This window comes from Moschus berezovskii, chromosome X (assembly GCF_049115385.1).
Source record: "Moschus berezovskii isolate FMDL1 chromosome X, NW_MosBer_1.0, whole genome shotgun sequence".
Taxonomy (NCBI): Eukaryota; Metazoa; Chordata; class Mammalia; order Artiodactyla; family Moschidae; genus Moschus; species Moschus berezovskii.
This window is the reverse complement of record NC_142488.1, coordinates 49,181,204-49,325,382: the sequence shown is the minus strand read 5'-3', so window position 1 is coordinate 49,325,382 and position 144,179 is coordinate 49,181,204. Positions and strand designations below refer to the sequence as shown.

At 42.5% G+C, this 144,179-nt stretch overlaps 2 protein-coding genes and 2 non-coding genes across 8 annotated transcripts; 2 read left to right on the top strand and 2 right to left on the bottom strand.

The window, feature by feature from the left end:
- Positions 1-74,306: 74,306 nt before the first annotated feature.
- ITIH6 (inter-alpha-trypsin inhibitor heavy chain family member 6) lies at positions 74,307-119,983 on the bottom strand. The gene is given in 18 exon segments (XM_088834270.1): positions 74,307-74,518; positions 75,618-75,777; positions 75,779-75,906; positions 75,945-76,025; positions 77,211-77,330; positions 77,515-77,547; positions 78,401-78,493; positions 82,252-82,587; positions 82,590-82,901; positions 82,904-83,117; positions 83,120-83,338; positions 83,340-83,422; positions 84,132-84,303; positions 90,154-90,270; positions 96,799-96,995; positions 99,118-99,221; positions 118,623-118,745; positions 119,820-119,983. Coding segments are annotated over 18 exon segments (2,868 nt in total).
- Positions 101,133-101,204, bottom strand: TRNAC-ACA (transfer RNA cysteine (anticodon ACA)). The gene has a single exon. It is a non-coding gene; the product is annotated as a tRNA-Cys (tRNA).
- Positions 116,257-126,811, top strand: MAGED2 (MAGE family member D2). Of its 5 annotated transcripts, none has more exons than XM_088833580.1 (13): positions 116,257-116,681; positions 120,254-120,327; positions 120,693-121,166; positions 121,766-122,074; positions 122,178-122,241; positions 122,502-122,581; positions 123,107-123,201; positions 123,897-123,976; positions 124,070-124,112; positions 124,448-124,510; positions 125,604-125,718; positions 126,086-126,492; positions 126,677-126,811. In XM_088833580.1, the coding sequence occupies exons 2-12, from the start codon at positions 120,283-120,285 to the stop codon at positions 126,482-126,484; spliced, it is 1,767 nt and encodes a 588-aa protein (XP_088689706.1). In that variant the 5' UTR covers positions 116,257-116,681; positions 120,254-120,282; the 3' UTR covers positions 126,485-126,492; positions 126,677-126,811. The 5 variants fall into 5 exon arrangements, with proteins under 5 accessions (XP_088689706.1, XP_055249575.1, XP_055249576.1 ...); XM_055393600.1 differs by lacking the exon at positions 116,257-116,681 and adding an exon at positions 118,646-118,757; XM_055393601.2 differs by lacking the exon at positions 116,257-116,681 and adding an exon at positions 118,706-118,824.
- LOC129535347 (small nucleolar RNA SNORA11) lies at positions 125,324-125,451 on the top strand. Its single transcript, XR_008681622.2, has one exon. It is a non-coding gene; the product is annotated as a small nucleolar RNA SNORA11 (small nucleolar RNA).
- Positions 126,812-144,179: the final 17,368 nt, after the last annotated feature.

The window sequence follows — 144,179 nt, the reverse complement described above, 5'->3', positions numbered from 1 at the left end:
TTTGCGACCCCGTGGACTGTAGCCTACCAGACTTCTCCGTCCATGGGGTTCTCCAGGCAAGAATACTGGAGTGGGTTACCATTTCCTTCTCCAGGGGATCTTCCCGACCCAGGGAACGAACCTGGGTCTCCCGCATTGGAGGCAGACGCTTTAACCTCTGAGCCACCAGGGAAGCTGGAGTGGGTAGCCTTTCCCTTCTCCAGGGGATCTTCCCTACCCAGGGATCGAACCCAGGTCTCCCACATTGCAGGCAGATTCTTTACCAGCTGAGCCACAAGGGAAGCCCTCCTTTGGAATGGACTGGTTGGATCTCCTTACAGTCCAAGGGACTCTCAAGAGTCTTCTCCAACACCACGGTTCAAAAGCATCAATTCTTCGGCAATCAGCTTTCTTCAGTCGAACTCTCACATCCATACATGACCACTGGAAAAACCGTAACCTTGACTAGACAGACCTTTGTTGGCAAAGTAATGTCTCTGCTTTTTAATATGCTGTCTAGGTTGGTCATAACTTTCCTTCCAAGGAGTAAGAGTCTTTTAATTTCCTGGCTGCAATCATCGTCTGCAGTGATTTTGGAGCCCAGAAAATAGGGATACATAAATCTTTTCAAACTACTCTTTTTGTTTTCTTGGGATAAATCTTTAAGAGTGGGATTGCTGGATCATATGGTAGTTCTGTTTTTAATTTTTTGAAGAATCTCCTTACTGCTTTTCATAGTGGCCACACCAATTTGCATACCCAAGCAAACAGCACATGAAGATTCCCTTTTCTCCACGTTCTCATCAACACTTGTTTCTTGTTGTATTTTTAGTAATAGCCATTTGGAGAAGTTTAAGGTGACAACTTACTTTGGTTTTGATTTGCATTTCCATGATGATTAATGATATTGAGTATCTTCTCACGTGTCTTTTGGTTGTCTGTGTGTCTTTGGGAAAATATGAATTCAAGAGCTTTGCCTATTTTAAATCATTTTTTAAATTTTGGATGAATTCTTTGTATATTTTGGGTATTAACCCTTTATCAGATATATTAACCATTAAGCATGTGGCTTTTTATGTTTTTGTTGACAGTTTTCTTCACTGTGAAAAAGCTTTTTAGTTTGCTATAGTTCAATTTGCTTATGTTTACTTTTGTTTTCTTTGTCTGAAGAGACATTTCCAAAATATTTTGCTAAGGCTAATGTTGATGAGCTCACTGCCTATGTTTTCTTATAGAATTTTATGGTTACAGGTGTTACATTTGTCTTTAATGCATTTGGAATTTATTTTTGTACATAGTGTGAGAGAGTAGTTCATTTTGATTCTTTTCCATATAGTTGTCCATTTTCCCCAACACCTTTTATTGAAGATGCTGTCTTTTTCCTCTTGTATATTCTTGCCCCCTTTGTCATAGTTTTTTGACCATATAAGCATGGGTTAATTTCTGGGTTCTCTATTCTATTTTATTCATCTATGAGGCTGTTTTGGTGCCAGTACCATACTGTTTTGATTACTATAGCTTTATAGTATAATTTGAAATCAGGTCTCATGATACCTCCAGCTTCATTCTTCTTTCTCAAGATTGTTTGTTATATTCTGGGTCTTTTGTGTTTCCATAAACATTTTAGATTTATTTGTTCTAGTTCTGTGAAAAATGTCTCTGGTATTTTGATAGGCACTGCATTGAACTTTTAGATTGCCTTGGGTAGTATAGTGACTATAACAATATTAATTACTCTAATCCATTAACATGGTATAGCTTTCCATCTGCTTGTGTCATCTTCAATTTCTTGGTGTCTTATAGTTTTCCTAGTACAGGTCTTTCACATCCTTAGTTATTTTATTTCTAGGTATTTCATTATTTTTGATGCAATTGTAATGGAATTATTTTCTTAATTCTTTCTTTTTTGTTAATGTATAAAAACTAAATAGATTTCTGTAATTATTTTGTATTCAACAACTTTACTGGATACAAAATTCATTGATTAATTATAGTAGTTTTTTTGTGGCTTCTTTAGGATTTTCTCTGTATGATGTCAAGTCAGTTTAATCAGTTCGGTCACTCAGTCATATCTGACTCTTTGTGACCCCATGGACTGCAGAACGCCAGGCTTCCCTGTCAATCACCAACTCCCAGAGCTTGCTCAAATTCATGTCCATCAAGTCAGTGATGCTATCCAACCATCTCATCCTCTGTCGTCCCCTTCTCCTGCCTTCAATCTCTCCCAACATCAGGGTGTTTTCCAAAGAGTCAGTTCTTCACATCAGGTGGCCAAAGTATTGGAGCTTCAGCTTCAGAATCAGATGGCCTTCCAATGAATATTCAGGACTGATTCCTTTAGGATTGACTGGTTGGATCTCCTTGCTGTGCAAGGGACTCTCAAGGATCTTCTTCAACACCACAGTTCAAAAGCATCAATTCTTCAGCGCTCAGCTTTCTTTATAGTTCAACTCTCACATCCACGCATGACTGCTGGAAAAACTAGCTTTGACTAGATGGACCTTTGTTGGCAAAGTAATGTCTCTGCTTTTTAATATGTTATCTATGTTGGTCATAGCTTTTCTTCTAAAGAGCAAGCGTCTTTTAATTTCATGACTGCCATCATCATCTGCAGTGATTTTGGAGGCCAAGGAAATAAAGTCTGTCAGTGTTTCCATTGCTTCCCCATCTATTTGCCGTGACGTGCTGGGGTCGGATACCATGATCTTTGTTTTTTGAATGTTGAGTTTTAAGCCAACTTTTTATTTCTCCTCTTTCACTTTCATCAAGGGGCTCTTTAGTTCCTCTTTGCTTTCTGCCATAAGGGTGGTGTCATCTGCATATCTCAAGTTATCGATATTTCTCCTGGCACGTGCTAACAAATGACAGTTTTATTTCTTCCTTTCCAATTTAGATACTTTCTTTTTATTTATTTTAGTCTGATTCTGGACTATTTTGGGGGAGTTGTTTTATTACTGATTCAATTCCATTACTAGTATTGGATCTGTTCATATTTTTCATTGCTTCCTAGTTCAGTCTTGGTACATTATGCATTTTTAGGAATTTGTTAATTTATTCTAGGTTCTCCATCTTATTGTTGTGTGATTTTTCATAGTGATCTCTTATGATTCTTTGTATTTATGTGAGATCCGTTTTACCTTGTCCTTTTTTATTTCTGATTTTATTGATTTTGTTTCTCTTTTTTTTGATGTGTCTGTGTAGAGGTTTTTTAATTTTGTTTATAAGTTCAAGGCATCAGCTCTTAGTTTCATTGATCTTTTCTATTTTTATTCTCTCTGTCAATTGTTTCTGCTCTAATCTTTATGATTTCTTTCCTTCTACTAATTTGAGTTTTGTTTGTCCTTTCCCTAGTTACTTTAGATTTAATATTGGGGTTTTTTATATTTATTTCTTTATTTCAATTGGAAGGTAATTACTTTACATTATTGTATTGGTTTTGCCATACATTGACATGAATCTGCCCCGGATGTACATGTGTTCCCCATCTTGAACCCCTCTCCCACTTCCCTCCCCATCCCATCCCTCTGGTTCATCCTAGCACACCAGCCCCAAGCATCCTGTATCATGCATCGAACCTGGACTGGCAATTCATTTCACATATGATAATATACATGTTTCAATGCCATTCTCCCAAATCATCCCACCCTCACCCTCTCCCACAGAGTCCAAAAGAGTGTTCTATACATCTGTGTCTCTTTTGCTGTCTCGTATACATTGAGATTTATTTTTGCTTGTTTCCTGAAGGTAAGACTGTATCTCTATAAACTTCTCTTTTAGAATTGTTTGTTCTGCATCCCATAGATTTTGGATAATTGTATTTTCATTTTCTATTGTCTCCAGATTTTTTTTTCTATTTCAGTAAGTGTCTTTTTTTTTTTTTTGGTTGGAGATATTCAATAAAGTAGAAAGTAGAAAAGCAAACACTTAAAATTTGGACTAATTACTTGAACAACTAAGGATGACAGAGATGGCTCTGGGTTTCTATCTTTTTTTCTTTCTTTCCTTCGTTTTCAAGGTCCCCAATTCCATAGACTCAGCAGTGGCCACAGGACTGGAAAAGGTCAGTCTTCATTCCAATCCCAAAGAAAGGGAATGCCAAAGAATGCTCAAACTACCGCACGATTGCATTCATCTCACATGCTAGTAAAGTCATGCTCAAAATTCTCCAAGCCAGGCTTCAGCAATATGTGAATCGTGAACTCCCAGATGTTCAAGCAGGTTTTAGAAAAGGCAGAGGCACCAGAGATCAAATTGCCAACATCTGCTGGATCATGGAGAAAGTAAGAGAATTCCAGAAAAACATCTATTTCTGCTTCATCGACTATGCCAAAGCCTTTGACTGTGTGGATCACAATAAACTGTGGAACATTCTGAAAGAGATGGGAATACCAGACCACCTGACCTGCCTCTTGAGAAACCTGTATGCAGGTCAGGAAGCAACAGTCAGAACTGGACATGGAACAACAGACTGGTTCCAAATAGGAAAAGGAGTGTGTCAAGGCTGTATATTGTCACTGTGCTTATTTAACTTATATGTAGAGTACATCATGAGGAACGCTGGGCTGGAAGAAGCACAAGCTGGAATCAAGATTGCTGGGAGAAATATCAATAACCTCAGATATGCAGATGACACTACCCTTATGACAGAAAGTGAAGAGGAACTCAAAAGCCTCTTGATGAAAGTGAAAGAGGAGAGTGAAAAGGTTGGCTTGAAGCTCAACATTCAGAAAACGAAGATCATGGCATCTGGTCCCATCACTTCATGGGCAATAGATGGAAAAACAGTGGAAACAGTGTCAGACTTTATTTTTTGGGGCTCCAAAATCACTGCAGATGCTGATTGCAGCCATGAAATTAAAAGACGCTTACTCCTTGGAAGGAAAGTTATGACCAACCTAGATAGCATATTAAAAAGCAGAGACATTACTTTGCCAACCAAGGTCCGTCTAGTCAAGGCTATGGTTTTTCCTGTGGTCATCTATGGATGTGAGAGTTGGACTGTGAAGAAAGCTGATCGCTGAAGAATTGATGCTTTTGAACTGTGATGTTGGAGAAGACTCTTGAGAGTCCCTTGGACTGCAAGGAGATCCAACCAGTCCATTCTAAAGTTGATCAATCCTGGGTGTTCATTGGAAGGACTGATGCTAAAGCTGAAACTGCAATACTTTGGCCACCTCATGCGATGAGTTGACTCACTGGAAAAGACTCTGATGCTGAGAAAGGTTGGGGGCGGGAGAAGGGGACGACCGAGAATGAGATGGCTGGATGGCATCACCGACTCTGTGGACATGAGTTTGAGTGAACTCCCGGAGTTGGTGATGGACAGGGAGGCCTGGCGTGCTGTGATTCATGGGGTCGCGGAGAATCGGACACGACTGAGCGACTGAACTGAACTGAATTCCATAAAGTGTCTTTCCAAGTAAACATGCTGTAATCTTTCACAGATAATCTAGAATGAAAAGATGTTTGAAGCGGACCTGATATTATGGGTCATGAAATAAATCCCCTCCTCACTCCTTTCACATCCCAAGTAAAACAGAAACTCAATTGCATTACTTAAATTTAAACAGCTGTGTAGTTAAAAGCCAAATATTTTGACTGAGTAGCTTTTGAGTTTTATTTTTGGTCTTCTGTTTTGCTTTGTTTTTATGATTTATAGCTTAATTTTAATTGATCTATACAAATCAGATGCATTTAAAAAAATCATTATGGAAATGTTTCCTGAGCGCCCTATTTTTAAAAACTATTTCTTATTAAAGTATATCCAATTAACAATGTTGTGATAGTTTCAGATGGACAGCAAAGGGACTCAGCCATACATATATATGTCTCCATTCTCCCCTAAACTCCTCTCCCATCCAGGTTGCCACATTGCTTTGAGCAGAGTTCCCTGTGTTATACAGTAGGCCTTTGTTGTTTATCCACTTTAAATATAGCAGAGTGTAAATGTAAGATGGTAACGATGACCCTATATGTGAGAGAGCAAAAGAGACACAGATGTGTGGAACAGTCTTTTGGACTCTGGGAGAAGGCGAGAGTGGGATGATTTGAGATAATAGCATTGAAACGTGTATATTATCATATGTGAAACAGATCGCCAGTCCAGGTTCAATGCATGAGACAGGGTGCTCAGGGCTGGTACACTGGGATGACCCTGAGGGATGGGATGGGGAGGGAGGTGGGAGGGGGTTTCAGGATGGGGAACACATATACACCCATGGCTGATTCATGTAAATGTATGGAAACAACCACTACAATATTATAAAGTAATTAGCCTCCAATTAAAATAAATAAATGAATTAACCCCCCCCCCCCAAATTCCTATCTCTTTCCCCCATTCTCCTACCTGCAAACATAAGTAAACATAAGTTCATCCTCTGTGAGTCTGTTTCATAAATTAGTTAATTTGTATATTTTCTTTTTAGATTCTGCATATAAGTGATATCGTACTGTATTTCTCCTTCTCTGTCTGACTTATTTCACTCAGCATGTCAATCTCTAGGTCCATCCATGTTGCTGCAAATGGCATTCATTCTTTTACTCTCTAAGTAATATTCAATTATAGATATGTACCACATCTTATTTATCCATTCCTCTGTAGATGGAAATTTAGGTTGCTTCCATGTCTTGGGTATTGTTGTCTCTAGATATTTTTAAAATTCCTCTTTCATTTTTCAATGTTCTATTGGTTGCTTAGTAGCATATTGGTTTGCTTCATATTTTTTTTCTTGTAATTGATTCCTGGTCTCATACCAGAATAGTTGGAAAAGATGCTTGATATGATATCAATTTTCCTTAATTTACCAAGACTTATTTTGTGACCTAGCATGTGATCTATCCTGGAGAATGTCCCGTGAGCATTTGAAAAGAACATGTATTCTTCTTTTGGATACAATGTCCCATGCTGCTGCTGCTGCTAAGTCACTTCAGTCGTGTCCGACTCTGTGTGACCCCATAGACGGAAGCCCACCAGGCTCCCAGGTTCCTGGGATTCTCCAGGCAAGAACACTGGAGTGGGTTGCCATTTCCTTCTCCAATGTGTGAAAGTGGAGTCTCTCAGTCGTGTCCGACCCTTAGTGACCCCACAGACTGCAGCCTACCAGGCTCCTCCATCCATGGGATTTTCTAGGCAATAGTACTGGAGTGGCTTGCCATTGCCTTCTCTGACAATGTCCTATATATGCCTATTAAAATCATTTGGTTTAATGTAATTTTTAAGGCCAGTGTTTCTTTATTGATCTTCTGACTGGTTGATCTGTCCATTGAGGTAATTTGGGAGTTAAGTTATCCTACTATTATTGTGCTGATGTAAATTTCTCCCCTTTATGTCTTTTATTTTTTTAATTAATTAGTGTATTTTAATTGGAGGCTAATTGCTTTACTATATTGTGGTGGTTTTTGCCATACATAGACATGAATCAGCCATGGGTGTACCTGTATCCCACCATCCTGAACCCCCCCCCACTTCCCTCCCCACCCCATACCTCTGGGTTTTCCCAGAGCACCATCTTTGAGTGCCCTGCTTCATGTATCGAATTTGCACTGGTCATCTATTTTACATATGGTAATATACATGTTGCAATGCTATTCTCTCATATCACTCCACCCTTGCCTTCCCCCTCATAGTCCAAAAGTCTATTATTTACATCTGGGTCTCTTTTTCTGTCTTGCATATAGGGTCGTCATTTCTGTCTTTCTAAATCCCATATGTATGTGTTAATATACTGTATTGGTGTTTCTCTTTTTGGCTTACTTCACTCTGTGTAATAGGCTCCAGTTTCATCCACCTCATTAAAACTGACTCAAATGTGTGTTTTTTTAATAGCTGAGTAATATTCCATTGTGTATATGTACCACAACTTCCTTTCCATTCATCTGCCGATGGACATCTAGTTTGCTTCCATGTCCTAGCTATTGTGAACAGTGTGGCAATGAACATTGGGGTACATGTATCTCTTTCAATTCTGGTTTCCTCAGTGTGTATGCCCAGTAGTGGGATTGCTGGGTAATATGGAAGTTCTATTTCCAGTTTTTTACCCTTTGTATTTTTTAATATGTGCTTTTTGTGTTCAGGTGCAGATATGTTGGATGCACTATATTCATAATTGTTATATCTTCTTGGATTGATACTTTATTATATAATATTCTTCTCTGTCTCTTGTTAAAGTCTTTGTTTTAAAGTTTATTTTGTCTGATATAAGTATTGCTGCCTCTACTTTCTTTTCATGTTTTTTTTCCCAATGGAATATATTTTTCCATTTACATTTAAAGTAATTGTTTATCAGTATGTACTTATTGCAATTTTATTAGCTGAAGGTATCAATTATGTCCATCTGATCTACTGTGTCATTTAAGACTTGTGTTTCCTTATCAATTTTCTCTTTTGATGATCTGTCCATTCATGTAAATGGGGTGTTAAAGTTTCCTACTATTATTGTGTTACTGTCAATTTGTTGTGAAGCTGGTTTGGTGGTGCAAAATTCTCTTAACTTTTGCTTTTCTGTAAGGTTTTTGATTTGTTCATCAATTTTGAATGAGATCCTTTCCAGGTAGAGTAATCTTGGTTGTAGATTTTTTCCCTTTCAGTACTTTAAATATATCCTACTATTCCCTTCTGGTCTGAAGAGTTTATGCTGTAAGGTCAACTGTTAAGCTTATGAGGATTCCCTTGTATGTTATTTGTTTCTTTTCTCTTGCTGCTTTTAATATTCTTTCATTGTGTTTGATATTTGTTTGTTTGATTAGCATGTGTCTCAGCACGTTTCTCCTTGGGTTGATCCTGTATGGGACTCTCTGTGCTTCTTGGACTTGACTATTTTCTTTACAATGTTAGGGAAGTTTTAGACTAGAGTCTCTTTAAAGATTTTATCAGACCTTTTCTTTTTCTCTTCTTCTTCTGTAACCTCTATAGTTCGAATGTTGGTGCATTTAATATTGTCCCAGAGGTCTCTGATATTATTCTCAATTCTTTTTTCCTTTATTGTACTCTTCATCAGTTATTTTCACCATTGTATCTTCCAGCTCACTTATCCATTCTTCTGCCTCAGTTATCCTGCTATTGATTCCCTCTAAAGTATTTTTAATTTTAGTAATTGTGTTGCTCAACTCTGCTTATTTATTCTTTATTTCTTTTAGGTCCTTATTAACTGTGTTAATTGATTCTTGCATTTTCTTCATTCTATTTTCAAGATGTTGGATCATCTTTACTATCAGATTACTCTGAATTCTTTTTCAGGTAGTTTGCCTATTTCCTCTTCGTTTATTTGGTCTTACGAGTTTCTACTTTATTCCTTCGTTTACACAATATTTCTGTCTTTCATTTTTTCTGACTAATTGTGTTTGAAGTCTCCTTTACCCAGTCTTTATGGTAGCATTCCTTCTTCATTTTTATTTCTGTCCTCAGTGGGTAAGGTTGGCCCAGTGGTTTGTGTAGGCTTCATGTTGGGAGGAACTTGTACCTGCGTTCTGGTGGGAGGAGTTGAGTTTTTTCCCCTTTTGATGTGTAGGTCTGTGTGAGTTGGTATGTTTTTTGGTATCTGTGGAAAGCCTGTCTGCTGATGATTAGGTTTGGGTTTTTGTCTTGCTTGTCATTTGGGTGATCCATCTTACGCTGGGTGCTGCCAGCATTTTGATGATGCTAGGTCTTTTTTTTTTTTTTTGATGCCAGGCCTTGTATGCAGTTAGAGGCCTTCCTGGGAGTTCTTACTAACTAATACTCCCTGGGCTTAGGTTGGCAGTCTTGGGTCCTGGATTCAGCTCCCATTCTGAAGGCTCAGGCCCCATCTCTGGCTGAGGAACTGAGATTTTACAATCTGTTTGTTATGGCATTTGTTAGGTGATTGAAAAAAAAACACCCCCAAACAAAAAAGAAAACAAAACAAGAAACAAAAGACCACCCCTGACAAATGGTAAATACAAAATCAGACAAATAAGAAAAACAAAGGAACACACACACACACACTTTCACACACTCAGACAAAACCAAAACAGTCCAAGGAAAGAAAGTACAAGACAGTTACCTGGTGAGCAAAGGAAACCACAAATGTTACTGACCAATTAAAAACAAGATAACTAAAACACAAATTGGAAAACAAAACCAAAGCAGAGTGCTGACTGAAGAATACAGTGAAGAAAATAAAACAAAATAACAAATATGGTGAAACAAAGAAAGAAAAGGAAGAAAAGAAAAAATGGAAAAGCAAAGTTAAATAGAAATATGTAAAAGAGATAGATATTTATTAACGAATAACTAAAGCAAGAAAAGAACAATAAGAAATACAAACAAAATACAAAAACTAAACAAAATTTAAAAAAAAGAAAAAAAAAACCCCACAGAACCACAAAAACCCAACAGAGAGGTAGAGTGTATAAAGGAAATAGTGTGATTAAAAACAGTTATCAAAAGCTTAGAGCTAACAGTAATAATAACATCAACAACTACAGCGAGAGAGAAAAAAATAAGAAAAAAAATATCCAGAACCAACTACAGAACAAATCAAAATATAGTAATAATGATAAATATTTTTCTTAAATCTCAGGTGTCAACGTCCTTTCCTTTGCTGTGAGTCACAGTCCACTTCCACCTCCCTAGGATGCCCTCCAACACTGGACTGGTCTCTGGACCTGTTGGGGTCGCTCAGACTCTAATCTGGCCTTATTCCTGCATGTTCTTGCGTCCAGTGTCCATAACTGCCAGAGCTAGTGCATTTTCTTCTGTGGGAACTCTCATTGTCCTTTTATGAATTCCATAGACCCACAGTCTGCCTAGTTAATTGTGTGGATTTGATCTACAGCTTGTACAGCTGGTGGGAAGGTTTTTTATCTTCTTCCTTAGCCAAACTGCCCCTGGGGTTCAATTATGATTTTATCCCCACATCTGCATGCTGTCATCCTGAATCCTGCATGCTGCATAAGTTTGCTCCCGAGGCTGGCCTGGAGGACTTGGGTCTGCCCCAGTGAGGAACTGGTGTGGAGGTGGCACAGCTGCTTGGATCACAGGGACCCTGGCAGAGCCAGATATGTAGGGGAGTTGACAGCCATTAGCACAGGACATATGGTGCTATTAGGGTTTTTTCTAGCCTCTGGCATTTCTGTCCCAGTGAGGATTGAGTGTGGAGGTGGAAAAACTGCTTAGATACTGGGGACCCTGGTGGCACCAAAAGTGCAGGGACACAGATGGCCCTATTAGAGCTATGGCTCTATTAAAGTTTTTTCTAGCCTCTAGCATCTGGCATTCAAAAGACCTCCCTAACTGGTCCTTCTCTGTGACTTGGCACAGCAGGTGCTCAAAGGCCTCCTGGTTGGGGTTCTTCTCTATTTCTCAGTGCATCCGGCACTTAAAGGACCCCCTGGCTGAGGTCCTTCTCTATTGGTCAGGTGCTGGTCCTGGAGTATGGGGAGAAAGAGGGTACAGTGATGGCTCCACCCCTTTGCACATGACTCAGCAGTATTATCTTGCCTCCATGGCTTCCTAGTTTTCTTCCATAGGCATTTTCTACCATGCTCTCCTCCCTCACATCTCCTTAGGCTATTTCCCTGCAGTCAAAAACAGACCTCACCCTGGGATTGCTCTCTAGTCTCTATAATTCAGCTCCTAGCCGCTGTGCATTCCAAGGGACATGTAACCCTGCCCAGGATACAGTAGGGCTGTGGCAAGAATTGTCTGTGTGGTTCTCACTCCATTCAAACTGTCACAGGTCAGCTGCTGCACTTTCTAACAGCCTCAAATGCTTCTCCTCTGTCCCAGACAATTGCCGCTATCTGACCCCAGCTTTAGTTTCCCCACCCCTGGGTGCAAGTCCAGTCCTGGGCACTCTCCTCTTTTTCCCTTCCTTCCTTTGTCCTACTGAGTTTTGTGTGGATCTATATATTCCTTTCCAGTGGTCAGGGACTCCTGCCCACACTCAGCTCGTGTCCTATGAGATCTTCTGCATCTGAAGGTGTATTTCTGATGCATCCATAGAAAGAGATATTTTCCACATCCAACTATTCCTTCACCGTTTTGTCTCTTCTTAATGTTTAGTTTTTTTTTAATTAATTAATTTTACTTTACAATATTGTATTGGTATTGCCATACATTGACCTGAATCTGCCATGAGTGTACATGTGTTCCCCATCCTGAACCCCCCTCCCACCTCTCTCCCCATCCCATCCTTCTGGGTCATCCCAGTGCACCACCTCCAAGCACCCTGTATCGTGCATTGAACCTGGACTGGCGATTCGTTTCACATATGATATTTTACATGTTTCAATGTCAATTTCCCATATCATCCCACCCTCCCCCTCTACCACAGAGTCCAAAGGACTGTCCAATACATCTGTGTCTCTTTTGCTGTCTCACATACAGGGTTATTGTTACCTTCTTTCTAAATTCCATATATGTGCATTAGTATACTGTATTGGTGTTTTTCTTTCTGGCTTACTTCATTCTGTATAATAGGCTCCAGTTTCATCCACCTCATTAGAACTGATTCAAGTGTATTTTTTTTAATGGTTGAGAAACCCAAATAAGACAGTAGGTATTGCGAGGGGCATCAGAGGGCAGACACACTGAAATCATAATCACAGGAAACCAGTTGATCTGATCACATGGCCCACAGCCGAATGTGGTCCACTGGAGAAGGGAATGGCAGACCACTTCAGTATACTTGCCTTGAGAACCCCATGAACAGTATCAAAGGGCAAAATGATAGGATACTGAATGAGGAATTCCCCAGGTCGGTAGGTGCCCAGTATGCTACTGGAGATCAGTGGAGAAGTAACTCTAGAAGGAATAAAGGGATGGAGCAAAAGCAAAACCAATACCCAGTTGTGGATGTGACCAATGATAGAAGCAAGGTCTGGTGCTGTAAAGACCAATATTGCATAGGAACCTGGAATGTTAGGTCCACGAATCAAGGCAAATTGGAAGTGGTCAAACAGGAGATGACAAGAGTGAACATAGACATTCTAGGAATCAGTGAATTAAAATGGACTGGAATGGGTGAGTTTAACTCAGATGACCATTATATCTACTACTGTGGGGAGGAATCCCTTAGAAGAAATGGAGTAGCCATCATAGTCAACAAAAGAGTCCGAAATGTAGTACTTGGATGCAATCTTAAAAACGACAGAATGATTTCTGTTCGTTTCCAAGGCAAACCGTTCAATATTACAGTAATCCAGGCCTATGCCCCAACCAGTAATGCTGAAGAAGCTGAAGTTGAACGGTTCTATGAAGACCTACAAGACCTTTTAGAACTAACACCCAAAAAAGATGTCCTTTTCATGAAAGGGGACTGGAATGCAAAAGTAGGAAGTCAAGAAACACCTGGAGTAACAGGCAAATTTGGCCTTGGACCACGGAATGAAGCAGGGCAAAGCCTAATAGAGTTTTGTCAAGAGAACACACTGGTCATAGCAAACACCCTCTTCCAACAACACAAGAGAAGACTCTACACATGGACATCACCAGATGGTCAACACCGAAATCAGATTGATTATATTCTTTGCAGCCAAAGATGGAGAAGCTGTATACAGTTAGCAAAAACAAGACCAGGAGCTGACTGTGGCTCAGATCATGAACTCCTTATTGCCAAATTCAGACTTAAATTAAAGAAAGTAGGGAAAACCACTAGACCATTCAGATATGACCTAAATCTAATCCCTTATGATTATACAGTGGAAGTGAGGAATAGATTTAAGGGACTAGATCTGATAGAGTGTCTGATGAACTCTGGACAGAGGTTCGTGACATTGTAAAGGGGACAGGGACCAAGACCATCCCCATGGAAAAGAAATGCAAAAAAGCAAAATGGCTGTCTGAGGAGGCCTTACAGATAGCTGTGAAAAGAAGAGAAGCGAAAAGCAAAGGAGAAAAGGAAAGATATAAGCATCTGAATGCAGAGTTCCAAAGAATAGCAAGGAGAGATAAGAAAGCCTTCCTCAGTGATCAATGCAGAGAAATAGAGGAAAACAACAGAAAAGGAAAAGCAAGAGATCTCTTCAAGAAAATTAGAGATTCCAAGGGAACATTTCATGCAAAGATGGGCTCGATAAAGCACAGAAATGGTATGGACCTAACAGAAGCAGAAGATATTAAGAAGAGGTGGTAGAATACACAGAAGAACTGTACAAAAAAGAGCTTCACGACCAAGATAGTCACGATAACGTGATCACTGACCTAGAGCCAGACATCTTGGAATGTGAAGTCAAGTGGGCCTTAGAAAGCATCACTATGAACAAAGCTAGTGGTGGTGATGGAATTCCAGTTGAGCTAATTCAAATCCTGAAAGATGATGCTGTGAAAGTGCTGCACTCAATATGCCAGCATATTTGGAAAACTCAGCATTGGCCACAGGACTGGAAAAGGTCAGTCTTCATTCCAATCCCAAAGAAAGGCAATGCCAAAGAATGCTCAAACTACCGCACAATTGCACTCATCTCACACGCTAGTAAAGTCATGCTCAAAATTCTTCAAGCCAGGCTTCAGCAATATGTGAATCGTGAACTCCCAGATGTTCAAGCAGGTTTTAGAAAAGGCAGAGGCACCAGAGATCAAATTGCCAACATCCGCTGGATCATGGAGAAAGCAAGAGAGTTCCAGAAAAACATCTATTTCTGCTTCATTGACTATGTCAAAGCCTTTGACTGTGTGGAGCACAACAAACTGTGGAACATTCTGAAAGAGATGGGAATACCAGACCACCTGACCTGCCTCTTGAGAAACCTGTATGCAGGTCAGGAAGCAACAGTCAGAACTGGACATGGAACAACAGACTGGTTCCAAATAGGAAAAGGAGTGTGTCAAGGTTGTATATTGTCACCTTGCTTATTTAACTTATATGCAGAGTACATCATGAGGAACGCTGGGCTGGAAGAAGCACAAGCTGGAATCAAGATTGCTGGGAGAAATATCAATAATCTCAGATATGCAGATGACACTACCCTTATGGCAGAAAGTGAAGAGGAACTCAAAAGCCTCTTGATGAAAGTGAAAGAGGAGAGTGAAAAAGTTTGCTTGAAGCTCAACATTCAGAAAACAAAGATCATGGCATCTGGTCCCATCACTTCATGGCAAATAGATGGAAAAACAGTGGAAACAGTGTCAGACTTTATTTTGGGGGGCTCCAAAATCACTGCAGATGCTGATTGCAGCCATGAAATTAAAAGACGCTTACTCCTTGGAAGGAAAGTTATGACAACCTAGATAGCATATTAAAAAGCAGAGACATTACTTTGCCAACAAAGGTCCGTCTAGTCAAGGCTATGGTTTTTCCCGTGGTCATGTACGGATGTGAGAGTTGGACTGTGAAGAAAGCTGATCACTGAAGAATTGATGCTTTTGAACTGTGGTGTTGGAGAAGACTCTTGAGAGTCCCTTGTACCACAAGGAGATCCAACCAGTCCATTCTAAGGGAGATCGATCCTGGGTGTTCATTGGAAGGACTGATGCTAAAGTTGAAACTGCAATACTTTGGCCACCTCATGCGACGAGTTGACTCACTGGAAAAGACTCTGATGCTGGGAAAGGTTGAGGGCGGGTGGAAAGGGGGATGACCAAGAATGAGATGGCTGGATGGCATCACCGACTCTGTGGACATGAGTTTGAGTGAACTCCGGGAGTTGGTGATGGACAGGGAGGCCTGGCGTGCTGTGATTCATGGGGTCGTGGAGAGTCGGACATGACTGAGCGACTGAACTGAACTCACTGAATAGTCCATTGAACTCCCTGAGCATTTTATCGAGTATATTGTTGATCTCAATTTCACTTAGGTCTTTTTCTGGGATTTTATCTTATTTCATCAGTTGGAGCATATTCCTCTGTTGCCTAATTTTGCCAAATTTGTTCTTTTTATTTTTTATCTATAGATTTATAATTCCTGATCTTGGAAAAGTGGCATTATTTTATTTTTATTGGAGGCTAATTATTTTACAATATTATATTAATTGGTTTTGCCATACATTGACATGAACCCACCCCGGGTATACATGAATTCCCACTCCCGAACCCCCCTCCCACCTCCCTCGTCCCCTTATCCTCCCTCTGTGTCATCCCCGCATACCAGCCCCGAGCATCCTGTAACATGCATCGACCCTGAACTGGCGATTCATTTCACATATGATAATATACATGTTTCAATGCCATTCTCCCAAACCATCCCACCCTCACCCTCTCCCACAGAGTCCCAAAGACTGTTTTATACATCTGTGTCTCTTTTGCTGTCTCGTATACAGGGTTATCATTTGCATCTTTCTAAATTCCATATATATGAGTTAGTATATTTTATTGGTGTTTTTCTTCCTGGCTTACTTCACTCTGTATAATAGGCTCTAGTTTCATCCACCTCATTAGAACTGGTTCAAATGCATTCTTTTTAATTGCTGAGTAATACTCCATTGTGTATATGTACCAAAGCTTTCTTATCCATTCGTTTGCAGATGGACATCAAGGTTGCTTCCATGTCCTCGCTATTATAAACAGTGCTGCAATGAACATTGGAGTACATGTGTCTCTTTCAATTCTGGTTTCCTCGGTGAATATGCCCAGGAGTGCGATTGCTGGATCATATGGCAGTTCTATTTCCAGTTTTTCGAGGAATCTCCACAACTGTTCTCCATAGTGGCTGTACTAGCTTGCATTCCCACCAACAGTGTAAGAGGGTTCCCTTCTCTCCACACCCTCTCCATCATTTATTGCATGTAGACTTTTGGATAGCAGCTATTCTGACTGGTGTGAAATGGTATCTCATTGTGGTTTTGATTTGCATTTCTCGGATTATGAGGGATGTTGAGCATTTTTTCATGTGTTTGTTAGCCATCTTTATGTCTTCTTTGGAGAAATGTCTGTTTAGTTCTTTGGCCTATTTTTTGATTGGGTCATTTATTTTTCTGGAATTGAGCTGCAGGAGCTGCTTGTATATTTTGGAGATTAATTCTTTGTCAGTTGTTTCATTTGCTATTATTTTCTCCCATTCTGAAGGCTGTGTTTTCACCTTGCTTAGAGTTTCCTTTGCTGTGCAGAAGCTTTTGATTTTAATTGGGTCCCATTTGTTTATTTTTGCTTTTATTTCCAATATTCTGGGAGGTGGGTCATGGAGGATCCTGGTGTGAGTTATGTCGGAGAGTGTTTTGCCTACGTTCTCCTCTAGGAGTTTTATAGTTTCTGGTCTTACATTTAGATCTTTAATCCATTTTGAGTTTATTTTTTTGTATGCTGTTTGGAAATGTTCTAGTTTCATCTTTAACAAGTGGCTGACCAGTTTTCCCAGCACCACTTGTTAAAGAGACTGTCTTTTCTCCATTTTATATTCTTGCCTCCTTTGTCAAAGATCAGTCAGTTCAGTTCAGTCGCTCAGTCGTGTCCGACTCTCCGCGACCCCATGAATCACAGCACGCCAGGCCTCCCTGTCCATCACCAACTCCCGGAGTACACTCAAACTCATGTCCACAGAGTCAGTGATGCCATCCAGCCATCTCATTCTCCATCGTCCCCTTCTCCTCCCGCCCCCAACCTTTCCCAGCATCAGAGTCTTTTCCAGTGAGTCAACTCGTCGCATGAGGTGGCCAAAGTATTGCAGTTTCAGCTTTAGCATCAGTCCCTCCAATGAACATCTAGGATTGATCTCCTTTAGAATGGACTGGTTGGATCTCCTTGCAGTATAAGGGACTCTCAAGAGTCTTCTCCAACACCACAGTTCAAAAGCATCGATTCTTTGGCGATCAGCCTTCTTCACAGTCCAACTCTCACATCCATATATGACCACGGGAAAAACCATTGCCTTGACTAGACGGACCTTGGTTGGCAAAGTAATGTCTCTGCTTTTTAAAGATAAGGTGTCCAAAAGTGCTTGGATTTATCTCTGGGCTTTCTATTTTGTTCCATTGATCTATATTTCTGTCTTTATGCCAGTACCATACTGTCTTGATGATTGTGGCTTTGTAGTAGAGCCTGAAGTATGGCAGGTTGATTCCCCCAGTTCCATTCTTCTTCCTCAAGATTGCTTTGGCTATTCGAGGTTTTTTTGTATTTCCATACAAATTGTGAGATTATTTTTTCTAGCTCTGTGAAAAATATCGTTGGTAGCTTGATAGGCATTGCATTGAATGTATAAATTACTTTGGGTAGTATACTCATTTTCACAATATTTATTCTTCCAATCCATGAACATGGTATATTTCTCCATCTATTATTGTCCTCTTTGATTACTTTCACCAGTGTTTTATAGTTCTCTTTTTACAGATCTTTAGTTTCCTTAGGTAGATATATTCCTAAGAATTTTATTCTTTTCGTTGCAACAGTGAATGGAATAGTTTCCTTAATTTCTCTTTCTATTTTCTCATTATTAGTGTATAGGAATGAAAGGGATTTCTGTGTGTTGATTTTATATCCTCCAAATTTACTGTATTCATTGATTAGCTCTAGTAGTTTTCTGGTAGAGTCTTTAGGGTTTTCTGTGTAGAGGATCATGTCATCAGCGAACAGTGAAAGTTTTACTTCTTCTTTTCCCATTTGTATTCTTTTTATGTCTTTTTCTGCTCTGAGTGCTGTGGCCAAAACTTCCAGAACTATGTTGAATAGTAGTGGTTAGAGTGGGCACCCTTGTCTTGTTCCTGACTTTAGGGGAAATGCTTTCAGTTTTTCACCATTGAGGATAATGTTTGCTGTGGGTTTGTCATATATAGCTTTTATTATTTTGAGGTATGTTCCTTCTATTCCCACCTTCTGGAAGGTTTTTATCGTAAATGGATGTTGCATTTTGTCGAAGGCTTTCTCTGCATCTATTGAGATAATCATATGATTTTTATTTTTTAGTTTGTTAATGTGGTGTATTACATTTATTGATTTGAGGATATTGAAGAATCCTTGCATTCCTGGAATAAAGCCCACTTGGTCATGATGTATGATCTTAATGTGTTGTTGGATTCTGATTGATAGAATTTTGTTAATGATTTTTGCATCTATGTTCATCAGTGAAATTGGCCTGTAGTTTTCTTTTTTTGTAGGATCTTTACCAGATTTTGGGATTAGGGTGATGGTGGCCTCATAGAATGAGTTTGGAAGTTTCCCTTCCTCAGCAATTTTATGGAAGAGTTTGAGTAGAATAGGTGTTAACTCTTCTCTAAATTTTTGGTAGAATTCAGCTGTGAAGCCGTCTGGACCTGGGCTTTTGTTTGCTGGAAGATTTCTGATTATAGCTTCTATTTCCGTGCTTGTGATGGGTCTGTCCAGATTTTCTATTTCTTCCTGGTTCAGTTTTGGAAAGTGGTACTTTTCTAATAATTTGTCCATTTCTTCCAAGTTGTCCATTTTATTGCCATATAATTGCTGATAGTATTCTCTAATGATCCTTTGTATTTCTGTGTTGTCAGTTGTGATCTCTCCATTTTCATTTCTAATTTTATTGATTTGGTTCTTCTCCCTTTGTTTCTTGATGAGTCTGGCTAGTGGTTTGTCAATTTTATTTACCCTCTCAAAGAACCAGCTTTTGGCTTTGTTGATTTTTGCTATGGCCTCTTTTGTGTCTTTTGCATTTATTTAAGCCCTTGTTTTTAAGATTTCTTTCCTTCTCCTAACCCTGGGGTTCTTCATTTCTTCCTTTTCTAGTTTCTTTAGGTGTAGAGTTAGGTTATTTAGTTGACTTTTTTCTTGTTTCTTGAGGTGTGCCTGTATTGCTATTACCCTTCCTCTTATCACTGCTTTTACAGTGTCCCAGAGGTTTTGGGTTGTCGTGTTTTCATTTTCATTCATTTCTATGAATATTTTGATTTCTCTTTTGATTACTTCTATGATTTGTTGGTTATTCATCAGCGTGTTGTTCAGCCTCCATATGTTGGCATTTTTAATAGCTTTTCTCCTGTAATTGAGATCTAATCTTACTTCATTGTCGTCAGAAAAGATGCTTGGAATGATTTCAATTTTTTAAAATTTACCAAGGCTAGGTTTATGGCCCAGGATGTGATCTATCCTGGAAAAGGTTCTATGTGCATTTGAGAAAAAATTGAAATTCATTGTTTTGGGGTAAAATGTCCTATGGAGATCTATTAGGTCTAACTGTTCTATTGTATCATTTAAAGTTTGTGTTTCCTTGTTACTTTTCTGTTTAGTTGATCTATCCATAGGTGTGAGTGGGGTGTTAAAGTCACCCACTATTATTGTGTTGTTAATTTCCCCTTTCATACTTGTGAGTAATTGTCTTACATATTGCGGTGCTCCTATGTTGGGTGCATAAATATTTATAATTGTTATATCTTCTTCTTGGGTTGATCTTTTGATCATTATGTAGTTTCCTACTTTGTCTCTTTTCACAGCCTTTGTTTTAAAGTATATTTTATCTGATATGAGTATTGCTACTCCTGTTTTCTTTTGGTCTCTATTTGTGTGGAATATCTTTTTCCAGCCCTTCACTTTCAGTCTATATGTGTCTCTCGTTTTGAGGTAGGTCCCTTGTAGACAACATATATGGAGGTCTTCTTTTTTTATCCATTCAGCCAGCCTTTGTCTTTTGGTTGAGCCATTCAACCCATTTACGTTTAAGGTGATTATTGATAAGTATGATCCCGTAGCCATTTTCTTTACTGTTTTGGGTTTGAGTTTTTACACCCTGTCTGTGTTTCCTGTTTAGAGAAGATCCTTTAGCATTTCTTGGAGAGCTGGTTTGGCGATGCTGAATTCTCTCAGCTTTTGCTTGTCTGTAAAGCTTTTGATTTCTCTTACATATTTGAATGAGATCCTTGTTGGGTACAGTAATCTGGGCTGTAGGTTATTTTCTTTCATCACTTTAAGTATGTCTTGTCATTCCCTCCTGGCCTGAAGAGTTTCTGTTGAAAGATCAGCTGTTATCCTTATGGGAATCCTCTTGTGTGTTATTTGTTGCTTTTCCCTTGCTGCTTTTAATATTTGTTCTTTGTATTTGATCTTTGTTAATTTGATTAATATGTGTCTTGGAGTATTTCATCTTGGATTTATCCTGTTAGGGACTCTCTGGGTTTCTTGAACTTGGGTGATTATTTCCTTCCCCATTTTAGGGAAGTTTTCAACTATTATCTCCTCAAGTATTCTCTCACGGTCTTTATTTTTGTCTTCTTCTTCAGGGACTCCTATTATTCGAATGTTGGGGCGTTTAACATTGTCCCAGAGGTTTCTAATATTGTCCTCATTTCTTTTAATTCGTTTTTCTTTTTTCCTCTTTGTTTCATGTATTTCTACAATTCTGTCTTCTAGCTCACTTATCCTGTCTTCTGCCTCCGTTATTCTACTGTTTGTTCCCTCCAGAATGTTTCTGATCTCATCTATTGCATTATTCATTGTATATTGACTCTTTTTTATTTACTCTAAGTCCTTATTAAACCTTTCTTCCATCTTCTCAATCCTTGTCTCCAGGTTATTTATCTGTGACTCCATTTTTCTTTCAAGATTTTGAATCATTTTCACCATCAAAATTCGAAATTCTTTATCGGGTAGATTCCCCATGTCTTCCTCTTTTCTTTGTGTTGGTGGTCATTTATCCTGTTCCTTTACTTGCTGGGCATTTATCTGCCTCTTCATCTTGCTTATATTGCTTTGCTTGGGGGTGGCCTTTCCATCTTCTGGCAGTTTGTGGACAAATATCTCTCTTTATTATGTAGTTTCCTCACTGTGTGTGGGGTTGGATGGGTAACTTGTCAAGGTTCCCAGGTTAGGGAAGCTTGTGTCGGTGTTCTGGTGGGTGGAGCTGGATTTCTTCTCTCTGGAGTGCAATGAAGTGTCCAGTAATGAGTTATGAGATGACAGTGGGTTTGGAGTGACTTTGCGCAGCCTGTATATTGAAGTTCAGGGCTATTTTCCTGTGTTGCTGGAGAATTTTTGTGGTATGTCTTGCTCTGGAACTTGTTGACCCTTGGGTGGTGCTTGGTTTTAGTGTAGGTATGGAGGTGTTTGATGAGCTCCTATTGATTAATGTTCCCTGGAGTCAGGAGTTCTCTGGTGTTCTCAGGATTTGGGCTTAAGCCTCTTGCCTCTGGTTTTCAGTCTTATTCTTGGAGTAGCCTCTAGACTTCTCTATCTGTCATTTCCAAGGTGGTTCCCTCTGTTTTAGCTTCTGCTTGTTGGTCTCTTCAGTGTCTAATTTCTGCCCTGACACTAGGGGGCGGTGATGGACACTTTTTAAGGCTCACTTGTTCAGTCCTCAGATATGCAGATGACACTACCCTTATGGCAGAAAGTGAAGAGGAACTCAAAAGCCTCTTGATGAAAGTGAAAGAGGAGAGTGAAAAGGTTGGCTTGAAGCTCAACATTCAGAAAACAAAGATCATGGCATCTGGTCCCATCACTTCATGGGAAATAGATGGAAAAACAGTGGAAACAGTGTCAGACTTTGTTTTTTTGGGCTCCAAAATCACTGCAGATGCTGATTGCAGCCATGAAATTAAAAGACGCTTGCTCCTTGGAAGGAAAGTTATGACCAACCTTGATAGTATATTAAAAAGCAGAGACATTACTTTGCCGACCAAGGTCCGTCTAGTCAAGGCAATGGTTTTTCCCGTGGTCATGTATGGATGTGAGAGTTGGACTGTGAAGAAAGCTGATCGCCGAAGAATCGATGCTTTTGAACTGTGGTGTTGGAGAAGACTCTTGAGAGTCCCTTATACTGCAAGGAGATCCAACCAGTCCATTCTAAAGGAGATCAATCCTGGATGTTCATTGGAGGGACTGATGCTAAAGCTGAAACTCCAATACTTTGGCCACCTCATGAGACGAGTTGACTCACTGGAAAAGACTCTGATGCTGGGAAAGGTTGGGGGCGGGAGGAGAAGGGGACGACGGAGAATGAGATGGCTGGATGGCATCACCGACTCTGTGGACATGAGTTTGAGTGAACTCCGGGAGTTGGTGATGGACAGGGAGGCCTGGCGTGCTGTGATTCATGGGGTCGCGGAGAGTCGGACACGACTGAGCGACTGAACTGAACTGTTCAGTCCTATTCTGGGAAGCGAGGAACACTGGAGACAAATATCTCTGGCATCTGTGGGGAGTCCTCGGAGTGTCTCGGCCACACTGGGTTTGCCCCCACTCACAACACATAAGCTGTCCCAGTCTACAATGCACAGGCTCTAGGTTGCTCTACCAGGAACTCTCTGAGGCCAGCTCTGGGTTGTATGCACTTCCCAGGTCTGAGGGGCTCAAGTTCAGGTTCTCGGGTACTCCACAAAGGCACAGACTTGGTTGGGCCTGTGTTTTGTGTCTTCCCCGTCCCAAGCAGCTCAGGTGACCAGGTGTTTGGCGAGCGTGGTTGCTGTGACTTATCGCCTCCCTGGTCCCTACTACTCGGTTTTCTGGGTGTACAACCGGCTCACCTTCTCAGGTGGATATCGACTGGCTCGAACTCAAGAAGTCTTGATTAACAACGAAGCCTGCCTGCAGCTTGGTATGGGAAGATTCTCTGGGGCCTCGGTTGCCCCCTTTCAGCTCTGGCTGCCCTCCCCTGCCTGTCTCGGGGAGGGGGGAATGGGCCAACCGCAGCCAGCTAGCTCTGCTCAGTCCTTTGTTCTGTGAGTGGGGCTGGTGGAGTCTTAGGTTAGGGCTGTCCGCCTTTTCACAGGGAAGCTGTCCCACAGTCTGCTTTGCTATCCCCAGTTAGTTCTCTCAGATTGTTCTTGCTGCATTCAGGCCGGGTCCTTTCTCTAAGCAGTTCAGCTGGCTCCTCCCTCTCAGCCCCTGCTTGCTAATGGAGGATGCAGGCGTCTGCACTGCTTCTCCACTAGGAGTTACCGTTTGGCACGTAATCTGTGTGTTTTAATTATTTCTTTCTTTTTCCTCCAGGTTATGTGGCCCTCTGAGGTTCCAAGGCTCGCCACAGACTCGCCAGTGAGAGTGTTTCCTAGTGTTTGGAAACTTCTCTCTTTTTAAAGCCTCCCTTCCCGGGACGGAGCTCTGTCCCTACTTCTTTTGTCTCTCTTTTTATCTTTTATGTTTTTTCCTTCCTCATTTCGAAGACAATGGGCTGCTTTTCTGGGTTCCTGATGTCCTCTGCCAGCATTCAGAAGTTGTTTTGTGGACTTTACTCCACATTCAAATGTTCTTTTGATGAATTTGTGGGGGAGAGAGTGGTCTCACCATCCTACTCCTCCGCCATCTTGTTCCCTCCACTGAGAAATAGATTTAAAGTGAATAGATCTCATAGACAGAGTGCCTGATGAACTATGGATGGAGGTTTGTAACATTATACAGGAGACAGGAATCAAGAACATCACCAAGAAAAAGAAATACAAGAAAGCAAAATGGCTGTCTGAGGAGGCCTTACAAATAGCTGAGAAAAGAAGAGATGTGAAAAGCAAAGGGGAAAAGGAAAGATATACCCATTTGAATGCAGAGTTCCAAAGAATAGCAAGGAGAAATAAGAAAGCCTTCCTCAGTGATCAATGAAAAGAAATAGAGGAAAGCAATAGAATGGGAAAGAGTAGAGATCTCTTCAAGAAAATTAGAGATACCAAGGGAACATTTCATGCAAATATGGGCTCAATAAAGGACAGAAATGGTAGGGACCTAATAGAAGCAGAAAATATTAAGAAGAATACACAGAAGAACTGTACAAAAACGATCTTCATTACCCAGATAATCATGATGGTGTGATCACTCACCTAGAGCCATGAATCCTGGAATGTGAAGTCAAGTGGGCCATACGAAGTATCACTACGAACAAAGCTAGTGGAGGTGATGGAATTCCAGTTGAGCTACTTCAAATCCTAGAAGACAGTGCTGTGAAAGTGCTGCACTCAATATGCCAGCGAATATGGAAAACTCAGAAATGGCCACAGGACTGGAAAAGGTCAGTTTTCATTTCAATCGCAAAGAAAGACAATGCCAAACAATGTTCAGACTACCTCACAATTGCACTCATCTCACACGCTAGTAAAGTAATGCTTAAAATTCTCCAAGCCAGGCTTCAACAATACGTGAACCGTGAACTTCCAGATGTTCACGCTGGTTTTAGAAAAGGCAGAGGAACCAGAGATCAAATTGCCAACATCTGCTGGATCATGGAGAAAGCAAGAGAGTTCCAGAAAAGCATCTATTTCTGCTTTATTGACTATGCCAAAGCCTTTGACTGTGTGAATCAAAATGAACTGTGGAAAATTCTGAAAGAGATGGGAATACCAGACCACCTGACCTGCCTCTTGAGAAAACTATATGCAGGTCAGGAAGCAACAGTTAGAAATGGACATGGAACAACAGACTGGTTTCAAATAGGAAAAGGAGTACGTCAAGGTTGTATATTGTTACCCTGCTTATTTAACTTATATGTAGAGTACATCATGAGGGACGCTGGGCTGGAAGAAGCACAAGCTGGAATCAAGATTGCCGGGAGAAATATCAACAACCTCAGATATGCAGATTACACCACATTTATGGGAGAAAGTGAAGAAGAACTGAAGAGCCTCTTGATGAAAATGAAGGAGGAGAATGAAAATGTTGGCTTAAAGTTCAACATTCTGAAAACTAAGATCATGGCATCTGGTCCCATCACTTCATGGCAAATAGATGGGGAAACAGTGGAAACAGTGGCTGACTTTATTTTTCTGGGCTCCAAAATCACTGCAGATGCTGACTGCAGCCAGGAAATTAAAAGACACTTACTCCTTGGAAGAAAAGTTATGACCAACCTAGACAGCATATTAAAAAGCAGAGACATTACTTTGCCAACAAAGGTCTGTCTAGTCAAGGCTATGGTTTTTCCAGTGGTCATGTATGGATGTGAGAGGTGGAGTATAAAGAAAGCTGATTGCCGAAGAATTGATGCTTTTGAACTGTGCTGTTTGAGAAGACTCTTGAGAGTCCCTTGGACTGCAAGGAGATCCAACCAGTACATCCTGAAGGAGATCAGTCCTGGGCGTTCATTGGAAGGATTGATGTTGAAGCTGAAACTCCAATACTTTGGCCCCCTGATGTGAAGAGCTGACTCATTTGAAAAGACCCTGTTGCTGTGAAAGGTAGAGGGCAGGAAGAGAAGGGCACAACAGAGCACGAGATGGTTGAATAGCATCACCGACCTGATGGACATGGATTTGGGTGGACTCTGGGAATTGGTGATGGACAGGGAGGCCTGGCATGTTTCGGTTCATGGGGTCGCAAACAGTCGGACATGACTGAGCAACTGAACTTGGACTGAATGTCTATGTACCCGGGATCGATGTCCACTTGTCAACTGCTTCTTTGAGAGATTCCCCAAGATCAACAAGTGGGTCTGATACAGGTTCCCTTCAAATTGTCGCTTCTACCTTTGGTCCTGGAGCATGTGAGACTTCGTGTGTGCCCTTTAATAGTGGAGTCTATTTCACACAGCTCTCTGACTCTCCTGAAAGTAAGCCCCACTGGCCTTCAAAGCCAAACATTCTGGGGGTTTGTCTTCCTGGTGCAAAATTTTGAGACTGGGGATCCCACTGGGCTTCTCAATTGTAATCGTCTTCCCACTTGTGAGTCACCCATACCAAGTTATGGGTTTTGATAGTACTCCATCTCCTCCCCTCCTAGTGTCTTATCATGGTTCCTTCTTTATATCTTTAGTTGTCAGTCCAGCTCAGTTGCTCTGTTGTGTCCAACTTTTTGAGACCCCATGGACTGCAGCACGCCAGGCTTCCCTGTCCATCACCAACTCCTGGAGCTTGCTCAAACTCATGTCCCTTGAGTCGATGATGTCATCCAACCATCTCATCCTCTGTTGTCCCCTTCTCCTCCTGCCTTCAGTCTTTCCCAGCATCAGGGTGTTTTCCAATGAGTCAAGTTCTTCGCATCAGGTGACCAAAGTTTTGGAGCTTCAGCTTCAACATCTGTCCTTCCAATGAATATTCAAGACTGATTTCCCTTAGGATTGGCTGGTTTGATCTCCTTGCGACCCAAGGGACTTTCCAGAGTCTTCTCCAACACCATAGTTCAAAAGCATACATTCTTTGGTTTCTGTATAGTCCAACTATAGCTTTCTTTATAGTCCAACTCTCACATCCAGACATGACTACTGGAAAAACCATAGCTTTGACTAGATAGAACTTTGCTTGCAAAATAATGTCAGCTTTTTAATATGCTGTCTAGGTTGGTCATAGCTTTTATTCCAAGGAGCAAGTGTCTCTTAATTTCATGGTTGCAGTTACCATCTTCAGTGATTTTGAAGCCCAAGAAAATAGTCTGTCCCTGTTTCCACTGTTTCCCCATCTATTTGCCATGAAGTGACAGGACCGGATTCCATGATCTTAGTTTTTTGAATGTTAAGTTTTAAACCAGCTTTTTCACTCTCCTCTTTCATTTTCATCAAGAGGCTCTTTAATTCCTCTTCAGTTTCTTCCATAAGGGCGGTGTCATCTGCGTAACTGGGGTTACGGATATTTCTCCTGCTCATCCTGATTCCAGCTTGCACTTCATTCAGCCTCGCATTTTGCATGATGTACATCCCCATGGAAAAGAAATGCAAAAGAACGAAATGGCTGTCTGAGGAGGCCTTACAAATAGCTGTGAAAAGAAGAGAGGCGAAAAGCAAAGGAGAAAAGGAAAGATATAAGCATCTGAATGCAGATTTCCAAAGAATAGCAAGGAGAGATAAGAAAGCCTTCCTCAGCGATCAATGCAAAGAAATAGAGGAAAACAACAGAATAGGAAAAACAAGAGAGCTCTTCAAGAAAATTAGAGATTCCAAGGGAACATTTCATGCAAAGATGGGCTCGATAAAGCACAGAAATGGTATGGACCTAACAGAATCAGAAGATATTAAGAAGAGGTGGCAGGAATACACAGAAGAACTGTACAAAAAAGATCTTCACGACCAAGATAGTCACGATAATGTGATCACTGACCTTGAGCCAGACATCTTGGAATGTGAAGTCAAGTGGGCCTTAGAAAGCATCACTACGAACAAAGCTAGTGGAGGTGATGGAATTCCAGTTGAGCTATTTCAAGTCTTGAAAGATGATGCTGTGAAAGTGCTGCACTCAATATGCCAGCCAATTTGGAAAACTCAGCAGTGGCCACAGGACTGGAAGAGGTCAGTCTTCATTCCAATCCCAAAGAAAGGAAATGCCATAGAATGCTCAAACTACCGGACAATTGCACTCATCTCACACGCTAGTAAAGTCATGCTCAAAATTCTCCAAGCCAGACTTCAGCAGTATGTAAACCGTGAACTCCCAGATGTTCAAGCAGGTTTTAGAAAAGGCAGAGGCACCAGAGATCAAATTGCCAACATCCGCTGGATCATGGAGAAAGCAAGAGAGTTCCAGAAAAACATCTATTTCTGCTTCATTGACTATGCCAAAGCCTTTGACTGTGTCGATCACAATAAACTGTGGAACATTCTGAAAGAGATGGGAATCCCAGACCACCTGACCTGCCTCTTGAGAAACCTGTATGCAGGTCAGGAAGCAACTGTTAGAACTGGACATGGAACAACAGACTGGTTCCAAATAAGAAAAGGTGTACGTCAAGGTTGTATATTGTCACCTTGCTTATTTAACTTATATGCAGAGTACATCATGAGGAACGCTGGGCTGGAAGAAGCACAAGCTGGAATCAAGATTGCTGGGAGAAATATCAATAACCTTAGATATGCAGATGACACTACCCTTATGGCAGAAAGTGAAGAGGAACTCAAAAGCCTCTTGATGAAAGTGAAAAAGGAGAGTGAAAAGGTTGGCTTGAAGCTCAACATTCAGAAAACGAAGATCATGGCATCTGGTCCCATCACTTCATGGGAAATAGATGGAAAAACTGTGGAAACAGTGTCAGACTTTGTTTTTTTGGGCTCCAAAATCACTGCAGATGCTGATTGCAGCCATGAAATTAAAAGACGCTTGCTCCTTGGAAGGAAAGTTATGACCAACCTTGATAGTATATTAAAAAGCAGAGACATTACTTTGCCAACCAAGGTCCGTCTAGTCAAGGCAATGGTTTTTCCTGTGGTCATGTATGGATGTGAGAGTTGGACTGTGAAGAAGTCTGATCGCCAAAGAATCGATGCTTTTGAACTGTGGTGTTGGAGAAGACTCTTGAGAGTCCCTTGGACTGCAAGGAGATCCAACCAGTCCATTCTAAAGGAGATCAATCCTGGATGTTCATTGGAGGGACTGATGCTAAAGCTGAAACTGCAATACTTTGGCCACCTCATGCGACGAGTTGACTCACTGGAAAAGACTCTGATGCTGGGAAAGATTGGGGGCGGGAGGAGAAGGGAACGATGGAGAATGAGATGGCTGGATGGCATCACCGACTCTGTGGACATGAGTTTGAGTGTACTCCGGGAGTTGGTGATGGACAGGGAGGCCTGGCGTGCTGTGATTCTTGGGGTCGCGGAGAGTCGGACACGACTGAGCGACTGAACTAAACTGAACTCTGTATATAAGTTAAATAAGCAGGGTGGCAATATACAGCCTTGATGTACTCCTCTCCCAATTTTGAGCCAGTCGGTTTTTCCATGTCCAGTTCTAACTGTTGCTTCTTGACCTGAGTACAGATTTTCAGGAGGCAGATAATGTGGTCTGGTATGCCCATCTCTTTCAGAATTTTCCACAGTTCATTGTGATCCACACAGTCAAAGGCTTTGGCATAATCTATGAAACAGAAATAGATATTTTTCTCGAACTCTCTAGCTTTTTCCATGATGCAGCAGATGTTGGCAATTTGATATCTGGTTCCTCTGCCTTTTCTAAATCCAGCATGAACATCTGGAAGTTCATGGTTTACGTACTGTTGAAGCCTGGCTTGGAGAATTTTGAGCAATACTTTGCTAGCATGTGAGATGTTTGCAATTGTGTAGTAGTTTGAACATTGTTTGGCATTGCCTTCTTTGGGATTGGAATGAAGACTGATCTTTTCCAGGCCTGTGGCCATGGTTGAGTTTTCCAAATTTGCTGGCATATTGAGTGCAACACTTTAACAGCATCATCTTTTAGGATTTTAGTTTTCTGCTAGTGTTCCAGTTTTCTTATCATTAGTTGGTCTGTATATTTTTATCATTTTGATGTGACTGTAGGAGGAGGTTAGCTCTGGGTCTTCCTACTCTTCCATCTTAACCACATATCCCCAGATAATCTTTAGAATTAATCTGTCAACATCCACAAAATAACTTGCTGAAATTTTGATTGAGACTGTATTAACTTTCACTTCAGTTCAGTCGCTCAGTCGTGACTGACTCTTTGCCACCCCATGAATCACAGCACGCCAGGCCTCCCTGTCCATCACCAACTCCCGGAGTTCACTCAAACTCATGTCCATCGAGTTGGTGATGCCATCCAGCCATCTCATTCTGTGTCGTCCCCTTCTCCTCCCGCCCCCAATCCTTCCCAGCATCAGAGTCTTTTCCAGTGAGTCAACACTTCCCATGAGGTGGCCAAAGTATTGGAGTTTCAGCTTCAGCATCAGTCCTTCCAATGAACACCCAGGATCTATCTCCTTCAGAATGGACTGGTTGGATCTCCTTGCCATCCAAGGGACTCTCAAGGGTCTTCTCGAGCACCACAGTTCTAAGGCATCAATTCTTCGGCTTCTATCACTGGTCACATCCAGAACTGGGTATTGGTTTTGCTTTGGATCCATCCCTTCATTCTTTCTGGAGTTATTTCTCCACTGATCTCCAGTAGCATACTGGCACCTATCGACCTGGGGAGTTCCTCATCCAGTATCCTATCATTTTGCCTTTTGATACTGCTTATGGGGTCCTCAAGGCAAGTATACTGAAGTGGTTTGCCATTCCCTTCTCCAGTGGACCACATTCTGTCAGACTTCCCCACCATGACCCGCCCGTCCTGGGTGGCCCCACACGGCATGGCTTAGTTTCATTGAGTTAGACAGGGCTGTGGTCCGTGTGATCAGATCAACTAGTTTTCTGTGATTATGATTTCAGTGTGTCTGCCCTCTGATGCCCCCTCGCAATACCTACTGTCTTATTTGGGTTTCTCTTACCTTGGTCGTGGGATATCTCTTCACGGCTGCTCCAGCAGCATGCAGCCGCTACACCTTACCTTGGACGAGGGGTATCTCAAGGCCGCCCTTCCTGACCTTGAACGTGGAGTAACTCCTCTCGGCCCTTCTGCCCCCGTGCAGCCACTGCCTCTTGGACGTGGGGCAGTTCCTCTCGGCTGCTACCCCTGACCTCGGGCATGGGGTAGCTCCTCTCGGCCACGCTTCTGCACGTGGTTGGTGCTGCCGGAGCCGGCGTCTCTCGCGATCTAGAAAAACAATATTGATGTTTTCCTATACATAATAACTTTTTCCCAATTATTTAGTTCTTTGTTTTCTTTCAGCATCATTTTATAGTTTTCCTAGTATAGATCTTGTATATGTCTTTTGCTCGATTGCTATGTCGGGTTATTTCATTCTTTTGGGTGTTAATATAAATGGTATTGTGTTTTTAATTTAAAATTCCACTTGATCATTGCTGATATGTAGGAAAGCTGTTGACTTTTATGTATTGCTCTTGTTCTACAGATGGAATTGTGTCCCCTATCCCAAATTCATGTTGAGACCCTAAACCCCCATATGACTACACTGGAGGGGCCTTTAAAAAGTGATTAAGGTTAAATGAGATCCTGACAGTACAACCGTAACCTGATAAAACTGATGCCCATATACAAAGACGAAGAGACACTAGAGTTCTCTCTCTACCATACGAGCAAACAGCCAGGAAAAAAATTTATGTCAAAGAGTGTTCTGTATATGTTTTCCCCTAAGAGTTTTATAGTATTTCACCTTACATTTACGTGTTTAATCCATTTCGACTTTATTTTATTTCAATGAGTATTCTTTTTGCACTATTTTACATGTAGCTGTCCCAGGACCATTTATTGTCTTTTCTCTATTTGTCATAGATTAGGTGACCATATAGAGAAGGCAATGGCAACCCCCTCCAGTACTCTTGCCTGGAAAATCCTATGGGCGGAGGAGCCTGGTAGGCTGCGGTCCATGTGGTCGCGAAGAGTCGGACACGACTGAGCGACTTCACTTCACTTTTCCCTTTCATGCATTGGAGAAGGAAATGGCAACCCATTCCAGTGTTCTTGCCTGGAGAATCCAAGGGACGGTGGAGCCTGGTGGGCTGCCATCTATGGGGTGGCACAGAATTGGACATGACTGAAGTGACTTAACAGCAGCAGCAGGTGACCATAGGTCTATATTTCTGTTTTTGTGCCAGTATCATACTGCCTTAGTTACTGTAGCTCTGTAGTATAGTCCAAATTCAGTGAGCCTGATTACTCCAGCTCCATTTTTCTTTCTCAGGATTGCTTTGACTATTCATGCCCTTGTATTCTTACAATTTGTGAAATACAGACTGTAAAATAGACCAGAAGACAACTTCTAAGGAAAGATTACGAGAAGTCTTTTAGCATTTTCATCCTCACAGGCAAATGCTATGGTGAAACTGCCCAGCTGAGAGAGGTATAATGCCCCGAGTCAGGCCTTTCACTTCCTCTTTACCAGGTAATAGCAGTTTCTGGGACGCTTCACTCTTTTGGGAAGTGATAGATGGTAAGGTTAACTTTGAATGCTTTAAAAAATACCACCTTCCCTGAATCTATAACTTTTCAAACTGCCTGTACATACAGATTCATCAACAGTCAGAAAGCAGGACCCCAGTCACATTGCAGTACAGATTTTATGAGATTTGACCCAGAGCTCTGACCGAGCTCTTCACAGGAATAATTGGCCATGCTAGGTGCATGAATTGCCTTGCTCTTAAACATGTTGGGAGAGGGTGGCTGTATCATCAGGAATGACATCTACAGCTCAGCATCTCTAAAGCAAGTAAAGTGTTGCCATGTTTAGTGGGAGGAGGACTGCTTTGGAGTGAGACAGACCTGTATATGTATTCAAAGTTCTACCACTTCAGTTCAGTTCAGTCGCTCAGTTGTGTCTGACTCTCCACGACCCCATGAATCACAGCACGCCAGGCCTCCCTGTCCATTACCAACTCCCAGAGTTCACTCAAACTCATGTCCATCGAGTTGGTGATGCCATCCAGCCATCTCATTCTCGGTCGTCCCCTTTTCCTCCCGCCCCCAACCTTTCCCAGCATCAGAGATTTTTCCAGTGAGTCAACTCGTTGCATGAGGTGGCCAAAGTATTGGAGCTTCAGCTTTAGCATCAGTCCTTCCAATGAACACCCAGGATCGATCTCCTTTAGAATGGACTGGTTGGATCTCCTTGCAGTCCAAGGGACTCTCAAGAGTCTTCTCCAGCACCACAGTTCAAAAGCATCAATTCTTCGGCGCTCAGCTTTCTTCACAGTCCAACTCTCACATCCATACATGACCACAGGAAAAACCATAGCCTTGACTAGACGGACCTTGGTTGGCAAAGCAATGTCTCTGCTTTTTAATATACTATCTAGGTTGGTCATAACTTTCCTTCCAAGGAGTAAGCGTCTTTTAATTTCATGGCTGCAATCAGCATCTGCAGTGATTTTGGAGCCCCCCAAATAAAGTCTGACACTGTTTTCACTGTTTTTCCCATCTATTTCCCATGAAGTGATGGGACCAGATGCCATGATCTTTGTTTTCTGAATGTTCAGCTTCAAGCCAACCTTTTCACTCTCCTCTTTCACTTTCATCAAGAGGCTTTTGAGTTCTTCTTCACTTTCTGCCATAAGGGTGGTGTCATCTGCATATCTGAGGTTATTGATATTTCTCCCAGCAATCTTGATTCCAGCTTGTGCTTCTTCCAGCCCAGCGTTCCTCATGATGTACTCTGCATATAAGTTAAATAAGCAAGGTGACAATATACAGCCTTGATATATTCCTTTTCCTATTTGGAACCAGTCTGTTGTTCCATGTCCAGTTCTGACTGCTGCTTCCTGACCTGCATACAGGTTTCTCAAGAGGCAGGTCAGGTGGTCTGGTATTCCCATCTCTTTCAGCAAACTACTTCAGTATACTTGCCTTGAGAACCGCATAAGTGGTATCAAGGGGCAAAATGATAGGATACTGTATGAGGAATTCCCCAGGTTGGTAGATGCCCAGTATGCTACTGGAGATCAGTGGAGAAATAACTCTAGAAGGAATGAAGGGATGGAGCAAAAGCAAAACCAATACCCAGTTGTGGATGTGACTGGTGATAGTAAATCTGAACCAGGTGTGTAACTTCATCTGAAAACTAAGGGAATTTAGTTCAATTAGATTCTTTGCAACTGTGACTTCTTGTATTTGTATGGAAACTGATCATGTGTATTGTGATCATTGTCATGATGCTTTAAATATATGTCTTTAAGAAGCATGTGACTATAGCTGTTACAGATATGGTTCTTCACTCTCCACCAGTTTGGATGAGGCACACACCAAATTGTTTTACACAAAAGAAATTTAGTTTCATAGTAATATGACTGTTCATGATAAAGAAGATTCAATCATTTATAGAAACATACCTTGCATTAAAAATGCCTATATTCCTGGCAAAATATGCAATGTTTGCTAAATCCTATCACAAAGAGTGCTTTACCTCAGAGAGTTTGAGAAGTGTTGGCTAACAAGGGTTCAGCCCTTTAGGTAGTAAGAAAAGTCTCTATCAGGTCTGGAATTTAGTAGAGTAGGGGACTCTGTGGAGAGAGAAATTCACATGCTTAGCAGACGTGGGAGACGCCGGCTCTTTCGCAACCAACCACGTGCAGAAGCATGGCCGAGAGGAGCTACCCCCGGCCCGAGGTCAGGGGCAGTGGTCGAGAGGAGCTACCCCACATCCAAGAGGCAGTGGCTGCGCGGGCACAGGAGGGCAGGGAGGAGTTACTCCATGTTCAAGGTCAGGAAGGGCAACCTTGAGATACCCCTCGTCCAAGGTAAGGTGTAGCGGCTGCGTGCTGCTGGAGCAGCCATGAAGAGATATCCCACAACCAAGGTAAGAGAAACCCAAATAAGATGGTAGGTATTGCAAGGGGGCATCAGAGGGCAGAAACACTGAAATCATAATCACAGAAAACTAGTTGATCTGATCACACGGACCACAGCCCTTTCTAACTCAATGAAACTAAGCCATGCCGTGTGGGGCCACCCAGGATGGGTGGGTCATGGTGGAGAGGTCTGACAGAATGTGGTCCACTGAAGAAGGGAATGGCAAACCACTTCAGTATACTTGCCTTGAGAACCCCATGAACAGTATCAAAAGGCAAAATGATAGGATAGCGAATGAGGGATTCCCCAGGTTGATAGGTGCCCAATGTGCTACTGGAGATCAGTGGAGAAATAACTCCAGAAAGAATGAAGGGATGGATCCAAAGCAAAACCAACACCCAGTTGTGGATGTGACTGGTGATTGAAGCAAGGTCCGATGCTGTAAAGAGCAATATTGCATAGGAACCTGGAATGTTAGGTCCATGAATCAAGGCAAATTGGAAGTGATCAAACAGGAGATGGCAAGAGTGAACATAGACATTCTAGGAATCAGTGAACTAAAATGGACTGGAATGGGTGAATTTAACTCAGATGACCATTATATTTACTACTGTGGGCAGGAATCCCTTAGAAGAAATGGAGTAGCCATCATGGGCAACAAAAGAGTCCGAAATGCAGTACTTGGATGCAATCTTAAAAATGACAGAATGATTTCTGTTCATTTCCAAGGCAAACCATTCAATATTACAGTAATCCAAGCCTATGCCCCAACCAGTAATGCTGAAGAAGCCGAAGATGAACAGTTCTATGAAGACGTGCAAGACATCTTAGAACTAAAACCCAAAAAAAGATGTCCTTTTCATTATAGGGGACTGGAATGCAAAAGTAGGAAGTCAAGAAACACCTGGAGTAACAGGCAAATTTGGCCTTGGAGCACAGAATGAAGCAGGGCAAAGGCTAATAGAGTTTTGCCAAGAGAACGCACTGGACATAGCAAACACCCTCTTCCAACAACACAAGAGAAGACTCTACACATGAGCATCACCAGATGGTCAACACCGAAATCAGATTGATTATATTCTTTGCAGCCAAAGATGGAGAAGCTTTATACAGATAGCAAAAACAAGGCCAGGAGCTGACTGTGGCTCAGATCATGAACTCCTTATTGCCAAATTCAGACTTAAATTGAAGAAAGTAGGGAAAACCAATAAACCATTCAGATATGACCTAAATCAAATCCCTTATGATTATACAGTGGAAGTGAGTAAAAGATTTATGGGACTAGATCTGATAGAGAGCATGCCTGGTGAATTCTGGACGGAGGTTGGTGACATTGTACAGGAGACAGGGACCAAGACCACCCCCATGGAAAAGAAATGCAAAAAAGCAAAATGGCTGTCTGAGGAGGCTTTACAAATAGCTGTGAAAAGAAGAGAAGTGAAAAGCAAAGGAGAAAAGGAAAGATATAAGCATCTGAATGCAGAATTCCAATGAAAAACAAGGAGAGATAAGAAAGCCTTTCTCAGCGATCAATGCAAAGAAATGGAGGAAAACAACAGAATAGGAAAAACAAGAGATCTCTTCAAGAAAATTAGAGATTCCAAGGGAACATTTCATGCAAAGATGGGCTCGATAAAGGACAGAAATGGTATGGACCTAACAGAAGCAGAAGATATTAAGAAGAGGTGGTAAGAATACACAGAAGAACTGTACAAAAAAGAGCTTCACGACCAAGATAATCACGATGGCATGATCACTCACCTGGAACCAGACAACTTGGAATGTGAAGTCAAGTGGGCCTTAGAAAGCATCACTACGAACAAAGCTAGTGGAGGTGATGGAATTCCTGTTGAGCTCTTTCAAATCCTGAAAGATGATGCTGTGAAAGTGCTGCACTCAATATGCCAGCAAATGTGGAAAACTCAGCAGTGGCCACAGGACTGGAAGAGGTCAGTCTTCATTCCAATCCCAAAGAAAGGCAATTCCAAAGAATGCTCAAACTACCGCACAATTGCACTCATCTCACACGTTAGTAAAGTCATGCTCAAAATTCTCCAAGCCAGGCTTCAGCAATATGTAAACCGTGAACTTCCAGATGTTCAAGCAGGTTTTAGGAAAGGCATAGGCACCAGAGATCAAATTGCCAACATCTGCTGGATCATGGAGAAAGCAAGAGAGTTCCAGAAGAGCATCTATTTCTGCTTCATTGACTATGCCAAAGCCTTTGACTGTGTGGAGCACAACAAACTGTGGAACATTCTGAAAGAGATAGGAATCCCAGACCACCTGACCTGCCTCTTGAGAAACCTGTATGCAGGTCAGGAAGCAACAGTCAGAACTGGACATGGAACAACAGACTGGTTCCAAATAGGAAAAGGAGTATGTCAAAGTTGTATGTTGTCACCCTGCTTATTTAACTTATATGCAGAGTACATCATGAGTAACACTGGGCTGGAAGAAGCACAAGCTGGAATCAAGATTGCTGGGAGAAATATCAATAACCTTAAATATGCAGATGACACCACCCTTATGGCAGAAAGTGAAGAGGAACTCAAAAGCCTCTTGATGAAAGTGAAAGAGGAGAGTGAAAAAGTTGGCTTGAAGCTCAGCATTTAGAAAACAAAGATCATGGCAACTGGTCCCATCACTTCATGGGAAATAGATGGGGAAACAGTGGAAACCGTGTCAGACTTTATTTGGGGGGCTCCAAAATCACTGTGGATGCTGACTGCAGCCATGAAATTAAAAGACGCTCAGTCCTTGGAAGAAAAATTATGACCAACTTAGATAGTGTATTAAAAAGCAAAGACATTACTTTGTCAACAAAGGTCCATCTAGTCAAGGCTATGGCTTTTCCCGTGATCATGTATGGGTGTGATAGTTGGACTGTGAAGAAAACTGAGCTCCGAAGAATTGATGCTTTTGAACTGTGGTGTTGGAGAAGACTCTTGAGAGTCCCCTGGACTGCAAGGAGGTCCAACCAGTCCATTCTGAAGGAGATCAATCCTGGGTGTTCATTGGAAGGACTGATGCTAAAGCTGAAGCTCCAATACTTTGGCCATCTCATGCAACAAGTTGACTCACTGGAAAAGACTCTGATGCTGGGAGGGATTGGGGGCGGGAGGAGACGTGGACGACAGAGAATGAGATGGCTGGATGGAATCACCGACTCGATGGACATGAGTTCGAATGAACTCCGGGAGTTGGTGATGGACAGGGAGGCCTGGCATGCTGTGATTCATGGGGTCGCAAAGAGTCGGACACGACTGAGTGACTGAACTGAACTGAACTGAATAGGTTGCACAGATGAAATCTGGTAGGGGTTAATTTCTTGGCTTTACTGCTGGGGTTCACATCATATAATTAATCCATAGAGATTAAAAAAAAAATTTCCACTCCAGAGAGGATAAGTTGTAATAGCAGCCAGCCCAGGAAAGGACCCTCTTCTACCCTTCAAATTCCTGAAATTCTCACCACTACAAACCTGGCCCTTTCTCTACACACATGCTTCAGGACAACCTTTTCTCAGTATCAAGAGCTCCTTGTTTTTGCTCTGCTCATTTCTATGCCTATCCTAGTTATATCCAGAGATGCTCACTCCTTGTTAAGACCTATCAGACACCAAGATCCTTACTCTACCTGGGATATGTGAATAGAACCCATAGCCTGACCCTGCTTGGTACACCCACCCCAGGCCACACAGGCACACCTGCCACTCTCAACTTATTAAACCAGAAACTCCCACCATGCACCCAGTTCTTTCTCATTACTTTCAAGATTCTGTTCAGGTATGCTCTGACCCAGATCCTTTTCTCCCCCATAGGTAGAATAAACAAAAATCTAGTTACCTTGACCCACACCAGAGTTTTTTCCATTTTTAGAAGCCAGACAAGAATCCACTGTGTCCAGGTCATGGTCCTTCCCAACATATGTGCAGTTATGTAGTAAGACTTGGAACACCATAAATGGGAGTCTTTTTAATCTATACAGATAGTTTTATGTTCAGCATTAACTTTATCAGTGATCTCCTCTATGATAACTTCTCTCCCTAGTTCTTCTTAATACTGGGTCCTTCTTTTCTCTGTAAGCAAGCCTCAGGTCAGACAGAGGGGTCCCTTACTTTGATGTCCTCAGGCCTATAATCAATTCCATTTTTGTTAGACACCTTCTTTTCTGTAGGCCTGTACCCCACTGAGTCCCACCCACATCAGGGACCTTCTCCTAGTAGGCTGATATAAGAGGTCCTACCTACACCTGAGTCTCTCTATTTCACTTACTCTATTAGTATTCTCTGTAGGTTGCCCTCTTCTCAGCCCCTTTCTCAGCTGTAATCTTCTCTTTTCTATATGTTCCACCCAGTTTAGTTCTTTCTCATTACTCTGTCATCAGCTTCACTCAGTAATAGACTTGAGTATTAATCTTGTCAGTATGTGAAGATCTATCTGTCTCATTCTGTTTTCCTCTTCATAGTACAGGAGCCAAGGTAGGGAAACTTTTCCCTATTCTTGGTATCCACTCTTGTGCTCAACAAATAAATACTGAGCACTCTATGTGTCATGCACTCTTCTGGGTATTAGGGAATTAGCAATAAAAAAAATCCCTTCTTTTGAAGTCTATCCATGTTGAAAATGGAAAGCTTTCATTCTATTTTTATGGCTGAATAATAGAGCTTATATTTCAGTGCAATTATCTCCTCTTGCATTCCTCCTGCCAGGTAGCTGCCATTTTGTTCTCTTCATCATAGCTTACCTTGAGAGAACATATTTGCTTCCATGTGGGCTTTCTACCAATCATTCCTTATTCCACTCAAGGGTCTGATCAAACTGTCCCACTGAAACAACTCTGGGCACCATCAGTGAGTGATCTACTTCATGTAAATCGCTAAGGATATTTGGCATTCCTCATTTTACTTGAACTTTTTGCAGTCTCTTGAACTTTATTAAATTCTCTGCACCCTAACTTTTCTATTCCTCCTCTGTATTTCTATTCTACTGCTCTTCAGTTCAGTTCAGTTCAGTCGCTCAGTCGTGTCCGACTCTCCACGACCCCATGAATCACAGCACGCCAGGCCTCCCTGTCCATCACCAACTCCCGGAGTTCACTCAAATTCATGTCCGCAGAGTCGGTGATGCCATCCAGCCATCTCATTCTCGGTCATCCCCTTCTCCTCCCGCCCCCAACATTTCCCAGCATCAGAGTCTTTTCCAGTGAGTCAACTCATTGCATGAGGTGGCCAAAGTATTGGAGTTTCAGCTTCAGCATCAGTCCCTCCAATGAACACCCAGGATCGATCTCCCTTAGAATGGACTGGTTGGATCTCCTTGCAGTCCAAGGGACTCTCAAGAGTCTTCTCCAACACCACAGTTCAAAAGCATCAATACTTCAGCGATCAGCTTTCTTCACAGTCCAACTCTCACATCCATACATGACCACGGGAAAAAACCATAGCCTTGACTAGACGGACCTTGGTTGGCAAAGTAATGTCTCTGCTTTTTAATATATTATCAAGGTTGGTCATAACTTTCCTTCCAAGGAGTAAACGTCTTTTAATTTTCATGACTGCAATCTGCATCTGCAGTGATTTTGGAGCCCCCCAAAATAAAGTCTGACACTGTTTCCACTGTTTTTCCATCTATTTCTTATGAAGTGATGGGACCAGATGCCATGATCTTCGTTTTCTGAATGTTGAGCTTCAAGCAAACCTTTCCACTCTCCTCTTTCACTTTCATCAAGAGGCTTTTGAGTTCCTCTTCACTTTCTGCCATAAGGGTAGTGTCATCTACATATCTGAGATTATTGATATTTCTCCCAGCAATCTTGATTCAAGCTTGTGCTTCTTCCAGCCCAGCGTTCCTCATGATGTACTCTGCATATAAGTTAAATAAGCAAGGTGACAATATACAGCCTTGACACACTCCTTTTCCTATTTGGAACCAGTCTGTTGTTCCATGTCCAGTTCTGACTGTTGCTTCCTGACCTGCATACAGGTTTCTCAAGAGGCAGGTCAGGTGGTCTGTTATTCCCATCTCTTTCAGAATTTTCCACAGTTTGTTGTGCTCCACACAGTCAAAGGCTTTGGCATAGTCAATGAAGCAGAAATAGATGCTCTTCTGGAACTCTCTTGCTTTCTCCATGATCCAGCAGATGTTGGCAATTTGATCTCTGGTGCCTCTGCCTTTTCTAAAACCTGCTTGAACATCTGGAAATTCACGGTTCACATATTGCTGAAACCTGGCTTGGAGAATTTTGAGCATGACTTTACTAGCGTGTGAAATGAGTGCAATTGTATGGTAGTTTGAGCATTCTTTGGCATTCCCTTTCTTTGGGACTGGAACGAAGACTGACCTTTTCCAGTCCTGTGGCCACTGCTGAGTTTTCCACATTTGCTGGCATATTGAGTACAGCACTTTCACAGCATCATCTTTCAAGATTTGAAATAGCTCAACTGGAATTCCATCACCTCCACTAGCTTTGTTCGTAGTGATGCTTTCTAAGGCCCAATTGACTTCACATTCCAAGATGTCTGGCTCTAGGTCAGTGATCACGTTATCGTGACTATCTTGGTCGTAAAGATCTTTTTTGTACAGTTCTTCTGTGTATTCTTGCCACCTCTTCTTAATATCTTCTGCTTCTGTTAGGTCCATACCATCTCTGTGCTTTATCGAGCCCATCTTTGCATGAAATGTTCCCTTGGAATCTCTAATTTTCTTGAAGAGATCTCTTGTTTTTCCTATTCTGTTGTTTTCCTCTTTTTCTTTGCATTGATCACTGAGAAAGGCTTTCTTATCTCTCCTTGCTATTCTTTGGAACTCTGCATTCAGATGCTTATATCTTTCCTTTTCTCCTTTGCTTTTCGCCTCTCTTCTTTTCACAGCTATTTGTAAGGCCTCCTCAGACAGCCATTTTGCTTTTCTGCATTTCTTTTCCATGGGGATGGTCTTGGTCCCTGTCTCCTGTACAATGTCACCAACCTCCGTCCAGAGTTCATCAGGCACTCTATCTATCAGATCTAGTCCCTTAAATCTATTCCTCACTTCCACTGTATAATCATAAGGGATTTGATTTAGGTCATATCTGAATGGTCTAGTGGTTTTCCCTACTTTCTTCAATTTAAGTCTGAAGACTCGAGAGACGCCGGCCCCGGCAGCGCAGACGCGAGAGACTGCTCTTCAGTTCCCCCAAATTATCATATATACACTAAGAATGATACTATGTATACTCAGGCCAAATCTTTTTTTTCCCCAGCTCTAAATGAACATATTTGACTGCCTGCTACATATCTCTGCCTGAATGTCCCCCAGACATCTTTAATTCAGTAGTAGTAAAACAACTTGTCATCAGACCCTCCCTTCTCTTCACCTCTGTTCCTCATACCCCCTTGTCCAAGCATAAAGCCAATGTCTTCAGCCACCCCACATTAGGGTTTCTCCTTAGCCTTGGCCGCACTAGAGTTTTCTCATCACTTAATTAGGCTACTCTGCATATCTCTGCTTTAACCAGGATGATTCTTTCTGATTCAAGTAGGCTCCTCACTGCCCTAAAGTTAAGACTTCTACATTAGTTCAGTGTGCCCATTTTGACCGTAATTCACTTTCATATTTCTAAGATAGTCATTGAAAGGTACTCTTAGAGATAAAAATTATACCAAATTTTTCCAAATATGTGTGTGTTCTAGAGTTTCAGTTGCTGTATCTGGGACATATTCTCCTTATGACTAGGGTTTCCATATTTAGATTCATGTTGAGGTTTGACAGAAAACAGCAAAATTCTGTAAAGAAATTATCTTTCTCAACAGCAAAAAAAATAAAAGAAAACAGAGGACAATGCATTAAATTTGATTTCTAATCAGCTATGAATATCTACATGAAAAAAAGAAAAATATTGTGTGGGACATATTATACTACAATTATTTATTGTTTACCTGAAATAAATGATAAGTGTTTAAACTACTTTCCCTTTCATTTCTATGATGATTTGGCTCTTTTAACATTTCCTAGTTTTAAAGAATTTGCTTATAAAATTCCTTGAAGTTACAGTCTATGTTCTATTTACATAGTAACATAGTTTCCACACTGATCATGTCTAATTTATTTTGTTCTTTTGTTCACTGAACATTGTTTAATGGGAAAACAGGTTAAGCATTAACATTAAGAGCCAGTATAATTGAACATGTACTGATATAACAACTTGGAGAATTGCTCTTCAGTTTCATTTGTCAAAGCACATGTCTTCTTGAGTTAAAAGTCTAGTTCAATCATGTTTGTTGCATCACCTGTTATCAATACCTCAACTCCATCTACATAGATTGACGATATTCATTTTTTTCTTCTACCTCCTAACTTCTGACAGTCATTCTTTTACATTTTCAACATCTATAACATTTCTATTCTGTTCCATAAGCATAACTAAGTCTACCAGACTTTGTAGATATAGGTTGATTCTAAAACTAAAAATCAGTATTCATTATTTACATTGCTGTGAACAAGTGAATCAACAGAGAACATTCCCAAGACATCTGCAGCTTATAGGATGCCCTGATATGAGGTCATGTATACACATGAGAGAAAGGTGATACATTCAGGCAGATGAATAAGGAAAGGGCTTCCTTTCTGGTGGCTGCAGCCCTGAATGGATGAGACTTGACAAGTGGAGTATGTCCTAGATTTCAGTTCCCATTTGCCCTCTTACTTGACAACTTTGTGCTGTGTAAAAAATTCACAACCTTATGTGAATGTGACCCTCTTGGGTTAGCTGGGGCCCAGACACATGTTGAATATGAAACTGCTCTTTGTCCCCATGACAAAATGATCTATGTAACCAGATCTGGAGCCTGTGGTTGAGTATCTCAAGGTAAAGGGCTTGAATATGGGTAATACCTGGAATTGCCAAAATTAAAGAACAAACAATGAAATCCAGTATTCCTCCTTAGTCTCTCTGTATCTTGTAATTTATATTTCACTGTGGTAAAAAAAGAAAAATATTATTTTACCTAGGTTGGATATGCAGATAGAGATAACATTATTCAAACTTGTCCTTGATAGGATACACTTTGTTCTTCAAAGAACACAACTAATCTATGACAGTCATTCCTAAAAACATAAACCTTATGAAGCAATCTAAAATTTGCTTTCTGTGATTATGTTGATGTGCTTTATGTGGAAAATGATCATCTAATCTAAATGTTTCTGTCGTCAAGTCAGTGGAGTGCTGCTTTATGAGCTATTGGGTCAAAGTATAATCCTATCATATTGAAGAGAAAGACACTGGGTGGAAATTGCACAGGTTCTATTACTCTAAATATATGTGATACCAAATAGTTGAATAAAATAGAGAAGTTAAATTTGAGAGCTATGAAAATGTATAACACTAGCTCAAAGATATATCGATAACCAGGAGAATTTGCTACTAGGAGATTTGGTATGCATTAATTAGAATTGCTGGAAACCAGCAACCATAAATTAGCATTTAAATGCACATGTTTCTCAAGCTTTATGTTGTGCTACAATTCACCATGGGCCTGTATTGATAACATAAGCTGATATTGAGCATTATAGCTAAGATTTTCAGGACTCAGGTGAATAGAATCAGAAAAGTCTGATGAAACCCCTGTAACACACCAGTCTTTCTTAGCTTTGCATTGAGGTCTTTTCCTTTTCTCTTCTGAGTTATGTATTAGGGAACATTTTAAGACCATTGTGGTACAGGTCAATTTGAGTGATGGCATCATGTGATATAAGTCTGACCTCATTAGAGGACTTATGTTGGAAGGGCAGAGGAATACCAGAGAATGGCATCAAAGGAAATAATCCATAGACTGACCCTTTACCTCTGAGGAATATTTTGAGCTTTGTCACTGTGAAAAGAAAAATGTATTCCACTCCAATGTGAGTCTGTTTGCATTGACAGTTTTTAAGGACAAATTTGAGGTGCCTGTTCACTGAAAGGTAAGTGGATGTAATGCTATTGAGCATGTGAGATGCCACAAAGGAAGGAACATAACATTTCCAATATTCAGCTTTGTGATAGCTGAAAGGCAAGAAGTAGGGTTAAATAGACCTCTGAGTTAGACAAATGTAAGATAGAGAAGAAATCAATCTAAAGTTTTGTGCATAACCATCTGTGTGAGTATGTGAGAGCAGTGCAAATATAAATTATTAGTGATGAAATAGTGACTTGAAAAGCAGCGTCTTCTGGGACCTGTTTTTATTTAGCCATTACCTGACAGTGAGGGCTGGTAAGAAACAAAGGGCTCACTTCTGCCCTCACTAGGGGTTAAGCTCAAAGCCAGAAGGGTCAAGTAATTGTGGGAGTCTGTGCTGATTTCATAAAAAAAAAAAAAAAAGAAAAGAAAAAACTCGAGAAGATGAAAATTTCCTGGGAAAGACAGAGGAAGAAATGCTGACTTTTTTTATTGCAAAATAATTAGCCTCCAATTAAAATAAATAAATTTTAAAAAGTGGAATTTCTTCTTTTATCTCCTTGTTTGTATTTATGTTGTTTGCAAGGAAATATTTCAAACATACAAAATAAGCATAGAGAATAATAATACACTCCCACTCCAATTTGTCAAATCTTAACATTTGCCTAATTTGTTTCTTTATAAGAAACAAAATATTACATAAAACCCCTGTGTACCTCTCCCAATCTGTTTACTCTTTGCCTTTCCTCTCTCTCTAAAGGTCACTATTCTAAGCTTGATGTTTATTATTTTCTTGTAAGATTTTATGCTTTTGCTACACATTAGTTCAGTTCAGTCCCTCAGTCGTGTCTAACTCTTAGCAACCCCATGGACTGCAGCACGCCAGGCTTCCCTGTCCATCATCAACACACGGAGCTTACGCAAACTCACGTCCATTGAGTCAGTGATGCCATCCAACCATCTCATCCTCTGTTATCCCTTTCTCCTCCTGCCTTTAATCATTCCCAGCATCAGGGTCTTTTCAAATGAGTCAGTTTTTCACATAAGGTGGCCAAAGTACTGGAGTTTCAGCTTCAGCATCAGTCCTTCCAATGAATAGTCAGGGCTGATTTCCTTTAGGATGGACTGGTTGCATCTCCTTGCAGTCCAAGGGACTCTCAAGAGTCTTCTCCAACACCGCAGTTCAAAAGCATCAGTTCTTCAGCACTCAGCTTTCTTTATAGTCCAACTCTCACATCCATACATGACTACTGGAAAAACCATCGCTTTGACTAGATGGGCCTTTGTTGGCAAAGTAATGTCTCTGCTTTTTAATATGCCCTCTAGGGTGGTCCTAAGATGGTGGAGGAATAGGATGGGGAGACCACTTTCTCCCCATAAATTAATCAAAAGAACATTTGAACACTGAGTAAATTCCACAAAACAACTTCTGAATGCTGGCAGAGGACATCAGGCACCCAGAAAAGCAGCCCATTGTCTTCGAAAGGAGGTAGGAAAAATATAAAAGATAAAAAGAGAGACAAAAGAGGTAGGGACGGAGATCCGTCCCGGGAAGGGAGTCTTAAAAAAGAAGTTTCCAAACACCAGGAAACACTCTCACTGACGAGTGTGTGGTGAGCCTTGGAACCTCAGAGGGCAACATGACTGGGAGGAAAAATAAATAAAATAATTAAAACCCACAGATTACGCACCCAACGGTAACTCCCAGCAGAGAAGCAATGCAGACGCCCACATTGGTCACTAGCAAGCGGGGGCTTTGCAGGGAGGCATGGGCTGCGTTGCTTAGAGTAAGGACCAGGCTGGAATGCCCCTAGGGCAATCTGAGGGAGCTAACTTGAGATAGCAAAGCAGATTGTGGGATAGCTACCCCACGAAAAGGTGAAAAGCACTAACCTAAGACACCGCCAGACCCCCTCACAGCACAAAGGACTAACTAGAGCTAGCTGGCTCCAGATGGCCCATCCCCCGCCGAGACAGTCAGGGGAGGACTGCCAGAGCCGGAAGGGGGCAATCGCAGCCCCAGAGAGGCATCATCTACCAAACCGCAAGCAGGCTTCATTGCTAACCAGGACTTCTTGGGATTCTGGACTGTTGACATCTCCCTGAGAAGGTGAGCCAGTCGTACACCCAGAAAACCGAGCAGCAGGGACTGGGGAGGCGATAATTCACAGCGACCATGTTCGCCAAACACCTGATCACCTGAGCTGCTCAGAAGAGGAAAGGGCACAAAACGCAGGCCCAACCAAGTCTGCACCTTTGTGGAGTACCCGACTACCTGAACCTGAGTGGCTTTGACGTGGGAAGTGCATGCAACCCAGGGCCTGCCTCAGACAGTGCCCAGCAGACCAACCTAGAGCCTGAACAGTATAGACAGGGAAAGCACACACACCGTGAGTGGGGGCAAACCCAGTGTGGCCGAGACATTGCGAGCACTCCCCACAGACACCAATGATAATTGTTTGCAGCATTCCTCCCTCCCCACAGCACAACTGAACAAGTGAGCCTTAAAAAAGTGACCATCACAGCCCCCTTGTGTCAGGGTGGAAATTAGATACTGAAGAGACCAACAAACAGAAGAAGCTAAAATAGAGGGAATCGCCTTGGAAGTGACAGATGGAGAAGTCTTGAGGCTACTGCAAGAATAAGACTGAAACCAGAGGCAAGAGGCTTAAGTCCAAATTCTTAGAACACCAGAGAATTCCTGACTCAAGGGAACATTAATCGATAGGAGCTCATCAAATGCCTCCATACCTACACTGAAACCAAGCACCACCCAAGGGTCAACAAGTTCCAGAACAAGACATACAACGCAAATTCTCCAGCAACACAGGAACATAGCCCTGAGCTTCAATATATAGGCTGCCCAAAGTCACTCAAAACCCACTGACATCTCCTATCTCATTATTAGACATGTCATTGCACTCCAGAGAGAAGAAATCCAGGTCCACCCACCAGAACACCGACACAAGCTTCCCTAACCAGGGAACCTTGACAAGCCACCCGTCCAACCCCATCAACAGTGTGGAAACTCCACAATAAAGAGAACTCCAGAAACTGCCAGAAGACGGAAAGGCCACCCCAAACAAAGCAATATAAGCAAGATGAAGAAGCAGAGAAATACCCAGCAGGTAAAGGAACAGGATAAATGCCCACCAACCCAAACAAAAGAGGAAGAGATAGGGAATCTACCTGATAAAGAATTCTGAATAATGACAGTGAAAATAATCCAAAATCCTGAAAACAAAATGGAGTTACAGATAAATAGCCTGGAAACAAGGATTGAGAAGACGCAAGAAAGGTTCAACAAGGACCTAGAAGAAAAAAAAAGAGTCAATATATAATGAATAATGCAATAGATGAGACCAAAAACACTCCGGAGGGAAACAAAAGTAGAATAACGGAGGCAGAAGATAGGATAAGTGAGTTAGAAGATAGAATGGTAAAAATAAATGAAACAGAGAAGAAAAAAGAAAAACGAATTAAAAGAAATGAGGACAATCTCAGAGATCTCTGGGAAAATGTTAAACGCCCCAACATTCGAATCATAGGAGTCCCAAAAGAAGACAAAAAGAAAGACCATGAGAAAATACTTGAGGAGATAATAGTTGAAAACTTCCCTAAAATGGGGAAGGAAATAATCACCCAAGTCCAAGAACCCCAGAGAGTCCCTAACAGGATAAACACAAGGTGAAATACTCCAAGACACATATTAATCAATTTAACAAAGATCAAACACAAAGAACAAATATTAAAAGCAGAGAGGGGAAAACAACACATCACACACAAGGGGATTCCCATAAGAATAACAGCTGATCTTTCAATAGAAACTCTTCAGGCCAGGAGGGAATGGCAGGACATACTGAAAGTGATGAAAGAAAGTAACCTACAGCCCAGATTACTGTACCCAGCAAGGATCTCATTTAAATATGAAGGAGAAACAAAAGCTTTACAGACAAGCAAAAACTGAGAGAATTCAGCATCACCAAACCAACTCTCCAACAAATGCTAAAAGACCTTCTCTAGACAGAAAACACAGAAAGGGTGTATAAACTCGAACCCAAAACAATAAAGTAAATGGCAACAGGATCATGCTTATCAATAATTACCTTCAATGTAAATGGGCTGAATGCCCCAACCAAAAGACAAAGACTGAATGGATACAGAAACAAGACCCCTATATATGTTGTCTACAAGAAACCCACCTCGAAACGAGGGACACATACAGATTGAAAGTGAAGGGTTGGAAAAGATATTCCACAAAAATAGAGACCAAAAGAAAGCAGGAGTAGCAATACTCAGATCAGATAAGATAGACTTTAAGCAAAGGCTGTGAAAAGAGACAAAGAAGGACACTACATAATGATCAAAGGATCAATCCAAGAAGAAGATATAACAATTATAAATATATATGCATCCAACATAGGAGCACCACAATATACAAGACAATTGTTAACAAGTATGAAAGGGGAAATTAACAAAAACACAATAATAGTGGGAGACTTTAATACCTGACTCACACCTATGGATAGATCAACTAAACAGAAAATTAATAAGGAAACACAAATGTTAAATGATACAATAGACCAGTTAAACCTAATAGATCTCAATAGGACATTTCACCCCAAAACAATGAATTTCACCTTTTTCTCAAGTGCACACGGAACCTTCTCAAGGATAGGTCACATCCTGGGCCACAAATCTAGCCTTGGTAAATTCAAAAAATTGAAATCATTCCAAGCATCTTTTTTGACCACAATGCAGTAAGATTAGACTTCAGTTACAGGAGAAAAACTATTAAAAATTCTAATATATGGGGGCTGAACAACACGCTGGTGAATCCAACAAATCACAAAAGAAAAAAAGTAATCAAAATATGCTTAGAAACGAATGAAAATGAAAACACAACAACTAAAACCTTGGGACACTGTAAAAGCAGTGCTAAGGGGAAGGTTCATAGCAATACAGGCACACCTCAAGAAACAAGAAAAAAGTAAACTAAATAACCTAACTCTACATCTAAAGAAACTAGAAAATGAAGAAAGGAAGAACCCCAGGGTTAGTAGAAGGAAAGAAATCTTAAAAATTAGGGCAGAAATTAATGCAAAAGAAACAAAAGAGGCCACAGAAAAAAATCAACAAAGCTAAAAGCTTGCTCTGTGGAAGAAAAGCTATTACAAACCAAGGGAAAGTGAAAGTTGCTCAGTCGTGTCCAACCCTTTGTGACCCCATGGACTAAAGACTCCATGGAATTCTCCAGGCCAGAATACTGGAGTGGGTAGCCTTTCCCTTCTTCAGAGGATCTTCCCAACCCATGGATCAAACCCAGGTATCCTGTGTTGCAGGCAGATTCATTACTAGCTGAGCCACAAGGGAAGCCCAAGAATACTGGAGTGGGTAGCCTATCCCTTCTCCAGTGGATCTTCCCAGCTCAGGAATTGAACCAGTGTTTCCTGCATTGCAGGCAGATTCTTTATCAACTGAGCTATGAGGGAAGCCCTCACAAACCTAGACAGCGTATTAAAAAGCAGAGATGTTGCTTTGCCCACAAAGGTCTGTATAATAAAAGCTATTGTTTTTCCAGTAATCATGTACAGATGTGAGATTTGGACGATAAAGAAGACTGAGCACCAAAGAATTGATGTCTCCGAACTGTGGTACTGGAGAAGACTCTTGACAATCCCTTGGACAGCAAGGAGATCAAACCAGTCAATCCTAAAGGAAATCAACCCTGAATATTCATCAGAATGACTGATGCTGAAGTTAAAGCTCCAAAACTTTGGCCACCTGATGTGAAGAGTGGACTCATTGGAAAAGACCCTGATGCTGGGAAAGATTGAAGGCAGGAGGAGAAGGGGGTGACAGAGGATGAGTGGTTGGATGGCATTATTGACACAGTGGACATGAGATTGAGCAAACTCCAGGACATAGTGAAGGACAGGCAGGCCTGGTGTGCTGCAGTCCATGGGGATGCAAAGATTTGGACATGACTGAGTGACTGAATAGCAGTAATGACAAGAATTGATGTAATTAAATAAGGTAGGGTTTAAATAATGCAATTAAATAAGGTAAATTAGGTAGGACTGACAACTGGCATTGTGGTTTGGATTTGTATTTCCCTAATAATTAGTTGTGTTGAGCATCTTTTCATGTGATTATTGTTTATTTGTATAGCTAATCAAGTCTTTGCCCATTTTAAAATTGGGCTGATTGTTTTGAAATGTGTTTTTATAAACTTTCCAAATATTTTGGCAATTTTTTGTATTTCTTGCTATTATTTATGTATAAATTTATGTATAAATTATGTATAAATTGCTATTATTATTATATGTATAAATTTAGTTGTGGTCAGAGTGCATATCCTTTTAAATTTACGAAGACTTGTTTTATGGCCTAGAACATGTTCTGTCTTGAAGAATATTCACATATACTTGAAAAGAATGTGCATTTTTAGATGTTTTGTATAGATGGATAGATAGGTATCTAGATATCAATAGATAAAAATAAGTAGATATATATCTAGACATCTATTTACACCAAACACATATATGTATATACCTTCTCCTTTCTGCTATTTTCCATATCTACCACATTTACATAAATTATAAACCCAATAATACAGTGTCATAGTTATTACTTAAGTCCATCTTAAACTTTTTAAAAGAAGTTAATAGAAGAAATGACCAAAAACAATATTACAGAGTTTTATGTATTTACCTATGTATTCATGCATTCTTATAGATTTATCATGTGGTGTCATTCCTTTCACCTTGAAGTACTTCCTTTAATATTTCTGGCAAAGCTCACTAGATATTTACAAATTTTCTCAATCTTTATCTGGGAGTGTTTTTATCTTGCCTTTACTTTTTGAAGTTGAAAGAACAATGTAATGAATACCTCTGTAGCTTTCAATCTAGACTTATCAACTGTAAGCATTTTGTTTTTAATATTTATTTTATTTGACTGGGTCAGGTCTTAGTTGTGGGACACACAATTGTTGTGTCATGCAGGATCTTTCACTGAGGCACACAGACTCTCTAGTTGTGGCACATGGGTTCTGGACCATGTGGGCTCAGTAGTTGTGGCCTGCAGGTTTCATTGCTCTGCAGCATGTAGCATCTTAATTCCCTGACCAGGGATCAAACCTGTGTCCCCTACATTCCAGGGAGGATTCTTAACCACTGGACCACCAGGGAAGTTCCTTTGCCATCATTTTTAATAATTCTAGTTTTTATTCCAGCACTTTGAGTTGTATCATTCTACTACATTCTGGCCTCCATTCTTTCTAATGAGAAGTCAGTCATTAATATTGAGTCATTCCTGTACATAATGATTTTGTTGTTGTTGTTGTTGACAGCACCGTGTGGCTTGCAGGATCTCAGTTCCCTGACCAGGTATTGAACCCAGGTCATGGTAGTGAAAGCCTGGAATCCTAACCACTAGGCCACCAGGGAACTCCCTACATGATGTTTCTTTCTTTTTTAAATTGCTGCTTTCTTGATTTTCTCTGTCTTTAGCCTTCAAAAATTTGACTAAGACCTCTTTGCTTTTATCCTACTTAGAGTTTTTTGTGCTTCTTAGATCTATAGATTGATGACGTTCATTGAATTTGGGAAATTTTGATTATATCTTCAAGTATTTTTTTCTGCCACTGTCTTTCTCTCCTCTTCTTCTGGGGCTCCTATTATATACATCTTAGAATGCTTGTTGTTGGCCCATGGGTTTCTGAGAGTATATTCATTTTTCTTCAATATATTTTTCTCCCTATTCTTCAAATTGTGTATCTATTGGTCTATCTTCAGGTTCACAGATTCTTTATTTCAGTTTGACCTTACTTTTAAATTTCTCCAGTGAATTCTTCATAACTATTATTATGCTCTTTCATGACAGTTTCCATATTATTCTTTAAAAAAATTTGCTAGCAGTTCTAGTTCATGAAGTTTTCTTCCTGAGGATTATTTATTGTTGCAGTTTTTTAAAAAAATGTTTCTTTGTTTGAATCAGTTTTAATGAGGTGGATGAAATTGGAGCGAATTATACAGAGTGAAGTAAGCCAGAAAGAAAAACATCAATACAGTATACTAATGCATATATATGGAATTTAGAAAGATGGTAACCTGAACCCTGTATACGAGACTGCAAAAGAGACATAGGCATATAGAACAGTCTTTGGGACTCTGGGAGAGGGTGAAGGTGGGATGATTGGGGAGAACGGCATTGTAGCATGTATATTATCATAAGTGACCAGTCCAGGTTTGACGCATGATACAGGATGCTTGGGGCTGGTGCACGGGGATGACATGGAGGGAGGATATGGGGAAGAGGGAGGTGGGAGGGGGGTTCAAGAAAGGGAACACATGTACACCCGGGGCGGATTCATGTCAATGTATGGCAAAACCAACCAATATATTAAAAAAAAAAAAAGAATTTTTTCTACCCTGTGGTATGTGTTCAGTGATGTATCTGTTTTCTTTTTAAAATATATCTGTAAGCCTGTCTTCTTAGTGGTTTCTTCTGTTTCTGCATAGTTTATTGACCAGTCAGTAATTTCACCAAGGTTGGGCTCAATTACCTTGAGCCAGTAAGGCTTCCATTCTTTGCCAATGGATCTGTGTGTGGGTAAGGGTGTGAATTCAAAATTCAGGCTGTTTCCAAATCTGCTCTAGATTTTACTTTCTCTTTTGAGTCGCCTATGTGTATATACACACTTCAGAGTTGGGCAAGAAATTTGTGGCCAGTATAGCTCTGCCCAGGAATATGCTTGTCCCAACCATGACTACAACCTCAAGATCAAGCCTGAGCTGGGAGGTTCTCACCCACTTTCCCACTGTTGAGCAGTGACTTCCACCGACAGTGCTGCTGGCCATCTGCATTAATCACTGCTCCAAATTGAATGAGTCCCCTTTACAGTGGTAGAGAAAGTTCTGGTTCTCATGGCCTGCACCACCCTGGCAGAGCTTCCTCACTCCTCTAGCTGAGAGATGAGGATGGGGGCAGTCCCAGGCAAGAATGCCGTAGATTCCTCCTGTTGTTATTCCAAGTTCAGCAGTTCTAAATTATGAACTCATCTTAGATTGTTGTATGCCTTTAGGCTCTGATATAATTATTTTTTAATTAAATTTGTCTGCTTTATGGTTACTTTTTGAAGGGATGATTTGCTGATCTCCTCACTCAGCCATGCCTAGAAGTCTCTCAAGATTATTTTCATCACACTTTATATAAGTTTGAGAAACTACAGTTATCCATGTCAAAGAACATTATTTTCATTCAGTTGATGAAGGGTTAATGTAGTTTATAGGAGGAAAGGCTAATATCCACCGAAGTCACCTATTTGTCCCTCAACAACCTGGCACAAACACACATCTTTATTTTCTGTTTGTTTGCAATTGTTTGTATTTATAACCACTTTCTTTTTTTTTTAAAGCCCTGGAATATCTCAAGAGTAGGGACCAGATCTGAGTGCTCTCTAGTCCTTAAGCTTATCCAGCAATAACTTGGCTTAGATAAGTTTTGTGCAAATCTTAGATAAATGCATCTTCCAATTGGGGAAGAAAGGCCAACACCCACTGGAGCAGTAACTTTACCCCCACAGTGGATTGTTACCAACATGACTCAGCTAGACAAGGTGAAGAACAGCCTTGGAAGAATTGGGAAGAACAGATTCTGCCAGTAACTTGCTGTGTAATCTCAAAAATTTTTCCCTTTCTTGGAAACTACTCCAACTGAGAAATGAGTGCTGGAGTGGATAATTTTAAAAATTCCTTCTACCTTTGACTTTCTGTGAGGAAAAATTATATCAAATACCATTTATGTCAGGCCTTGTGTATAGGTACATGTTAACACATACACACATATCCTTTTATTTTAACCTCATAGCCCTGGAAAGCAGGATTGATTCTCTTCATTTTACAGAACAGAGACTGAAACTTAGGGGGAAGAGCCAACCAACTTAATGTCACATAGCAGGAGATAAAGAAATGGTGTATGTGATTACCTATCTGAGTAGGTGACAGTGGAGGAGACCATTGCTGAATCTCTTGGTCTGCACCATCTAACCATTGATAACATGCATCTTTGCTACTGGACCCAGAGCAGTCCTTGAGCTCCAGTCCTGGACTTGAGAGACACTAATAATAGTCAACCATCCTCTAGGCATCCTAAAGGTTTTCTGGTTCCAATATAAACAGGTATTCAGATAGCCAGTGACCACATGGGGACCAGATAAGGGGATTAAGGAAGGAGACTTGATACAGTGCTCTTTTCCTCTTCTTGTCCTCTCTGAAGTCCACCCATCTTTGAAGGTCCAGGTCAAGTCTCACTTCCTCTGAAAACCCTCCCAGTCTTAAATATTGTTTCAAAGTATTGCCAAAGGGCTCCTATGTGGATGAAGCACTTCAATAAGCCTGGGAGAACAGAGAGGCTATCTCTCTCCACACCCCTATATTTTCCTCTTAGTATTGCTAGCTTGTGTGTGAGTGTGTGTTAGTTGCTCAGTCATGTCTGACTCTTTGCAACTCCATGGCCTGCAGACCTCAGACTTCTCTGTCCATGGAAGTGCTTATTGAGTAACTGGCCACAGAATGTGTGGCTCCATTGTAGAAGCCCTAATAAGGGTGCAAGTAAGCCTGATATAGTGGCTATTTACCGCTATTTTCAGTTACCAATTCCTCTCCTGTGCTCTTGGTAATCCCCTAATTATGAGCCCACCTGCCATCATAGAAACTGTAAAGGCCACCTACTCGCTTGATCAGTCTCTTGCTTGGGCACATCACTAGACTCCACCAATAAGATTAACTTGTCCTAGACTTGTAATCAGAGGTTAAGGTATCAGGAACTGCATGGAATCCAATCTGATGATTGGTGAATGCAGCTGAAGCAGCTACATCTTACTGACAGAGGCAGTGGAAGGGATTGTAGGGCAGGAACGGCAAATGGTGGCATCTAATTTCCAGTGGTGTCATGAACAGTGTCTCCTGTGAAAAAATTCTGAGATGGTGGGATTCTGGACATCATTCTTGGCTATATTATCTGTCTCTGGTTTTCCAGCTCTTCCCAGACCCTGTGAGCTACTGTTGCTGATCAGTTGTGTCTGACTCCGACCCCATAGACTAGCATGCCAGCCTTCCCTGTCTTTCACTATGTCCCAGAGCTTGCTCAAACTTATGTCCATTGAATCTGTGATGCCATACAACCATCTCATCTTGTGTCATCCCCTTCTCCTCCTGCCTTCAATCTTTCCTAGTATCAGGGTCTTATCCAAAGATTTGGCTCTTTTTATCAGGTGGCCAAAGTATCAGAGCTTCAGCTTCAATGTCAGTTCTTCTAATGAATATTCAGGGTTAATTTCCTTTAGGATTGACTGGTTTGACCTCCTTGCTGTCCAAGGGACTGTCAAAATTCTTCTCCAGCACCACAGTTTGAAAGCATCAATTCTTCGGCTCTCAGCCTTCTTTATGGTCCAACTCTCACATCCGTACATGACTACTGGAAAAATCATAGCTTTGACTACACAGACCTTTGTCAGCAAAGTAATGCCTCTGCTTTATGACATGCTGTCTAGGTTTGTCATAGCTTTTCTTCCAAGGAAAAAGAGTCTTTTAATTTCATATAAAGTCTGTCACTGCTTCCATTTTTCCCCCCATCTATTTGCCATGAAGTGATGGGACCAGATGACATGATCTTTGCTTTTTAATGTTGAGTTCAAAGCCAGCTTTTTCACTGTCCTTTTTCACCTTCATCAAGAGTCTCTTTAGTCCTCTTTGCTTTCTGCTGTTAGGGTGGTGTTACCTGCATATCTGAGGTTATTGATATTCTCCCAGCAGTCTTGATTCTAGCTTGAGCTTCTTCCAGCCTGGCATTTCTCATAATGTACTCTGCATATAAGTTAAATAAGCAGGATGACAATTATACAACCTTGACGTACTCCTTTCCCAATTGTGAACCAGTCCATTGTTCCATGTCTTGTTCTAACTGTTGCTTCTTGACCTGCATACAGGTTTCTCAGGAGGCAGGTAAGGTGGTCTGATATTCCCATCTCTTGAAGAATTTTCCAGTTTGTTGTGATCCGTACAGTCAAAGGCTTTAGCATAGTCAATGAAGCAGAAGTAGATGTTTTTCTGGAATTTGCTTGCTTTTTCAATGATCCAATAGATGTTGGTAATTTGATCTCTGGTTCCTCTTCATTTTCGAAATTCAGCTTGTAAGTCTGAAAGTTCTTGGTTCACGTACTTTTGGAGACTAGCTTGAAAGATTTTGAGTTTTACCTTCCCAGAATGTGAAATGAGTGCAACTGTGCAGTTGTCTGAACATTCTTTCACATTGCCCTTCTTTAGAATTGGAATGAAATCTGACCTTTTCCAGTCCTGTGACCACTGTTGAGTTTTCCAAATTTGCTGGCATACTGAGTGCAGCACTTTAATATCATCATCTTTTAGTATTTGACATAGCTCAGCTGGAATTTCTTCACCTCTACTAGCTTTGTTCATAGAAATGATTCCTAAGGCTCACTTCACTTCAAACTCCAGGATGTCTGGCTCTAGGTGAGTGGTCCCACCATCATGGTTATCCAGGTCATTAAGACCTTTGTTGTATAGTTCTTCTGTGTATTCTTGCCACCTCTTCTTAATAGCTTCTGCTCTGTTAGGTCCATAGCATTTGTGTTCTTTATTGTGCCTATCTTTGCATGAAATATTCCCTTGGTATCTCTAATTTTCTTGAAAAGATCTCTAGTCTCTCCCATTCTATTGTTTTCCTCTGTCTCTGCATTGTTCACTTATCTAGTATCTGTTTAACAAAATTCTTTCTTCTTAAATCAGCCAGAATATCTCTATTGTTTACAGCTAAGACAAACTGAGAACTCTAGTCCTGGATCTACCATAGACTTGATTTGTCCCCCAAAGTAAGTCATGTGCACTCTCTTGACCTCACTTTTATTTTCTCTTAATAGTGTCATTGTCAAATTGTAGATTTTTCCCTGCTTGGGACTGTGACTGTTATGACAGTTTCCATTTGCTACTATGAAGAAACAGCTACATGAAGATCAGAGGTCATTACTGTGTTGTTATTTTGTGCCAGTTAGCACAGCATTATATCCCAGGAAATAATGATTGTTTCTAAAGTCGACATGTACCCAAATTAGAGTGAAGCCTGGGAATTTTGTTCAGTGGTTGTTGCTGCTGGTGGTCACTGGTTGATTATGTGAGTCAAGTTTAGAATAGATTCACTCTGTGGAAGGCAAAGTGTAGAGATAGAAAGAAGCTGTACACCTCGGTGACATCACTGAGCAGCTACACTGGTTCAGCATTCAACTGAAACCCATCTTATTTCTGATTTTTTTTCAGTTACTTGAGATAACAAATTTCCTTTATTAAAGCAATTTGAGTTGTATTTTCTCTTTCAACCAAAATCATCCTAACAAAGAGATTTATTAAAACTCAAGATGGAGTTTTAATGGAGACAGAGGTAAGATTGTAGACAGAGGTAAAATTGGAGACAGAGGTAAGACTGATTAATGAATAAATATTTTGGGAGGCCCACAGACACCTTAAACTATTATGGCTCCTTACCTAGCTTACCTCTTCTCCCATGTTCCTCTATCTTAGGAAGTGTCTCCATCATTTACCTAATTGCTCAAGCTAGAAATATATATGAAAGTCATGCTAGGCTCCTTTCTCTTTCTCACCTTCAATCAATTCAGTCATTATAAAATTTCCCTTCAATCTCTTTATTATCTCTGCAATATATACTCATTTCTTCAACTCATTGGTATTGCCCTAACGAGTGTGATATCCTCTTCTTGTATTGATCTTTTTATCACCATATAGTGTCCTCTTTTGTCTTTTGCTATAGCCTTTGTTTTAAATTCTATTTTGTCTGAGTATTGCTAACTCTCTTCTTGTCATTTCTGCTTGCATAAAATATCTTTTTTTGTTTTCTAATTTTCAGTCTCTGTGTGCTTTTAGCTCTAAAGGGAGTCTCTTGTAGGCAGCATACAGAAAGGTCTTGTTTTCTTATTCAATCAGCCTCCATTGACATTTAAAGTGATTATTAATAGATACATACTTGATGTCATTTTATTACTTGTTTTTCAGTTGTTTTGTGGTTATTCTCTGTGCAGTTCTTCTTTTGTGGTTTGATGATTTTCTTTAGTAGTATGTTTGTGTTTCTTTCTTTTTAGTTTTTGTGTATCTGCTGTAGGTTTTTGATTTCTGGTTACCATGGGGTTCATTCATGTTGACCTATAACTATCTGTGTGTGTGTACTTAGTCTCTCACTCGTGTCTGACTCTTTGCAACCCCATGGACTGCAGCCCACCAGACTCCTCTGTCCATGGAATTTCCCAGGCAAGAATACTGGATAGGGGAGCCATTCTCTTCTCCAGGGGAATCTTCCAGACCCAGGGATTGAAGCCATACTTCCTGCATTGCATGAGCCATCAGGGAAACCCATAACTATATCTACTTGTTTTAAACCGGTAGTCATTTAAATTCAAACACATTCTAAAATACATTTACTCCCTACTCCTAAATTTTGCCTTTTTGATGTCATATTTTATATCTTCATGTTTATTCCTTAAATGTTTATTGTAGTTGTAGTTGATTTTACAATTTTTATCATTTTACTTTCATTCTGCTGCTGCTGCTAAGTCACTTCAGTTGTGTCCGTCTCTGTGCGACCCCATAGATGGCAGCCCACCAGGCTCCCCCGTCCCTGGGATTCTCTAGGCAAGAACACTGGAGTGGGTTGCCATTTCCTTCTCCAATGCATGAAAGTGAAAAGTGAAAGTGAAGTCGTGTCTGACTCTTCGCGACCCCATGGACTGCAGCCTACCAGGCTCCTCCATCCATGGGATTTTCCAGGCAAGAGTACTGGAGTGGGTTGCCATTGCCTTCTCCATTACTTTCATGCTAGCTTACTTAATTGGTTGAACATCAGTCCTTTGACTTTACTATTCTGATTTTTTCTTTCCTATAAATTCTTACTTCTTGTTACAGTCTTTTCTTTTCTACTTAGTGAAGACCCTTTAACATTTCTTCAGGATGGGTTTAATATCGATGAACTCTTTTAGGTTTTGCTTGTCTGAGAAGTTCTTTTTCTATTGTTCAATTCTAAATGATAATATTGCTGGGTAGAGTATTTTAGTGTTGGTCTCTCAGTTGTGTCTGACTCTTTGCGACCCAGTGGACTGTAGCCTGCCAGGCTCCTCTGTAGATGTAATTCTCTAGGCAAGAATAATGGAGTAGGTAGCCATTCCCCTCTCCAGGGGATTTTCCAGGGATCGAACCAGGGCCTCCTGCATTGCAGGCACATTCTTTAGCACCTGAGACAATAGGATATCCTAAGTTGCAGGTTTTTCCATTTCAACACTTTGATTATGCCACTCCCTTCTGACCTTCAAAGTATCTATTGAAAAATCAACTGACAGCCTTGTAGGGGTTCCCTTGTATATAACTCTTTGCTTTTCTCTTGCTACCTTTATAATTCTCTCTTTATGTTTATTTTTTCCTTTTTAATTATGCCATGTCTTGGTGTGGGTCTATTTGAGTTCCTCTTGAATGAGACCCTCTGTGCTTCCTGTACTTAAGTAACTGTTTCTTTCTTCAGGTTAGAAAGCTTTCACCCACTGTTTCATTAAATACATTTCCAATATATCTTCTCTCTCATTTCCCCTTCTGGAACCCCTACAAGGCAAGTGTTGATATGCTTGATATTATCCCAAATATCCCTGAAACTGTTCTCATTAAAATAATTTTTTCTCTTTTGTAAAATTTATTAATTTTTAGAATTTTAATTGGAGGCTAATTACTTTACAATATTGTGTTGGTTTTTGCCCTACATTCACATGAATCAGCCATGGGTGTACATGTGTTCCCCATCTAGACCCTTCCTCCCACCTCCTTCCCCACCCCATCTTCCAGGGTCGTCTCAGTGCACCAGCCCTGAGCACCTTGCCTCATGCATTGAACCTGGACTGGCGATGTATATCACATATGATAATATACATGTTTCAATACTGATCTCTCAAATCATCTCACCCTCGCCTTCTCCCACAGAGTCCAACAGTCTGTTCTTTAAATCTGTGTCTCTTTTACTGTCTTGCATATAGGGTCATCGTTGCCATCTTTCTAAATTCCATATATATGCATTAATATACTATATTGGTGTTTTTCTTTCTGACTTACTTCACTCTGTATAATAGGCTCCAGTTTCATCCAGCTCATTAGAACTGATTCAAATGCATTCTTTTTAATAGCTGAGTAATATTCCATTGTGTATATGTACCACTGCTTTCTTATCCATTCGTCTGCTAATGGACATCTAGGTTGCTTCCATGTCCTGGCTATTATAAACAGTGCTGCGATGAATATTGGAGTACATGTGTCTCTTTCAATTCTGGTTTCCTCAGTGTGTATGCCCAGCAGTGGGATTGCTAGGTTGTATGGTAGTTCTATTTCCAGATTTTTAAGGAATCTCCACACTGTTCTCCATAGTGACTGTACTAATTTGCATTCCCACCAACAGTGTAAGAGGGTTCCTTTTTCTCTGCACCTTCTCCTGCATGTATTATTCTGACTGGCCTGAGATGGTACCTCATTTTGGTTTTGTTTTGCATTTCTCTGATAATGAGTGATGATGAGCATCTTTTCATGTGTTCACTAGCCATTTGTATATCTTCTTGGAGAAATGTCTGTTAAGTTCCTTGGCCCATTTTTTTTGATTGAGTCGCTTATTTTTCTGGAATTGAGCTGCAGGAGCTGCTTGTATATTTTTGAGATTAATTGTTTGTCAGTTGTTTCATTTGCTATTATTTTCTTCCATTCTTAAGGCTGTCTTTTCATCTTGCTTATAGTTTCCTTCGTTTTACAAAAGCTTTTAAGTTTAATTAGGTCCCATTTGTTTATTTTTGTTTTTATTTCGATTACTCTGGCAGGTGGGTCATAGAGGATCCTGCTGTGATTTATGTCAGAGAGTGTTTTGCCTATGTTCTTCCCTAGGAGTTTTATGGTTTCTGGTCTTACGTTTAGATCTTTAATTCTTTTTGAGTTTATTTTTGTGTATGGTGTTAGAAAGTGTTCTATTTTCATTCTTTTACAAGTGGTTGGCCAGTTTTCCCAGCACCACTTGCTAAAGAGATTGTCTTTTCTCCATGGAATTCTTGCTTCCTTTGTCAAAGATAAGGTGTCCATAGGTGCATGAATTTATCTCTGGGCTTTCTATTTTGTTCCCTTGATCTATGTTTCTGTCTTTGTGCCAGTACCATACTGTTTTGATGACTGTTGCTGTGTAGTATAGCCTGAAGTCAGGCAGGTTGATTCCTCCAGTTCAGTTCAGTCACTCAGTCGTGTCTGACTCTCTGCGACCCCATGAATCACAGCACGCCAGGCCTCCCTGTCCATCACCAACTCCCGGAGTTCACTCAAACTCATGTCCACAGAGTCGGTGACGCCATCCAGCCATCTCATTCTCAGTCGTCCCCTTCTCCTCCCGCCCCAATCCTATCCAGCATCACAGTCTTTTCACCTCGTCGCATGAGGTGGCCAAAGTATTGCAGTTTCAGCTTTAGCATCAGTCCTTCCAATGAACACCCAGGATTGATCTCCTCCAGAATGGACTGGTTGGATCTCCTTGCAGTCCAAGGGACTCTCAAGAGTCTTCTCCAACACCACAGTTCAAAAGCATCAATTCTTCGGCGATCAGCTTTCTTCACAGTCCAACTCTCACATCCATACATGACCACGGGAAAGACCATTGCCTCGACTAGACGGACTTTTGTTGGCAAAGTAATGTCTCTGCTTTTTAATATACTATCAAGGTTGGTCATAACTTTCCTTCCAAGGAGTAAGCATCTTTTAATTTCATGGCTGCAATCAGCATCTGCAGTGATTTTGGAGCCCCCAAAAATAAAGTCTGACACTGTTTCCACTGTTTTTCCATCTATTTCCCATGAAGCGATGGGACCAGATGCCATGATCTTTGTTTTCTGAATGTTGAGCTTCAAGCAAACCTTTTCACTCTCCTCTTTCATCTGGAAGTTCACGGTTCACATATTGCTGAAGCCTGGCTTGGAGAATTTTGAGCATGACTTTAGTAGTGTGTGAGATGAGTGCAATTGTGCGGTAGTTTGAGCATTCTTTGGCATTCCCTTTCTTTGGGATTGGAATGAAAACTGATCTTTTCCAGCCCTGTGGCCACTGCTGAGTTTTCCAAATTTGCTGGCATATTGAGTACAGCACTTTCATAGCATCATCTTTCAGGATTTGAAATAGCTCAACTGGAATTCCATCACCTCCACTAGCTTTGTTCGTAGTAATGCTTTCTAAGGCCCACTTGACTTCACATACCAAGATGTCTGGCTCTAGGTCAGTGATCACATATCATGACTATCCTGGTCGTGAAGATCTTTTTTGTACAGTTCTTCTGTGTATTCTTGCCAACTCTTCTTAATATCTTCTGCTTCTGTTAGGTCCAGACCATTTCTGTCCTTTATCGAGCCCATCTTTGCATGAAATATTCCCTTGGAATCTCGAATTTTCTTGAAGAGATCTCTTGTTTTTCCTATTCTGTTGTTTTCCTCTATTTCTTTGCATTGATCACTGAGGAAGGCTTTCTTATCTCTCCTTGCTATTCTTTGGAACTCTGCATTCAGATGCTTTTATCTTTCCTTTTCTCCTTTGATTCCTCCAGTTCCACTCTTATTTCTCAAGATTGCTTTGGCTATTCGAGGTTTTTTATATTTCCATACAAATTGTGAAATTATTTGTTCTAATTCTCTGAAAAATACTGTTGGTAGCCCAATAGGGATTGCAGTGAATCTATAGATTGCTTTGAGTAGTATACTCATTTTCACTATATTGATTCCTCCAATCCATGAACATGGTATATTTCTCCGTCTATTTGCATCCTCTTTGATTTATTTCATCCATGTTTTATAGTTTTCTATATATAGGTCTTTTGTTTCTTTAGGTAGATATATTCCTAAATATTTTATTCTTTTCATTGTAATGGTGATTGGAATTGTTTCCTTAATTTCTCTGTTTTCTCACTGTTAGTGTATAGGAATGCAAGGGATTTCTGTGTGTAAATTTTATATCCCACAACTTTACTGTATTCATTAATTAACTCTAGTAATTTTCTGTGGAGCCTTTAGGGTTTTCTATGTACAGGATCATATCATCTGCAAACAGTGAGAGTTTTACTTCTTCTTTTCCAATCTGGATTCCTTTTATTTCTTTTTCTGCTCTGTTTGCTGTGGCCAAAACTTCCAAAGCTATATTGAATAGTAGTGGTGAGAGTGGGCACCCTTGTCTTGTTCCTGACTTTAGGGGAAATGCTTTCATTTCTTCACCATTGAGGATAATGCTTGCTGTAAGTTTATCATATATGGCTTTTATAAAGTTGAGGTATGTTCCTTCTATGCCTGCTTTCTGGAGGGTTTTTACATAAATGGATGTTGAAATTTGTCAAAGGCTTTCTCTGCGTCTATTGAGATAATCATATGGTTTTTATCTTTTAATTTGTTAATGTGGTGTATCACGTTGATTGATCTGCAGATATTGAAGAATCCTTGCGTCCCTGGGATAAAGCCCACTTGGTCATGATGTAAGATCTTTTTAATATGTTGTTGGATTCTGTTTGCTAGAATTTTGTTAAGGATTTTTGCATCTATGTTCATCAGTGATAAGGGCCTGTAGTTTTCTTTCTTTTTTTGTCTGTGGTATCTTTGTCTGGTTTTGGTATTAGGGTGATGGTGACCTCATAGAATGAGTTTGGAAGTTTACCTTCCTCTGCAATTTTTTGGAAGAGTTTGAGTAGCATAGGTGTTAGCTCTTCTTTAAATTTTTGGTAGAATTCAGCTGTGAAGCCATCTGGTCCTGGGTTTTAGTTTGTTGGAAGATTTGATTACAGTTTCAATTTCTGTGCTTGTGATGGGTCTGTTAAGATTTTCCATTTCTTCCTGGTTCAGTTTTGGAAAGTTTTTCTTTTCTAAAAATTTATCTATTTCTTCCAAGTTGTCCATTTTATTGACATAGTTCCTAATCAATTTTTTCTTTTTGCTGTTCTGTTTTGTTGATTTCCATTATTCTTTCAGATCACTTATACATTTTTCTATATCACCTAGCCTGCTGCTATTTCTTATAGTGTGTTTTTCATTTCGGTTATTGTATTCTTCAGTTCTGACTGGTTGTGTTCTATATTTTTGAATTCCTTGTTAAAATTCTCACTATTTTCATCGATTCTTTTCCCTAATTCAGTTAGCATTCTTTTTATCTTGTAGGTTAACCAAGGATGTAAAACACCTTCTCTCTGAAAAATATAAGATGATAAAGAAAGAAATAGAAAATAACAGAAATAGATGGAGAGATATACCATTTCTTGGATTGGAAGAATTAACATTGTTAAAATGGCCATATACCCAGAGCAATCTACAAATTTAATGTGATCCCTATTAAATTACTCAGAGAAAATTACTAGAGAAAATAATCTTAAAATTTATATGGAACCATTGAAGAACCAGAATTGCCAAAGCAATACTGAAGAAAAAGAACAAAGCTAAAAGTATTTACATTGCTTGACTTCAAATTATACTACAAAGCTACAGTAATCAAAACAACATAGTACTGGCACAAAAACAGGCACATGGGTCAGTGTAACAGATTAGAAAGTCCAGGAATAAACTCACACATTTATGGTCTAATTTACAACAAAGGAGGAGAAAAGATATTTAATGGAGAAAAGAGAGTCTCTTCAATAAGTAGTGCTTGGGAAACTGGATGGCTACATGTAGAAGAATGAAATTAGAACATCCTCTCACACCATACACAAAAAATAACCTCAACATGGATTAAATACCCAAACATAAGATGTGAAACCAAAAAAACTCTTAGAAGAAAACTCCGGCAGAAAACTCTTTGACCTAAATTGTAGCAATATGTTTTGGATCTTTCTACAGCAAAGGAAATAAAAGCAAAAAATAAAGGAATCAGACCTAATTAAACTTAAAATTTTTTGCACAACAAAGGAAACCATTGACAAAATGAAAGACAACCTACTGAATAAGAGAAAATATTTGCAAATGATATGACTGATGAGCAGTTAATATCCAAAACATATAAACAGCTCATACAGCTCAACACCAAAAAAATAAAAAAAACAATTAAAAAATAAGCCATAAGACCTGAATAGACGTTTCTTCCAAAGAAGACATATAAAAAGATGCTCAACATCACTAAGTATTAAAGAAATGCAAATCAAAGCAGCAGCAAGATACCACACCACATCTGTCAGCATGACTATTTTCAAAAAGTCAAATAATAAATGCTAGAGAAGATGCAGAGAAAAAAGAACTGTTATACACTGTTGGTGGGAATATAAATTGGTGCAGCCACTATGGAAGACAGTATGGAGGTCCCTCAAAAAACTGAAAATAGAGCTACCATATGATCCATCAATTTCATTCCTGGGTATATATCTGGAAAAACCAAAAATACTGATTCAAAAGATACACACACCTCATGTTCATAGCAGCAATATTTTCAATAGTCAAAATATGGAAGCAATCTGTGTCCATCAACAGATGAACGGATAAAGAAGTTATAATTTATATATGTATAAGTATATGCACATATATACATTTATATCCATAATTCAACCATAAAAATAATACAACTCTGTCATTTGCAATATTGTGGATGGATGAGCCTACGGAATACTAAACTAAGTGAAATAACTGACAGAGAAAGACAAATACTATATGATGTCACTCAAATGTGGAATCTAAAACAATAATACAAATGAAAGTATATAGTGAAATAGAAACAGACTCATAGATATAGAAAATAAACTAGTGGTTACCAGCAGGGAGAGGGGAGTGGGAAAGGGCAAGTTAGGAGTGTAGGATTAAAAGATACTAATTAGTATGTATAAAATAGATAAGCATCAAGGTATAATGTAGAGAACAGGGAATTATATCCATTTTTATAATAACTTTTAATGGAGTATAATCTATAAAAATATTGAATCACTATGTTGTACATCTGAAACTAATATAATATTGTAAATGAACTACACATCAGCTTTAAGAAAAGGAGTGTGAATATGTACCAAGGATAGAAACTGTGTGTTTGTTCATTCTCACCCACTAACACTCAGAAAGGCATTCTTGTCCCCGCTCCTCTCCTCCCATCCTATCAGACCAAGCTCCTTAGTGTGACTTCAAACACCTCATCCTTTGCCCCAAGCTGCACTGGTTCCACTGGCCTGGAAGAAAACTCATACTTCTCATCCACACTCCCTCTTTTCACTTCTCTTGTTCTACCCTTCCATCCACCTTCCTCTCCAGTCATCACCCTCTTCATAAGAGCATTCTCATGCTTAGCCTTGTCCCAAGACTCAGGATGAGACCACTCCCTCTCCTAGTCTTTCCTTTCCCCCTCTTTGTTAATGGTAAAGCAGTGGTAAAATTCCTACAAGGCCTGACATAAAAAACACCTCAGATTCTTTGTGTTTCTCAGATTCTTTGTGTCCTATTTCTGTCTATGCTTCCCATTGTTTGTATATCCCAGTGTCTTTGTGTCTCATTGTTTGAGCCTCAGAGTGTTTGTGTATATCTCAGTGACAACGTGCCCAAGTGTTAATATGTTTTAGCTTCTGTGTGTCCTAATGTCTTTATGCCTTAGTGTCTTTATGTTTCAGTGTTAGTATATCCTAGTGTTTGAGAAGGCAATGGCAACCCACTCCAGTATTTTTGCCTGGAAAATCCCATGGGTGGAGGAGCCTGGAAGGCTGCAGTCCATGGGGTCGCTGAGGGTCCGACACGACTGAGCGAATTCACTTTCACTTTTCACTTTCATGCATTGGAGAAGGAAATGGCAACCCACTTCAGTGTTCTTGCCTGGAGAATCCCAGGGACAGGGGAGCCTGGTGGGCTGCCTTCTATGGGGTCGCACAGAGTCGGACATGACTGAAGTGACTTAGCAGCAGCAGCAGCAGCAGTGTTTGTATGTCCTAGCTTTTCTCTATGCTCAAGTATCTATGTGTCTTGGAGTGTCTTTGGATATCTCAGCATCTGTGTTTCCTACTGTTGGTATTTACCCTTGTGTGTAAATGCCATTGTCTCTCTGCCCCAGTGTCTGTACATGTCACAATGACTATGTTGAACAGTGTTTTTGTCTTAGCATCTGTGTATATCTCAGAATCTTTGCTTTTACAGTTTCAGTATTTCCTAGTGGCTGTATACCTCAATGTCTGTATTTTCTAGGTCTGTGAATTGCAAGGTCTCGGTATGTTCCAATGACACACTATGTGTGTCCCAGTGTGTGTGTCCCAGGGTCTCTGTGTGTCCCATGGGCCAAGTGTGCCTGTGTTTGTGTCCCAGTCAATTGTTCTTATTGTCCTTCTTATTGTCAGTTCAGTTCAGTTCAGTCGCTCAGTAGTGTCCGACTCTTTGCAACCCCATGGACTGCAGCACGTCAGGCTGTCCATCACTAACTCCCGGAATTTACTCAAATTCATGTCCATTGAGCCGGTGATGACATCCAACCATCTCATCCTCTGTCATCCCCTTCTCCTCCCACCTTCGATCTTCCCAGCATCAGAGTCTTTTCAAATGAGTCAGTTCTTTGCATCAGGTGGGCAAAGTATTGGAGTTTCACCTTCAAGATCAGACCTTCCAATGAATATTCAGGACTGCTTTCTTTAGGATGGACTGGTTGGATCTCCGTGCAGTCCAAGGGACTCTCAAGAGTCTTCTCCAACACCACAGTTCAAAAGCATCAATTCTTCGGCGATCAGCTTTCTTCACAGTCCAACTCTCACATCCATACATGACCACGGGAAAAATCATATCCTTGACTAGATGGACTTTTGTTGGCAAAGTAACGTCTCTGCTTTTTAGTATGCTCTCTTATTGTCAGTATATACTAATTCCTGTTTCCTGGTGTCTATGCATCCTATTTACTGTATGTTCCAATGTTGTATATGTCCTAGTGACAGTATATTCCAGTGTTTAAGAGCATTACTTTCTGTGGTTCTCATATCTGTAGGCCCCAGTGTTTGTATATCCCAAAGTTTGTGATTCCTGGTGCCTGTGTGTTGTAGAATCTGTGAATGTCCTAGTGTTAGTATGTCCCAATGTCTGTGTACCTCATGTGTATGCATTGAAATCCATGTGTTCCAGCACTTGTATATCCCAGTGTCTGTCTCTTAGTGACTATGCACCAGTATCTATGTTGCCAGTGTCTCAATGACTATATATCCCCAAGTCACTGTATATCAAAGTTTCTATGTGTGTTAAGTTCTGTCTGTATCTGTGTACCGTGATGTCTATGTATACCAGTTTCTCTTTATCTCTGTAAATTAGTGCATTAGCGTCCATGTGCCCCCAGTGTCTGTATGCCAGAATGTTGGTTGTATAGCTCAGTTTCAGTTTCTGTGTGTCTCAGTCTCAGTGTCTATCCCACTCTATGTGCCCTAGTGTTTTTGTACTAGGGTCTGTGTGTCTCAGTATCTGTGAAAAGAGTGTCTGTTTGTCCCAGTGTCAGTATATCCCCATGTCTGTGAGTTCCAGTATCCATGTATCCTAGTGTCTGTGTAAGTCCCAATGTGCTGTGTGTTCTATTATCTGTCAGTGTTTATTTGTCCCAGTGTTTGTATGTTCCAAAGTGATTGTGTGTTCCAGAGTAAGCATGTTGCAGTGTGTTTATGTATTTCAGTGTTTTGTATGCTTAGTGACCGTATCCCAGTTTCTGTGTGTTTGAGTCTGTGTATCCCAGTGTCTACATATTTCAGTGACTGTGTCCCTTTGTTAGCATATTGTAGTCTGTCTGAGTCTCAATGTTTGTGTGTCGTATGACTATACTACCCTGTGTGTCCTAGTGTTTGTGTGTTCCAGTATCTGTTGGCTTAAATGTTTGCTACTGTTTATGTCAGTGTCTGTATGTTTTCTGCTCTCTGTATGTCCTAGTTTGGGAGGACCCTGATGTTTATTTATTCCATTGTGTACCACACATCTCTATGTATCAGTGTTTGTGTGTCTCAGTGTCTGTATGTCCCAGTGATTTTTTTTTTCCTCAGTGTTTATGTACCTTGTTTCCCAGTGCCTAGGTCCTTCGCATTTCACTAGTGTCCCTAGTGACTGTATCTCCCAGTGTTTCTGTATATCCAAGTGTCTATGTGTGTCAGGGACTGTGTCCCATTGTCTATGCACCCAAGTAGCTGTGTCTAATTGTTTATGTATCCCAGTGTTTATGTACTTTAATGTCTATAAGTCCCTGTTTCTGTCTACTTCTGACTATGCAACAGTTTGTGTGTCAAAATGACTGTGTGTCACAGTGTATATATAATCCCCAGTACCTATAGATCACAGCCTCTCTGTACTATAATGGCTGGGTGTCCCAATATTTGTTTATGTCCTAATGACTGTATGTTCTAGTATCCGTGTGTCTTTATGTCTGCGTATGTTCCAATATCTGTTCACAAAGATAGGAAAACACAGATACTGGAACACACAGAGGCTCACAAGTGCCCTGACACAGAGATGCAGAGAATTTTTATATGTCCCATGGTTTGTGAACCCCAGTGACTGTTTGCATGTTGCATGTGTCTCTTAATTTCAGTGTTTGTATACTTCAGTACCTGTAGCCCAGTGTCTGTGTGTCACAACATCTGTTTGATCCAGTTTTGTGGTGGTCCTATGGCAGTTCCATGTCTGTATGTACCTCAATACCTGTATGTCCCAGGATGTGTCCCAATTTCTGTGTGTTCTGATGTCAGCGTACCTCAGTGTATGTATATTCCAGTGTTTGCTTGTTCCACTGTTTGTGAGGCAAAGTGTCTGTATGTCTTAGTGTTTTTATATGTCCTTATGTTTCTGTGCTTCAATATCTGTATTCTAATTTTGTGTATTCTAGTCTCAGTATGATCCTGAGTTTCAGTTTTTTCATATTTCAGTCTCTATGCCTCAGTTTCCTTGTGTCCCAGTGTGTGTGTGTGTGTGTCCCAGGTTCTATGTATCCTTCTGTTTATATATCCCAGTGTCTGTGTATACCAGTACCTGTGTGGCAGTGTCTGGTCCCATTGTTTTTGTGTCCCAGCATCCCAGTGTGTTCTGATGACTGTTCTAGTATCTTTGTGTGTTGTGTTAGTATATTCCAGTGTCTCTCTGTGTTTTAGTGGTTGGCTATATTTCCCAATGGCTATGCGCCTCTTAAAATCTGTATGAGCAAGTGTTTGGCTATGTTTCAGTGTCTACATATTTTAGTTTCTCAAGGTTTCTGTGTCTCAATGTCTCTGTGTTCTGGTATCTGTGGTTTCCTTTGCATAGTGTAGTTCACTATCTGCATATCCTTGGTTCCCTATAATTCTGTGAGTTTCTGTTCCCTGTTCTTTATGCACCTGTCTTATACACTCTGTTGGTCTTTTTATTTCAGTGTCTGTATGTTCACCTCTCTGGGTTTCTCTGAGTCTCTGACTGTACTCTCCTGCTTCTATCTGTTGTCTCTGTGTGTCCCTGATCTCTGTATGTTAGTATCTGTGTATCCTTATCCTTCAGTGTATTTGAGTCTTTGCATATCTTGAACCTATGTGCTCTAGTGGTCTATTTTTCCCTGTGTCTGTGTGCCCATGGATGTCTGCATATTAGTGCCTGGGCATCGAATGAACCTTTTCTGTTTGAGTGTTGGTGCATCCCCTTTTCTGCTTCATTTAATTTTTGTGTTCCTGAATCTTTACATGTCCCTGGATCTTTGCACTTTCCTGAGTCTTTATTGTGTCCTTGTGTCTTTGCTCCTCCTTGAATCTGCATGTCCCTGAGTCTTTGCATGTGACCTAGGATCTAGTATTTGTGCATCACTGCATCAGGGCATTCATGAGCCTCTGTGTGTTCCAGTATCTGTGTGTTCCTATCTTCTTTCTGCATCCCCAAGTTTTGCATATCCCTGAACTTTCATGATCCACTGTAAGTATGTCCTGGAACTTCTGTATTCCTGTTCTGGGTGTCTCTCTCTGAGCCTCTGTGTTCTAGTGTCTGTACTCATGAATCTGCATATGCCTCCTTCCATGTGCCCTTTTTTTGGTGAATCCCTGAGTCTGTGCATCTCTGGGACTTGGCTCTACATGTCTGTGATTTAGCATTTACCCTTTCTCCATTTATTTTCTCCAACTTTTGCCGATGTTTCTGTATTAGTTTCTTGATGTTGCTATGGCTGTGTCTTAAGTTGTTCTGTGCCTCAATACCATTCTTTCTTAGTCCACAGATCTTTTTATCTAGATTCTCATGACTGTGTTCTTATTTCTGTGGGTCTGTTTGTTAGGGTGTTTCTTTGTATTGGTTCCTCTTTTTGTCTTGCTGTCTCTGTTTCTGTTTTGATCTGACTCACCATGTCTGTGTCACTGTCTCTCTATTTGTGTCTGGTGTCTGGATCCATGTCTTTTTAATTTTTACCCACTATCTCTGTGTCCCTGGGTCTGAGTCACTGTCCCTATTCTTTCATTTGTGGCCTAGGTTCTTTTTTTGTGTGTCTCTATCTCTGGGCATCCCCAGGTGTATCTTGATTCAGTGTCTTTGCCCATTTGCTTATGTTCTGTGTGTTTGTTTCTCTGTGTCTAGGTTTCTTTATTCCTGTCTTGATCCTTCCAGAAGTATGTTTATGTTTCTGTCCCTATGTCTCTCCTGTATCTATATGACTGTGTTTGTGGGTTCACATCCCCATGTCTACTTGTTCTAAGATTTCTCATTCTGAATTCCTGTATCCCTGTCACTGTGTCACAATATCCCCATTATTCCTGGACTTATCTTGCCTGTCCTTGTGTCTGTTACCTGATCTGAAATTTATCTCTTCAATGGTGTTTGTCATGGTTGAGGTGTCTGCATTCCCGTGTCTTTGTCATTGGATCTCTAACTATATAAATCTATGCTTCTGTCTCATTCTTAGTGTGTTCCTCTGCATGTGTGTGTGTCCTTGGGTCTTTATCACCAAGTCTGTATCTGTGTAACATTGAATCTGTTTCTATGTCCTTATAGGTTTCAGGTCTTGTGTCTCTGTGTTCTCTTCTCATCCATATTGCATGTCTGCATGCCATCATGTCTATGTGTTTCTACCTCTCTGTCCTTTGTGTGATCTTGGCCAAAGACAAGACCAAGACTGTGGTCTTGGTCAACGTCAAGACCAAGACTAGGGTCTTGACCAATGTCTCCCTGGTTACCTCTGTGTCCCTGTGTCTCTGTGTCTGAATCTCTATCTTTTCATTTTGTATTTTGTTATGTCTCAGTGTCTTCATATTAGTCACTGTGTGCCTGTTCCTGGTTTACCTCATTTTTGTCTCTCTGCCTCTATCTTTGTGACAGAGACAGCACCTCAAAACGGGGATATAGAAGCTCAGCCAGAGATCATCTGTATCTCTAGGTTTATGTCCCTGATGCTATCACTCTGGTTTCCTGCCCCCATCTTTGCATGTCTACATGCCCCTATGTCTATTCTCTTTATTTTGAAATTCTTGTTTTTCCATATGTCTCTATCTCTACCTATTCATATCTGTGTCCTCATTGCTGTTTCTGTGTGTGATCTTGTGACTTTGGTTGTGAGTAGTATATGTGTGTGTCTACTGCTGTGTCATGGGATCCTTTTTTGTTCATTCATTTCTTCATTCAGCAAATATTTACTAAGCACCTACTAAGTGCTAAGAACTGGGGATACATAGATGATTTAGAAAAGGTCCTTGCTTTCAAGTAGCTCACAGTCTAAGTAAGGGATCCAAACAAGTAAATAGTATGCACACAGTATGTACAAGTAAGTACATAGTATGAAAGGTGAATTTGAATGGAATGGGGGTGGGCTGTGGGAACACAGGGGACCAAACTCAATCTATGGGAGGGGTAAGGGAAGACTTCTTAGAGGAAGTGCCAACTAAGACTTGAAGAATGTGTAACATTTACCTGAATGAAACCAAGGAAAGGAATTCCACATAGAAGCAAAAACACATGCAAGGTCTGATTGGTGGGTTTGTTAAAGGAACTGTGTTTGTGTACATGCATAGTTACTCAGTCATGTCTGAGTCTTTGTGACCCTATGGACTGTAGCCCACCAGGCTCCTCTGCCCATGGGATTCTCCCAGCAAGAATACTGGAGTGGGCTGCCATTTCCTCTTCTAGGGGATCTTCCTGACCCAGGGACTGAACCCATATCTTATGCATCTTCTGCCTTGGCAGGCAGATTCTTAACCACTGAGTCACTTGGGAAACCCTAGGGGAACTGTAAGAGCTTTAAATAAGCCATGGGAGCCAGAGAAAGTTGTGAGGAGTACTGGTGCTTCAGGTTTTTGTTTTAAGGAAGTTACTTCTAAGGTTGCTCTGGAGTATGGGTTAAAAAGGGTAGAGACTGGAGACAGTAAGGACTGTGAGGAAGCAGGAGTCTCGAAGCCTCTAGGTCCGTAGATCTGCATATCTTTTTGTATGTGTTCTGCTGAATGTATCACTTAGTGCCTGTGTTAGTGTGTGTGTCCCTGTGTGTTTTCATGTCCTCAGGGCTTTGTTCCTGGTCAACCCTGTGCCCTGGCCTCTGAGTCACCTAAATTCAGGTCTCCTGGCTGTGGGGTTCAGGGACCATCATAGGACATAGGCAATGTAGGGTTGGCCCAGAAACCACAGTACATGAGAGCATTTCACCAGCCAGCAGGAAGCTCAGTGGGGCAACAGTCTTGGTGAGTCCTTCAGCAGCTTCTTGCCTATGACCACAGGTACATCTGGGCCCTGGTGCCTCCTCAGATTTGGCCCCATAGGCCCTGCCACCAGTTTGATGTCTGCATGCTGGAACTGTCCTGAGGGAGAGAGATGGAATACCAGTCAGGTCAGTGTCCTGAATCCCACTGATAGCTCTGAGAGGATCCTAAAGCAGGGAACCTTGAAAGAAAAGTAGGAGGGAGGAGAGGCAGCAAAGTCCTGGAGGAAGGAAGAGACTGAGCATTGTGTGATTTGTGGAGTCAGATGGTACAGGAGTGTAGTATGAAAGTAGAGAGCCAAAGTGTATGAGATGGCAGATAGGGTACAGTCTGGCTTGAAGGAGATGAGTTAGATTAGAGTAGTGAGGAGGTTTAAAGGAAGTAAAAGTATCTGTTCAATCCACCATCACTGCCCAAATTCTTTGGTGGGGGTCTCGGCCTCAGGTTCTGCTAGTGTCTCCTGACCTACAGTCTGGTTTCCTGTAATCCCCCTTTACAGCAATATCCAGAGGGATCTTTGTAATACTCAGATCTGACTGTATCTTTCTCTTGCTTCCCTGATGGCTCAGACGGCAAATAATCTGTGTGCAGTGCAGAGATGTGGGCTCAGTCCCTGGGTTGGGAAGATCACCTGGAGAAGAGAATGGGTACCCACTCCAGTATTCTTGACTGGAGAATTCCAAGGACAGAGGAGCCTGATGGGCAACAGTCCATGGGATATCAGAGTCCAACACAACTGAACAACTTTCACTTTCTCCTGCCTATGCCTTTTCATGACTCCCATTGTCTTCAGGAAAAGTCAAATTCTTCATGCAGGCACTCTGGTCTGACTACTCCAGCTCCATCTCCTCCAATCTCCATTCTTTTCCTCTACACATTTGCTCAGCTTTCCATACTCAGTGCGGGTCTCCTTCAGGAGATCTTTCTTGAGCTCCAAGACTGGGCAAGGTGCCTCACCCTGGATTCCTCCAGCTCCCTGGACTGTTTTCTGGCTAGCACTGATAACTCACTGGGATCACTATCCATGTCTGGGTCTGTCTTCTTCCTAGACCAGGAGTTTTCCAAGGGCAGAGCTTGGTTCTGATTCTTCTTTGTGGTTTGAGGGTCAAGGTGCTGAGAGCTAACTGATCTTTCACTGTGGCAGAGTTTCTCTTGGGACTGGTGCTCCCTGGCCACTATCAGCCTCAGTAACACTTACCCAGTAGGCCATGGGCCAAGGGGCTGAGACTTGAGCCACTGACCACATAGAACCTCAGGTGTGGTAGTTGCAGGATGCTGGGGTTCTGGTAGTGTTGCTGGAGACCTAGGAACTCAAGGTAAGGCTCAAGGTAGAGGGTTTCACACGCTGCAGCAGTCACACTGGAGCTCCAGCTAGGTCCTTTTCAGTAGTGCAGGCTGGTCCCAGGACAGAAGTAAGGTACGCTTACCTTGCACAGATATGGAACTGTGGGTAATGGAAACAGTGTAGGCCCAGGGTTTACAGGGGCCTACAGGGCCAACACAGGGTTGGTACAGGCCTACAGACCTAACTAGAAGTAGGTACAGATCTGGTCCTTGTGCCCTGGCCTTGATGGTGCCCCAAGCAGCTGTCTACTCACATGCAGCCCTGCGGGGAGAAGAATGCTTACCTGGAGCACAGGGTTTCACATGGTCATTCACATGGTCACCCATAGAACAGGAGGGGTGAAGTCTCAGTGCCTGAAATTCAGATGAAGTGGTGCAGATTTGTGGTTAGAGTGCTAGCTCCTGAGGATAGTGCTTCTACCATAGCCTATCCAGCTGCTCCTTCCTGTGCAGTGTGTGAGCATGTGTGTATATGTGTGCATGCTTACCCTAGTGGGGCTGTTTGCATGTGTGTGCTTCCCTCTGAATGTGTAAATATGTGTGTTTAGTTCCATTCATCTGAATATCTCTGGGCATATCAGTGCATCTGTAAATTTAGAAAAATGTTATGGTAGAGTGTATATTTTTTTGGTTGTATGTTTATATGTCTCTGGATATGTGTTTCTGGGCTTCCTAGGTGGCGCTAGTGGTAAAGAACTTACCTGCCAATGCAGGAGACATAATAGACTGGGGTTCAAACTCTGGGAAGATTCCCTGGAGGAGGAAATGGCAACTCACTCCAGCATTCTTGCTTTGGGAATCCCATGGACAGAGGAGCCTGGTGGGCTATAGTTCATAGGGTTGCAAAGAGTTGGACACAACTGAATAGACTTAGGATTCATGCTGGATATCTTAGTGTTATAAATCTTGGTGAATAGTTTGTGTCGTGTGTGTCTGGTTGTGTGTTGGTACATATTATGTATCTGGGGGTGTCAGTGAGTATGCATCTGTCTGTGTATCATGGAATTTGTGTGCATTGGTGTGTTTTATGTATCTAGAGAAGCAGAGTATGTGTGCCTGTATGTGTTGAATTCTTGTGAATTGGGATGAATCTGGGGGTTATCAGTGTATGTATGTTGATATATGTGTCATTGTGTATATCTGGGCATGTATTATGAATCAATATGTGTCTGGATGCATATTTGTATGTTACTATTTGTAGGTGTGGAAAGTGTCAAAATATATGTCCCTGGGTGTGAGTTTTTGTAAGTTTACTGTATGCCCTGGTATGTGTATGTGTATCAATGAGTGTCTTGGTGTTAGAGTGTATTTGTGCTTTCATATGTCTGAGTATGCCCTTGTGTGTTAGTGAGGTGCACTGCTCTGTGTTTGTATTAGTCCACAAATGTCTGGGGGTGTTGATGTATATATTTGGCTGTGGAGTTATATGAGATAGAGTCTTTGGTGCTCTCCCCTGCCTTTGAGTCATCTATGAGTTGTAGCAGGTCCCCTGGATGCTCATCCATTGTGAAGAAGAACCTCTCTTCTGAGTGTGGGATGTGGATCACAAAGTGCGTCCCATTTATTGCAAGGCAGGAGGCACAACTCTGTAGTTACAGCTTTAGAAGGTATGGGAGATAAGGAGAGGGAAAGAGAGAGGAGGGGAAGATAGGAGGCCATGTTTATTTCCCTAGAGAGACAGTCCAGCCCCAGTCCCAGGGCACAAGCTGTCCTGTACTCAAATAAGTCAGCAAAGGTGGCTGTCCTATCCAAGGATGAGAAAGTGAAGATGCTTGGCAACATGCCTGCAAAAGATAGGGGGACTCTGTTGATAAGAGACTGATTATTACATTCCTAGTAACCCTGAGTCACCCCAAATTCCTGAGCTCAGTATTTAAATCTTTTCTGATATCTAGTCCCTACCTAGCTTTCCACTCTTCTCTGTATGCTCCAGCCTAACTGAACTGAATATTCTTATGGGTACCTTGCCTTATCTTGCTAGTGACCCCATTGTTTCTGTTTCTCCTGCTACTTGGAATGTTCTCCTTCTTTTAACTAGTAATAATCAATTTCTAGTCATTCTTCTAGGTCAGCTCAAATGCTATTTTAAAATTTTATTGATTTATTTTCTTTTTGGCTGCACTGGGTCTTTGATGAAGCACCTGGGGCTCTTCCTTGCTGTGTGTAGGCTTTCTGTAGTTGCTGCATGTGGAGGCTACTCTTCCTTGTGCTTCACGGGCTTCTCATTATGATGGCTTCTCTTGTTGCAGAGCATGGGCTCTAGAGCGAGTGAGCTTTAGTAGTTGCAGCGTGTGGGCTCTAGAGTGTGGGCTCAGTAGTTGTGAGGCATGGGCTTAGTTGCCCCACAGCATGTGGGATCTTCCTAAACCAGGGATTGAACCGGTGTCTCCTGCATTGTTAAGCAGATTCCTATCTACTGTGCCACCAGGAAAGTCCCATGTTAATTTTTAATTTGCATTTTCATTATAACTTAAGAAGTTGAACATTTGTTCTTTTTTGAAGTGCTGGTTTTAAGTCAATTTTCAATTGGATTGTCCTCATTTTTCTTAGTGTAGATTTCTAGAACTTTGTTATATATTATTAACATAAGTGGAAATGAAAGCTTGGGGGTCTTTGTCAGGGGAGTTCTTTGTTCACCTTTCGCTATTACTGCAGAACTTTCCTGAGATTTCATGCTGTCTCCATCTCCTCCAAAGATCTCTTTAGAATTGTTGTCCCAATGTGGATTCCCTGCCAAGTGTAAAATAAATAGGAGAAATCCTTCACACTCTGAGGGATAATATGTCTCCAGCCCACCAAAAGGCATACCTTCCTTCTGATTAGGAGAGTCTTCATTGGCTTCCCAATCTGACCTTGCACATTGCCAAGACTGAGACCTTATGCTCTCCATGGCATCTTAGTTTTTCAAGCTCAGTTATGTTCAAAATTCTTCCTTATAGCATTTATGCATGCATTCACTTGATCATTTATTTATTCATTCAGGTGCTGTTTAAGCATCAAGAACATGGTGGTGAAAAAGTCAGTCATGATTTCTGACGTGATGAAGCTCATATTTTAGTTGGGAAGGCAGGTATGAATGAAATTATAATTACCAATTGTGACAAATGCTATAAGAAAAAATGAATAGATTGACTGAGGGAGTTGCAGGTACTCAACATAGTGTGAAGCAATAGTAAGGGGTAAGAAGGACATCTGAGTTGAGATTTAAGGCATGATCTGGAGCTTGAGTGACAATGGAAGAAATGAGGGTGGTAGATAGGGGCAGGGCAAATCAGGTCAGAGCAATTTTCAAGCAGGGGGAACAGCTTGGAAGAGGTCCCTGAGTGGAGGCAGGGGAGAGGGTAGGACCTATTGGAGGAACAGGAGGCCAGTGTGGCCTGAGTTCAGAGGGTGAGTGGGAGAAGATGAGGTCAGAGAGGTATGGGATAAAGGGCAGGTCATGCAGGGACTTGTAGCTCATAAAAAGGACTTTGAACTTTATTCTGTAAAGTATGATAAGAAATGATAAGTACAATAGGAAACCCTTGAGGGGAGTTAAGTAGGGAAGAGACATGAAGTGATATATGTTTTTAAATGATCCCTTTGCTGGGGAAGAATGTCCAAGAGAATATCTCAAAAAAGGAAGCAAGAAAACCAGTGATGAGTCTGGAACAGTTTTCTAGGTGAGACACAGTGGTAGTCTGCCCTAAGATAGTCACAGTTGGGGTAATAAGAAATGGGTGCATTTGACAGAGATAACTGTGTCAAGAATTGAAGATGGATGGGATATTTGGAGGGAGGATGGTGAAGGAGAGGGTTATGTCAAGAATGTCATGCCCAAATGTATACCCCTGTGAATTATTGTCACCACCAACTGGTTTTAATCCTGCCCTATAAGGTCATCCAGGAAATGTCACTCCTCTCAGGAAGGTGAATAGTGAAGTAGTGAATCACATTCATCATGGGACCAAAGTGTATAGGTTAAAATCTCTTACTAGTGGTGTGATGTGGGATAAGTTAGGTCACTGCTCTGTGCTTCCTTTTCCCCATGAGTAAAATCCAGATAATAAGAGTTTTTTTGGTGAGGATTAAATGAAGACTACAAGTACAATATGTAGATCAGTACCTGTACATAGGAAGAGCTAAAAAATGTAAAAATCTAGAAATAAAACCACCATATGACCCAGAAATCCCACCCTTAGGCATATACCCTGTGGAAACCAAAATTGAAAGAGAGACATGTATCCCATTGTTCATTGCAGCACTATTTACAATAGCTAGAACATGGAAGCAACCTACATGTCCATTGACAGATGAATGAATAAAGAAGTTGTGGTATATATACACAATGGAATATTATTCAGCCATAAAAAGGAATGCATTTGACTCAGTTCTAATGAGGTGGATGAACATAGAGCCTATTATACAGAGTGAAGTTAGTCAGAAGGAGAAAGACAAATATCATATACTAATGCACATATATGGAATCTAGAAAGATGGCACCAAAGAATTTATCTGCAGGGCAGCAACGGAGAAACAGACATAGAGAACAGACTCTTGGACATGGGGAGAGGGGAGGAGAGGGTGAGATGTATGGAGAGAGTAACATGGAAACTTATATTACCATATGTAAAATAGATAGCCAATGGCAATTTGCTGTATGTTTCAGGGAACTCAAGCAGGCACTCTGTATCAACCTAGAGGGGTGCGATGGGGAGGGAGATGGGAGGGAGGTTCAAGAGTGAGGGGACATATGTATACCTATGGCTTATTCATGTCAAGATTTGACAGAAGACAGCAAAATTCTGTAAAGCAATTATCCTTCAATTAAAAATAAAAAAAATGTAAACATTATTTCACAGCCTTTGGAAAATTTAAAGACAACTGTCATAATCTTCCTCATTTTTTATACTCCTCTTATTAATCAGGGCTGTTTATGGAGCACAAAACAACCAATCAGACCTACCTTGCCCAGGGATACTCCCATTTATAACCCCACATCCCTTCTCTGCTTGTGAAGCATAAGCAATTCTCTTGTCCAACAAAGCAAATGTCAAAGCCACAGCTTGGCCAGTTTGTTTCTGTGCATTTCCCAGTCTTAACATCCCTTCTCTCCCAGGGCCTCTAATTCTGTGCCATGTGCTGAAGCCCAGAGAAGTTAAGAATCTCATTTAAAGTCTCAAAGCAAGCAAGCAAGTGGCTTCAGTTCAGTTCAGTCGCTCAGTCTTGTCCGACTCTTTGCGACCCCATGAACCACAGCACGTCAGGTCTCCCTGTCCATCACTAACTCCCAGAGTTCACTCAAACTCATATCCATCGAGTCGGTGATGCCATCCAGCCATCTCATTCTCTGTCGTCCCCGTCTCCTCCTACCCCCAATCCCTCCCAGCAACAGACTCCTTTCCAGTGAGTCAACTCGTCGCATGAGGTGGCCAAAGTGTTGCAGTTTCAGCCTTAGCATCAGTCCTTCCAATGAACACCCAGGGTTGATCTCCTTTAGAATGGACTGGTTGGATCTCCTTGCAGTCCAAGGGACTCTCAAGAGTCTTCTCCAGCACCACAGTTCAAAAGCATCAATTCTTCGGAGCTCAGCTTTCTTCACAGTCCAACTCTCACATCCATACATGACCACAAGAAAAACCATAGCCTTGACTAGACGGAACTTTGTTGGCAAAGTAATGTCTCTGCTTTTTAATATGCTATCTAGGTTGGTCATAACTTTCCTTCCAAGGAGTAAGCGTCTTTTAATTTCATGGCTGCAATCAGCAAGTGGCTTAAATCACAAAAATCTGCACGGGCTTCTGGTTCTTAGTGCTCTCTATTATCTATTCCCTTGTGACTTGACCTCTTGTTCATAGACATAGCTTTGGGGTTCTGGCTACAGGTCATGCTGATGCCAGAGCCTTCCAGGGGAAGGGTGGGCAGAGAGGGCAGGGTGGAGTGAAAGGGAGTAGTGAGGGATTCTCCAAGGGCAGAAATGGTCATGGTACTGCTGGGACTTGTGGGACTTGATTGTGCTTGGGAGTATGCAAAGCCTCTGGAGGTGGGAACCTGAGCTTGGCAGGCCTGAAAGGTAATGGGATTTTGGGTTTATTAGGAGTTGGTGTCCTAGATTGGAAAGTGATAAACCTAGGGAAGGTTGGTGAGGTGGGGCACTAGGTTTTAGAGATGATGGAATTTTAGGGGTCTTAGGTAAGAGGATCCCAGGTCTAGGATATGGCATGTTGTTTGGGGTCTTAGGAGCAAGAACCCTTGCTGTGGTGTGTGGTGGGTATTTGAGGATCTGATGTGTGGGGAATTCAGGCCTGGACTGTGACAGGCTTTTAATTGATTGTGGCATAAGTACCCCAGGTTGCAGGAGTGATGAGGCATCTTGTTTAGGTTGTAATGGAGCACCAGATTTGGAATGCAGCAGAGTAGCATATTTCATAGGGCCAGTTTGGAGATGGGCTAGAATGCTAGAATTCAGAGGTGGGACTTGTGTCTTGAATTCATGACTAATACAGTACCAAGGTTATGATGTAATGGTGTGCTGGACTTCAGAAGCAATAGGGCACCAAAATTTGAGAACACAAGGACAGCAGATTTTGTCCTAAATTTTGGCTGAGCCAAGGTTCCAGAATCCTGTTATGCTGGAATTTGGGGCTTTGGGTATGCAAGGGTGTATGAGGTACTAAGGCTCTGACCCAGTGGCTTTAATTCCTTGGAACTGGGCATCTTCTTTTTAGAGACAAGAGTAGTTGAGGATAAGTAGAACTTTGGTTTCACAAGCCTTTATTAGGGAGAAACCAAGGGCACTAGGTTGGTTGTGTTGTGCCCAATCATGGCCCCTAGGCCATGACTAAGGGCATGATGGTGCTTGGTCCATCTGTGGTAGAAGTCTGTTTCCTGGCTTTCTCACTGGCTTCTTTGGGCTGTGCCACGACCAGTAAAGTGAGAGGTGTGACAAGATTATGTTAAAGGGACAGATTGAGGTCTTTGGCAGCCAGTATGTGGTGAATGCTGGCGTCACAAGCGTGGAAGCATGCCTCCAGTAGCTCTCTAATGGTGATGTAGGCCCAAAGACAGTATATAAAGTGGGCTATATTGGGGTCTGGCTCCTCTGGGAAACCAAAGACCTTCTGGCTGCTGTTGGCGGCCACTTCACTGTGGCAGGCCATAGAAGCTGACCCCTGGGGCCATGGGCTTCCAGGTGGATGTCTAGTTCCTTCTTGCCTAGCTGCACTTGGTCTGCCACTACAGGCCCTGAACCACCAAAGTAGTTGGGGAAGAGGGCCCAAGGAGAGGCCCCAGTCAAGCCACCCAGGTAGTCCAGATGCACATCTGTCTGCAGAGACATGGAGATCTCTTCATAGAGGCCTTCCTTCTGGCTGTAGGGGCTGCACTGGTGTCTTCATATATGTGCCAGGCTGCTCCTCAGTTCTCTAGGGAGAAACAACATAGCAGTGGGAAGTCAGCATCATTCCCAAAGGCCAAGCTGAGAAGGGTTACTTTGTTTCCCAGTGCCTGATGGATGTTAGAGAGGATCACACTGCAAGTTGTTACTCCAGCTGTGGGCTCCCCATCTGTCAGGGAGATGATGAGAGAGATCCTCCCCCACACTGGGGCTCCTCCCTAGCTCCTGGTTGCTATGCTTTAGCACTGAAGCAGCTGCCAGCAGAGCCGTGTTGATGTCAGTCTCTAATTAGAGAGCAGACTGTGAGACCACCTTTTCTAGTAATTTCTACCCCCATTCCAGACACACTGAGCACCTTGTCAACCTCCCAGGCTCAGTCACATCTCCTTATCTTTGCTCAGACTGTTTCCACTGCTTATACTTCCCAACTTCCCACTTTCACACAAACTCCCTGAGATCTGACAGTGGGTCCCACATGTCCTTGGCTTTTATCATTCCCTGTCTCAGATTGCTTTGCCTGTTTCCTGGGAGGATGTCTCATTCTCTAGTCAGATTGGCAGCTCCTCAAGGATAGCATCCCCACCTCTATGCTATAGGGGAAGAAGGGGCTGCCTGGTCAGGAGGTGATAGGAGGGGGATACTTCAGTAACTCTCTGAGAGAGGATTGATCAAAAGCCAAAAGCAGAGAAGAAGCTTACTCAAAATACTTAGAAATAAATATCTAGATTATTGATAAAATATAAAATTATTTTGAGTATATGCTTTAAGGAGGAGGAAACTCACTGCCAAAGAGGAATGTGCCTTAAAATACATGGAGAATTAGCTGTGTTCTTTCTGTTAGGCAAAGAAGCACAGAAGGATGAAGGAAGATATTTGTGTAAAATGTAAAAGTGATATTTCAGACATTATGAGAGGTAAAGTGGATGGGTGAATGATGGGAGAATTTCCCATGTCACCAGTCTGTCTATTTGGGTAGGTAGGTCTAACACTTACAACCAGAATCTTCCATATGACCCAGCTAGTCCTTAGCACTGTGGACATTCTGGATGGTGGCCTGGATGGAGCCTCCAGCTTTCCAGACACTAACTGTGTAAGAAAAGAAGATGATGTTGAAGTAGTCACTGGCTTACAGGTTACCAAGGATAACATTCATTGCCTTTTTAGTCTGTAGGATATAGATGAAGTAAAGAAGATGGACCAAGACTTGAGGTCTTGCTCAAGACTGAAAGGCACTTTCTATACAAAGTACTGAGGTCTAAGTGTTGTATGGTTTTAACATTTTCTGATTCTAGCACTATGTAAACCTAGAAGTCCTAAGACCTAAGTCAAAATGCTCTATAGGCTCTAATGGCCCAAAGCCTAGAACTGCACTGTCCAATGGTAACTGCTAGCCACATGTAGTTATTTAAATGTAAACGTACGTTGTTGTTCACTCAGTAATGTCCAACTCTTTGTGACCCCATGGACTGCAGCATGCCAGTCTTCCCTGTCCATCACCGTCTCCCGGAGATTGTTCAAACTCATGTCCATTGAGTCAGTGATGCCATCCAACCATCTCATTCTCTCTCATCCCCTTCTCCTCCTGCTCTCAATCTCTCCCAGCAACAGGGTCTTTTCTGATGAGTTTGCTCTTTGCATCAGGTGGCCAAAGTATTGGAGCTTCAGCACCAGTTTTCCAGTGAATATTCAGGGTTAATTTCCTTTAGGATTGACTGGTTTGATCTCTTTGCAGTCCAAGGGACTCTCAAGAGTCTTCTCCAACACCACAGTTCAAAAGTATCAATTCTTCTGTGCTCAGCCTTCTTTATGGTCCAACTCTTACATCCACAGATGACTACTGGAAAAACCATAGTTTTGACTAGACTGATATTTGTCAGCATTTAACTAATGTTTACCTTTGCAGTATATTTAACTAACAAAATGTACATTAGTTAAAATTGAAGAAAAAGTCAAAATTCTGTTTCTTCACTTACAGTAGCCACATTTCAAGGGTTCAATAACCACATGTGGACAGCAGCTACTGTATTGGACAATAAATTAGTACATCTAAAAGTACATACTTTTAGAACATTTCCATCATCAAAAAAGTTCTACTGGACTGTGGTGGTCTAGAAGGTTCAAGCTCTGTCATTTCAGAGCTGGGATTCATGTGTTCCTATGGTTTCATGACCCAGAATTCAGTGATTCCAGGGCTGCCCTAAAGTTTAAGAGTGTTGGATCCCCTGGAGAAAGGAACGACTACCCACTCCATTATTCTTGCCTGGAGAATTCCATGGATAGAGGAGCCTCATGGGCTACAGTGGATGCAAAAATTCAGACACGACTGACAACTTTGCATGCTTTGGTTGCTGTTCTCTCTAATCTGTTCTTCTACATTACCATCTGTTTCTTCCAGGCTGGTCTTCTCACCAGCCCCCAGATAACCTAGATTCCATTTCATCTCCACAACTTTGCTCTTTATTTATTTATATCTTCACAGTTACTTCAGTTGCTCTTTTTCTGGGCAGCCCTTCCTTGATTGCCCACTCTGATCCATGTCTTTCACACCCAGACATTCGTTGTCCCAGACTATTTGCTGATTATCTTAAGTGGAATATTTTCATCCTCCAAACAGATATTGTGTCCTCTGAAAACAGGGCTTACAATGCTACTTCCCCTTGGCTCTCTTCTCCGTGATGTATTTAATATAGGGCTAGACTCAAGGAATATAGTATGTAGGTTCTAGTATTAGGTACCATTTATAGGATTCTTGCTATGTTCCTGGCACTGTAGTTTAGATGCATAAGCTCATTTTATCTTCGTAGCAACACAGTGAACAAGGTGCTAATAATATCCTCATTTTACAAGTGATGACACTGAGGCTCAGAGAGTGAAGTGGCTAGTCATTGATGTACCAGGGACTCAAATGTCTATTTTGGAGGTGTTAGATCCAGTGATTTAAGGCATAATCTTTAAATGTAGGTATGGATTCTAGAAAACACACACAAGAACATTTGTGGTTTGCCTTTCTCTCTACATCTTAAACTGGTAGAAGATGCCTTGAATGCTCCTAAGTAGGTCACAAGTTTTCCTTCCATAAGATGGGATAGGTCACACATTCTGGGATCAGAAGCTGAGCACCATATTATTTCCATTGAGAGGACTGACACATAAAGGATGGCTTTTCCTAAGAATCTCCTATTCAGGGACAGATTATGTTTTTAGAAGTACATTGCTTAATCTCCTACTATTTGGAGATTTTCCAGCTATCTTTCTGTTGCTGATTTCCATTCAGTCTGAGAGCATACTTCGTATGATTTATATTATTTTAAATATGTTAAGGTGTGTTTTATGACACACAATGTAGACTATTTTGGCAAATGTTCTATGTGAGCTTGGGGCAAATGTGTATTGTTGGATGAAGCATTGTATAGAGGTCAGTTCAGTTCAGTTCAGTTCAGTCGCTCAGTCGTGTCGGACTCTTTGCGACCCCATGAATCACAGCATGCCGGGCTTCCCTGTCCATCACCAACTCCCGAGGTTCACTCAAACTCATGTCCATCGAGTCGGTGATGCCATCCAGCCATCTCATTCTCTGTCGTCCCCGTCTCCTCCGACCCCCAATCCCTCCCAGCAACAGACTCCTTTCCAGTGAGTCAACTCGTCGCATGAGGTGGCCAAAGTGTTGCAGTTTCAGCCTTAGCATCAGTCCTTCCAATGAACACCCAGGATTGATCTCCTTTAGAATGGACTGGTTGGATCTCCTTGCAGTCCAAGGGACTCTCAAGAGTCTTCTCCAACACCACAGTTCAAAAGCATCAATTCTTCGGAGCTCAGCTTTCTTCACAGTCCAACTCTCACATCCATACATGACCACAGGAAAAACCATAGCCTTGACTAGACGGACCTTTGTTGGCAAAGTAATGTCTCTGCTTTTTAATATGCTATCTAGGTTGGTCATAACTTTCCTTCCAAGGAGTAAGCATCTGTTAATTTCATGGCTGCAATCAGCATCTGCAGTGATTTTGGAGCCCCCAAAAATAAAGTCTGACACTGTTTCCACTGTTTCCCCATCTATTTCCCATGAAGTGATGGGACCAGATGCCATGATCTTCGTTTTCTGAATGTTGAGCTTCAAGCCAACCTTTTCACTCTCCTCTTTCAATTTCATCAAGAGGCTTTTGAGTTCCTCTTCACTTTCTGCCATAAGGGTGGTGTCATCTGCATATCTGAGGTTATTGATATTTCTCCCGGCAATCTTGATTCCAGCTTGTGCTTCCTCCAGCCCAGCGTTCCTCATGATGTACTCTGCATATAGTTTAAATAAGCAGGGTGACAATATACAACCCTGACGTACTCCTTTTCCTATTTGGAACCAGTCTGTTGTTCCATGTACAGTTCGAACTGTTGCTTCCTGACCTGAGTACAGGTTTCTCAAGAGGCAGGTCAGGTGGTCTGGTATTCCCATCTCTTTCAGAATTTTCCACAGTTTATTGTGATCCACACAGTTAAAGGCTTTGGCATAGTCATTGAAGCAAAAATAGATGTTTTTCTGGAACTCTCTTGCTTTCTCCATAATCCAGCGGATGTTGGCAATTTGATCTCTGATTCCTCTGCCTTTTCTAAAACCTGCTTGAACATCTGGGAGTTCACGGTTCACATATTGCTGAAGCCTGGCTTGGAGAATTTTGAGCATGACTTTACTAGCGTGTGAGATGAGTGAAATTGTGCGGTAGTTTGAGCATTCTTTGGCATTGCCTTTCTTTGGGATTGGAATGAAAACTGATCTTTTCCACTCCTGTGGCCACTGCTGAGTTTTCCAAATTTGCTGGCATATTGAGTACAGCACTTTCACAGCATCATCTTTCAGGATTTGAAATAGCTCAATTGGAATTCCATCACCTCCACTAGCTTTGTTCGTAGTGATGCTCTCTAAGGCCACTTGACTTCACATTCCAAGATGTCTGGTTCCAGGTGAGTGATCACGCCATCATGATTATCTTCGTCATGAAGATCTTTTTTGTACAGTTCTTCTGTGTATTCTTGCCACCTCTTCTTAATATCTTCTGCTTCTTTGTCAGTTAGATCCAATTAATTGATGGTTCTATTCAGTTCAACAGTGTCTTTATGGATTTTCTGTCTGCTGGATATGTCTATTTCTAATATAAGGAAATTGAAGTCTCTAACTATATTAATGATTTTTCTATTTCTTCTTGCAGTTCTATTAATTTTTGCCACATATATTTTGACACTGTAATTTCAATTGGATATACAGTATATTATGTTTTCTTGGAGACTCGACCTTTTTCCATAATATAATGCACCTCTTAATCTTAACAACTGTCTTGCTCTGAAGTGTACTTGGTCTGAAATTAATATAGCTGTTTAGCTTTCTTTGGGTTAGTGTTAGCATAGCATATGGTTCCATCCCGTTACTTTTAATCTGTGTCTTTATATTTAAAATGGACTTCCAGTAGAAAACATACAGTTGGTTCTTTTGTTTTGTTTTCTTTTAATTGACACTGAAAGCTTCTTTCTTTTAACTGGTATATTTAGACAAGTCATCATTAAATGATTACTGATATAGCTAGATTAATATTTGCTATATTTAAAAACTGCTTTCTCGTCATTTCCCTTTTTTGCTTTGTCTCCTACTCTGACTTCTTTGATTTTAATTGAGTGTTTTATATGGTCCTGTTTTCTCTCGTCTCTTAGCATATCCATTATGTTAAGAAAATTTCTTAGTGGTTGCCCTAGAGTTTACAATATGACTTTACAGTTAATCCAGGTCCACATTCAGATAACACTTTACAACTTCATGCGTAGTTCAAGTACCTTGGGACAGAGTAGTCCAGTTCCTTTCTCTCGTCCCTTATAGCACTGCTGTCATTAATTTCACTTATCAATAAGCTATAATCACTGAATACATAGTGTCTCTAATTATTCTGAGTAAATTGTTATCTGTTACATCAATTAGTTTAAAAATAAAATATATTATTTTACCCTTATTTATTATTTCTCCAACAATCTTCCTTTCTTTATGTAGATCCAAGTATCTGGGCTATCTCATTTTCCTTCTCTCTGAAGAACTTCTTTTAACTTTTAGCTGTGCAAGACAGGTCTACTGATGACAATTCTCTCAATATTAGTTTGGCTGATAAAGTCTTTATTTTCATTTTGGAAGGACAATTTTGTTGTCAAATTGGGTTGTTTTCTCCTTCAACACTTTAAATATTTCACTACACTCTCTTTTTCCTTGCATGGTTTCTCAAGAGAAATTCAATGTAATTCTTATCCTTGTTCCTCTATAAGAAAGATATTATTTTCTGTGGGCTTTTTCAGGATTTCCTCTTTGTCTTTGATTTTCTGCATATGCCTCCATGCACGTCTTTTAGTGTTTATCCTGCTGAGTGTGCTCTGAGCTTCCAGGACCTCTGATTTGATGGATGTCATTTGTTATTTGGAAAATCTGTGCCTGCTAGTCCTTCAAATATTTCTTCTGCAACTTTATTTCTTCTCCTTATGGTATTCCCATTAAACATGTTACACTTTTGTACAAGGACATAGTTCTTGGATATACTGTTGGTTGTCTATTTTTTTTCATTCTCTTTTCTCTTTGCTTTTCAGTATGGGAAGTTTCTATTCTCATATCTTCAAGTTCACTGATTCTTTCTTTGGCCATGTTCAGTCCCCTGATGAGCCATAAAAAGCATTTTTCATAACTGTTACAGTGTTTTATATTTCTAGCATTCTTTAAATTTTATTAGAGTACACTTCTCTGGTTAAATTTCCCATCTGTTTTTGCATGTTGTCCCCTTTTTCCATTAGAATACTTAGCATATTAGTCATACTTGGCTCCATGTCTATGGGGTTCCTAATTGATAAGGAGCCAAGACACTAAGGTAGGCCTAGGCCTATAAGGTTAAAGGGTGATGGGATGGCAGGGAGTCCAGGCTCAGGGAACCACTGTTCCAGCACCCTGCTTTCTGAGCTTTCTAAATCAAAAGCTACGAAAGACCCCCAGGGCCCCTGTTACCTGCTTCATCTTGGTACCACACATGGAGCCACTCACGTCGAAAACAAACTCCACCTTTGTACCAGCAGGTGGAAGGCCTCTCGGTGCAAAGTCATGAATAAAATAGCCGTTGTAAATCTGAGGAAAACAGAAGTGAGATCAACAAATTGTGAAAGCATCTAAATCAAGTCCTCCCTTATTTTGCTACATGAAACTCTATCCTTTTCCTTCCTAGGCCTTATCACTGTTGCCATTAAACAGGCATTTGTGGGATTGCTTGCTCAATGTCCGTCTCCTCCACCAGAACTATGTATCTCTGCTGGTCAGACTGCCAGCCCAGGGCCTGCCCCTGAGTGTGGAGAGAATGAGACTGGCTTGAGGCCAAAGGCTCCAAGGATCAGGATCTCTATAATATGTGAGTTCCTGTCTGTGAGAGCTGGGCTTGCACAGTCTTGAGGGCCCCTAGGGACGATTTGCCTGGGCTCCAGGAACCATAAGTACTGTTTCAACCTCTCTCTGTAGAGTGAGTCTGAGGCCCAGCTCCATTGCTGCCAGGGGCTGGGAGTTTGCAGGGCCTCCCTCTCCTCCTTCAGCCTCCTTTCTGCTGTTGCTGGGCAGAGCAGGAAGGGGAGGAGGGAGCAGAGTCTGAATGAGCAGTTTGTTCAGAAGGGATTGGTTAGACCAGGTGCAGATGCCTTGGGCTATCAGGTATGTGATTGGCTGCTGACCCCCTTCCCACACTCCATCTCTCTTTCTGCAGAGCCTGAGGCCTGGGACAGTTGAGGGAAAGGGAGAGGGAAGTTGGGAGGGCCCCCAGGACCAGTGGCAGCTCAGCCTAAGGAAGTATAGGCTTGCAGGGGGTCTGTGCTGCCCAGAAGCCTGAAGCAGGCTCTGCCCCAGGATAACCAGTTTATTCTCCTCTCAGATATTCAGGCATTCTCTGATCACAAAGCTGGACACACCATCTCCTCCTCTCTGGGAGGGCGAGAGCTGGGAGTGGAGAGAAGGAAGGAAGGTGGGAGGACATCTTGCTCTTCACCTCCATGCCAGCCTTTTAATTAATTCACAAGCACAAGTTTAGGCTCTGTCTGCACTTTTCCCTTGCACACTATAGCCGTCCCCCAAGGCCTGAGTCAAACATCCTGCAACTGCCCAAGCAACAGGCAGAGTCCAGCTGTCTTTCCATGTTCTTCCCATACTTGTGTAGGTGAGAGCTTCTGGGAAAATCACATCCCTACCTCTCCATGCACCCTGGTTCACTGGTGGTGCCACACCTCACATCTTATAAACCAGCGGTATTACCTCTCACACTCCCTTCAGCTATCATGCCACACTCTTCTCAGGAACCGTCTCCCTTCCTCCACAGGAGAACATGAAGGGCACCAGGCCATGTCCCTTGGACTACCCACTCCACTCTTGCACAAAGTCCATATGCCTATATGCCTCATCCCTCTACTGAAAGACGAAACAATCCTTCCCTGACCCCATGCATGCCCAGCCTCCAGGACCTCTTCCACCAGCCAGACTCCTACTCTCCAACCCCACTCATGCACCCAACTGGGTCTTCTTTAGAATTTAAAAATGTTGCTGTCTTTTCCATCCACTAAGACAACCTCCATTCGTCCCGATCCCACCCAAACTTCAAACCAGCTCCTTTCTTCCCGGTAGTATGCCGAGGTAACGAACTCACAGCTGTAATGGTCTTCTCACCTCCAGTTAACTCTGCTGCCTACTGGAGCCTAGCTCCCACCCTCACCACTGATACTTCTCTCACCAAAGGCAGCAATGACTAGTTGGTTTGAAAACTCACTGGATGTACTTCAGTTCTCCTCAGACTGCACCTCCCTGATGTAGTTCACAATTGACAGTCATCTCTGGTCCTTAGAAGAGTCTTGTCCCCTGGGATTCAGAGATGATGAAAGCTCCTTATTCTCCTACAGGCTCTCAGGCCCACAGGATTCAGTCTCTTTCTTCAGCTCCATCTTCTCCCCGTGTTCCATAAGCAGTGCTGCCTAATATTTGTCAGTCGTGGCATGCAAAGAAAATGATTACATTTGTGTAGCACAATGGGGGAAGTGGTGCGCATTTAGAACCCTGTACAGCCCGATGTCAGTTGGTGGGGCTGGATATCCCAAGGGTTGTGGAGGTCAATAGCTGCTAGACTGGGAAGCTCTGCTTTAGCAACTGCCATCCTAGATCTGCTCTTCTGGCTCTAGACATTCTGCTTCGGTCACCTCCCTAGCTCTCTTGGATTCAACCCATGAATCTCCATTGCTGACCCCACAAGTCCTTCTCCAGTCCAATGCTCTTCACTCGTCCCCCTCCACAAATTCATACCCACTCACCACTGGACCAATTCCCTTGGATGGCTGAAGCCTCTCAACATAAATTTTATATTCCTTATCAAGCCCCTGCACACTCATGGCCTTCAGGCTCACCTCTGAACATATCACGAGCCTCAAATCAACGCTTCAGGAGCTCCAATCCTCTTGTAGTTCCCTTCACACCCCTGGATTTTTCCAACCTCCATTCTTTGTATCATGCAACCCTCAGTTTATTAGACTGCCTTTGCCTCTGAGAGTGTCCTTCCCAACCTGGCACATGTCTTTGAATTCTTTAAGACCACAGTATGTCTTTACTTCCTCCAGGGAGCACTCTCTGACCTCCTCACCCCTCACAATGGCTTCCATCATACTTAAGCTGCCATTGACAAAGCACTTCTCATCTTGTGTCATTCTTGCATGTCTCTGTTTCACCTTGAGGCAGTAAATAAGATCAGTGTGTGATTCACTTCAGGGTTCCCAACCCAGGCAGTAGTGGGCATAACGGATTAGGTGTTCATGGAGTGAAGTGTTGGGCTTTGAAAGGCAGGCATACTCAAATAAAATGGTGGGTAGGTGGATTGGAGGGTTCTTGTTTGGGGGATGCAGGAATCAGAGCACACACAGGATGGGAGTATCAGTTCAATTCAGTCGCTCAGTCGTGTCCGACTCTTTGTGCCTCCATGGGCTGCAATATGCCAGGCTTACCTCTCCAACACCAACTCCTAGAGCTTGCTCAAACTCATGTCCGTCAAGTCAGTGATGCCATTCAACCATCTCATCCTCTGCTGTCCCCTTCCCCTCCTGCCTTCAATCTTTCCCAGCATCAGGGTATTTTCCAGTGAGTCAGTTCTTCACATCATGTGGCCAAAGTATCGGAACTTCAGCTTCAGCACCAATATTATTCAGGACTGATTTCCTTTATGATTGACGGATTTGATGTCCTTGCAGTCGAAGGGACTCTCAAGAGTCTTCTCCAACACCACAGTTCAAAAGCATCAATTTTTCAGCGCTCAGCTTTCTTTATGGTCCAACTCTCACATCCATACATGACCACTGGAAAAACCATAGCTTTGACTAGATGGACCTTTGTTGGCAAAGTAATATCTCTGCTTTTTAATATGCCGTTTAGGTTGGTGATAGCTTTTCTTCCAAGGAGCAAGCGTCTTTTAATTTCATGGCTGCAGTCACCATCTGCAGTGATTTTGGAGCCCAAGAAAATAGTCTGTCAGGGTTTCCATTGTTTCCCCATCTATTTGCCATGGAATGATGGGACTGGATTCCATGATCTTAGTTTTTTGAATGTTGCGTTTTAAGCCAGCCTTTTCACTCTCCTCCTTCACTCTCATCAAGAGGCTCTTTGGTTCCTCTTCGCTTTCTGCCATAAGGGTGGTGTCATCTGCGTATCTGAGGTTATTGATATTTCTCCCGGTAATCTTGATTCCAGCTTGTGCTTCATCCAGCCTGGCATTTCACATGATGTACTCTGTATATAAGTTAAATAAACAGGGTGGCAATGTACAGCCTTGGCATACTCCTTTCCCCATTTGGAACCAGTCCGTGGTTCCATGTCTAGTTCTAACTGTTGCTTCTTGACCTGCATTCAGATTTCTCAGGAGGCAGCCAAGGCGGTCTGGTATTCCCAACTCTTTAAGGATTTTCCACAGTTTGTTGTGATCCACACAGTCAAAGGTTTTGGAGTAGACAATAAAGCAAAAGTAGATGTTTTCCTGGAGGTCTCTTGCTTTTTCTATGATCCAGGGGATGTTGGCAATTTCATCTCTGGTTCCTCTGCCTTTTCTAAAGGCAGCTTTACATCTGGAAGTTTGAACACCTTTTCCAGCTTGAACATCTGGAAGTTCTCGGTTCACATGCTGGTGAAGCCTCGCTTGGAGAATTTTGAGCATTACATTGCTAGCGTGTGAGATGAGTGCAATTGTGCGGTAGTTTGAGCATTCTTTGGCATTGCCTTTCTTTGGGAATGGAATGAAAACTGACCTTTGCCAGTCCTGTGGCCACTGTTGTGTTTTCCAAATTTGCTGGCATATTGAGTGCAGCACTTTCACAGCATCATCTTTTAGGATTTCAAATAGCTCAATTGCAATTCCATCACCTCCACTAGGTTTGTTCGTAGTGATGCTTCCTAAGGCCCACTTGACATCACATTCCAGGATGTCCGGCTCTAGGTGAGTGATCATACCATCATGATTATCTGGGTCGTGAAGATCTTTTTTGTACAGTTCTTCTGTGCATACTTGCCACCTCTTCTTAATATCGTCTGCTTCTGTTAGGTCCATACCGTTTATGTCCTTTATTGAGCCCATCTTTGCGTGACATATTCCCTTGGTTTCTCTAGTTTTCTTGAAGAGATCTCTAGTCTTTCCCATCCCATTGTTTCCTCTATGTCTTTGCATTGATCACTGAGGAAGGCTTTCTTATATCTCCTTGCTCATCTTTGGAACTCTGCATTCAGATAGATATATCTTTCCTTTTCTCCTTTGCCTTTAGCTTCTCTTCTTTTCTCAGCTATTTGCAAGGTTTCCTCAGGCAACCATTTTGCCTTTCTGCATTTCTTTTCCTTGGGGATGGCCTTGAGCACTGCCTCCTCTAAAATGTCATGAACCTCTGTCCATAGTTCTTCAGGCACCCTGTCTATCAGATCTAATCCCTTGAATCGGTTTGTCACTTCCACTGTATAATCGTAAGGGATTTGATTTAGGTCATACCTGAATGGTCTAGTGGTTTTCCCTACTTTTTTCAATTTCTGTCTGAATTTGGCAATAAGGAGTTCATGATCTGAGCTACAGTCAGCTCGCGGTCCTCTCTGCTGACTCGATAAAGAGTATCAGTCGTACTATAATGCCTAGTTGCATCTGTCCTATCTGCAACTTTACTCCAGGCAATGCTGGGAGGAGTAAAGAATGAACAAGCAGACCAACACCTCAATTTACATGCATATGCATGTACACACACACACACACACACACACACAAACCCCAGAATACCTCGTTAAGGCTCTGGTGCTTCCTACTAGCATGATACCCTCAGTTCCTATTCTGAGAGGGCAAATTCCCTTTATTTGCCCACATAACAGGCCTCTGTCACACTTCTGTGCCTCTGCACATGCTACTCCCCTCTCTCCGCGTGTCATTCCCTTCACCCTGTCAGCCCAAGCCAAGGTAAAGTCTGTTTAGTTTTCCTATGCTGACCTAAATCCAGCTTCATCAGAAAGGCTCCCATGAAACCCTCCTCAGCAGTATCCATAGATAACCCATTACAGGTTTATACACAGCACTTAGCACCTTTTACGATGGCTCCAACTCTATGTGTCTGGCTACTTCAGGATGGGACATTCCAAAGAGAGACTAGGGGCTGCATCCAATTTACCCTGATTTCCCAGAGTCAGTGCAAGCAGGATGGGGCTAGAGGTAGTTTCCTGCTTGGTGGAGGTGAGTCCACATATGAATGAATGAATAAGGAAGTGTATGAGGAGAGGTGTAACCAAAGCACTATATTAGCCCAGAATAGAGAGAGGAACTGTGAGTGAGGTGGGGTCACCGTGGAAGTGGCACTGAAGCACAGTCTTCAAGGATGAGGAGGATACTCACCAGTGGAGAAAGGAAGGAGAAGACATTCCCAAGGTGGCAGATAGTTGGAGCACACGCTCAGGCACAGATGTTTGGCAGCTTTGGGTACTCTGGGACAATGGTGTGTGGTACGTCACGGTGTGGGGCAGCTGGAGGATGGTTTGTGTGCTGGAGGCAGTGAGAGGTGCTGTGGAACAAGCAGGCTGGGACCAGACATCTCAGGCTGCCATGCAATTGTTGTCAAGACAAGGGTCCCGGATCAGCCTCTACTCCTCTGGAAGATGATGGGACCTCGGCATGTTCTTTGTGAGTGTGTGAGCTCAGAATTTAAGGGCTCCCAGTTTAGGCAAATTACTCAAGTGAGGCTAAAAGTCTTTTTAAAATGTAGAGACATCCAGAAAGCCCAAGAGAACACGAGAGTATCAGAGCTGCAGAAAGTGTGAGAGACTAATCGCTGGCCAGTATTTCCCTTCCTAAAAGGACTGGCCAGGAGTGGGCTATGGCTTGCTTCACTTAGGAGTGTGTTTACCTGGAGTTCAGTTCAATTTATTGAATTCAAGTTCCAGGTCTCTAAGCCTTTGGGGTACACGTGCCTCCCCGCTGTGAAGTCATGTGTTGCTACACACCATCTTGTCTGTGTGCACTAGTCCTCACTGATCCCCAGGGAGAAACAAACAAGTACCTCGTGGAGGCCAGCGCCTTGTTTCCCAGGACTGTCTGACCCCTGAGCCCACTTTCCATTCTGCTGGCCCTCTCACGTGCACGTCTCCTATGATGTCCTCCAAGGCTACATCATACTGGACCACAAAGCTGGCCATGATCCCTGAGCTGGAGAAGGTAGACTGGTCTTGCAGTGTTGGACAGAAGGTAATTCGGACACAGGTCTTTCCCCTCTCAGTCCTGGTGGATGGGGGCGAGTCAGCCTCACCTGCATGGGTGGTGGTATGAAGAGTTCACCAGGCAGAAAGCCAAGTAAAGGGACATCAAAAGGGGCAATATCTGGGGAGGATGAGAAGTGAGCTCTGCACCACCTGCTGCAACGCCCCCACCCCACCTGCCCAAATACCACATGCTTCTCCCAAACCTACAATCAGCTCCCCCTACTCTGCCTCTTCCAAGCAAGCTCAGCCTGACAGACCCAGCCCCCACTCAGCTCCCAGACTCTGGCAGTCTGGCTATCACTCACAACTTCATCCTGGCTCATTTGCCATCCATCCTGGAGCCCAGGCTCTGGAGGAGTGTCACGTCCTCATGAACCTGGATGTCCTCCTGGAGAGACCCTGTGGTGTGCATTGCAGAGAGAGACAGATACACAGACAGGGCCTCGGTCTCCCCCAACACCCCTTACTGCTGTGGGAACTTACAGTCTAGCAAGGTTCTCTTCTAGATAGAATTTCATGTGTTTTTCCCCCCTCTGCCTTTTGACTCTCACAGAATCATGTGTGTGAATAAGCCTTTTAGCGCCTCGTGAAATCACAGACGCATTTCTGGTCCCGGATGTTTGCTGAGCTGGCCACAAGATCGACTCCTCTGGAATTTCAGTCCAAGACAAATCTCCACTTAGATATGCCTCTGTGCCTCCTTCCCCCACCTCCCGCCCGCCCAGAACATGGAAACTAGGGAATTCTGCTCCCCACCCCCTTTCCTGCTACAGCTGTCAGGAAGCTTAGGGGCAAACTGAGCCCCCATACTCTCTGAGGAGCCTGCTTGCATACATTCCCTTGGCTTCCTTCCTTTCAGAGGTCTTTGTTCTGTTTGATCTCCACAGGATTGGCTCTCCCCTCTGTTTTAACCCTTAAGGAGAAGGGGTGGAGGAGGGAGCTGCCATTTATGGCTTAGGGTTTAAGAGTGCAGGCTCCAAGGACTCAGTTGCTGCCTGTGGGCCCCTGGACAAGTTATTCACACTCTCTACACCTCAGACACCTCATCTGAGCATGGGAAGGATAATAGCTCCTCTTTCATAGATAAAGTTAGTGCAAATTCAGTGAGATCACTTATGTAAAGCATTTGGAACCATACTTGGATCTTAGTAAGTGCTTGATAATGCAAAGGATTACAATTATCATCAGGTCTTCATTAATGGATACCAGTGATTTGCAGGGAGGAATTTTCTCAAATTCTCACAGTGGTCCTGGGCCATAGATTGTGCACGCTCATTGTGCAGATGGGAAAAGTGAAGGAGAGCCAGTGAGTGATTTGCCTGCTGCCTCATCTTCACAGAAGGTCAAAGCTGGGATTTGAACCCAGGTCTGCGTCTGTGTCTCCCCCCTCCACATTCCATGCTGTCTCTCTGGGTGAGCAGGGTCAAATTAGGTAGGACCTTCGAAGATAAACAGTTTAGTGAGAGCGGCCACATAACATGGGTGATTTCTCTGTGCCTGTCCACTCGTCCCTCAGAGGAGGCCTCTAGCCCAGATCACTGGTTCTCCAATATGATTGGACATCAAGCTCACTCGCAAATGGGTTATAAAGATAGATTCCTGGGCCCCTCCACAACCTACTCATGCAGACTCCAGGAGGGTGAGGCCCAGGAATCCATATTTGGACAGCTCATATAGCGATTCTGCTGTAGCCCGTGTGGCCTTCAAATGCCTCGAGATGAAGTTTGAAGCAAGGTTGTCAGCCTCGATGTTTCTCTGGCCTATAGGGCCTGAGATATCCTCTGGGGCAGCCTGTCCTTCATACTGTCATCCCATTGCCTCCCTTTCTCAGTCGTAATTCCAGAAGAAAGCAAGTGTGGGTTCTGAATCCCCTAACCTTGTTAATATATTATTTCGTGGAGTCAGTGCAGCAACGCCTTCCCCACTTTTTATAATTTTGGAGGTAAATCACCAATGTGGGAAATATGGCACTTAATGATTTCACACAGCTGGTTCAGATGAGACCAAGTTTGTAACAAAACTATCTTCAACTTCAAACATGCCCTCTATTCCTTGAATGGGAAAGGAAACTAGGATAGAAGTAGTATCAGAGGTAAGCAGATGGAAAAAGGGCAGGTTCCTTTTCAGGAAAGGACTCTCTTATTGTTGACCCATAGTGCCGCCCCCACACTTGTGTGGTGTTGGTGCACATGCAAGTTGTCCTCAGAGGTGGTACATGAACATATCCAATGCTTGTCTTTTCCAGCACTATAACCTCTGCACTCAGCCTTTTCACCAATTGGCCAGACCTCAAGCTCACCCTAGTGGCTCAGAGGGTAAAGTGTCTGTCTGCAATGCAGGAAACCCGGGTTCGATCCCAGGGTTGGGAAGATCCCCTGGAGATGGAAATGGCAGCCCACTCCAGTATTCTTGCCTGGAAAATCCCATGGATCGTGGAGCCTGGTAGGCGAGACGGACACGACTGAGCGACTTCACTTTCAGACTTTCACTTTCAAGCTCACCACCAGCTGGTACTGGTCCAGAGAATGGATCTAATGAAGGTGAGGGGAGCTGTTAGATGATCTATATTTGCCTACCCCCTCTCTGGCCCCAGCAGAACTGACCAGACTTCTAGTTCAACTAAGTCCCTCGCCCACAGTGAGTATTTACCTACATTTAAAACTGTCTTTCTCCCTCATTCATCCCTTTAAATATTCTGCCTAAGAAATGTTATTACAGGCAATTTACCCATAACAAAACTATGTTAGTGAAAATCTGAATCTACAATAAAACGCTAATGATTTGTTTTACAAAATGAGGTTTCAATTTATACACAATACCTCTCGCTCTTCAAATAACTTCTCACACTCACCCCTAACCCATGCTTTAGATTAAACTTATATATATTTAGATAAATGTATATATGTGGCATTCAATAGCCAAACATATTCTGTCCTTGATGAAGCTCTTTTGGAGGCTAAGAGGAAACCCTGAAAGAAGACAATACATTTCTGCCAGCAGAATAGAACTCAGTTAGAAAACAGGATTTGATTTAGAGAATTCTCACTTGAACATAACTTTACTGGAAGATGCCAATTCTTAAAAATCCACATCCTGCTGGTGGGAGGAAGGTGGAAGTGGGGAATAAACTCCCATTTATTGAACACTTACTGTCTTATAGGTTTTGATATTCATAAACTCACATCATCTTCATGTAATCCTACAAAGTAGAGATCATTGTCGCCACTTTATGGTAGCAGAGATTGAGGCCAAGTAAGACCATGTGTAAGCCCCTGATCACACATCTAAGATGAACTTGTCATGTTTCAGTCTGAATGGATCCTTACCTGATGCCTACATGAGCAGCTATTTTTCCTTGCTGATGGGCTTCTTCATAGATTTTCTTTGCCTGGTCCTTCTTTTCGACTTCTGCAATGTAGACTTTATTGTTGGTCCTTCAGTTCAGTTCAGTTCAGTCGCTCAGTCGTGTCCGACTCTCCGCGACCCCATGAATCACAGCACGCCAGGCCTCCCTGTCCATCACCAACTCCCGGAGTTCACTCAAACTCATGTCCACAGAGTCGGTAATGCCATCCAGCCATCTCATTCTCAGTCGTCCCGCCCATAATGGAGCAGAAAAGAGGAAGGACAGACAGAAACAAAAGAAAAAAGAGATGGTCAGAGACATAAAGAGAGATATACAAAGAAGATAGAGGAGGAAGATGGGGAGTGGGGAGAGAAAAAGAGCAAAATAAAACCATGAAGCCAGAGTAGGAGAGGTGAGGAGAGGCCAGGGAGATAAAACCAGGTGAAGGTGGGGAAATAGAGACAAAGTTGGTATGTGGTGGAATGGTTTTAGGACTTTATGTTTTCCAAAGTGTTGAATGAATTTCGCTGTTTTGGCACATAAAATAATTTTAGGTGGGATACAACTGAACATTTTTATTTTAGTTGCCATATATTTACTATCATATGCATTAAAAATATAACTAGCATGTTGAACACATGAGATCATAGATATTGTTGCTTAGAATAAGCCTAACGTAATATTAAAAAGTGTGTCTATTTAAAGAAACCGTATTAAATAAATAATACAGAGGGTGAAGTGAAGTCGCTTAGTCGTGTCCGACTCTTTGTGACTCCATGGACTGTAGTCTACCAGGCTCCTTGGTCCATGGGATTTTCCAGGCAAGAATACTGGAGTGGGTTGCCATTTCCTTCTCCAGGGGATCTTTCCTACCCAGGGATCGAACCCAGGTCTCCTGCATTGTAGGCAGGCGCTTTACCACCTGAGCCATCAGGAACACTCAATACAGAGGGTAACACAGGCAGTTTTAAAAATTGTGAAAGCAGAATGCAAATTACTGCAAAGGCATCTAAGTTTGACCTTGACCTTAGGGGGCTTGACCTTGACCTTACAGGGCTCAGAGACGGATGAGATACTCGATTTGTTTCACCCACATTTTTCCTGTTGCTCTAAGGAAGGTAGTGAAATATAATGGAGTTCAAAGAAAGGAGGGAGCGCCTTTGCCCAAGTCTTCCAGAAAAGATCCTAGAGGAGACAGCCTTGGTTGTGTGGGAGGTCAAATCAGGGAAGATTTGGACAGTTGATCGTCCCTGGCCATAACTTTTCAGTCTCCTTTATTGGCTCCTTCTCTTCTTGAGTCTAAATCTTTGGGACACTCTGGGGTGCTGTTCTAGACCTCCCCTTCCTCTCCTCTGTTCTTTCTATAGTCACTCTGTAGGTGAGGTCATCTAGTCCCATGGCTTTAAATATCATTTGTACACAGATGACTCCCAAATCTGATTCTCTAGTATGGGCCTGTCTTCTGAAATCCAGACCTATATATTGTTTTACATTTCACTAGCATTTCCAATAAGCACCCTAAAGCTTAAGGTATCCAAAACTGAGTTCCTTGTATATCCCCTACCTCCCAATTCCACTCCTCCCCTGGTTTTCCTTATCTCAGGAAATAGTTGTTCCACTGAAAATCTTAGAGTCATGTTTGACTCCCTTCTTCCTCTCATGCTCCACTCCTAATCCATCAGGGAATTTTGACCCTATCTTTAGATACATCAATAATCTACTTCTCACTACTCCCACAGTTACCACTCTAGACTACCAACATTTCTTGTTTTGTTGTTGTTGTTTAGTTGCTAAGTCGTATCCAAATCTTTTGGGACCCAATGGACTGTAGCCTGCCAGGCTCCTCTGTCCATGAGATTTCCCAGGCAAGAATACTTCCGTGTGTGCTCAGTCACTAATACGGGAGTGGGTTGCCATTTCCTCCTCCAGGGATCATCTAGACCCAGAGATCGAACCCACGTCTCTTGCAGTGCAGGTGGATTCTTTACCACTGAGCCACCAGGGAAGACTTTTCTTGCTTGGATAAATGCAGTATTTATACTAACTGACCTCCCTGTTTAAAGTCTTGCCACCTTATTATCTGTTCTTTTCACAGCAGTTAGACAGATCCTATTAAATCCTAAGTCAGGCCATGTCCCTTCTTTGCTCAAAACTCTCTGTGGCTCTTGTCTCAACCCAGAGTAAAAGCCAAAGTCCTCCCAGGACCTCCATGGCCCTATGCTTTCTGGCTTACTGTCACCTCCTTAACTCTATCTCTTCCTACTCTTCCCGTCATTCATTCTTCTCCAGCCACAAAGGCCTCCTTGCTGTTTCTTGAAATTTTTTTCAGCATACTCCTGTTTAAAAGCCTTTGCTTGGAACTCTCTTCCTCTAGATATTCGCAAATCTTATACTCTTTCTTCTTTTAGGTCTTTGTTCAAATATCATTTCCTCAGAGAGACATCCTTGATCACTAAAACAGCATCTTTCCACTCTTTATCTCCCTTGCTCTACTTTCTATTTCTTTGTAGCACTTTTCATTCACAAACTGACATATACTTTTTTGTTTATTTTCCCCTTATCTGTTTTCTCTACTGGACTGTAAGCTCCTTGAGGACAGGGATTTTGTCTGTCTTAATTGATGCTGTATCCCCAGTGCCTGGAATGCTGGCTGGCACATAGCAGGAATTCAACAATTATTTCTGGAATGGGCATTCCCCACAGACAGCAAGAAAATACAGGGATCATGTTTTAGGGAATAAAATTTGTTAGATTTGGATGGAGTAGAGAGGTAGGGAAAGGAGTTATGGAGATAAGTCTGGAGTGGTTGCGTAGGCCTAGATAATAAAGAACTTTGAACACCAGAATCAATGAGCTCATATGGCAGTGACAACTTCATATAGAGAATGGGAGTCCTAGATAGATCTTGAAGTGGGGATGGGTCAGACCTAGTTTTTGAGGAGTGATAGATAGTTCAGTGTCTTAAAAAATATTATTGTAATTCTGTAAGAGGCAGGAACAACAGTCTCTATTTTACAAATGGAGAAACTAATGCACACATACCAGGAAGTGGTTGGGGTGGAATTAACTTATTTGGCCAAAGCAGCAGTTTCTAGGAACACTTGAGGAGCATTTGCAACCTGCAGAAGAGACCACTCAGGCAGGAAGTGTTTCTAGGCAGCTGAAACAGACTATTGCCGTGGCTAGGCTCATGCGGGGGTGGGCTGAGCTGGCACTGCCCCAAGGTCTCCTGGTGGATTGTGGGGGTGTAGGGTGGAGCTAGTCAGGCAGCAACACACTGGGACCTCTGTGTGTTTGCTGCCTCCAGCAAGCATAGTTTCTATGGAGTCTGCCCAAGAGCATTTCCTCCAGCCTGCTTTGCTTAATTAAAAAAAAAATTATTTTGGAGTTTTTTTTTTTTTTCTAGTAGAGCAAAAATCTACATTCTGTCTGACTGCTTAGCTCTTGCATCATTTGATCAAAAACCTCCCTGGTTAGTCCTCATATGCCAAAGCCATGCCATCTTTTTTGCCTTTGATTTTCCTGAATTATCCATGTACAGTGATCCTGGTTCCTTCCAATCTTACCTATTTGGAAATCATGCTTCAGGAAGCCCTCTTTAATACCTCAGCACTTTTCCCATAAACTGCCTAGGCAGGTGCACACTGCCTACCTCCTCCAACCTTTCCTCTCTTTAAGGGAGTGCCATCTGTCCACCAAGGCCAGGAGGTTCCTGATGACAAACCTCAAGCCCTAGGGCTGCTGTTAATAGAGGCTTATAGATTCTTTATAGCACAAAGCCCACCTCTCGTGAAGGGGTCTGAGCAAAGACCAAATCTCTGCCTGTGCTGAACTCACTCATCTGCTAAATCTGAGTTACAAGCCAGGAGCCATTTTCTAATTCATATTAAGGTATTTTATAAGCCAATGAGGCCCCAGTAAGCTTCTTCTTATTTACCCCTCCTCTCACATTTACCATCTCAAAGAAGGCACTGTCATCTACCAGGTCAGACAAGCTGAAATCAGGTGGGCACCCTCTATGTTTACTTACTCACTCCCCACATGTATGCACCAGGTTGTTTCTTCCTCCTTATGGTTTCTCAAATCCCAGCCCACTGCACTGCTCACTATGCTTGCTTCACGATAAACCTATTTGCTGAGTAGTATATTTCTAGATGATATAAATTAATAAATAATATATACTTGGGAAGTACATGATCAAGTTTTTTTTCTGATGGGTGTGCAAACAGATAAGATGGTTTGGAGACCATCAAGTAAGTGCCAGGTACTCGGCTGCCCTCTACTACATAGTTCTTCCTTACCTTTCCAGTCTCACTTTTGACCACTCTCTACCACTGCTTGTGCCCTACACTCCAGTGACATTGAAGGCCTTCCAGTTCCCCTAATGAGGAAACATTTGTTCCTGTGCTCCTTTTGCCTGTATTCCCCAGCCCTGCCCTCACTCTGTTTTCCTGATGACAGCTCATATTTCAAAACTCAGTTTAGGTGTCATTTTTGTCAATGGTATGGGGCAGGGAAACTGACCATTGTCTCCTGGTTGGCCTCACCATTCCTACTATTCCACATTCTTGATTCTCTTTCTTCCCAGAATACTTCATTAAAATTATCTGTTTTCATTTTTATTTCCCCCATTAGATTGTGAACTCTTTGGGAGCAGGACCACTGCAATTAATCTTCCTCTTTCCATAATACCAAGCCCAGTGTAAGTCACACAGTCAGCCTCAAAAAGTGTTTGGTTAAAAATATAATCAAACAAATATTATCAAGGACATATTATCTGCCTACCACTAATTTTAGCATATATTTTCACATATATTTGTTCATTTAATTCTCACAAGTGGGTTCAATCTTATCCCCATTTTACAGATATGTAAAATTAGATGCTGATAAGTGACATGACTTGTCCTGAGTCCCATAGCTGGCAGAACCAGGATTCAAACTCAAGAGTGCACGCTCTTGATCACTATGCTTGCTGAAAGAATGAACAAAAGAATGAACAAATGTTTGCACATATGAATAAAACAGTGATTTTGGAAGCAGATTTACATGGTAAAATTGGAGATAAAAGCAAAGTGAGGAAGATCCAGGTCAAAGATGGCTTCATGGGCCTTGGCATGGGGCCTGAACAAAGGTGACCAAGCTGTGGGCATAGTGGGAAACATGGTGGAATGCATGGAATAGCTTTTCATCAACAGTGGAGGGAAAACAGGAAGCTGGGTTAGGTAGACTCAATCCTTGGCCCAGGGCTCCTGGACAAGCCTGAAGGTACAGGTTTAGAAACTGAGGCCCAGAGAAGAGAGAAAACACACTCTGTCATTCATTTTGTGGATCTGCCTAATATTTGAGTGAACTTTATGAAGTCTCAGAACTGAAGACTCACAGAAGATCACAAATCAAGGGACAGGTTCTTCTCCAACTGTAATGTGCACATGAATTTCTTGTATCTTTTTAAAATGCAGATTCTGATTTAGCCAGTCTAGGGTGGAGACTGAGATTTTGACTTTGTAACAAACTCCCAGGTGATGTTGATGCTCCTTCTTCATGAATTTTACTTTGAGTAGCAAGGCTTCAGAATATAACAGAGTGGCTGTCATTCATTGAGCTCTACTCTATACAAGACACTGTGATATATGTGTCTATCTCTATATTACCAAATCTATTCCCCAATTTTTAAAGTCTTCCCTGGTGGCTCAGATGGTAAAGAGTCTGCCTGCAATGCAGGAGAACCTCAATCCCTGGCTCAGGGATCCCCCGGAGAAGGAAATGGAAACCTATCCCAGCATTCTTGTCTGGGAAATCCCATGGACAGAGGAACCTGGCAAGCTACTGTTCACAGGTTAGCAAAGAGTCGGACACAACTGAGCAACTAACTCTTCCTTTCTCAATTCCCTTTTTAGGAACTCAAGTGTAAAGAATTGCACCTGGGTACTTCCCTGGCTGTCCAGTCATTAAGACTCTGCACTTCTACTGCAGGGGTGCAGGTTCTATTCCTGGTTAGAAAACTAATATCTTGCATGTTGCATTTTTGTTGTTCAGTCACTCAGTCGTGTCCGAATTTTTGCTACTCAATGGACTGCAGCACACCAGGCTTCCATGTCCTTCACTATCTCCCAGATTTTGCTCAAACTCATGTCCATTGAGTCGATGATGTCATCCAACCATCTCATCTTCTGTCACCCCCTTCTCCTCCTACCCTCAATCTTTCCCAACATAAGGGTCTTTTCCAAATGAGCCAGCTCTTCACATCAGGTGGTTAAAATATTGGAGCTTCAGCTTCAGCATCAGTTCTTCTAATGAATATTCAAGGTTGATTTCCTTTAGGATTGACTGCTTTCATCTCCTTGCTGTCCAAGGGAATCTCAAGCGTCTTCTTCAGCACCACAATTTGAAAGCATCAATTCTTTGGTTCTCAGTCTTCTTTATGGTCCAGCTCTCACATCTGTACATTACTGGAAAAACCATAGCTTTGACTAGATGGACTTTTATTGGTAAAGTGATGTCTCTGCTTTTTAATATGCTGTCTAGGTTTGTCATAGCTTTTCTTCCAAGGAGGAAGCATCTTTTAATATCATGGCTGCAGTTGCTGTCCACAGTGATTTTGGAGTCCAAGAAAATAGTCTGTAATTGTTTCAATTTTTTTCCCCATCTATTTACTATGAAGTGATGGGGCCGGATGCATGATCTTAGTTTTTTGAATGTTGAACTTTAAGCCAGCATTTTCACTCTCCTTGTACACCTTCATCAGGAGGTTCTTTTGTTCCTCTTCACTTTCTGCCATTAAGATGTCATCTACATATCTGAGGTTGCTGATATTTCTCTGGCAATCTTGATTCCAGCTTGTGCTTCATCCAGTCTGGCATTTCTCATGACGTACTCTGCATAGCAGTTCAATATGCAAATAAGCCTGTAGCAAGGCATAGCTAAAAGAGAGAGAGAAAAAAAGAATTGCACTTGATAAGTGCAATCAGGCACTGAAAGCAAGGTAAGCATTTGGCACGCATAATCTTATTTAATCCTTATCTTGGCTCTGTGGGCTACATAACATTTTTTTTTCATATTATACGGATGTGTTAACTGGGCCCAGTACCTGAGGTCACACAGCAAGTAACATATCGATCTCCTTCCTCACCTTTTCTGAAGCCATGATCCCTCCATCTACTCACATATCTAGTTCATTCTCAGTGTGGGGCAGTGGGAAATGATGGCATTTGTGACCAGATGGACCTAGAATCAAATTCTGGTTTTGCCACTTCCTGTACTTAATCTCAGAAACTGAGCCTCAGTTTCCTCTCTATGTGACAGGGATAATAGTAGAAATTAGCTCACAGGGAAGCTGTAAGGACTTAATTAAATAAAAACTCTAAAATCCCTGGTGCAGCAACCGACATGTGCTCAGAAAATAGTTAACTCTTCCCTCTGGCCCTAGATTCCTAGAACTGAGAAAGCAGGCTAAATAACCATCCCCTCTTTGGCCACCTCATGCGATGGGTTGACTCACTGGAAAAGACTCTGATGCTGGGAAAGGTTGGGGGCGGGAGGAGAAGGGGACGATGGAGAATGAGATGGCTGGATGGCATCACCGACTCTGTGGACATGGGTTTGAGTGTACTCCAGGAGTTGGTGATGGACAGGGAGGCCTGGCGTGCTGTGATTCATGGGGTCGCGGAGAGTCGGACACGACTGAGCGACTGAACTGAACTGAACTGAACTTGCCCTCAAGGAGTTAATTTCCTTGCAAACCAAGAGCTCTGTTCCATTGCTCCAGAACCAACCTTTGTGCTTGATGAGGAGGGACCAGAAGGACCCTGGTATGTTAGTTCCAGGAGAATGGTCAACAAAAAGCTGATGTGGATGAAGAATCTCCACTTAGACATGATGATACCTCTGGCCTGGTGCTGTTGTTCATGTCCAGAAGGTTTGAGCCCAATCTCCAAACTTGTGCTCTTTTAAGTCTTCAGGTATCCCTTCTCTTGAGAGAGAGGGACTATCTTGTAGGGTGAGGAAGGCTCTGAATGTGGCATTGAATACACATAAGCCAGGATTGTCCAAGAGCTGGGGCTGGCATCTTGCTTGGAGAGGGGCCAGTTCCATGTCTCCCTTTTCCCCATCATCTAGTTGTAAGATGAATGGAAACTAAATATACTAGAGTTCTGGGGCTGTCTGTTTGCTGGGTTGGCTCAGGGTGGGATTTTTCTTTCCTATAAACATCCATAGGAGCCCAGTAACTGAGGCCAGAGAAAGGTCACTTAGCACAGATCATCTTTAAAAGGTAGCAGATATGAGAAAGCAGTTGATGGGGCAAGGCACCAATCCTGGTCCTTTCTGACACAGATTTTAACCTTGAGACAGGAAGGACTTATGGTCCCATAAAAATTAAGACTCTCATAGACATGAAACTTACAATGTGCAGAGTAGTCAGAGGCCAAGACAGTCTAGAGCAGGACTGAGAAAATAAGATAATGGTTCAAAATAGAACTGCTGGACTCAGACCATCTGGGTTTGAGTCTTGATTCTGCCACTTACTGACAGTGTAATATCGAGAAATTTAATTAATTGCTCCATACCCTCAGTTTCCTTACCTATACAATGAGAATAATAATAGCACCTACTTCATAAAGTTATTATGAAAATTAACTAAGGTTGTACTTTCAGAATGCTTGACACACAGTAAGCTTTCAGTGAACATTAGCTTCTAGGACTAGAGAGGGATGAGGCCTGATTGAGCTCAAAAGTATGGGAAACTCCCTCTGGAGACCTAGGTTGGGGAGGGGTATGGAGATACTGAGTTGATCGGCGTCAGTCTGTCTGTGGAAACCCAGAGGTGCTCTGGACTGTGTCTGTAGGAATTGTGGAGGGCAAGAGTGAGAAGTGGAACCTAGAAAGAAAATTACTTGAAGATTTGCACAGAAGACATCAGCATCAGTCAGAACCCCTATCTCTCTGCCCTTTCCACCCACATGGAGAACATGTAGCTCCAGGAATTACCTTCAGGCAAAATCTCTAATGACATTTTACAAACTGCATAGGGAACATTCAGACTTCTACTATGGCATGTGGTTCAGTTCAGTTCAGTTCAGTTCAGTCGCTCAGTCGTGTCCGACTCTTAGCGACTCCATGAACCACAACACAAAAGGCCTCCCTGTCCATCACCAACTCCCGGAGTTCACTTAACCTCATGTCCATCGAGTTGGTGATGTCATCCAGCCATCTCATTCTCTGTCGTCCCCATCTCCTCCCACCCCCAATCGCTCCCAGCATCAGAGTCTTTTCCAGTGAGTCAACTTGTTGCATGAGGTGGCCAAAGTATTGGAGTTTCAGCTTTAGCATAAGTCCTTCCAATGAACACCCAGGATTGATCTCCTTTAGAATGGACTGGTTGGATCTCCTTGCAGTACAAGGGACTCTCAAGAGTCTTCTCCAGCACCACAGTTCAAAAGCATCAATTCTTCGGCGATCGGTTTTCTTCACAGTCCAACTCTCACATCCATACATGACCACAGGAAAAACCATAGCCTTGACTAGACGGACCTTGGTTGGCAAAGTAATGTCTCTGTTTTTTAATATGCTATCTAGGCTGGTCATAACTTTCCTTCCAGGGAGTAAGCGTCTTTTAATTTCATGGCTGCAATCAGCATCTGCAGTGATTTTGGAGCCCCCCAAAATAAAGTCTGACACTGTTTCCACTGTTTCCCCATTTATTTCCCATGAAGTGATGGGACCAGATGCCATGATCTTCGTTTTCTGAATGTTGAGCTTCAAGCCAAACTTTTCACTCTCCTCTTTCAATTTCATCAAGAGGCTTTTGAGTTCCTCTTCACTTTCTGCCATAAGGGTGGTGTCATCTGCATATCTGAGGTTATTGATATTTCTCCCGGCAATCTTGATTCCAGCTTGTGCTTCCTCCAGCCCAGCGTTCCTCATGATGTACTCTGCATATAATTTAAATAAGCAGGGTGACAATATACAACCCTGACGTACTCCTTTTCCTGTTTGGAACCAGTCTGTTGTTCCATGTACAGTTCGAACTGTTGCTTCCTGACCTGCGTACAGGTTTCTCAAGAGGCAGGTCAGGTGGTCTGGTATTCCCATCTCTTTGAGAATTTTCCACACTTTCTTGTGATCCACACAGTCAAAGGTCTTGGCATAGTCAATGAAGCAGAAATAGATGTTTTTCTGGAACTCTCTTGCTTTCTCCATAATCCAGCGGATGTTGGCAATTTGATCTCTGGTGCCTCTGCCTTTTCTAAAACCGGCTTGAACATCTGGAAGTTCACGATTCACATATTGCTGAAGCCTAGCTTGGAGAATTTTGAGCATGACTTTACTAGCGTGTGAGATGAGTGCAATTGTGCGGTAGTTTGAGCATTCTTTGGCATTCCCTTTCTTTGGGATTGGAATGAAGACTGACCTTTTCCAGTCCTGTGGCCACTGCTGAGTTTTCCAAATTTGCTGGCATATTGAGTGCAGCACTTTCAAATCTTTCAGGATTTGAAATAGCTCAATTGGAATTCCATCACCTCCACTAGCTTTGTTCGTCATGATGCTCTCTAAGGCCCACTTGACTTCACATTCCAAGATGTCTGGTTCCAGGTGAGTGATCACGCCATCATGATTATCTTCGTCGTGAAGATCTTTTTTGTACAGTTCTTCTGTGTATTCTTGCCACCTCTTCTTAATATCTTCTGCTTCTGTTAGGTCCATACCATTTCTGTCCTTTATCGAGCCCATCTTTGCATGAAATGTTCCTTTGATATCTCTAATTTTCTTGAAAAGATCTCTTGTTTTTCCTATTCTCTTGTTTTCCTCTATTTCTTTGCATTGATCGCTGAGGAAGGCTTTCTTATCTCTCCTTGCTATTCTTTGGAACTCTGCATTCAGATGCTTATATCTTTCCTTTCCTCCTTTACTTTTCGCATGTGGTACCACAGAACAAAAGCCTCCTCATTCTTGTATTTGGGTGATCCATGGCCTGTTAATTGCCACCTCTCCCAAGTCCACAAGAGGTTTCCTGTCAGAATTCCCTCATGGGAGAGAGCCTTAGCTAGAATACAGTCTTGCTTATATAACAACTAGCTACCAGTCCTTTTCCCTTAACTGGGATGGATAACCAGGGGGTCCTCAGGCAAATTAAGGGAACCTGCAGCATGAAATCAAAAGACTGAAGTAAGCAAATAGAACAACTGATCCCAGAGAAATTTGGAAAGTTTTGAAAGAAAAGAGAATTTCATAAAATAAATAACCTTCAGCAAAATTCAAGAGGGTAAAACAGAAATAAAACAAAAATGAAATGCCACAGAACAGGAACAATCAGAGAAAAGAAAGACTCAGGAGTGGAAATAAGTTGCTGAAATTAAAAGAAAAGCAACAGAAGGACTGGGAAATAAAATTAAGGAAATTTCCCAGGATTTAGGGCAAAAAGACACAAAGAAACACAACGTACAAGAGAAAATTTAAGAGATGAAGATTAATCTAGCAGGTTCAACATCTAAATAACAGGAGTTTTAGCCAGAGGGAACAGAAAAAATTAAGGACAATTTGTCAAAAACATATTAGAAGTTAATTTTCCAAAGCTGAAGAAGGATCTCCAGAATAGGTCCCCAGAAAAATGAACCCAGGAAATAGTGGACCCAACCCAGGTAGTTACTGCTACAGCCTCCTCACAGGTCTTCAAGTTTCCTATTTCATCATTCCCACACCCACCCACCCCCGCCCCACCCACTTCACCAGTATATCTGTACAACAGCCAGAGGGAAACTTTAAAAACTCAAGTCAGATATTCTCCCACCTCTGCTCAAAACCCTCCTGTGGATCCCACTGTGCCTTTCATGGGGGGGAGTGTTATAAGAGTAGGCCCTCATTACCTATCTGGCTTCATTTTCTGTTACTTCCCTCTTTGCCTTCCTCTACCTGTCTAGCAACACTGACTTTTATATTCTTCAAAAAATGACAAGCAGGATACAATGCTAGGCACAGTCCTGCTCTAGGGCCTTTGCATTGACTGTTCTTTCTATTTGCAGTGTTCTTTCACCAGGTATCCACTTGGCTAGCTCTCTCACTTCATGCAAGTTTTTGTTTATGTGCTACCTTTTCAGTGAATCTTTCCCTGACCAACCTATTTAAAATTGCAATAAACTCATACTCTCACTGGCATTCCCTGTCCTTTTTTCCCTGATTTTTTCCCTCCATGGCAGTAATCAAGCTTAAACTTGTTATATATTTTACTTATTCATCTGATCATTTTCTTTCTTCCTCGCTAGAATATTACTCCATGGGAACAAGGATGTCTGTCTATTTCACTGCTGTATCCTCAGATTCTAGAACAGTGCCTGGCACACAGTAGATACTCAATAAATATTTCTTGAAAGAATGAATACAATAAAGGCAAACAATTCAAAGAAAAAAGAAAGACTATTAAAAAATTCATGTGTATGTGTTTGTATGTGTGTGTAACTGTTCAAGAAAATCATTGACTAACTACAAAGCTAAATGAAATGCAACATGATTATAAGCAGCTGATGGAATATAAGAGGGACTCCTTCTGGCCTTGATAGTAGAAACATTCTCTTTTAAGATGCCCAAATATTGTGACGTTGGACTTGTAGAGAAGGAACTGTATTCCTGGCTCACCACTTAGCTTGGTTTTGAAAAATGGTGATGATAGTGTAGATGCTGTTTATTGGTTTTCAAGTTTTATAGTCAATCTGGGGACAAAGCAGGGAAGACCTGGATGTGGCTGCAGAACAGAATGTAAATGTTAATAACCTAGACAATGTAAAGGAAAGATGAGACTGACAATGGGGTCATTGAGTGGTAGACGGAGGGTGGTGATTCTAATATCCTTGTCTTAAAAAGTGGGTGGTCAAAATTATCTGTCAAAAATAAATGGAATAAAGTTTAATTATATAGTCTTTTCAAGTTACAAAGTCAACTAGGAACAAAAGAGGAATATCAGTGTTAAACATTGCAGGGGAGTCGAGGGAAAAGTGAGGCAGTGTACATAAGCAAAGCCCTCATTGTCATACTTGGGAGTCAACAGGATAGTGTCTGAATTTTATAAACCAAGAGATAAAGTATATAGGTGTTATCTAGAGTTGTAAGGCAACCACCAGCAGAACTAAGTGCAAGAACTGTTAAAAGTTTGCTTTGAAGGGGTGGGATGGAGATGAGGAGGGCCAAGGCAGGGGACTATTCATTTTTAGCATATGCTCCTTCTGTACTGTTTGATTTTTGCCTTGTATGTGCATTATTCTAATAAAAATAAGATCCTAAAAATTTATAATGATTTTACAACAAAATAATTATATATCCTATGACACTTTGTGACAATATGAGAAAGGGTATGCGGATATCCAATTAGACTTGCCCTCCGGAGAGGAAAATCATACTGTAATGTGCCTTGCATATGTTTATGAAGAGGGTTGGACGGGATATTATGGGACTTAATATCCCATATAGTGGTAAACTCTCTGGTATTTGGCATCACAATGACCTGGGTTCAAGTTCTCTTTCTGCCATTCACTAGTTGATCTGTCATGGGCAAGTTACCTCCCTTACCTCCGATTTGTCCTTTGTAAAGTGAGGCTAATGCTCATACAGTAGAAATATAAGCCCCTGAAGAGAAAAAGCAACCTCTGTAGAGGTGCCTAATATATAGTTTGTGTTCAGTGTTTGCATGTGAGGCCTGAACCTGCCTCACAGGTGTGTGCAAAGAGAAGAGGAGGAGTGTTAGTCCAAAAGTGTGTAGCTGGTTTCCTCGTCTATGGGAAATTTGCCTTTGGTTTAACAAAATGTAGTCATTTTGGTTGTGGAAACAATAGCTCTCAGGGCTTAAAGTGATACAAATTGAATTAAATTGCCCTGTACATAAAAGGGAGAAAACAATGAGGGTTCACTAGCAGCTCAAGGGAGAGAGCACATGTGCCTGGAAATGGAAAGGACGGGAGCTGCTTTCTCTGCGTGTTGGGAACAGAAAGAACCCAACAGAGATTTGGATTGGGGTCCAGGAGAATGGTTGGTGAGGAAGCCTGTCCCAGTGATGTGAACAGCTTAGGAAACGTGAAGAGCAGGAAAGTCTGATGTCCAATATTAACTTGATTGCTATGCTGTGCTGTAGCACAACTTAGATGACTAAAGAAGTGATAGGTAGCCTTGGAAGGAAATCTTTGCCACTTGCTCCCAGCTTTGAGAATTTTCCAACATTCAGAGGTACTGGTTTTATATAGTTTGGGGGAAGGGAAATGTGTTAGGAAAGGACTGGTGGTGAGGATATTCTGGGCTTTCCATGTAAACTTTAGGGGTCTGAAATCTTGACTGCTCCAGTATTAGGCAGTTTCATTCCCTGACATTCTGCATTAAGCAGTCTTTAGCTTGCCTTTCCTTATCTCCTGAACAAAGCTACCTGGTGATAACTCAGCTTTTCATCTTTGTTCCAAGTAAATATGTAGGATCTATGTGATTGCAGGTATTTGCCTGCTGATCTGTGAATGCTGGAAACCCATCTGGGACCCAGTGACCTAGGTTTGTTCAGAGTTTCTGAGCATATGCTGAAGATCAAAAAATTCCAAGAGTTCACAATGAGAGAAGGTGGTGGGAAATCTCTCTAGTCAAATGGTGAAGATTGCAAGTGAATTTGTTTTGTTCTCTCCTGATAAAGTTTCATCCTACACTTTGACCCCCAGATCATAAGATAAGGGTGGTTATGATATTATTCTAGGAAGGTGGTGATATTAGCAGGGAACCGGGGAAGTTTGACTTTGAAAATTTTGGGGAATGCCTCTCTAATGGACATGGATTGAGACTTTGGCTGAGTTTCTTGAGTCCAATAACTGCTAAGAGTCTGACTTAATATTCTTTTAAAGTTACTCCAGGATCCTAAAGGCCACAACCAGGACTTAAAATGCTATGAAATTTAATATTATGGAGGTATAACAGAAGGTAGATGTAACAGACGGCATTCCATGGGGAAGAAATTGTATGAGCAAAGGCTCCTAAGTAAGAGAAGGCAGGACATGTAAGGTGATAGTGAAGTGTTTGGAATATAGGCAGCACTCAGAAAAATAGCAAGAAAAAGGCTGAAAAACTAGTCAGGGCTATATTTTGGGAGAGGCTCAGAATCAGAGTCAGACATTTCTCTAAAGAGTAGTTTATACACACTGTCAGGAATACTTCACCTGCAATTCACATTTCAACTCACTGCAATCATAGAACTGCTGTATGACTCACAGATATAGAGAACAAACTAGTGGTTATCAGTGGGGAGAGGGAAGGGGATTAAGACATGCAAGCTATTAGCAAAAAAATAAGCTACAAGGGTATATTGTATAATACAGGGAATATAGCTAACATTTTGTAGTAAGTGTAAAAGGAAAGTAGCCTTTCAAAATTTTATTAAAAACATAACATTAAAAATTAAAACAAGGAACCTGCCATATGGCATAGATTCCCAAACAGTGGTTTCAATAGGACATACACATATTGATCTCACCTAAAAGAAATTCAGAGTTAGGCAGTCCAAAGCTGGTGAGGTGGCCCTATGAAATTGTTAGAGATCCCAATTCTTTTTAGTTTACTCCTCCACTATCCTTAGGATGATGACCTTTGTCCTCACAGCCTTTATTCCAGAAGACAAGCTGTGCCCAGGTAAAAATCAGATGTTCTATCACTAGGGAAGGAGAGGAGAATGCATATTGGAGTAAATAATTAGCAATCTATGCCACAAGTGTCTGCACTGAAACTATCCCCTCCAAGGTCACCAGAGACCAGACCACTACCTGACTGCTACAATCCCTAACCATTTTTTCAGGCCTTTTCTTGACCTCTGGGTAGCATTCAATGCGACTGACCCCTCCCTCCCTTTGAAATATTCTCTTCCCTTGCTTTTGTGACATTACTTTCTCCTGCTTTTCATTCTCCTTTGTCATTACTTATCTGTCTCTCTCTTGGGCTCCTCTTCCTTTGCATATGCTGAGGTCACTGCTGGCCTGCAGGGCTCTTCCCTGGCCTCCTTCTCTTCTTAAGGTTTTCATTCTTCCCAGGTGCTCTTGCTCTTTCCCATGGGTTAAAGAACCCTTCATATTATAGGTCTGTAACCTCAGTCTGGAGAAGGCAATGGCACCCCACTCCAGTACTCTTGCCTGGAAAATCCCATGGACGGAGGAGCCTGGAAGGCTGCAGTCCATGGGGTCGCTGAGGGTCTGACACGACTGAGCGACTTCACTTTCACTTTTCACTTTCATGCATTGGAGAAGGAAATGGCAACCCACTCCAGTGTTCTTGCTTGGAGAATCCCAGGGACGGGGGAGCCTGGTGGGCTGCGGTCTATGGGGTCGCACAGAGTCGGACACAACTGAAGTGACTTAGCAGCAGCAGCAGCAGCAGCAGCAACCTCAGTCCAGACCTCATCTCTGAGCTTCAGGTATGTATATTCAATTGTCTGTGGGTCATTTCCACTTGGCTGTTGCGCAAGTACCTCAAAATCAATGGTCCCTTCCATTAGTATTCCATGTATTACTGAAAGCGGTTACCTTCTACACATTTGATCTCTCAAATTAGATTCCCAAGAGTTCCCTTTAACACTTCCCTCCTCCTCACTTCTTTTCCTACATCCAATTATTCATAAGGTCTTGTCATTTTAAATTTAATATCTCTGAATTCAGCCATTTCTCACCACCTCCATTGCTACCATTCTAGGCCTAACCACAGTCACCACTTACCTGGATGACTACTCTCCATTTTTCCAGGAAGACATCTAATTCATACTCCTAATGGGTTAGGCAACTAGAATGGCGTTCTTTCTTTAAAACAAATCTATGTTGTATCCAAGCCTAGAACCCTTCAATAACCTCTTGGTGTTCTCAAGATCAAGAGCAAAGTCCTTACCTTGGCATTCAAAGCTTGCCATGATTTGAAAGGGATGGGAATTTAGAGTACTGGAACTGGAAGAAAGGAAGGGCTGTGTCTAGTGTGAAATAAAGCCCTGTAGCTGGGGGAGAGAACCTAGGAAACAGGAAAGTGGTGAGCTAATGTCACAAACTTGGAGGAAGCAACAATTTAGAGAAAAAATCAGAATAGAAACCCACCTTGAATATCTATAAAGTGTGTGTATGTGTATGCATATGTTGAATTGTTCACAGAACATAAGGATTCACATTTCATTTGCTTAAATGAGGAAAGGGTGACTTCATAAAGCAGAAAGCATAACCATTTTAATTATTTTTGGGTGTAGGAAGGGTATTGAATATTAATTCTATAACTGACCACTATGTTGAATTTTATTATGGTTTCTAATAATATCAGTTGATGCTCTCAGGTTGTCCAGCTCTGCATTCATATACTCTGTAACTAATAATAATGTTGTCTTTCCATTTTTTATACATTTTATTCTGTTCTCCTGAATAGACTCAATTACTTATATGAATCTGTTATGTGGTAAAAGTACCATTTCAAATCAGTTGGGGAAAAGGATGAATTTGCACATGGTGTAGGGAAGAGGCTACATTTTTTTGGGGGGGGGAATAATCCTTATACAAATGTTGGAGTGATCAAACTTTTAAATGCAAATAATAGAGCCATAAAACTGGAAAAAAACTGATTATTATAAAATAGAAGTCTATAAAGCATCTGTAACCATGAAGCAGAATCCAGTCATGATAAAGGAAAACCTGATAATAATTAAACCTTTTTGTACAGCAAAGAATATTATAAATGACATGAAAGATATTTGTAATATATGCAGCACACAAATGTGCAAGACATTGCTTGTGGAAATGTTATTCTGTGTATCTTTTTAGAGTAAGTTGACAAGTTTGTGTAACAAAATGGAGTCAGCTCTGCTTGTAACAGTAAATAAAAAAATGGAAACAATCTAAATGTCTATGTACCCCTGGACTGGTTAAATACATTATGGGACATTTATACAGAAAAGGTTATGGAGTAGTTAAGAAAAATGTACAGTATGGAAAGTTGTAAACAGCTTAATTCTAAAGAATATACAACTGGGGAAAAAAAACCCAGGTCGCAGAATAACAGATATAGTTATTTGTGGGGAGAAAACTCAAATAATCAGCATATGAATAGAAACAAATCTGGAAGAATGTATATCAAAATATTAATAGTGGCTATTTCTGGGGCATGAGCTAAGTATGTTACAAATTTCTGTATTATTTGAAATTTCACAACTACAACACATTACTTTTGCAAAAAGCAAAAATAAAGATATAAAAATAAATATATTCAATGAATGAATCCCTTTGAGGCGGTGGTTTTGGTTTGGAATGGCTTCAGACCGAGCCTGGTACAGTGGCATAAACACGGGCTTTGGCGTCAGAGAGCCCTGAGCTGGGCCCCATTGCCCCACCCCCCGAGGAAGAAGGGGGTTGGCAGGGGCTGCGGAAAGGGGCTGGGCTGGGCTGTCTGCAGCTCTAGTCCAGGACGCTGTCTTCCAGAGAGACTAAGAGAGGGCAGACAAATTCCGGACTCGCTGGAGGACAAGGTGAGGGACGTTGAGATTGCGGTTTCCAGACAGTGGTTCCAGTCCTCTCGAACATAAAGCCAGGCAGGTGGGCAATTTTTACTGCACCACTGCAGCTAGGGGAGAGGTTACTCGGAGTGGGATGTAGGCAACGAAGACGAGCAAGAGAGTAGTAGGTTTATGGACTGGAGAGCAGAGTAGTTGAGGAAGGGAGGGGAGAAAAACTGGGAACTGGGCGTGTGGAATGGTGAATGGGGAATATGAGGGGGAAAGGGAATACTGAGGGAAACTGAAAATTCAGAGAAGAAAATAGGGGAATGTAGAGAATGGTTAAGGAATACTAGGGGAGGGAGTGCAATAGTAACATGAAGGAGAATGATGTGAGGAATGGAAATAAGGAATCCTGTGGGGTAAATAGGAAAGTCAATGGAGAACTAGGGAGCGGGGATCAAGGTAGAGGGAAAACGGACTGGTACGAAGTGGGGGATAAGGAATGAGGAGTAGGGAGCGGGGGAAGGGCAGACGGAGCCCCCCCCACCCAGGGAGGCGGAAAGGGGCGGGGCCACTTCCGGCCTGGAGCGGAGAGGGAAGTCTCTGAGTTTATGAGGGGCTCAGAGGGAGTGGACGCACTCAGGAATTGTAGAAGGACGAGGTGAGCAGCCCTGGATCTGAGCCCGGGAGGGATCTGCCCCACCCTCTGGGATCTGCAGAAATCCTGCTCTAAAGGACCGGATCGTACCGGATCCATCCAGTCAGGAAGGGAGGGGACCGGACCCTGTTTGGCTGGGCCTAAAGATGGAATCACTAGCTCAGTACTGATTTGAGGAGGGGGTATATTAGGGACTGGGAAGAACCAAGATGCACTTGGGCCCTGTTTTTTGGGGGGCGCGTATTATGAAAAAGGGCGGGACCAGGCGGTGTTCTGGACTTGGGGTGTATTCAGTAGGGGAGGAGTCAGGACTACCGGACACTGCAACAATTTGAGAGTGAGGTTTGTTGGGGAGGGGGCGGGACCGAATGATACTATGAACTTGGAGGGGGGCGTGTTGGAAAAAGGTGTTGGACTGAGTCCTCAACTATTACGCATGCGCACTATGGATTGCTAGAAAGGGGCGTGTAGAGAAGGGCCAGCTTGGAGAGACAACAGCTGCTGAGTGCGCATGTGCAGGGTGGACATCAAAGAAAGGGCTTCTGCTGGGAAAGCGGGTGGGGCTGAGATGGGCCCTGCAACGGATGCGCATGCGCATTGTCGACTTGCGGCTGGGGGTGGGGGTGCACTGGGAAAGGGGGCGGGGTCCTCAGGGCTGCCGCGCTGGCACATCTTCCTGGAGAAGGGGAGGGTGCGGCTGCAGAGAATTGAGACCTAGACGTTCTGGAATACTGAATTTGAGAACGAAGTCTTTGGGTGGGCGGGTCGTTGGGAGGGTTTGGGATTGGATGGGGATCAGCCTCCAGGCAGAGCGGGAGAGAAGACGTTCAGTGGGTTTGCCTCTTGACCCAGGCTTTCTCCCCTTCAGGCTCAGCTCTTGCCAGGCCGACTTGAGACATGTCTGACACAAGCGAGAGTGGTACGGGTCCAACCCGCTTCCAGGTAAGTCCTTCTTCTAACCTCTCCCTAGCTGCTTTTGCTCTCCAGCTCTTGTTGCTTCCCCCAATCCCTTGGCACCTCCCCTCCCATCCTAATCCTTCTCCACCTACCTCCTTGCTTGGGTGCTGCCCTCCCTCCCCCAAGTAGAGGGAGGGAGGAGGGAAGGAAGGAAGGAGGAAGCAAGGCTAGAGGGAGAGTGGGCCTGCCCCTCTTCTGCTCAGGAGAGGCCTTGTTGGGCAGAGGTGGTCAGAGCACACTGCAAATAGGAGTTAGTGTAGGTCAGAGAAGTGAGGCCCTGGAATTTTGGAGCCATTTGCTTAGCTGGGGGTGGGGAGAAGGTCTGTGAGCATCCCTGCTTCATCTTGCAGACTGAAGCTTCAGAAGAGGACCCTGGCTTGAAGATGCAGACAGTACTGACAGTGACCCAGAACTTGGAGGCCTCAGAGACACCGAAGGCCTCAAAGACACCAGAGGTCTCAAAGGCCACAAAGATCTCAAATGCTGCAGGAGTCTCAAAGGCCACTGAGGCTCAGGAGGTACCTGCCACTCAGCCTTCACCTACCACTAAGCTGACCGATACCCAGTTTCTAGCAGCCAAAAAGAAGAGTCTGGCAGCTGACACCAAAATGCAGCATACTGACCCTCAGGCTGTGACAGTACCTGCTACTGAGACCAAAAAGGTCAGCTATGTGGCTGATACAAAGGTCAATACAAAAACCCTGGAGACTGAGTCTACTGCCTCTCAGCCTCTGGCAGATGAACCTGAGCCTGAGGGTGCAGCTGGTCAGGCTCAGGAGAATCAGGATACCCGGCCCAAGATCAAGGCCAAGAAAGCCCGAAAGGTAAGATCTTTGCTTTTCTACTTCTCTCAGTTGGTTCATGGTTCTGTAAATCTTTAGAAGGTTGGTTCCCTCTCCTCATAATAGCTGTGAGGGGACACAAAGAGGAATTTGTTATAATTCCTGTCTTCAGAAAGCTCATAGACTGGACATGAGATAGGAATACACATAGCCAAAATCTAAACAAAATGCAGTTTATGTTTACGTAGTAGCTTACCATATGTCAAGGGCTTGAGCTAGGCATATTCACACAGGTTATCTCATTAAATCCTGAAAGTGATCTAGTTTTGTAAAGAAGGAAGTTGAGTCCCAGAGAGGTGGAGTGACTTGTCCAGGGTGATATAAACAGGATCATTGGTGGACACAGGAACAGGAGAAGCCTGAGGCTTTACACTTGGGTTGCTCCTGGCCTGGTGGGAAGATGAAACTCCTACTGGGAAACCAGTGAAAGATGAATCCAAGACTCAACATGGCCAATATCTAGTGAGTCAGGTTGTTACTACAAGGGTGGGATTAGAGGGGACTTATGGAAAAGAGAAGATGAAGGAAAAAGGACCATCTGCTTCATCTGGCAATGTTGTGTTTGTTCTCTGTTGATGCAGGTGAAGCATCTGAATGGGGAAGAGGACGGCAGCAGTGATCAGAGTCAGGCTTCTGGAACCACAGGTGGCCGAAGGATCTCAAAGGCCCTAATGGCTTCAATGGCCCGCAGGGCTTCAAGGGGCCCCATAGCATTTTGGGCCCGCAGGGCATCAAGGACTCGGTTGGCTGCTTGGGCCCGGAGAGCTTTGCTTTCTCTGAGATCACCCAAAGCCCGTAGGGGCAAGGCTCGCCGTAGAGCTGCCAAGCTCCAGTCATCCCAAGAGCCTGAAGCACCACCACCCCGGGATGTGGCCCTTTTGCAAGGGAGGGTAAGAACCCTGTCCTCTCCACTGTGCATTATTGTCTGCTTTGCCTGCCTTCTTCTCTGCCATTGTGTCAAGTTTTTCTTTCCATCTTTTCCACTTCTCACAGGCAAACGATTTGGTGAAGTACCTGTTGGTTAAAGACCAGACGAAGATTCCCATCAAACGCTCAGGTAGAGTCCTACCAACCCCTTCCTTCCTCTAGCTTTGCCCTCCATTGCCCTCTCCCCCACATGCTGAGGGCATTTCTTGCTCTCCTGCTTCCACTTATGCCCTCTCAAAGTTCTAATTTGGCAGTAGTAGCATCTCTGTTCACTAGCTCAGAACCTATTTGTGCCACCCATAGCAGGGTTGGTAAAGGGTCTATAGTTTGGGTATGGGGGCCACTTGGCTTCACTTCAGACCAGGTGCTCGCAACACTCTCCCCTTGCAGACATGCTGAAGGACATCATCAAAGAATACACTGATGTGTACCCTGAAATCATTGAACGAGCAGGCTATTCCTTGGAGAAGGTGAAGGGGCAGACCTGGGGGATGGGTGCAATGGGGAAACCTTGAATCAAACAAAGGTGTACATGTCTCTTCTGGGGGGCACCACAGAGACTAATCCAGCCCTGTCACTGTGCGATGGGAAGACAGTGGCCTAGCAAGGGGCATACACTAGCTTGAGGTCACACAGCAAGTCCATGGTAAAATCACACCTAAGACCCAAGCTACCCAGCTTAGTCTTGGCTTCTGTCCACTGCTGGACAGTCCTGTAATGTACTTTAGATACTCACTTCTCAATTTCTTTCCCCACTCTCTGGCTCCCTGGATTCCACTAATCACAAAGATAACAATAACAATAATGCATTTGTTGCCTGTTTGCTGTCTACTGGCCACTCAGCTAAGTGCTTTATGTGCATTATCTCACTGATTTCACACGCACGTGCGCACACACACACACACACAGAGACAGACTCTTGAGTACATGGGGAGCTATTGGATGCCAAGGAAGCTGAATTCTGTGGTCTCACAAGCTGTTCTCCCCATCCACAGGTTTTTGGGATCCAATTAAAGGAAATTGATAAGAATGACCACTTGTACATTCTTCTCAGCACCTTAGAGCCCACTGATGCAGGCATACTGGGAACGTAAGCTGGGATAGGGCTGGGATGGGAGGGAGGCATCTGCTTTCATTCATGGTACTAGTTCATCCCTGTCTTCTCCCTATACCTGCTTAAGAAATAGGAAGGACAGAACCCCCAGAGCCCCTTTCTATCACCCATATGTAGTTGGAGCCCTGCACACAGGAGTGGTACCTGATTATGATTGTAAGGTGTAGAAGCCTCGGGTAGTGCACTCTTGCTGTAAGATTTTCTGGTTTTCCAGAAGCTTCCCAAGAAAGCAGACTTGTCATTCCTTGTCTCTTCATATTGGCCTTGGTAGAATAGTTCTCACAGGAGGGCTTCTTGGTATGAGTGGATCATGATGCTCGATGGGCAGGGGCATCAGTGGGGCTATGCCTAGAATTTTCTTGGAACTGATGGGTCTGGGGGAGCAAGAAGGGACTCACAAATGGCTGAGTGCCCAGATCATACCATTCTTCTATTCTCTCAGCAACGCAGGAAGAGAAGGATGTGTTTTTCCTGTTTTATGAATAGGAAACTAGGCTCAAAATCTTAAGTGCCTTACCTCGGATCACATAGAGCTTGAAGCATAGACTGGGCAGAATTCTCCCATATCTGAAGAATCTGGGAGAAGCTAGCCTAGTGAGCTGGCTGATGTGTTTTTTTTTTGCAGATGGCTGCTGGATGTAAACCTTCTCTCTGTCCCATTATTCTCCTAGGACCAAGGACTCACCAAAGCTCGGTCTCCTCATGGTGCTTCTTAGCATCATCTTCATGAATGGAAATCGGTCCAGTGAGGGTGAGTGGCTGGGTTGGCAGCTGGATGGGGGGTCGTGGTCAGAATTGCACATGTTCATTTTCTATCCCTGTTTCCTTTTTCCTCCCCTTGCAGCTGTCATCTGGGAGGTGCTGCGCAAGTTGGGGCTGCGCCCTGGGTATGATTGGGCTCTGTCAGCACTTGCTGTCCGTGTTGTTCTTTGGCAAGAGAGGATGGTCCCAGGATTGCATCAGCCTGGTGGTCTGTTGGGGTGGGCGGGGGTGCTGGATTGGGTCCAGGGTTCTGACGTAGGTGGATGGGGAAATGGTCCTGAACTCTGCTCTATGTCACTGACTCTTGGGTTTCTATGGAGCTTCCATTTTATGCCAGAAGCTTCTTTTCCATGTGGGAAATGTCTCTGTCCATATCTGGGAAGTGCTGTAGCCCCAGTTATATTTATCTATGTATGTAGTTATGTATGTATGTATTTATTTTATCATTCTCTACTGTCAGGATACATCATTCGCTTTTTGGAGATGTGAAGAAGCTCATTACTGATGAGTTTGTGAAGCAGAAGTAAGTCTGTATGGTGTTGCTGTGTTCCATGCATTTTGCCTGTCTTCGAAATGAGTGATAAAGCTGTGGTGCATGTGCATGTGCTTGTGCATGTTATAGAAGTGCATATGCAAGTGGTAGCTTATTCCTAAGGTAGTGACAGAGAACATGAGTACACATTTACTGACCTACTTGTACTCTCATATATGCCTTTGGAGCAGTTCTTCAGGGGAAGGATTGTCATCACCAGTATTGTATGTGTGAGGAAACTGAAACTGAGAGAGGTGAAGTAATTTGCTCAGGGTTATACAGGCAGCAGATAGAAGAGTTGTATTTAAATCCTGACTTCAATACCTTGGTTCTTTTTACTATGCTAGCTAGGGCTTCATAGAAATTAATTTCCATAAAGAAATGCCATAGAATGGTAGCTTTAGGCAGCCAGGTACTGTCCTGGAGTCTTGACTTGAACATCTCATTTCATTTTCATAACTACCCTACAGAATAGCTGCCATCATCCCAACCCCAGTATCAGTTGAGGAGCCTGGGGCTCAGAGAGTAGAAGTCTGAACATGGCCCTGGCTGGTAAAGGATCCATTTGGATCTGAAGCCCAGTCCTCCTGACTTTTCTGGCCAGGGTCCACCCTGTTCTTTTTCCTTGAAGAACAGGTGTGCATTCACGCAGATGCACCAGCACACATGCCTGTATGCTCACACACAAATGGTTGAGAGTATGCATTGAATCCACTGCTCTTGGTTGACTGTTTTGTCCCATACAGTCATTTCCTAGGATGGACTGTACCAGGGTTCAGCCAGGCCATGGATGAGCCCATTGATCGGGTCTGCTCAGAGCAGGGGGCCTGAAGAATTGACTTCTCTATTTGCAATACACCCAACAGAAATCTGGGTTATTGTGACAGGGGCACAAAACTTGCGGCCTTCCTATGAGCAAATACTCTATACAGGCCCCTTGTACCTCCACATGGCTGCTGGGTAGGGTCAGTGAGAAGACTGGAAGAAAAGCTGCAGTAGTCAGTGGGGGAGTTTGCCACATAAATGCATGAATGGGCCATTAGTGGTCTTATAGACATAAAGGCTTTGAACCTCTCTTTTCAAGGTACCTGGACTATGTCAGAGTCCCTAATAGCAATCCCCCTGAATATGAGTTCTTCTGGGGCCTGCGCTCTTATTATGAAACCAGCAAAATGAAAGTCCTCAAGTTTGCCTGCAAGGTAATTGGAGAACTGCCCAAGCTTGGCATACCAAGAGCATGGGGTGCCACTGTTTGGGGTAGGCTGTGTGCAGAGCAGCCTGCAGCTCATGCATGAACATTCTGAAGCCTGTATTAATGTGCAAACACTTTATTTGAATCATTTAATACTTACAACTGACATGTCATTGCCTTACTGCAAGTGAGAAAACTCAGGCTCAGAGGTTGTTAGGTGTCATGTTCAAGGTCACAGAGATAGTAAGTGTCAAAGCAGAGCTGGAATATTAGGTGCATAACTACTAGTAGTATTTATGGTATTATAATTTGCATAGCGTAGGCACTTGGTGCTCAGATTTGGATCCTTCAGATGGTTGTTCTTCCTGTTATAGGTACAAAAGAAGGACCCTAAGGAATGGGCAGCTCAGTACCGAGAGGCAATGGAAGCAGATATGAAGGCTGCAGCTGAGGCTGCAGCTGAAGCCAAGGCAAGGGCTGAGATTAGAGCTCAGATGGGCATTGGGCTCGGCTCTGAAAATGCTGCTGGGCCCTGCAACTGGGATGAAGCTGATATTGGACCCTGGGCCAAAGCCCGTATCCAGGCGGGAGCTGAAGCTAAAGCCAAAGCCCAGGAGAGTGGTGGTGCCAGCGCTGGTGCCAGTGCTGGTGGCAACTTTGGTGCCAGCACCAGCCTGACAGCCACCCTCACATTTGGGCTCTTTGCAGGCCTTGGTGGAACTGGTGCCAGCGCCAATGGCAGTTCTGGTGCCTGTGGTTTCTCCTACAAGTGAGATTTCAGGTATCTACTTATATTTTGGGGAAGCCAGGGCTCATGGGGGTGGGATAAAGAGCTGGGTGGTTATAGGAAGGCCAGGGTTGGAGGATCACATGAAGAACGTGAGAAAACACTACTTTTGGCATTTTATTCCTTCCTATTGGTGGATATAATTGACTTTTTAATTTTCTTTTACTTGTGTTTTCAGATATTCCTAATCCAAGCAGTCTTTCTCTTCGAGCCAGGGTGCATCCTCAGAAACCTATTCAACACAGCACTCTAGGCAGCCACTATCAATCAATTGAAGTTGACACTCTACATTAAATCTATTTGCCATTTCTGAGTTTATTGCCTTTTTTGGTGGGCTGTCACGTTTTTGTATCATATTTTAAAATGAACTGGGAAAGTTTCCACCTACCTCAATCTGTGCTTAGCTTGAGGTGACATTGTTGAGTGGAGCAAGTGGAGCAAGTGGAATGTTGAGTGGAATTCAGTGGAGCAAGATTAGCATGTTTCCTGGGATAGGTTGGGCCCCATCTCTATCCTATAGAGCAGGCAGGGTTGCAGTGGTGTGGGAGTCATGGGGATTGTAGGCACAGAGGGCATACTTAGAAGAAGATCTGATATGGGCAAATCTGGTCTAGAAAAATAGAGGAGATTGGACATCAAGTATTGACTCTCCTTTTGAGAAACTTGGGTTAGACAAAAAGGAGAGAGTGGTAGGTAGCTAAAGAGAGATACAGGAATAATGATTTTCTTGGGAAAAGAGAGAAATTTGAGCAGGCAGGAGCCAAAAGACAGGGAGGTGTTGAAGGCTGACTCATGTAGCCTAGTCCCTGAGGAGGTGGGAGGGCCTGTGGGAAGGGACTGTACAGAAAGGACTTGGAGAGGGGACTGTAAAAGGATTCCAGACAGTGGGGAGGTCCCAGTAGAGCAGGGAGCCAATGATTTATGGTAGACCCCCTTCCCCATGGCAAAGTGCTCAGTAATCTTGTAGGAATGAAGATGAGTGTTAGTTTATTCCAAGGATTTGGTTCTGTTATTCGGTGGTGGAATAAGGACAAGACCAAGGGCAGTGAGTGTATGAGTCTGCATCTTTGTTACCATGTCCACAGTGTAGGTTCACAGAATGGAGAAAGAGATGGACCAGGGAACCCAGGCAGGCTTGGTGAGGAAGATTGAGTTTGAGTGACAGATTGGGAAACAGTGCAGGGGTTTGTGGACTGGAGTCTCTGAAGTCTATGAACAAGACAGAAAGGTAAGTAAATATACTAAGTGCTTGCTCTGTGTGGTGTTATAGCTGTCTGGGAGGGACTGTTTAGAAAACCAGAAGGATGAACTGAGGGACTAGTTTGATGGTCAGACAGTAGAATGATTAAGAAGACAGCAGAAAGAGCTCAGGGCAGTGGGAAGATTCATGGAATAGCTGGTTAAAAGGGAAGAAGATGATGGTTCCTACAGATGAGGAGGGGTCAGTGACCTGGTTGGGTTATCCATTTGGACAGTGAAATCACCCAGAATGGAGGCAGAATTTGGAGTAGAGAGAAACACTGAGCCAAGTGTCAGAGTCCCCTTGTGTTGTTGAAGGTGTCCTCCCAGCTCTACTACCCACTAACGCATGGGGCCTCAGGCAGAGGTCCACCTTTGCCCTGTTTTGGGGAGTATTTCCCTACCTTCCTTCCCAGGAAGCTCTCAGCATCTAATCCCCACATTCAGTTCAGTTCAGTTCAGTCACTCAGTCGTGTCCGACTCTTTGCGACCCCATGAATCTGAGCACGCCAGGACTCCCTGTCCATCACCAACTCCCGGAGTTTACCGAAACTTATGTCCATCAAGTCGGTGATGCCATCCAGCCATCTCATCCTCTGTCATCCCCTTCTCCTCCTACCCCCAACCCTTCCCAGCATCAGGATCTTTTCCAATGAGTCAACTCTTCACATGAGGTGGCCAAAGTATTGGAGTTTCAGCTTCAGCATCAGTCCTTCCAATGAACACCCAGGACTGACCTCCTTTAGGATGGACTGGTTGAACCTCCTTGCAATCCAAGGGACTCTCAAAATCTTCAACACCACAGTTCAAAAGCATCAATTCTTCGGTGATCAGCTTTCTTCACAGTCCAAATCACATCCATACATGACCACTGGAAAAACCATAGCCTTGCCTAGATGGACCTTGGTTGGCAAAGTAATGTCTCTGCTTTTTAATATGCTATCTAGGTTGGTCATAACTTTCCTTCCAAGGAGTAAGCGTCTTTTAATTTCATGGCTGCAATCACCACCTGATTTCGGAGCCCCCAAAATAAAGTCTGATACTGTTCCCACTGTTTTCCCCATCTATCTGCCATTGAAGTGATGGGACTGGATGCCATGATCTTAGTTTTCTGAATGTTGAGCTTTAAGCCAACTTTTCAGTCTCCTCTTTCACTTTCATCAAGAGGCTTTTTAGTTCCTTTACACTTCCTGCCATAAAGGTGGTGTCTGCATATCTGAGGTTATTGATATTTCTCCCGGCATTCTTGATTCCAGCTTGTGCTTATTCCAGCCCAATGAGACTCTAGTAATAGCTGCCTTTCCCCTCTTAAGACTATAAGCAGTAAAGAAACAAGGTTTATTGCTTAGGGAACAGGATCTAAAAAAGAAAAAGCTGCACCAGGAGAAAGGAAGTTCCTTGCCTGTGGTCATGAATCAAGACCTGCTTTTGCTGCCGAGGTGTTGAGCTGTTCTTCATTGGAAGCATTGATTCCATAGGCCATGGTCGCCTCAGGGGTTGGATAGTACCTGGGAGAGGTAGACAAGATCAGAGGCAGCTTAAACCTAGGAAGGATTCTATAGTGGGTGGGTACCATGTCCTGGGCGCCCTCAGACTCCCAGGTGATGTCCATCTGAAAATGGGGGGTAATGTGAGGGGGTAATGGTGAGGGGTGGCAAGGAACTTGGAGACTGTGATTCTAATACAAGGTGAGTTTAAAGTGCTTGATAAGAGATAAGGGTGAATCATAGTCATGAAGAACTCTGACCTTCCCACTTACCTTCCCTCCACAGACCACTGGGCTTGCAGGGCGCTCCACCTCTTCTTTCCTACAAGGCTTAGACTTTGGACAAGGATGGGTTTTTTCTCACTACCTCAGGTGTAAGGATGGAAGGCATGTGAGGTAGTGAGGAAGAGATCAAATCTGGTTCAAGGCAAATGGGGAGTGGCCAGAAAGAGGGAGTGCCAGGGGCAATGGGGACAGACTATAGTTCATGTTTTCATCATCTTTATTAGCTTGGAGGCCACTACTGTAATAAATGAACTCCTACAGTATTATCATTAAATTCCAAATAATCCTAGGGTATATCATGTATTAATATCTCTCATTTGGAGGAGTGGGAAGAGCTCCAAAAGCAATTTCTCCATCTGTTTGTTTATTATCACCCCCAAGCTTTTTTAGACATATTTGTCTCAGTTGCTACCACCCGTAAAATTTGAATACCACAAATATAATTAATGTATATATTAATGTTTATTAATGCACCTATTTAATGTATAATGTATATTTGTACTTTATACAGAAAAAGGTTTTTACTCAATATAGGGTTTATAATGACTAAACTATTTAAAAGTTTAGCAATTTAAGATACTGTGAACAACTTTATAACTATTTGCTGATCAGCTTTAAATGTAACATTTACATTGTAATGTATCAAATTACATATGTAAATCAGCAATTTATATAGTTATGTGATAATAGCAGTATAACCAATATTTTAAAATACTATTCAAAACTTATATTTCAGCAAAAGTAAAACATGAAATTTTAAATTAATTTCTTAAAAATGATTTTTTAGTGTAATTAACTTTCAAGTATTGCATGATATAAGAAAAATTTTAACTAGCTGCTGGGTATCCATTCAGGTATCATCAACATTCTTATAATAAGTGCTTTTCAGTGCTTGACTGAAAGATCAATTGAATAACTTTTGTCGAATTAAATAAAAGCTATTTTTAAGTCTCAAAGCCCAGACAACACTCCGAGACACTGAGGAAGTCTTCCAATCACAGCCATCTATTCACCATGGTTTTATAGTGCTGATTTTGCATACATTTTGTGTGTCTTCCTCATTGTTGCTCTTGTGAAACTCAAGAAAACCCAATAACAGAAATTAAATACTAAAGAGTAAGATTCTTCAAGTAAGGTTGAGCTTTAGGGGGACACAAACTATGGTGAAAGTTTTTCGGGAATTTTTGTCCACCACAAGGACCAATTTTCACTCCTTTATGGTTGATTACCCACAACTCCATCTGCCTTTTCCCCCTGCATTAATACAAGACTTACAGTAACATTTCACCTGAATTGAATAAACAAGATAGAATGAGTACTGAGTTGGGGGGGGGGTGAGGAGAAGGAGGAAGGGAAAGGAAAGAAAGGAGGGAGGAAAGGAACAAGAAATAACTACTAGAGACCAGCCATTTGTGAAAACAAAATGAGGGGGATAACACTTTTATTTCTCCAAACTTACACTTTCAAAATCACACTGAAATGATAATCACAGAAAACTAGTTGATCTGATCACATGGACCACAGCCCTGGCTAACTCAGTGAAACTAAGTCATGCTGTGTGGGGCCACCCAAGACGGACGGGTTATGGTGGAGAGGTCTGACAGCATGTGGTCCACTGCAGAAGGGAACGGCAAACCACTTCAGTATACTTGCCTTGAGAACCCCATAGTAGTAGTGAAGTCGCTCAGTCGTGTCCGACTCTTTGCAACCCCATGGACTGTAGCCTACCAGGCTCCTCCGTCTGTGGGATTCTCCAGACAAGAGTACTGGAGTGGGTTGCTGTTTCCTTCTCCAGGAGATCTTCCCAACCCAGGGATCGAACCCGGGTATCCCGCATTGGAGGCAGACACTTTACCATCTGAGCCACCGGGGAAGCTCTGAGAACCCCATGAACAGTATCAAAAGGCAAAATGATAGGATACTGAGTGAGAATTCCCCAGGTCGGTAGGTGCCTAGTATGCTACTGGAGATCAGTGGAGAAATAACTCCAGAAAGAATGAAGGGATGGAGCCAAAGCAAAACCAATACCCAGTTGTGGATGTGACTGGTGATAGAAGTAAGGTCCAATGCTATAAAGAGCAATATTGCATAGGAACCTGGAATGTTAGGTCCATGAATCAAGGCAAATTGGAAGTGGTCAAACAGGAGATGACAAGAGTGAACATCGACATTCTAGGAATCAGTGAACTAAAATGGACTGGAATGGGTGAATTTAACTCAGATGACCATTATATCTACTACTATGGGCAGGAATCCCTTAGAAGAAATGGACTAGCCATCATAGTCAACAAAAGAGTCCGAAATGCAGTACTTGGATGCAGTCTTAAAAATGACAGAATGATTTCTGTTCGTTTCCAAGGCAAACCATTCAATATGACAGTAATCCAAGGCTATGCCCCAACAATTAATGCTGAAGAAGCCGAAGATGAACGGTTCTATGAAGACCTACAAGACCTTTTAGAACTAACACCCAAAAAAGATGTCCTTTTCATTATAGGGGACTGGAATGCAAAAGTAGGAAGTCAAGAAACACCTGGAGTAACAGGCGAATTTGGCCTTGGAGCACGGAATGAAGCAGGGCAAAGGCTAATAGAGTTTTGCCAAGAGAACGCACTGGTCATAGCAAACAGCCTCTTCCAACAACACAAGAGAAGACTCTACACATGGACATCACCAGATGGTCAACACTGAAATCAGATTGATTATATTCTTTGCAGCCAAAGATGGAGAAACTGTATACAGTTAGCAAAAACAAGGCCAGGAGCTGACTGTGGCTCAGATCATGAACTCTTTATTGCCATATTCAGACTTAAATTGAAGAAAGTAGGGAAAACCACTAGACCATTCAGATATGACCTAAATCAAATCCCTTATGATTATACAGTGGAAGTAAGAAATAGATTTAAGGAACTAGATCTGATAGAGTGCCTGATGAACTATGGATGGAGGTTCGTGACATTGTACAGGAGATAGGGACCAAGACCATCCCCATGGAAAAGAAATGCAAAAAAGTAAAATGGCTGTCTGAGGAGTCCTTACAGATAGCTGTGAAAAGAAGAGAAGCGAAAAGCAAAGGAGAAAAGGAAAGATATAAGCATCTGAATGCAGAGTTCCAAAGAATAGCAAGGAGAGATAAAAAAGCCTTCCTCAGCGATCAATGAAAAGAAATAGAGGAAAACAACAGAAAAGGAAAAACAAGAGATCTCGTCAAGAAAATCAGAGATATCAAGGGAACATTTCATGCAAAGATAGGCTTGATAAAGGACAGAAATGGTATGGACCTAACAGAAGCAGAAGATATTAAGAAGAGGTGGCAAGAATACACAGAAGAACTGTACAAAAAAGATCTTCATGACCAAGACAATCACGATGGCGTGATCACTCACCTGGAGCCAGACATCTTGGAATGTGAAGTCAAGTGGGCCTTAGAGAGCATCACTACGAACAAAGCTAGTGGAGGTGATGGAATTCCAATTGAGCTATTTCAAATCCTGAAAGTTGATGCTGTGAAAGTGCTGCACTCAATATGCCAGCACATTTGGAAAACTCAGCAGTGGCCACAGGACTGGAAAAGGTCAGTCTTCATTCCAAAGAAAGGCAGTGCCAAAGAATGCTCAAACTACTGCACAATTGCACTCATCTCACATGCTAGTAAAGTCATGCTCAAAATTCTCCAAGCCAGGCTTCAGCAATATGGAAACCTTGAACTTCCAGATGTCAAGCAGGTTTTATAAAAGGCAGAGGCACCAGAGATCAGATTGCCAACATCCGCTGGATCTTGGAGAAAGCAAGAGAGCTCCAGAAAAACATCTATTTCTGCTTCATTGACTATGCCAAATCTTTTGACTGTGTGGATCACAAGAAAGTGTGGAAAATTCTGAAAGAGATGGGAATACCAGACCACCTGACCTGCCTCTTGAGAAACCTGTATGCAGGTCAGGAAGCAACAGTTAGAACTGGACATGGAACAACAGACTGGTTCCAAATAGGGAAAGGAGTGCATCAAGGCTGTATATTGTCACCTTGCTTATTTAACTTCTATGCAGAGTACATCATGAGGAACGCTGGGCTGGAAGAAGCACAAGCTGGAATCAAGATTGCTGGGAGAAATATCAATAACCTCAGATATGCAGATGACACCACCCTTATGGCAGAAAGTGAAGAGGAACTCAAAAGCCTCTTGATGAAAGTGAAAGAGGAGAGTGAAAAGGTTGGCTTGAAGCTCAACATTCAGAAAACGAAGATCATGGCATCTGGTCCCATCACTTCACGGGAAATAGATGGGGAAACAGTGGAAGCAGTGTCAGACTTTATTGTTTTGGGGCTCCAAAATCACTGCAGATGCTGATTGCAGCTATGAAATTAAAAGACACTTACTCTTTGGAAGGAAAGTTATGACCAACCTAGATAGCATATTAAAAAGCAGAGACATTACTTTGCCAACCAAGGTCCGTCTAGTCAAGGCTATGTTTTTTCCCGTGGTCATGTATGGATGTGAGATTTGGACTGTGAAGAAAGCTGATCGCCGAAGAATTGATGCTTTTGAACTGTGGTGCTGGAGAAGACTCTTGAGAGTCCCTTGGACTGCAAGGAGATCCAACCAGTCCATTCTAAAGGAGATCAATCCTCGGTGTTCATTGGAAGGACTGATGCTAAGGCTGAAACTCCAACACTTTGGCCGCCTCATGCGACGAGTTGACTCACTGGAAAAGACTGTGATGCTGGGAGGGATTGGGGACGGGAGGAGATGGGGACGACAGAGAATGAGATGGCTGGATGGCATCACCGACTCGATGGAGATGAGTTTGAGTGAACTATAGGAGTTGGTGATGGACAGGGAAGCCTGGCATGCTGTGATTCATGGGGTCGCAAAGAGTCGGACAGGACTGAGCGACTGAAGTGAACTGAACTGAACACTTGCAAAAATGCCTTGGTCCAGCATAATTCTATTAATTCACGTATAATTGCCATTCACTTATTTTCCAAAGGGAGATCAGCCCAAATCTTTTCACCTAATATTTCCAGCTTCGAGTCCACGAATTTTGGGTGATACCCTTTTTTCTACCTACCTTGAAACCTATTCTAGATATGCTGCAGGCTTTGAACTAGGTTGTACATTGAACCACCATGTCCTGTCTGTGTTCAACTATTGTATCATTTGGATAATCTTTGGATCATCACTGAGTATGATGTGGATGAAGGTACCAAAGGAATTTCCTGGGACTCATATATAAGGTACATTAAGCCCACTCCAGAGGTTCCAGCAATCCTGAGCATGCTTTGTAGAATTAACTTGTGTGAGACCCTAGCGGTTGCCTCCACAATGACTGTGTGAAATCTGAGCTCTTGGATGCCCTGTATTGGCTTGCCATAATCTGCATTGACCTTTTGCCACTGGACATGGTAGTGCTAGGGTCATGCAGTGAATCTTCTGTGTTTTAGATATGCTCTTCCCTACCCCACTGTGAGCCAGATAGACTCCCTGTTTCCTCTTGGTAGTTGGGATCACTCATCCCATTCACTTAGTGAACTGACCCCCTTTTCTTGCCTATTGGTTCAATGTCATGAGGACCTCCGAATGGCCAGGTAGAAGTCTCAACTTCCTGTGAATTGAAATTGTTTAACTAAGTGAAGTGATGAGAAGTGTCATTCCCTCTTCCATCCTTTAGTTTCTAGACCTATGTATTCTGTTTATGGGAGAAAGATCATCATATATTGATTGTTGATTCACAGAATATGCTGAATTCTGCAGAATGGCCTTCAGACTTCACGAAATGTTGTTTCCTAACTGTCACTAGATTGAAATGTTTCATAGGCCATTCCACTCTTCTGCAAAGGCAGTTGCTTATGGGTGATGGTGTATGTGATAAGAAAAGGTAAAACCCTTGTCGTTAGACCATTTGTCTTACCTCTTTCACTGTGAAATGTGTTTCTTGACCAGAAGAAATATTGTATAGGATATTTCAAAGATGTACAAGGTGTATAAAGTAACTAGAATATCCAAGGATGATGGTTCTGGTAAAGCACCAGGGGAGGCAAATCCATTCCAGAATATGTGGTTATTTGCATAAGGACAAATTGATGCCTGGTCCCTGATGGAAAAGGTCCATTGTAATCCCTCTGTCATCCAAGGACTTGTTGGTCTCCTAGGAAATAGTGACATATTAGGGTTTTTACTGTTGAGAAATTGGGCACTCAACAGTGTTGGTAGCCAAGTCAACCTATGAGAAGCTAAATCCATGTCAAACCCCTGAATAACATCCATCCCTTCTACAATGGTAGTTTTGTTCATTGGCTCATCTAACAAGCATTGGGATGTCTAGAGAAAGAGGTTGACGGATCTCCACAGGCCGGGTCATCATGCTCCCAGCAGTAAGCATTCTCATGCAACACAAATATTCTCACACTCAGCCCATTCCAAAAAATCCATTCACTTATATATATGTAGGCAAAGCAATTAGACGGTGCCTTATAATAAGTGCTCTCCACGTATTTTGTTGCATCCTTGTTATTGCTACCAGTTCTCCAATCTTGTTCCTCATATATATGTAGGCAAAGCAATTAGACGGCGCCTTATAATAAGTGCTCTCCACGTATTTTGTTGCCTCCTTGTTATTGCTACCAGTTCTCCAATCTTGTTCCTTCCCAGCATCTGACCATCTGACAAGACTGTTAATTGGCATTGATCAGAGCCCTGGGTAGGACCCTTCCTGAATTAAGAGATCAGCCAGATGCACAGCTCTGAGTTATGTCTCTTCCCTTCCTTACCTCCCATCAGGGTCGCATCTCAGTAGGGCTGTTAACTTTCAGTTAATTCCTACTTATCAGACAGTATCATCTGCAAATCATGCTCCTGGGTTTTTTCTTCTTCAGTAAACTGGTTATTGGGACTCACCACAAGGACCTAGGAGGGAGCTGAGGGAGAGGAAGCAATGTGACAGGAGTAGCTGTGAGTTTGTGCCCTCTCTAACTCACTTTTGCTTTCAGGACCTGCTTCAGAGTGACTTGATTATAACACTGCTCTTTGGTGGTGGAGTGCTGCTACTGCCTGTCCAAAGTTAGGGGCTGGTAGATCAGATGGCACCAAGCCTAGGATGGGCAGCTCAGTTTGCATGGTCGCTTGGGGTCCCATGGTTATTCATTCAAACTCTACCAGGGCCAGTGACTTAACTTTATGAACTCAATCATCAGGTACCAGGAGCTGTTTCTCAAAAGGAGGGTAATTATTCGACAAAAAGCATGGCTTATGCTCCAAAACTATAGAGACTTGTGCTTTGATTCTCTGCTTGGGGCTTGTCACAGGCCTTATACAGCATCCCAATCTGTCACAGACACTCACTCAACTCACTCAGACATTGACTTGTTCATTCAACAAACATCTACTGGTAACTACAGTGTTCATGCCCATGCTGGGTACGGGGGTAGCATGTTCTCAAGACACAGCCCGTCCAGTGAGGGAAACAGTGACAGCACCAGAAGGAACCACTTAGGTTTGTGGGAGTGCAGATGAGCAACTGATTCGCTCTTCTTCTGCAGATAGGCATGTTTTTAATCACAGGTGATGCATGAGGAACATCTGCACAAATGTACAGATACAGGCACACATTTTTATGTACAAATATAGGTATTGTGTCCACACATTCTAATTATGGATTATGAATAAGCAGTCAGTGTGCTCTGGTGGAAGGAGTCCTGATTGGGAGACATGTAACGGGATTTAATTTACCATGGCTCCCTCACAGGGTCCCTATGTGGCCTGGGGCATGTCCTGGGCCCATTCTGGCTTGATATCTCATGCCTATAACATGAGAACAGCATAAAGTCACCCAGGCCGGTCTCTGTGAGTGTCACGTTAGATAGTGGATGGGGAGCACCCAGAGTACTTTGTGCCCCAAGAGACTTTTGTCTTCACTAATTTGTCTTCAGTTTGCTCACTAAGTGAGCCATCTGTTTTTTAAATAGCATTCTGATTGATGAAGAGAGTAAATGTGAGAGACAAGGGGAATGGGTGAATGTGTGAGTAAAGAGTGGGTGATTGTAATGTGAGCAAATGCATGAATGATTCAGTAAATAAGTGTGAATGAGGGAATCAATGAATGAGTTATCAGTAACCTTTTCCTATATATTCTGCTAAGAGATGCAGAGGCCACACTTAATTTCTTCTGGAATTACGACTGAGAAAGGGAGGCAATGGGATGACAGTATGAAGGACAGGCTGCCCCAGAGGATATCTCAGGCCCTATAGGCCAGAGAAACATCGAGGCTGACAACCTTGCTTCAAACTTCATCTCGAGGCATTTGAAGGCCACACGGGCTACAGCAGAATCGCTATATGAGCTGTCCAAATATGGATTCCTGGGCCTCACCCTCCTGGAGTCTGCATGAGTAGGTTGTGGAGGGGCCCAGGAATCTATCTTTATAACCCATTTGCGAGTGAGCTTGATGTCCAATCATATTGGAGAACCAGTGATCTGGGCTAGAGGCCTCCTCTGAGGGACGAGTGGACAGGCACAGAGAAATCACCCATGTTATGTGGCCACTCTCACTAAACTGTTTATCTTCGAAGGTCCTACCTAATTTGACCCTGCTCACCCAGAGAGACAGCATGGAATGTGGAGGGGGGAGACACAGACGCAGACCTGGGTTCAAATCCCAGCTTTGACCTTCTGTGAAGGTGAGGCAGCAGGCAAATCACTCACTGGCTCTCCTTCACTTTTCCCATCTGCACAATGAGCGTGCACAATCTATGGCCCAGGACCACTGTGAGAATTTGAGAAAATTCCTCCCTGCAAATCACTGGTATCCATTAATGAAGACCTGATGATAATTGTAATCCTTTGCATTATCAAGCACTTACTAAGATCCAAGTATGGTTCCAAATGCTTTACATAAGTGATCTCACTGAATTTGCACTAACTTTATCTATGAAAGAGGTGCTATTATCCTTCCCATGCTCAGATGAGGTGTCTGAGGTGTAGAGAGTGTGAATAACTTGTCCAGGGGCCCACAGGCAGCAACTGAGTCCTTGGAGCCTGCACTCTTAAACCCTAAGCCATAAATGGCAGCTCCCTCCTCCACCCCTTCTCCTTAAGGGTTAAAACAGAGGGGAGAGCCAATCCTGTGGAGATCAAACAGAACAAAGACCTCTGAAAGGAAGGAAGCCAAGGGAATGTATGCAAGCAGGCTCCTCAGAGAGTATGGGGGCTCAGTTTGCCCCTAAGCTTCCTGACAGCTGTAGCAGGAAAGGGGGTGGGGAGCAGAATTCCCTAGTTTCCATGTTCTGGGCGGGCGGGAGGTGGGGGAAGGAGGCACAGAGGCATATCTAAGTGGAGATTTGTCTTGGACTGAAATTCCAGAGGAGTCGATCTTGTGGCCAGCTCAGCAAACATCCGGGACCAGAAATGCGTCTGTGATTTCACGAGGCGCTAAAAGGCTTATTCACACACATGATTCTGTGAGAGTCAAAAGGCAGAGGGGGGAAAAACACATGAAATTCTATCTAGAAGAGAACCTTGCTAGACTGTAAGTTCCCACAGCAGTAAGGGGTGTTGGGGGAGACCGAGGCCCTGTCTGTGTATCTGTCTCTCTCTGCAATGCACACCACAGGGTCTCTCCAGGAGGACATCCAGGTTCATGAGGACGTGACACTCCTCCAGAGCCTGGGCTCCAGGATGGATGGCAAATGAGCCAGGATGAAGTTGTGAGTGATAGCCAGACTGCCAGAGTCTGGGAGCTGAGTGGGGGCTGGGTCTGTCAGGCTGAGCTTGCTTGGAAGAGGCAGAGTAGGGGGAGCTGATTGTAGGTTTGGGAGAAGCATGTGGTATTTGGGCAGGTGGGGTGGGGGCGTTGCAGCAGGTGGTGCAGAGCTCACTTCTCATCCTCCCCAGATATTGCCCCTTTTGATGTCCCTTTACTTGGCTTTCTGCCTGGTGAACTCTTCATACCACCACCCATGCAGGTGAGGCTGACTCGCCCCCATCCACCAGGACTGAGAGGGGAAAGACCTGTGTCCGAATTACCTTCTGTCCAACACTGCAAGACCAGTCTACCTTCTCCAGCTCAGGGATCATGGCCAGCTTTGTGGTCCAGTATGATGTAGCCTTGGAGGACATCATAGGAGACGTGCACGTGAGAGGGCCAGCAGAATGGAAAGTGGGCTCAGGGGTCAGACAGTCCTGGGAAACAAGGCGCTGGCCTCCACGAGGTACTTGTTTGTTTCTCCCTGGGGATCAGTGAGGACTAGTGCACACAGACAAGATGGTGTGTAGCAACACATGACTTCACAGCGGGGAGGCACGTGTACCCCAAAGGCTTAGAGACCTGGAACTTGAATTCAATAAATTGAACTGAACTCCAGGTAAACACACTCCTAAGTGAAGCAAGCCATAGCCCACTCCTGGCCAGTCCTTTTAGGAAGGGAAATACTGGCCAGCGATTAGTCTCTCACACTTTCTGCAGCTCTGATACTCTCGTGTTCTCTTGGGCTTTCTGGATGTCTCTACATTTTAAAAAGACTTTTAGCCTCACTTGAGTAATTTGCCTAAACTGGGAGCCCTTAAATTCTGAGCTCACACACTCACAAAGAACATGCCGAGGTCCCATCATCTTCCAGAGGAGTAGAGGCTGATCCGGGACCCTTGTCTTGACAACAATTGCATGGCAGCCTGAGATGTCTGGTCCCAGCCTGCTTGTTCCACAGCACCTCTCACTGCCTCCAGCACACAAACCATCCTCCAGCTGCCCCACACCGTGACGTACCACACACCATTGTCCCAGAGTACCCAAAGCTGCCAAACATCTGTGCCTGAGCGTGTGCTCCAACTATCTGCCACCTTGGGAATGTCTTCTCCTTCCTTTCTCCACTGGTGAGTATCCTCCTCATCCTTGAAGACTGTGCTTCAGTGCCACTTCCACGGTGACCCCACCTCACTCACAGTTCCTCTCTCTATTCTGGGCTAATATAGTGCTTTGGTTACACCTCTCCTCATACACTTCCTTATTCATTCATTCATATGTGGACTCACCTCCACCAAGCAGGAAACTACCTCTAGCCCCATCCTGCTTGCACTGACTCTGGGAAATCAGGGTAAATTGGATGCAGCCCCTAGTCTCTCTTTGGAATGTCCCATCCTGAAGTAGCCAGACACATAGAGTTGGAGCCATCGTAAAAGGTGCTAAGTGCTGTGTATAAACCTGTAATGGGTTATCTATGGATACTGCTGAGGAGGGTTTCATGGGAGCCTTTCTGATGAAGCTGGATTTAGGTCAGCATAGGAAAACTAAACAGACTTTACCTTGGCTTGGGCTGACAGGGTGAAGGGAATGACACGCGGAGAGAGGGGAGTAGCATGTGCAGAGGCACAGAAGTGTGACAGAGGCCTGTTATGTGGGCAAATAAAGGGAATTTGCCCTCTCAGAATAGGAACTGAGGGTATCATGCTAGTAGGAAGCACCAGAGCCTTAACGAGGTATTCTGGGGTTTGTGTGTGTGTGTGTGTGTGTGTGTGTGTGTGTACATGCATATGCATGTAAATTGAGGTGTTGGTCTGCTTGTTCATTCTTTACTCCTCCCAGCATTGCCTGGAGTAAAGTTGCAGATAGGACAGATGCAACTAGGCATTATAGTACGACTGATACTCTTTATCGAGTCAGCAGAGAGGACCGCGAGCTGACTGTAGCTCAGATCATGAACTCCTTATTGCCAAATTCAGACAGAAATTGAAAAAAGTAGGGAAAACCACTAGACCATTCAGGTATGACCTAAATCAAATCCCTTACGATTATACAGTGGAAGTGACAAACCGATTCAAGGGATTAGATCTGATAGACAGGGTGCCTGAAGAACTATGGACAGAGGTTCATGACATTTTAGAGGAGGCAGTGCTCAAGGCCATCCCCAAGGAAAAGAAATGCAGAAAGGCAAAATGGTTGCCTGAGGAAACCTTGCAAATAGCTGAGAAAAGAAGAGAAGCTAAAGGCAAAGGAGAAAAGGAAAGATATATCTATCTGAATGCAGAGTTCCAAAGATGAGCAAGGAGATATAAGAAAGCCTTCCTCAGTGATCAATGCAAAGACATAGAGGAAACAATGGGATGGGAAAGACTAGAGATCTCTTCAAGAAAACTAGAGAAACCAAGGGAATATGTCACGCAAAGATGGGCTCAATAAAGGACATAAACGGTATGGACCTAACAGAAGCAGACGATATTAAGAAGAGGTGGCAAGTATGCACAGAAGAACTGTACAAAAAAGATCTTCACGACCCAGATAATCATGATGGTATGATCACTCACCTAGAGCCGGACATCCTGGAATGTGATGTCAAGTGGGCCTTAGGAAGCATCACTACGAACAAACCTAGTGGAGGTGATGGAATTGCAATTGAGCTATTTGAAATCCTAAAAGATGATGCTGTGAAAGTGCTGCACTCAATATGCCAGCAAATTTGGAAAACACAACAGTGGCCACAGGACTGGCAAAGGTCAGTTTTCATTCCATTCCCAAAGAAAGGCAATGCCAAAGAATGCTCAAACTACCGCACAATTGCACTCATCTCACACGCTAGCAATGTAATGCTCAAAATTCTCCAAGCGAGGCTTCACCAGCATGTGAACCGAGAACTTCCAGATGTTCAAGCTGGAAAAGGTGTTCAAACTTCCAGATGTAAAGCTGCCTTTAGAAAAGGCAGAGGAACCAGAGATGAAATTGCCAACATCCCCTGGATCATAGAAAAAGCAAGAGACCTCCAGGAAAACATCTACTTTTGCTTTATTGTCTACTCCAAAACCTTTGACTGTGTGGATCACAACAAACTGTGGAAAATCCTTAAAGAGTTGGGAATACCAGACCGCCTTGGCTGCCTCCTGAGAAATCTGAATGCAGGTCAAGAAGCAACAGTTAGAACTAGACATGGAACCACGGACTGGTTCCAAATGGGGAAAGGAGTATGCCAAGGCTGTACATTGCCACCCTGTTTATTTAACTTATATACAGAGTACATCATGTGAAATGCCAGGCTGGATGAAGCACAAGCTGGAATCAAGATTACCGGGAGAAATATCAATAACCTCAGATACGCAGATGACACCACCCTTATGGCAGAAAGCGAAGAGGAACCAAAGAGCCTCTTGATGAGAGTGAAGGAGGAGAGTGAAAAGGCTGGCTTAAAACGCAACATTCAAAAAACTAAGATCATGGAATCCAGTCCCATCATTCCATGGCAAATAGATGGGGAAACAATGGAAACCCTGACAGACTATTTTCTTGGGCTCCAAAATCACTGCAGATGGTGACTGCAGCCATGAAATTAAAAGACGCTTGCTCCTTGGAAGAAAAGCTATCACCAACCTAAACGGCATATTAAAAAGCAGAGATATTACTTTGCCAACAAAGGTCCATCTAGTCAAAGCTATGGTTTTTCCAGTGGTCATGTATGGATGTGAGAGTTGGACCATAAAGAAAGCTGAGCGCTGAAAAATTGATGCTTTTGAACTGTGGTGTTGGAGAAGACTCTTGAGAGTCCCTTCGACTGCAAGGACATCAAATCCGTCAATCATAAAGGAAATCAGTCCTGAATAATATTGGTGCTGAAGCTGAAGTTCCGATACTTTGGCCACATGATGTGAAGAACTGACTCACTGGAAAATACCCTGATGCTGGGAAAGATTGAAGGCAGGAGGGGAAGGGGACAGCAGAGGATGAGATGGTTGAATGGCATCACTGACTTGACGGACATGAGTTTGAGCAAGCTCTAGGAGTTGGTGTTGGAGAGGTAAGCCTGGCATATTGCAGCCCATGGAGGCACAAAGAGTCGGACACGACTGAGCGACTGAATTGAACTGATACTCCCATCCTGTGTGTGCTCTGATTCCTGCATCCCCCAAACAAGAACCCTCCAATCCACCTACCCACCATTTTATTTGAGTATGCCTGCCTTTCAAAGCCCAACACTTCACTCCATGAACACCTAATCCGTTATGCCCACTACTGCCTGGGTTGGGAACCCTGAAGTGAATCACACACTGATCTTATTTACTGCCTCAAGGTGAAACAGAGACATGCAAGAATGACACAAGATGAGAAGTGCTTTGTCAATGGCAGCTTAAGTATGATGGAAGCCATTGTGAGGGGTGAGGAGGTCAGAGAGTGCTCCCTGGAGGAAGTAAAGACATACTGTGGTCTTAAAGAATTCAAAGACATGTGCCAGGTTGGGAAGGACACTCTCAGAGGCAAAGGCAGTCTAATAAACTGAGGGTTGCATGATACAAAGAATGGAGGTTGGAAAAATCCAGGGGTGTGAAGGGAACTACAAGAGGATTGGAGCTCCTGAAGCGTTGATTTGAGGCTCGTGATACGTTCAGAGGTGAGCCTGAAGGCCATGAGTGTGCAGGGGCTTGATAAGGAATATAAAATTTATGTTGAGAGGCTTCAGCCATCCAAGGGAATTGGTCCAGTGGTGAGTGGGTATGAATTTGTGGAGGGGGACGAGTGAAGAGCATTGGACTGGAGAAGGACTTGTGGGGTCAGCAATGGAGATTCATGGGTTGAATCCAAGAGAGCTAGGGAGGTGACCGAAGCAGAATGTCTAGAGCCAGAAGAGCAGATCTAGGATGGCAGTTGCTAAAGCAGAGCTTCCCAGTCTAGCAGCTATTGACCTCCACAACCCTTGGGA

What these genes read in the sequence shown, in the direction of transcription:
- MAGED2 (XM_088833580.1), top strand. Translation starts at nt 120,283, where the DNA reads ATGTCTGACACAAGCGAGAGTGGTACGGGTCCAACCCGCTTCCAG. An exon ending in CGGGTCCAACCCGCTTCCAG is followed by an intron (nt 120,328 to 120,692) that starts GTAAGTCCTTCT and finishes TTCATCTTGCAG; the next exon opens with ACTGAAGCTTCAGAAGAGGA. An exon ending in CAGGCTATTCCTTGGAGAAG is followed by an intron (nt 122,582 to 123,106) that starts GTGAAGGGGCAG and finishes CCCCATCCACAG; the next exon opens with GTTTTTGGGATCCAATTAAA.